The 144,179-nt window shown below is 30.3% G+C and overlaps 4 protein-coding genes and 1 long non-coding RNA gene across 6 annotated transcripts; 2 read left to right on the top strand and 3 right to left on the bottom strand.

Moving 5' to 3' along the window:
- Positions 1 to 522: 522 nt before the first annotated feature.
- LOC136975519 (eyes absent homolog 2-like) lies at positions 523 to 39,869 on the bottom strand. Its single transcript, XM_067270584.1, has 19 exons — positions 39,734 to 39,869; positions 39,552 to 39,619; positions 16,114 to 16,223; positions 15,952 to 16,035; positions 15,800 to 15,877; positions 13,635 to 13,707; positions 11,234 to 11,367; positions 9,189 to 9,317; positions 8,994 to 9,061; positions 8,731 to 8,917; positions 8,589 to 8,669; positions 8,336 to 8,490; positions 5,153 to 5,242; positions 3,253 to 3,311; positions 2,822 to 2,982; positions 2,629 to 2,740; positions 2,441 to 2,562; positions 2,267 to 2,367; positions 523 to 1,199 (listed from the first exon to the last, which is right to left on the bottom strand). The coding sequence occupies exons 1-19, from the start codon at positions 39,845 to 39,847 to the stop codon at positions 1,119 to 1,121; spliced, it is 2,007 nt and encodes a 668-aa protein (XP_067126685.1). The 5' UTR covers positions 39,848 to 39,869; the 3' UTR covers positions 523 to 1,118.
- An 8,337-nt stretch (positions 39,870 to 48,206) lies between these two features.
- Positions 48,207 to 74,720, top strand: LOC136975527 (uncharacterized). Of its 2 annotated transcripts, none has more exons than XR_010880796.1 (3): positions 48,207 to 48,420; positions 73,581 to 73,679; positions 73,744 to 74,720. It is a non-coding gene; the product is annotated as an uncharacterized lncRNA (long non-coding RNA). The 2 variants fall into 2 exon arrangements; XR_010880797.1 differs by having other exon boundaries at positions 73,751 to 74,720.
- A 24,855-nt stretch (positions 74,721 to 99,575) lies between these two features.
- Positions 99,576 to 110,518, bottom strand: LOC136975547 (sodium-dependent organic anion transporter-like). Its single transcript, XM_067270620.1, has 6 exons — positions 110,452 to 110,518; positions 100,686 to 100,849; positions 100,417 to 100,622; positions 100,151 to 100,355; positions 99,805 to 100,065; positions 99,576 to 99,728 (listed from the first exon to the last, which is right to left on the bottom strand). Exons 1-6 carry the CDS (start codon positions 110,516 to 110,518, stop codon positions 99,576 to 99,578), a joined length of 1,056 nt encoding a protein of 351 aa, XP_067126721.1.
- A 1,677-nt stretch (positions 110,519 to 112,195) lies between these two features.
- On the bottom strand, positions 112,196 to 118,316 carry LOC136975521 (sodium-dependent organic anion transporter-like). Its single transcript, XM_067270587.1, has 8 exons — positions 118,305 to 118,316; positions 115,379 to 115,542; positions 115,093 to 115,298; positions 114,608 to 114,812; positions 114,276 to 114,536; positions 114,054 to 114,204; positions 113,548 to 113,626; positions 112,196 to 112,248 (listed from the first exon to the last, which is right to left on the bottom strand). Exons 2-7 carry the CDS (start codon positions 115,535 to 115,537, stop codon positions 113,562 to 113,564), a joined length of 1,047 nt encoding a protein of 348 aa, XP_067126688.1. The 5' UTR covers positions 115,538 to 115,542; positions 118,305 to 118,316; the 3' UTR covers positions 112,196 to 112,248; positions 113,548 to 113,561.
- A 7,056-nt stretch (positions 118,317 to 125,372) lies between these two features.
- On the top strand, positions 125,373 to 133,006 carry LOC136975536 (sodium-dependent organic anion transporter-like). The gene is made up of 7 exons (XM_067270609.1): positions 125,373 to 125,574; positions 125,655 to 125,860; positions 126,108 to 126,312; positions 126,384 to 126,644; positions 126,716 to 126,866; positions 127,294 to 127,372; positions 132,991 to 133,006. Exons 1-6 carry the CDS (start codon positions 125,416 to 125,418, stop codon positions 127,356 to 127,358), a joined length of 1,047 nt encoding a protein of 348 aa, XP_067126710.1. The 5' UTR covers positions 125,373 to 125,415; the 3' UTR covers positions 127,359 to 127,372; positions 132,991 to 133,006.
- The last annotated feature ends 11,173 nt before the right edge of the window (positions 133,007 to 144,179 follow it).

Raw genomic sequence — 144,179 nt, forward strand, 5'->3', positions numbered from 1 at the left:
GATTTCATAATCGAGCCGCTTCTCCTACTCTGTTATCGAGTTAATAAACACTAAAGTATACGTTTCGTTACTCCCCTTTGTGTATAAAATGAAAAAAAATACAGACAATAATTATAAATTTGAGTTCGTTGCTTCATTATTTGCTATCGAAAAGTCCTTGAAGGAAGGAAGAGGATGGTTATATGTTTGATTGGACATGACCATTTGAAGGTCTTCTATCCATTCATTGTATGGGACGATACATTCCGTATAACAGGAAAAAAATAGAATTTAACGGAATTAGCAGCATGATTTTGATATTTTCCTCAATTATAGTTAGTAAACAAACAGAAATGATATCCAAAACGGTAATTGTTGGATAACTCGAGTCGACCTTGATGACTTCATTAAAGCAGTTGAGGTCAAGGTGCTCGAGCCCTGTGACACGCGTGATGTCCAATATGAGTTTGTACATTAACACGCGTATTGTCTAAATAATTTGATTAAATTGTAATATTTTAAAATAAACATTAGAGAACAACAGAGAAATAACTGTTTATTTGTTCAAAACAGAAGCACTTTGCAACGGATCTTTTGTGGCACCCATACTTTTTATCTCGAAGTGCGGAGGGATGTATATTAATACCGCACTTAATAAACGAATGATATTTATTTTTTATTATCATTAACTCGTAACAGGACTTATTTACTTTGAGTTGGCACCAGATTTGCAGAGAAGAATACTCTCAAAGTTACTCTGTAACATTTTACGTGACGAAAGGGGGAAGAATCTCACTTTCATCTAATCCATATACATCATTACGAAAATAAGAAGTCAGTTTTTTTTATTTTTATATATTTCACATGATGGTTTTCGGATTGGTAGAGGCGACTGAAGGCACCACGGGACCAGACGTATAATTTTTATTTCATTTATTTATTTATTTATTTATTTATTTTCCTGAAAGTCCCTCAAAGTCTATCGGATGTGTCGAAAGAAACAAAGATAAAGAAGATAAAAAGGACTGTTTTTCCACACCACAGTCTTAAAACACAATCCGGATAGCTTTTGGTTCCCTCGATGCCAGGGTTCAAGTAGCTGGAATGGAGTGACTTAATATGCAAGAGACTCTTTCGCCTCAGAGATGACCCAAATCCAAAGCGTGATGAAGTGCAGCCAAATCCGAATGGCTGCTGACTCGCCAAAAAGGAAAGTTCATCTGAAAATTTAAATTTAAAAATTAGAAAAATATATCTTAAAATTAAAAATAAAAAAATAAAAAAATGCTCGAAAATTTACACCATTTTTCTTATGCTGGGAAGTGATTACCGCGGTAAGATGATCTTGTCCACTCTTGGAATGCATGAAGGTTATTTGCCAGGGTCAAGTACGTCACCCGGAAGATCAAGCAATAATAAATAGGAGGAAACATTTTAGTCTTTTGTTTCTCTTTATTCGCGTGATCGAGTCACTTTCCTACGGAGGTGGACAGTCACGCGACGTCATCAATTTGTTCAACGTCACACGAGCGAGGTATTCAACTCTTTTAAAACGTATCGGAACAGTTAAATCTAAAATGCGATGATGTATTATTTATAAAATGAATTATTAAGGTTCGCTGTTTAACTGGAGCGCATATTGTTCGCTTGCATTTACGAAACGATGTCATAGTTGACCCTGAGTCGTTAGGTATTTTATATGTTACAAGGACAGCTATGGGAAAGTGCAGGACAGAATATTGTAAAACGACAAGGACAGGTGGATTGGCCTTGACCCTTAAACTCGGCATCTTCTTTACACTTCTTGGCACGCGGAAGGCATGATGAATCTGTCGAAAAGTTGTTTTAAGATCGGATTTCAACTGGTTTCTTTGATACCAAAATTCGAGGAAACACCATCAAGCAGTTGATTCAATTACGTAATTAAAAATAATTGGTTTAGTATTTAAGAATGCTGTCAAAGGGGTAGAGAAACGGAAAATGTTCGTGATATAAAATAATACTTAATCCACTTCGGTTGAAAGCAAAGAAAGCGAACGAATAAGTAAACTGGGGCAACAGATCTTCTCCCTCCCATCCCTGTGAATCGGGTCAAGGTGGGCTGCAACTGATTCGAGAATGGTCACGATCTTTCTTGTATTCTGGCAAACCACATAATATACACGAAAAATGGAAAGCCCATTCGATATAGCACCGAGACGTTAAATGCGGGGTTAAAGGTCTTTGGGTTTTTTTATCGATACTTTCCAGTTTTCTACCAAAACTAGTGTGAATTTTTTTTACTTACTTGCTTAGCTGCCAGTTCTTCGTCTCTCCCATCGCCTATCACCACGTAGGTGCATTTTCTACCGAATCTGGTTACTATCCTCTCGAAACAACTTTCTTTGCCTGAATTTAAATATTAAAAATTATTCTTGATAATTGTTTAAATGGATAATGAAGAACGGAGGTAGAATATTACCGATTTTAGTGGCGCTGTAGACGTTTTCAACGTGGAGCACACCAGCCATGCCGTATAGCAACACCTTCGCTAGTGCAGGAACCAGCTGAGTGGTTGTTACCAAAACATTGACGCAATTTGACCTAATGTAAGAAATAAATTAGGCATTTTTATAAATAAAAATTAATTTGTACAAGCAAAATTTATACCTGGAATGAATGAGGGAGAGACATTTTAGTGCTAGAGTTTGCCAGTTGTCGGTAAGCGTTTCGATTTCTGAACGTAATTGCAACCACTGTTCCCGTTTCGGTCCCAACAAACCTGAGTTGAAACGAGTTATATGAGCCTTAAAAACATTTACAGACACACAGCCTTAAAAACATTTCGAATTTAAAATCTTACCTCCGATGCTGTTGCAGTATTGATTATAAATGTCTTTAATTCGACGATACCGAAAAGCAAGTTTTCTTGTCCAATCCACTCCCCCTCTGACGCCAGTTGCTAAACATAGACTTGCATTATTGGCAGATGCATGAAAGCCGTCAGTTTGGAAATTATAATTGCTAAAATTTCAAGTTAAAATTTAAAAAGTATAAGATTTTTTTATTAAGTTACTAGACGAGATTTAAACCATCTTTAAAAGCAAAAGATTGTCTCAAGTTGTCAATTTCACAACGTTAAAAATTAACATATAACGTAGAAAAATTCATAATATTTACAAGAAAAATACTTTTCAGAATTGTTTACTATGAAAATATTACAAATTTCACAACGTTCAGAAGAAAAAATTTACATAAATTTTGGCTCCTAAATCGCTGGAAGAATCAACTCACCTGAGGTCTTGTCCATTGTCATCCGAAGAGACATCATCAATGTGAACTTGATCGCATTCCTAGAATAATACAGGCAATTTTTAAAATAGTTTTTAATTACACTTCGACTGCACATACCTAAAAATGACATTCACCCAACCGCCCTATCGACCTTTGCCCACTTTTACAGTACAATTTAGATAAATTCTTATCGAATCGATTAATACAAAACCCTGCTCTTAACCAAGAAGATATAAAGAAGTTTTTAGTGTTTATTGCGGAACGAGTGTTTAAAAGTCTTATTGTGAAAGACCCCCTTTTAAAGGTTTCGAAAATCCGAGATAGCAACGAACTAGTCAATGTTTACATATCATTCATCACCCAACACTCTTCAACCACGTTAAAGTTAACCTTGACGTGACTAAAACTCCACCTGTTCTTCTTTTACACGTACAGGAGGGCGTTTTAGTGACACAAATACGTACAAACATATAATTCGGTGGTCGACACGAATATAAATAAGACGATACAAGCAAATTAATACGCTTCCAGGCACATAAATATATTTAAATTGTTCGCATCCTCCTACCAATATACTTAATGACGCGAACAATTAATATCAGTTTTCTTCGCCCCCTTTTCAAATTCGAACAAAGTTTAATGGGGTTCATTTATTGGAATTCGTACTTCTTGAACAGGCGTAACGATTCATTAAAAATCAATTTAATTTTTTCGAAAAATTTCGTTATTAAAATTGTTTAAACGAAATTTGAAATACAGTCGAACCTCACGACAACGGCCACCTCTGCACAGCGGTCGTTTATTTCGAAATTTTCAAAAATCCCTACGAAATAACCTCCAAACAATGGTCAGTAAAATAAAAAATGGTCGTTGTTCAGAGGTTTAACTGTGTGTAAACACAGTTTTGCTGGAAATTTACTCGAAAATTAATTTCCTGGAAATAATTTCCTTCACAAAATCTGAAAATAATTACGAATAAGAAAGAATATTGCATGGTTTCCTTGAATCGTCTTGTTCTGATGATTCAAAAGTTGCATCGAGTGACATGTGAATGCAAACCAGTCATCTTTTAACCATACTAGAAATGTTTGAACCTTACCCTCGATAGTATATGAACAAGTTTATTTTAATATACTCGTTTGACTCGAAGGAAAATTCAGGGTGACCCAAAAATCAATTTAAAGGCCCAATGTTTTGATTTGTGTTTATACTCGAACAATAATTCTTACTTGTACAGAATTGGTGAAAAACGCGATTTAAAAAATCAAACTATTTGAAGACATTAACTTAGGTTTAACCGAGTTTTGGGCTACCCTGCATATTTAAACTTTTGAAAAGACACGATCAAGTTATGCTACTATTAGCTCATCTTACTCGTAAAATATATCTGAATTTCACAATTTAATTAATTAATTTTCTAGAATTTCACTGAAATTCATCAACTGAAATTCATCAATTTAATTAGTTTAGTTCTTAACAAGGAACGAGCTTTGGTTTGGATGAACGCATTGATGGAATAAGGCGAGGTAACACGTGAGCGCCTCCCGGGAAGACTCTCGATGGAAAACTGACCCCAATTTAAGTGTTACAAACCTGAAGAAAACACGGAAAGCTCCACGTGGCCAGCCCATTGGTGAGGATTAAACTCACGACCAGTGTTTGGTGGTTTTATCCACTCGATCACTGGTGGGCGACTTTGATTTGATGATATTCCACATTGAGCAACGAGCAAAGGCACGTTTATGTAGGCTATAAAAACCCTCACAAGAAATCATGCAAATATAAATTTACACATCCACACAGACGTGTATACTTTTAGAAATATAAACAAAATAAAGGCAGACACACAGACCTTTCGCTCAATAATGTATTGCATTATATATATATTTAATATATTCACCTCTAAATCGTTGAAGAAGAAATGAATGTCAGCAAAATTAAATATCATTTCTTCCATTCGTAAACCAAGCGACATAGAAGTGGGACCATCCTAAAAATAAAAATAAATTTAATTAAAAATTAAATTATTATTATATAAAAATTTAAGATTTAAATACGTGGTCTTATAATTTCAATACATTCTAAACGATGGCGCCACCTCTCGGCGTTAAATGAAACTATAGTAGTAGATTCGATTTCGTAGTGATTTATTTGACCCGATATTAGCACTAAATCGAGTGTTGCAATGAATTAAAGTATCTCGAGCAATAAGAATTATATATATATTGACGAGTTCCATACACAAGTTTGAGTTTAAAAGTCAAGTGATTCGGTTATAATTTGTATTTAATAATTCACAGATACTGAAAGGTTTTCTAATTAATATTGCCAGGGAAACCGTTTTAAAATATTTATTGCGAGTAACGTTAAGTAGGAGAGCGCTATATCGAGGTTTGACTTATCAAAGTGTAGAAGGAAAAAAAAGCATTAAAGAAAATGCAAAAATGGGAAATTTTACTATTAAAAAGCACTTAAATTAAATTATTCTAAAATTTATTCTTAATTAATTCAGTTATTTACGAAAATACAGATTGATTTTACAAATTTCCTACGCTGTATATAGTTACAAAAGTGGCAGTATGTACTGTACAATACATGCATATCTGTATGTATACAACAAGCTTAAACCTAGACATGTATGTATATACATGAAAAGGTTTAAGCTTGATGTGACTAAGTTAGTACACATAAGAGACCTTCTCTTCCACTGAATATTAATGAATTTAAACCCTAAACTGAAAGGTCGAGGCTTTAAACCGTGAGCTAAGGCATGAGGGCTTACGCTAACTAACCTATTGTTACTATACACTGTATGGCCCTAAGTTATTATAATAGGTACTTCTTTCCAATAAAAACTGCTAAATTTAAAAGCTCGAAGCTGTATAACTATAAGCTAAAAGTGAGGCCCTAAGTTTACAGTAACCTTAGGACGTGAGACCCTTAGCTGTAGCGTGTTCAGTTTGCGTATAAGTAGGCTTTGCGTAGGTCTTACATATATATTTTTTAGCTTAATTTTTTGAATTTTGCTTATAAATTTCAGTAATTTGTGAAATTTAAAATTACTTTCAGCTCTTAATTTTATTACATTTTAGTTTTCTTTGAAAATAAAAGAAGAGGGATGCTTGAATAAGATTACAATAAGAGCTGTAAAATTTACATTAATATCAAAATATTTACACATTAATCGTGGTAAATTTACTGTTCAAATTATAAAATATTATTGAATAATTGTTGAATATTTTAAAATAAGTAAATAAATAAAAATGTGGTTACTTGCCCAAGACACGTGTCATCAAGATGTAATTTTATTGCGAAATAAAATTTGAACGAATGAATTAAAAAATTTAAAATAACTTTCGTTTTATTAACTTGTTATAAATTTTTAATTAATTCTAAATATAATTATTTATTTAATATTTAAAAATATATACATGGTATCAGGGTTGTATTTTAAGTGTGTATTGGTAAATTAATTTTTCTATCACCAGATGGCGACACCACCACGATGCATACTTACAGCGTTTTTCTAGTGTTTTTATTATTATAGTTTAAAATTATTCTTAAAAATCATTTAAAATTATCATATAATAAATACAGAAACTAAAAATTGTGCTATTTAATTAATTAAACTGTAATTGCAAATGATAGCCATGGCGTGGGCTCTTGAACTCGAACCCGTAAAAAACTGTATTCATTTATTTTCATCAAATAAAATTAATTAAAATAATTAACTTAATATATTTACTTATTATAACATAATTAAGTAGTAATTTTCAATTTTTTCCACCATTTAAAGTAAATTTGGCATATCGAAATAGGCCGGATATGCGGCTTTTGGTATTGCCTGAACCTAACAACTGTATCGCCATCTGGAGCCGAGCATTATCATTAATTTAAGCACGAAAGTGTTTCTTGTTTTGACTTTCAATTCGGAAATAAACTTCGCGACATGGCCAACTTTATAGAACATTGAAGGTTAGCATTGACAGACACACTCCCTTGACCTCTGTAAAGTGGGGTGAGTGTCAGCCAACACGACGAGGACAGTTTACAAGTAAATAAAGAAAGAGAGAGAGGGGAAAAAAGCAGAAGACTCAGGCTGGAGATTGATGATCCTGGGTTTTGGAAATCACGTGATTCTCTTGGTTTCTCTGTGGCATTCGTCAGTGTGTGTTACTTTGTAAAAATAAAATAAAATAAAATAAAATTGCCTGTAGTTTGTACCGCATAGGACGAAATGTTTCATTTTAGTTTCAACGTGTTTACTGGTTCAGTCCAGTAAATACTCTTGACATCGACGACCCTAGCAAGCATCTGCGGTTTGTTGTCTCGATGACGTGGTCAATGGGTTGAGAGGGTAGAAAAGTTGAAAAACTGTTTATCGCTTTCCTCCACGGAAAAAGAGTAGTTACACTCAACCACTATACAAAAAAATTATTGTTAGTCATCTGCTTGGTTGCGCGGTTATCATAATATAGCTTTTGTGTAGTTAGCATGAACAATTAGTCAGAATTGTTTCATAAAAACTACCCCGTTCCGCAAAGATATTTTAAATTAATAAGCAGACTTTAATTTTAAAAAATTATATTACTTGTACTTTAAAGTGTCATTCAACTAGATTAATTATAATTTTAAATTTCATTATTATTTATCTTTTTTTTTAAATACAAAGATTCATTATCATTTAACAGAAGAAATTAACGAATTAAATAATCGCTTACATTTTACGCAACAATTTAAATTTCAAAAACCGTTTTTTTTTTTTTTAAATTTGAATTTTAAAATAACGGTTACTAAATAAATTAACCGTTATTTCGAATAATTATTAACGGATGTGGTAACAATTTGAATCACTTTTATCCTGTTAATGTGTAAATCCGATTATTGTTCATCTTTAAAATATGCTTCTATTGGGATTTTTTTTTTAATACATAAAATTTATTGTGTAGTTAAATTGATTCATTGATTCATTTCTAAAATTCCTGGAACTTAAAAAGCAGTAAAATTTATCTTTTGAATGCCAAGAATGAAGCGCGAAGAAGGGAATCGAATTTTTGTAAGAGCTAATCTGTTAAAGACTTACCTTGCAGTATCTGTTAGCGTATGTTCCTGTCAGAAGCGAATGAAACACGATAATAGTTTCATCTAAATCCCAAATGAATACCCTTTCTAATTTATTTTCGGGATCAGGAGAAGGATTATTTTGTTTCCTGCCTCTTCCACGAACACAGCGATTACCTGATTCAACATTTATATACATATTTTAACACGTTTTGTTATCTACAAAATGCTTTTATTTTTTATTAAAAGAAAGGAGTGAATATTCAATAATTTACTTTTCTTTGTAGATCCATTAGTCACTTCCATTTTCAGAGGTGGAGACGGGCTCGTACTCACTTGGTTATAATGCGGGCTATCTGCAGAATCGAACGATTTGTATCATCAATGGTACTAAACCATTAGTACAGCAGCACTTACCTGTTACTGAATCACTGATGGGAACATTTAATTGTGTCAATTGGTAGCTGGATGTAGTAGCAACTTGGGGTGCTTCTACAACTCCAACGGGTGATGTGTTGTTGACTGAATAGGTATTATAACCTTGCGCCGCATAGTAAGGATATCCCGTTTGACTGAACGTGCTGTATGAATTATAATCGAATCCCTGCGTATAGAAACCAGGTTTTAACAAGAAGGTTTACAAATTTCTGACTGGTTAAAGCTGTGCTTGATATACAAACCTGTGTCGAAGCGAAGGCCTGAGGGTTAGAAGGACTACTTCCATATGTTGTTCCTGGATACGTATTGGCTACGAAAATAAATAATTATAACAGTTCTAAATGTAATAATCAGTGTATAGTTCATTTAAATCGTGTAAATTATATTATTTTACAGAAAATTACGGTAAAGTAACATAGAAAATGAATGAAACTCACTGAAACTGTAATGGGATTGTCCGGATTGGAGACCATTTCCAGTCGGGAAAGCAGAACTATAAGGGTTGTGGTATGTTTGTGTTAAATTATTTCCATTCTCTTTGGTCTGAGGGGACAACGATCTCGAAACTAATTGAAAAAGTAAATAAAGAAATGAAACTAAACGAATTGATAATTTATTTTCTTTTAATGCACTCCTCACGCCACTACAAATGCTGTCTTCTACTATACAGGCCTACTCTATAATTGTACAAGGATTTTTCAAGTACAGATAAGTTTATCGTTTATCTAAGCTAATTGGTTGAAAGTTTCTTTAATTGTATTTAATTTTAATTAACTTCCAGTAGCAAATAACTTATCGTGTTAATCGAGATAACTTTTTACTACGTCTCTAATGAAAACAATTAAGCACCTTCCCTCTATTTTCAATTACAATTAAAGCATTATTGTACCTTTTTTCTGCATTTTTTAACGAATTCTAATTTCCGGATGAGTTTCTTAATTGCTAATTAAGTGAAATTCACTTAGTTCATTTATATTTTTGACGTTTAAAGAAGTAAATGGTCTGTTCTTTGTTAGGATCTTTCAATAGAAAAAAATGTTAAAATGTTTAAAAAATTTATTTTATTTTCTTTTCAAAATAAAAATATTAATTTAGAATATTTTATACATTAATTTAAATTCAATTTTGATATAGAATCCTCGAGTTTTTAAAATTAAATTTAGCGATAAAACCTTTATGATCGTCACGTAAGTAATGCTCTCTTTCAATGGAGTGTATCTGAATTTATCCGGATTTTATGTAAATATATCTTTAAAAAATTATAATTTAATAAGTTAAATATTTATATAAATAATTTTTAATGATGATAAATTAAATATATTTAGTTTAAAGTAAAAATTAAGTATGCATGCTGCATATTTCTCCATAAACATCGATGACCATTATGATCATCTTTATATTAAAAAAAAAAAAAACTTGCAATGTGTTTGCTTAATTTTTATTTTAAATAATATATATTTAATTATTTAAATATTTAACTTATAAAAGCTTAATTTAATAGCGATATATTAACACATTCTTTCAAATTTCAGGTACAGTACACTTCATGGAAGTAGTGCAACACTTATCGATAATTCCCGTGTATATTAACAATATTTTTATCTTTTAAATGTTTTAATATTAAAAAATATTTGTGATTAAACTTAAAAAATGAAAATTTTATGTAATTTTTATGAAAAAATTTTTAAAATATTGAGCAGTTTTTAGAAGATTCTATAGGGTGTAGGCCTATTAAAACGTAGATAAACATCAGAAACTATAAATATAATTTATTATTAAATTTAGAAATTTGTTACAAAACGCTTAAATTTATGACATTATTTTAATATTTATGTTATTTTCAAGTTTAATATTTAATGTTTTAAGTGATTAACCTTCGTAATATTTCATTTAATCATCTCTACTTTAAAGTTAATTTAAATATAATTATCTTCGGATTTATTTAATTTAATTGCTTATTTTTTTATCATTTTCGGGTGAAATAAATTATTATTAGTTTAAAAATTGGAATTAAGGAATTATGTAAGCTTAATTAACACGATTTTGTATAATTTTACTATTCAGACTGCAGAATGAAGAGAAAATTAGTGATGATTTAACTGAAAATGATGTATTTTTTATGCGAATTAATGGTGATAAATAATAGAAGAGTGATTAAAATTTATTTATTTTAATAATTTCTTACATAAAACGTAATTTTTTCAGCAATTTATAGAGATATATTCACTCATTTTACCACTTTTCTGTGGTATCAAATTGCAGCCATTCGCTAAAATAATTTGGTGTTTCTGCATAAGTACAACCCCCTAAAAACATTATTTTATAAAAGGGGATGTACCGACGATTCAAGCGTGAAGAAATGTAACTATTTAAGATCGAATAAGTAACGTTACGATTGGTTACTGCCCACAATAAACGAGTCACTAAGCCAATTACTAAACAGTAAACACGCTGGATGATTTTTAAATTGATTTCCACTTACCTGGGATGGGATGCGTTTGAGGAAGGATGCCGTAATGTGACGCTTGACTGGTCTGGTTGCCATAGTAACCCGAAGTGGCCGACAAAGAATAACTAGGTGATTGGGTCGGTAATAATGGATAAGCTTGCATAGGGCTGTAAAGGTAAACGCCATAGATTGAAAAATGTCCCAGTTGATAGATGGATCCATTATAAGAAAAGAAATTAAATACACTTATTGTTCTCCAGCGTGTTAAAGGTATCTTTAATATACTAGAAAAGGATATATTTAATTGTCGTTCGCAGCTGTTACGCGCTTGTCAAGTTACGAGGGTTTGGTATGTTTGACAACGTCTACAAATCTTTAATGTTTGTACGCTCTCCCCTAGGGAAAATTGAGGTTTTTGATGCGAATGGAACCATCGAAATTTAAAAATTGGTTACTATTAATCACTTGACACATTTTAAAAGTCGAATTTTACGAGTCGACAAATATATTAAGCAGATAAAAAAGTATGTGGCATGGTCAGAGACGAGGAAAAAAAGGAAGGAAAGGGGAGATAACGTTAGCTTGTGGATAACTTTATAAATTATGTCATTGTTTTAAAGGATAGATGTGTCAAAGTATCAAAGAATGAAAGCTATCTATCATTTCTAAGAATTCATAAAAAAAGAATTTGTAAGTTATAAAAGAAATGAGATGAAATTTTCGATCATAAGACAACAATCGCTCCATTGATAACAGCCAGTGTGGCCTCTTATATGAGGTTCTAGTCCATCTGCAGATGGTCGCCGTCACAAATAACTCTTTTTAAACGTTTTAAAATTAAATTAGACACCCGATATCGCATTAATGAATTTTAATCTATCTTATATTTTGTTATAAATAAATTATAAACAGCGTAACAGGTACGACTCCTGTAAGCAACGTCGCTACATTCATCCGCCATTTTCTTCATTTTAAAGCTAATTTTATAAAATTTTTGTTATAGAATCTTCTTAAAACATTGTATTATAGCTTGTAAAATATAAATTTATTATATTTTTATCTTTATTCGTTATAAATATCGGCCCTCGTTACGGTTTCTCTGAGCGTAGACCTTCATCATATTTTTTTTTTTTTTTAATTAGAAACAAATGATAATTAGGGAAATTATTTAATTTATTTTTAAAAATAAACTATTTTATTTATTTAAAATATCAAATTTTTATTTAGGTAATAAATATATAAAATATATTTATCAATAATTTCTGCTACGATTTCTAGGAAAATTAATGCGATTCTACGTCTTAAATTTGGACTTAATTATAAAACTCCGAGCTTAAAATTATTTTTATTTCAGGACATTTTATGTAAAATTAATTATAATTTTATTATTTTTAAAAAATTTCATCTTAATTCCATGAAAAATATCCATTTGATGCGTCAAAGATAAATAAAAATAATGTGTTTGTTTAGGATTTATCGCTTGAATTTCGAATATTTTAACGTGAATTTCGAATAATAAATAAGTTAAAAAATCATATTTAATTATTCTAATTATATTTTCATCACTTAAATTAATCGTCATTATCATGAAATTAATTAAACAAGTTTAATTAATTATAAAACTGATTTTTTCACTCGGCTCATTCGCTTGAATTTTAACTAAAAATATATATTTTTTTTAAATCAGCTTCTAGAAGTAAAATTAGATATGAACATATTAAAATATCCTTTCAAGTAATTTTATAAGCATGAAGAAGGTCTACAGGGCCAATTTTTGATCTTTAAACAACGAGGATGAGTTACAAACATATCAAATTATCATGCAGACAACAGAAGGAATTCTATATAATTCTGCTTAAAAATCTTAATATAAAGCGTTAATTTATTGTTTTAAAAATATAGAAAATTGTAATTTAATCGGTTTGTATTTTTAAAATAATTTTAATCTTTATATATTGTGGTTAGAAAGGGATTTAAATCATCCCTATGATGCGTATAGCATTAATCATGTAGAATGAGTCACTATATCCAGGCTAGATTTAGAGCTATATATAAAAGGCCCTCCCCATTTGTTAAGTAATAAGTCTAAAGACACGTAGCCTTATATAGTGAGGCCCTAAACCGCTTTCCTTCTCCTCCGTTAAGTAGTAATAAGTCTAAAAATCTCCAGACCCTAGTTTATAGCATTATACTAAAGGCCCCAAATTCTCGAGAACACGAGGCTATTGTTTATAGCGTCATACAGTGAGGCCCTAAACTGCAGTTTCTGTAGCTTATTCATAAATCTAGTCCTGACTATATAAACATGATTTTAAATCATAATTAAGCATAATTTGTAAAATTAACTTAATTTTATAAAGCTTTAGAACTCCTTAATTGGCCTTTAATTAACATTAAATCTATAAAAATTAACATTAAATGTTCATAAACTCACCTATTATAGTAAGCTGTGTATGGGGATGTATTTTGATAATCCAAAACAGCAGCTTTGGCTGCAGTCAGTTCACCTAGAAAGAAGGGTGGAAAAACCATTTTAAAACATTAAATAATCAGCATTTCGATTAATTTTCAGGGTTTCTTGGATTTTATTTATAAATTAAGTCCAAATTTCTCCCGAAAATTCTTAATTTATCATCTGTTATGCGTATATAAAATAGTTAACAGCTAACACCAAAATGCCACGAGGAGTAATGATTTACAGCATGAAAACTCTAGTAATACGTAAAAATTGGGGCCTACAAAACAGGTTTACACGTAAATTATAGTTTAAACCTACGTATTATAATATAGCTGCCTTTGTTTGCATGATATTTTATAAACTTTTGGCAGGAAGAATGCGTAGGGGGCATCAAAGAGAGAGTTCAGAAAACAATGAAAGTGTTCCACGTTTTGGCTCATAATTCATTAATTTTGGGTCAGTTTAAACGTTTGGCAAACATTTTACGTGTTTGCTCTTTCTTAAATAACATAAATTTCATGTATTGTTACTGAAATTTAGTTCAAAAATACACTATAAAGTTACAGCATCACCATCCTCCTCTTTCTCTTCCTCTTCCTCTATGGAAACTGAAAGCATTTATATATAATATATCGAATCATACGAATGAAAATTAATTATAAATAATAGGGCCAATCAGTGAACAACGGCCACTGGCGGGAACATAAAAAGGCTACTGTTCGGAGGTGGCCATTGTTTGAAGTTATTTTGTACGCATTTTTTTTTTTTTTTTTTTTAACACGTTCCTGAGAAAAAGGCCGCTGTTTTAGAGGTGGCCGTTATTGGAGGTTCAAATGTATTTATATACAGCTCCAACTAGAAAAGAACCGTCAGAAGAACCATTTTGTTCGGACCTCTTTCACAAAGAAGGCCCCAATATTTAATCTTTCATACGTAAAAAGAAGATTAATATTCATATATTTTCATGATTTCCAAGAGGGATGAGGCTTAAAATTGTTACGGACCTCATTTCATATCCCACTCTAATTACTGTATTTATAATAATAATAATAATAAATCAAAAATTGTTCTTTTTCTTTTCTTTTTTAAATAATTATATTTAATTTATAATCCGCGCGACTAAAATTAGAAATGATTTTTCTTTAAGTGTTTTCTAGCACCTTTTACAAATGAAAATATAAATTATTTTGCAATCGACTTTTGAAAAATGAATAAGGCTTATCAATACTTTCGTTGTCGCAGAAATTAGGATAAAGAATCTCTCGACCTTTCACGCTCAATGAATTTGTAAATAATATTAATTTACATACACTACACCATTGTAAATGCTTTCATTTTTTAGTCTGTGCCATTTTAAATGTCTTTACTTTCAAATTGTGTCGTTAAGAATACTTCATTTTTGAGGTATTGCATTGTAAACGCCTTAAATTGGGGATATTGCACTTAAATTTGGAAGTGTTGCATTCTTAATTACCTTAAATTTTAGGTTACATTATTATAAATGCCTTGGTTTTATGACTCTATTACCCTAAATATCTATATTTTTGTAAATATTCTGACATACTCGGGATAATTTAATTATCGAAAAGGCCTTATAAAGAGTGTTTTTACTTTCAAGAGCATAATTTCCGAACAAATTTTTATCACTCGTCGACTTAAAATCCCCTTATTCTCGTCAAAAGCAGGAAGTTTAAAATTGTTGCTCTACACTTAAAATATTAAAGAGGCATACTTAAGATCGTAAGCTGGATATTAATGGCACACGGCTGCACAGCAAAATGCCTTCCATTATCAAAGTAAAAAATCATATTTCTGGTTTTATGGATGACATTGACGAGGGGTATTTCCTGTCGTGAGCTGAAAGTCCCACCAAACAACCCGTCAATAACGATAAATGAGTGAAACAAAAGGGGTGGTCCCCGACCCTGCTTCTACTTCATCAATCGGCCGTCAGGGGGTACACTACGCGAACAACGCCCTCTGCTCACCCCCACAACAGTTCCTGTTCTTAAGGACAGTAAGTCCGTAGAAAGATGCAAAATCGGCTCCAGAAACTTGTCTGATTTATCTCTCCTTTCAGCTATTTTTTTTTTTAAACTTTAACAAAGGTTAAAAAGAAAAAAAATAAGATAAAGATTTACCTGCGAATGTCGGCAGGACTTCGGAATTGGAATAAAAGTTGTTTATCTGATCAATATCTGAACTGCCGGTTCCTTTAACTGTAAACAAAATTCGGAATTTTTGGCACCATTTTAATGAATTTCTTCCACTTAATAACACTAGAATTACTTACTTGGGGAAGCTGTACACATACCCCATGAAGATGGTCCGCTATAAGATGGGGAGTTATTGGTGCTTGCCATAGACCCTAGGCCACCTAAATACATGAAAAACAACGATTTAAAAACCATTAAATTTAAGAAAAATTGGGTATATTTTTCAGTCAGGGTATTACCATTTGTAGCGAGGGTAGGCGTGAGGTCTGGAGACCCTTCGGACAAGGAGGGTGGAGATGATTGACCACTCTCTTCTCCTTGCGACAGATCGGGGCTCGGGCTATCCTGACTGTTAGAACAAACAAGAAAGTACTTCAGCAATTTTACAGATAAACGTTATACTTTTGCGGATTCGCGAATTAAGATACTTTAAAATAAAGATTTTATTGTTTGCAATTCGCATTCTTTCACACATACTACGAGCAAATTTGGTATCCGAGAACTGTTTTGAAGGGTGTTTTAACAGCAAACAACGATAAGCGTGTGACAGTGAATTGCATGACATTATATCTGTCCATCGTCTTCTTGAAAGCACACACGCGCTACGAACTATTCCTGTCTTGAAGCTCATTAAGAGCGACATACCCAACTAATGGTTGACTACTGTCAATCTAACCATTGCTCTATTGTAGAAACGCTCATTAAGAAACTGCTTCTATTTTCTATTTAAAAAGGGGGGTCTAAATTGTAATTTCGGCTACAATTTTATTCAAATTTTATGTAGGAAGTGAGCAAAGTGAATCGTTATACGCCCGAAGACCACAGACCATCATTCCTACTCATCTTACATCTAACACTTCCACCGTCATAATTATATCTCAATTTTCTTTTTTTTTTATTATTCGGTGTAGAAAAAGGTTCGAGTGATGTCAACAGATGTTTGGACGCGCAGCCAGCATAAAGACGTAATGGTCAAAGGTCGTTCTCACGCCTTTCATTAATTTCACGGTCACGTTACAAGACCCAAAGACAACAGAGCATTGTTTAGAAACGTTTTAGAAGGTATAAAAAAATTTTGATCCTATAAAAGGGTATTATAACTGTCACTAAATCTTATTTGCTAGTTGACCTTCATGGAAATTTACCATAAAACATGCTGTGAGATGAGAGGAGAGAACGTAGAAATGGGATCATTTTTGAGAAAAATATGACATATTTAATCTATAATCCCATAAAAATGTAAACATCGAAAATAAGACTTTGGCCCTTTATTTTAAGAAAATTTGCCATAAAAATGCGTAAATTTTCGAATCAAGATCCATCGAAAGTGCGTTAAAAGTTATCTTAAACGTTAAGAATTTCGGCTTTATCTCTGTTTTCTCGTAAAGAAATTTAATATTTTTCATAGGAAAAATAAGATATTAAATTATAAATTCCAGCAGATTTTTTGTCTTGTGAAAGTATATTTTAAATATAAAAAAATTAGAATTTAATCCCCTCTTAGCGAGAGAATTTACCATGAAATCCTATAAATTTTGGCCATGAAATCCATTAACTTATGTTGATTGATTTCATGGCAAAACTAAACGTTAAATCAATCAAATTTATCTTTACTTTTTAAGCTAATTTCATGCATAAACGCATATATTTTGAAGTTTTTCTCTTGTAAACATCAAAAGTATTTAATTTTGATCAATCCACGAAGAAATTTTCCATAGAAATCATCTATAGACGGCCCTAATATACAACATATAGTAGGCCCTTCTTCTCCATACAATGATGACAAACGTGGAAACGTAAGGCCCTAAACTACAAACTCATAAATCGAGGCCCTAATGTGCAGCATATTTAAGCTTAAGCTCTACACGATCTTGTAAAAAAGTGTTTTTACGAAAGTAAAAAATGCGAATTGATATAAATTTCTAAGAAAATTTTCTGTAGAAACATTGGAAATTTGAACTTTGAAAGTTAGTCGAAATTTTATAAAATAGAAAAGAAAAAAGCGTCCAGAAATAAAAATAAAACCTCCTACAATGGGGTATATTCTTAAGCTTACAAAAGAACGATTACGCAGCATATATTTTGAAAAAGTTTTTTTTCTTTTTTTTTCTTTTTTCGTAAATACTAAAGTGCAGCAATTTTCTTAACAAAGTCATTTAAACTGGCATATAGCCCAGAAAAAGAAAATTAATGGTATTTTTGGATGCACATTGTCACCTAATTGTTATTTGCATTTTCAGACATTCATAAGACATATGAATCTTTCCGATCGAAATATTCATTTTTAAAATATTATTGCCCATTAATTCATTAAAAATCTTATTATTTTACATTCCTAAGAATCTCTATTTTCAATTTTTTAGCATAAATTTCCATAAAATTTAACATTTTATGGTAAAATTTCAACAGACATCGCAAGACATGAATGTTTATAATGAAAATGTCCGTTTTTAAATTACTTTTACCCATTAAATCATTAAAAACCTTATTATTTTATATTCTTAAGAATTTCTAATTTCAATACTTTAGCATAAATTTCCATAAAATTTAACATTTTATGGTAAAATTTCAACAGATCTCTCGTACTCATAACTATAAAACTGCTGTGGGTGGATTCTGTAAGATCACTTTAAAACCTGTTAAATGGATTTAAAAGTTATTAAATTGTGTTTAGAAACATTTTTAAAGCTTAAATAAATAAATATTAATTATTTTAAATAAAAATATCTTTTAATTGAATATATAATTTATCGTTTTTGAATGGATTCCTAACTGCAATGTAGGCTAGCCTATGGTAACTTTCAATTAGGTCTTATAAGTTGTTAACGCTTTTATGGTTATAAATACAGTTTATAAAGATAAATTAAATGTTTTTTTTAATGTTTCATAATCGAATTTATAAGAATTTTAATAAATTTTAAGCAATATTTACCAATTTTACATGCTACAGTAAATTTATCATGTAGCGTATACATGATTACCTTCATCTATTTTAAGCGCTTTTATAACATTTATTTATAACTTTATTACTATTATTTTTAAAATAAAACTAGACATTTATGTAATAAAATTAGTTTTCCTTATAAAAATCTCTTACATTGTATTTTTTATCTTTAAAATTTCTTCCGAAACTGCGACTTCTCCAACTTCTACCATGAAAATTATGTTTGTTTGTTTATATTAAACGTATTTTTCCTGAACTTTATCTAGTTTAAAGACAAAATTATTGTAGAAATATTAGAAAATTAGTTGAAAAATTTCATGAATTGCTTAATTTTCATTTATTCACTAGTAAGAGGCCGAAACATCGTTATATAACGGTCACATCTATGTTGACTACAATAAAAATTCTATGTTAAACTTGCTCAACATAGCTTAAAAATTCGATTTTCTAACATTTGATTCCCCTAAAGATAAGTTATAACCACATAAAATAACAACCCTAAATTAATTTTTCCAAGTCTAACTCTACCGGAAAGGCGCGTAAAAATAGATAAATAACGTCGACTTTTACGTACAAAATTTAAACATTTAAACACATTTTGATTAGAAGTTTAAGCAAATTATAACAAATTTAATTCATAATTTATGTTTTAAGCTTAAGAGAACAATTCTTTGAACTATTTTTCGGTCAAATTCACAATGTATATTCTTGAAAGTCTCATTGGGATTCGTGACACGTGACATGAAAAAAATGAAATAAATAAAATAAAAAGAACGAAAGAACGATAACAGAATACAGAACACGGTTTATACAGGTCGTATCTATGACATACTTCATGAAGAACATGATTCGAAATGCACTAAAATTATATAGAAGCATACATCCTAATAAGGGATGGCCAGGGGGGTTATACAGTACTATAATTAAAATCCACCCTCTTTAAAGAAATCTACATGAGAACCCTCCTCTATAAATAAAAATAGATATAAAGCAATAGATATTTATAGAATTTTAAAGCAATATTATGCAATTGTTTTTTAAGGAGGGGGATTGGAAAGTTGTTACAAGAAGAGTCAATTTTTAACGATTGTTGTCAGCAAGTTCAAGCATCTCACCGTTTAATGTGGAACGTGGGACGAGATGACGAACATGTGCTGCTGACTGTCAAATCTTAGATATACACTTCTAATATCCCCCCACCTAGTAAATCTAAGAATGATAGGAGTGATAGTGAAGTAATGGGTTGTTTGAACTAATATATTAACAGCACCCCCAAGCGAGTCGATTTTTATCTAAGAAAACTTTAACTCCCCCCCCTTATATTTAGATAGTTAACGCGATAAGAATCAGTTTAATTAATCTAAATTAAGCACATTTTTTTCTATTTAATTACTTAAAGAGGGGGTGCGAATGAAAGAAGACTTCACTCAGTTTCTTCGCTTGATTAGTACTTAAAAACCAGAGTGAACAACTTCCGGTTTTTTATAGTCATTTCTATTCCTCTATCCTCCCACAGAACCATCTGATGGCATGCCAGTTTGGCACTGGACCGTACCAATCGGGGCAGAACTAATGAGTCTGTCCTGAGTTAGTATGGAATCACTCCACTAAGAGCGCTAACAGTAGACAGTAGTGAGTGTGTTTACACGTGTATACGAAGCCGAATCGCTCTCAGGACACCCCAATTTTTGTCGAATTTTAATACAGAAACCCTCCGAGATACCCTGTAATGGGTATCTCGGGGGAGGGAGTTTCTGTTAGCTATGAATGAGCCGTGTTAAAAATATACTCACAGATAACAATCTGTTACAGAGAGCGACTCGTCTTCTAGAATCTAAAATCTTAATGAACACCCCTAAACTGTTTCGTTATTCTCGAATTTTAATGATTAAAATCTGGAATTTGGCTCAGGTTTTGATGTGTGTGTGTGTGTATGTTTTTCTCCCTTGGTTTCTCCCCCTCTCTGGCTTCATTATAAGAGGTTTGTAGGCTGACGAAATGGCTACTTCTTAATCTTTTCTTGGGTGATAAGCGTTATGATGGATTGAATCTCGTCGATTAGGGGTTAACGAAAGATGGAATGGAAATAACTAGCGGCAAAACGATGCAATCAAGAAGTGGAGTTAGGTATTTGCATTGGCACACGTCCAAGTTTTCCATAAACACTCCTCAGCTAGATTAGGGAGTATCCGGTGTCATAAGTCTAGAGTGGAGAGAGAGAGAGTGAGAGAGAGGGAGAGTGTGATTTTTTTCTCTCGTTCTCTTCCGATCGACTCGTGATTTATGGCAAGCAAGATGTCCTGTCAGCGTATTAAAATATTCCATCTACAGATAAAGTCAGTGTGATAGAGATGAGGCCTCCAGTTTCCATTTTGCAACACAGCGAACGCATTTTCTTCCACCCCTTCCTAATCTGAAGCGATGTTAACCTTTCTTTACCCGATTTTGATTGGTTAATGTTATTTTATGTCACTCTAACACGGGGGGAAGTGTCCCGAAGTTAATATTTTGGACGAGTGACAAGAATTTTTTGATACTAGAAACTAACTTGTATATTGCTTAATTGGGTGTATTAAAATCCTATCTATTGCTGTAAATTAGGTTACAATTCGTCTATCAGTGGTTTTTTAGAGAGTGATTCTATAGAAATAATTTTAAAAAATAGAAAAATGGTGTCATTTATAATCCTAGATTATGTGCAGCTTCAAGGTTAAAGTGATAATCTGAAGAATTTCACGCAAAGTAATGTCAGCAGGGGGTACGGAAGAGAAAGAAAGAGTGTACAATTTTACCAGTGATGTGACGTTTGCCAACATTTTCAAGTAAGGTTAGCGAAAACGTAGTTCAACTCATTGGCTTATGCCAAAATGAAAGAACTACACTCTCTTCCATTGAATATAACGGTTACAGAAATATCTACGCTACATTAACGCTTTACTCTACCCTCATTCGTCGCTATTCTCTTTATAAGGACAGTATTATATACTTTATACTGTCTATATTAGTTTATATAAAGTATAACGATATAAAGTATGCTAATTGCAAACAAAGCTAGCAACACGTTTATAATGTTAACTTAGTGCATAGATATGTAGTTACATATCCTTCCATATCGCTGCTGTATAAATACAATAGAACGTATATAAGGGAATACAATAAGCTGTAAGAATTAGGAATATATAATTTAAAGTTATAATTTCATTAAATTCTCTTTAAACATGCATTAAACAGAATTTAACACATACAGGATGCAAGAGCCTAGCCTAATGAATGAATATTAAAGTTATATCGTAACGTTGCACCGTTACGATAAAAGTTACGTTACTTAGATGTGTGCATGTTTTGCACACATCTAAGTAACCTAACTTTCAGAACCTTATTACATTTATAATTCGCTCAATGCAACAAACACGAAGATCCTCCTATAAACTGGGTTCTCCAGATGTTATCTAGACAAAGATCAACAAGATAAACTAGAAATTGTATCGATTTATAGGAGGAATGCTTAGACATTTAGACATATATAATAAATACTTCTTATTCTACTTAATATCTACTCATAATTTCCTTTTTACATATGATAATTTGATTTAAAGACGGGGGAACTAACTAAAAACAATGCGACTTTAAAGCATAGTAAACAAGCGCTAAAACTGGTCCACATATGCGGATCCATTTTACAGATTAAGGGATTAAAAATAGAAACTTTTATAAATTTCTAATTCGTGATTAAGTAAAATTATAAACAAAATAATGAGAAATCCGATCCGAATGCTTTAAACTAATTTCATCGTCGCGTAAAGTAGGGGAGGCTCATTTGAAGTGGGAACCACGCTACTTATTGACGTTAGACTAGACGTATTAAAGGGCATTTTATGTCCATTAATGCAAAAATAGACTTTTTAGTAACAGACTTAGATATGGCCCGAAAATTGACAAGAACTAATAAACCACCAACAGGGGGTCGTGAAGAACGGGAGGATTGATTTCATACACTCTCCTTGCTTTCGGTTATAGTTATCATCTTATCAATCTGACGTAGTTATCTTCAACGGGACCGTCTTGTCATCAACGTTTTTACGTTTGTCAACGCCTTTTCACCTCAACATCTGCGAAGAGTAACTTAGAAAACGTAACAATTTCCATAAGAATTTGGCATAAGAGAGCTGAGAAAATGCACTTAAAATCGATACCAACTGACCACGATCTGTTCCTAGAGTGGTGCATACACACGCTGTCAACAAAATCGGTTCAAGGTTACGTAAACGTTGCTATGGTGACGATTTTAAGGAGGCGCGTGAGTAATGGCCATAAGAGACAAGGGGAGGGTTGTATGGTCAACTATAATACACATACCTTTTGGTACGGACGTCGAACAACGAACGGGATTGTGCAACGAGCGACACAACGAATGCATTCAAGGCTCGAGTTAAAAACTTACTGGACACAACGGGGTAAAGATGGGAAGTTTTGCCTCGCCCCTTTTCCACTCACCGGAAAACCGGTCGAAAAAACTGAACGCGCGTGCTCACCACGTGACGTTACGTCAGTAAGAAATGGACTCCTTTGGAGGCAAATGGGCTAGACCACTGTCCTAATCGGCTCGAAGGGTAGGCATTCAATTTTCTAACCGGTTTTACAGTGCAGAGGGTGAACGTCCTACTGTCGTTGGGTGGGGAACAAAAGAGGACAAAAACCCGAGTAGCCACCCCACCCACCACCTCCCACAGGTTGAGTTGGGAAGGATTAAAAGACAGCTTCTGGTACGGCAGCGGATCTCACGGGCGGTGTGGGTGGACCTCTATCTACTGGTATATGGATGAACCGATAGAGTAGTTCCATTTTATGACCTCCATTTGTCTTAACTGAATCGAGTGTGAAAGCGGAAATGCTCCTAATTTGCCAAGGGACGCGTCTTCCTCCAACGAAAGCGCCAAGACATTGGTGAAACGAGACGGGTGACGTTCCTTAATAACAAATGCGATCTGCAATATCTACTAAGCTGAGATTAACCTGTAAGAGTATTGTTTGCTAAGTAAGCGCAGATCAAATCTTAGATTTAAGGCAAACAATAGCTCTTTGTTTGCATTAATTTATTGTGAATCCATGTTTTTGTTTGTTTATTTTTTTAGCATTTTATCGAAAGATTTCGTGTGAAATTTCTACAGAAACAAGATGAAGTGATTCAACAGGCTGAGATCTTCATCTACAGACGAATGATTTAACAGATTACTCTCGTGATTGAAGGATTTGATAGAGGATTTTCTTATCTAACACACGGTTGATCCCGATTATCCGGAATAATTGCAGATATTTTCTTTAAGTTTAACCTTAAAAAACCTGCTTTTAAATACGCGGTTATTCGTGTCTTTCTTTGCTTCGAGGCGATCAATAATCGATTATCCGAGGATTAAACTTGGAAAATATTTAATAATTCAGTGTTTATTAGTAAAATTCGATCGTAGAGAGTAATTTAAACGGTTAAGGATCATCAAAACACGCTTGTCATTAAGGGGAAAGAAGATTTTTCCACACAACTCGAGTCAACAGGAAATGCCGTACGATCCACTAAACAAATTAGGACATCCATTTACCGTATGTCATTTTTCGTAAGTTGATAGGGCTCACCCCTACGTCCCACATAAAATTTGACCAGTGTGTAATTATGCCTAACCGTCTCTTAATTAAGCTTAACAGAGTAGGCCAAGATGCAGGTGTGTATGTATGTGAGTTTGTATGAGTATACGAGAGGAGGGTAAATCAAGATACAAAAAAAAACCACCAACCAACCCAACCCGTCCCCTGGCAAGCTCACCAGATGAACGTGACATGTTGGAATGTTGTAATTAAACGTCACATCACATTCGCGTGTGATGCACAGAACTAACAGTGACACATGGAGGACAGGAATTTAAAAGTCAGGTGACAGAGTCGTTATGACTGGCTTCTAAGTAGATATGCAAATAGCTTGAATATTCGAGCTCACAAGAAGAATGACCTTCTTTATTCTAATTCACTAAATGCTATTTAATATAATTAAAAAGATTTTTCGGAAATTCGCCAAAATTCTTTCATTTAGTCTGAAGTAACTTCGAGCGCTGCAATACGGGAATTTCAGGAGGAAGAAAAAAAGACCACTTCTACAGCTACTCCCATTTATATTTTCTCTTGAATTTATTCAGAAATTATGAATATTCTTTCATAAATTTACTCTTAAAATTGCATTTCACTTACAGTTCTTGCACTTAAAGTATCCTGCTGTTAAGTGATGAAAAGAAAAACGAAATTATTCTAGAATGAAGTAATTTATGGGCATTTGGTATGAAGGCAATCAAGGTTTTTTCTTCGTTTATCTTTGAAAACAAATGACAAATTATGTGTCTGACCTCTTTGTTTATATACTAAACTCATAAATATATTAAAGATATAAGCGATATATGCAATATTTTGGGCATTCTTTCAACTAAAACTTGCATAAATTACGTATTAATGCTTATAACTGCGTGTTATAAATTAATAAGTTGTAAGTTATCCCGTTAATGCATACCATAGACTTTATATTTTACATCACACAGTATAATTTACATACTTGCATAATTGATTTGCATACTAAGTAGGTTATACTGAACTTACATAACATGCTATACATACTGTGTATAGAGATGTAGGCCTACAGATGTTATGCATAGCCTACGTACTATAATATACATACTTTCAGTACTATATAAGTTATATTGAATTAACTTAACGTGTTGTACGTGTATATATATATAATATATAGACTTTATTTTGTATGCCACAACGTAATTTATTTATTTACTAAAAAAATAAACTATACAAATTATACAGAACTCACGCAGAGTAGGAAGCTGCAATATACGACATTAACTCACTATACTGTATATATTATCTGTAAATGACTTATACAAGTTAAACCTCGATTTAGCGCCACCATTAGTTTGCCTTTGAAATCCGCATGTGGCTCTAAACCGAAGGGCCTCGAACGGAAAGGATTACGTAAAACAATGAGATGTACAAATGTACAGGTTTAAAAGTCATTTGATTTGGCACCCTTTGTAATTTAAAATCGTATATTTGTTGATTCACAGAGGCTGAAGCATTCTCTGTTTATATTCAAACCTCGATATAGCGCCGTCGTACATAGCGCCTATGAATACCCACGATCGAAGATGATACATACCGTTGTACGTATTCATAGGCCCTCTACGAGAGTGGCGCTATATAGGAGGGAGTTATATCGAGGTTCGACTGTATTTACACAAAATATAGTAAAATACAAGCATTTTACGTTTACTCGATTACTAATTAACGTTAATTACGTTTAAGAAAGGCTAATAAAATTGTAATTAAAGCGACAAATATATTAAATTATCGTTCAGAATAGAATAAATTAGTGAAGAAGATGACCCTCTCTTCTCTTCTGAAGCTAAGTGTTTATCAAGAAGAGATGAAAAGCGATGGTAAGCTTGAATGAGGATTTAAAATCAGTGGAATAGAATCAAGGAATAAAACTAGAGAATAAAGAATACGCTAATTAATAAATTGGTATCAAGCTTTGAGGTTATTGGAAATTAAGAAATAAAACCAAAATTAAGGATCTAAATTAGTGAACTTTGAATTAAGGAATCAAGAATATGGATAAATCAGTAGACCGAAATCAAGGATATAGATTAATGGACTGGAATTATGTTCTTAAAATTAATAAATCGGATTAATGAATATGAAAGGAATTTAAAATTACTAGACTAGAGGAGTACACTTGACTTTTAAGTCCTTGATCGTAGTTTACTAGATTTAAACCTTTGTTCGTATTTTAACACGAAAACCCCGATTCGATTCCATTAATAAAAGCCCTTATTTTCGGTCTAATAATTTTATTCCAGTTCCTAATTGGCAAATTTAAATCCTTAATCCTAAGTTTCTAATCGTAGGTCACTAAGAACTTAATATTTTCATGTAAATTCTACTGAAAAGCAAGAAATTTTCCTCTAATTTATCGAATAAAACAACGAAAAAAAATTATTATTATAAAAATGAATGAATGTATTCTTTTAAAAAAGTAGAGATAAAAAGTTTAAACTCGAATCAATTTTCGTATTTAAAAATCATCAATTCAGTTTATCCGACAACTTCACCCGAAACAAATGACATTTGACAGTTGAGGACAAGTTAAGTGACGTCACAGGCGTACAATCGGGTCGTAATAATTTATTAGTTGTTGTCATGGACATCGTTGGACCGGAAGTGACAGAAAAAAGTAAACAACGAGTCGTCTCGGATTAGACACGCTACGATAGCCACACTCGAGTTCTGATTGAGACAAAGAGACAAATTTCAAAATGACCTCGTGTGTTTCTCTTATTAAAAAAATGATTAAATAAAAAATAGAAATTTCTGTAAATTTGGAACGTATATAATTACAATTTATTGTTTTTTCTGGCAAATTTCTGCTTAGAACAATAATTTTTTTCCGTTTATTATCATGAAAATTGGTGCTTATCCTTTACTTCTACGCTTTCTCTTCTTAATTTTTGTCATAATAGCTTTAAATTATTGTATTTAAAGTGATAAAAATTAAATTTTAATCTTCTTTTTGAATAATAATTTTAAAAAATTTCAAATTATTCGAAACGAATTAATAAAATTCTCGATTATAATGTCATTTGTTTAGCGTTGTTAATGCGTTCGGGTATAGTTTTCATGTACAAAAAGTTCGGAAATTTTGAGTTTTATCACATAAAATTCGATATATTTAATCAATCAATGAGATGCTGGAGTTTTTTAGTACGAAAATCCTTTCGTACTAAAAAACTCCAGCATCTCATTGATTGGAACCTAAGACAGCATCCTAAGATTGCTTGTTTTTATAAAATTTGCTGATAATTTATTAAGAATTTAATCACAAAAATTAATGTTTGATGTTTTAATACACAAATAAACGTGTAAATTAAGCAATTTTAGATGGAAGTTTGTATATTTTTAAGTGCGTTTTAAGGCACTTAAAATATACAAATGGAGGGACATATAAAAGTGTAAGAAATGATAAAATTTCTAATTTTAAAGCGGAGCATCGAAGCAGAAAGTTGTTTAGAACGTTTGAAATGCATCGTATAAGAAGTGAAAAAGCGCAAAGTATAACTATATCTACCAGACAACAACATCCCCTATTGTCTGTTCCTATTGTAGTTAGCTTAGTGAACTCATTTAAGCACGTTCCCGAATAATGGACTAAAGTCCATGCACCTGCTATTCGATGTCCGACGTAAACAGTGTGTGTATGTGTGTGTGCGCGCGCGCGATATGCAGAGAGGAACATACACGTCGACACCCCCTAACATCAGTCAGTCTTCGATGTCTGGAGAAGCCGCATAGTTTGACACGAGCAACCTGTTAGAGGGACAAAGTCGAACACCCGCGATGTCACTCTTTGACCTCTGGTTCGACGTCACTGCAGAGCAGGATTGAATGGTTTCTCTCTATTGAAAGAGTCTGCAGGGATGTTACGTGCCAATGTGTGAGTAACCAGAGGAAGATAATTCAGCCTGACGAATGGGGAAGATTCGCAACGAGACAGTTTTAATTGGCTTTATGTTTAATTGCCAACACATTTAAGTTCTAATCACGGGTCGCACCACTTGTTTGGTGAGCAACTCGTCCCCAGTGTTATGTAGCTGACTCAGCTCTAACCATTGGACCGTATCGCCAGACAGTTGCATGCAATGGGAGCATCGCCAACTACCCCCCCCCAGCTGTTGCTCAACATCTGTCTTCCCAGTGAACGGGTACGTCTTTTGTTTGCCGACCAACTAACAAATGGCGTGTGGGTGTTGCATTTGTGATGGGAAAGGAATGCAACCGCACATAAAAACTCAACGACATATCGAAGAAAGAATGCCATTCAAAAGAAGAAACGAGATAAACTCCATGCTGATTGATCGAAACTTTACATCAATCATCCGACGTGTTTAAACACTAATTACTCATTCGGATAACCTTACACTTCAATAAATTCCTGCAAATTTTTATAATATATTAATTTAAAGAAGACAAAAGAATAAACCAAACCAAACTGTCTTTTAATCACCATTCATAGAGCCTTTCTAAAAAGTGCATTGTTGGATAAATGCCATGTCTGTTGACAGCCCATTTCTCTAAACCATAATTCATCGACACACTTTGTACACTAAAGAACCTGTTATTTCTTCTTCCTCCTCCTCCATTAACAGTTTCGCATGAAATTCTCTGCAATATCTCAATCTTTATACATTTGATATTATAATAATTCATTTTTTAAGCGGTGTAATCCGTTTATATGTGCAAGACGGCGTCGTAGAAATATAATTTTAACTGTTCTCTAGGTTTATGCATGTCAGACGAAGCAAAATATTAATTTTTCTCCATATTTTTCTTCAATAATCTATGCTAAGAAGCTATGCAAAGCTACAGGTACTTCATATTTAGCCTATATTATAAGAAAATTAAATTATGAATCTATACAAGCGTATTTTATAAGAAATGTTCTAAAAGAACACGTTCTTAGTGAAAAATCAGTTTTATATTGTATAATACATTGAAATTCTATAGAAAAATTAATTATATAAAAATACAACTTGATTCTGAAGTACGTTTTGTATGCCGAAATATCGCTTTTCAACCGAAATTTTTATCAAATTTAAGGTAAAATATAGCGAAATTTTTAAAGTTTAATCAATTTTATATAGGAATTGAGTTTAAAAATGCGAAAATTATTAATGCAAAGCGTTAATTTTACTGTTTTCTTCAGTAAATATCAATTATACAACGTCTATATTTAATCTATAGTAAATTTTCAAATATTGTAATTAGGATAAGAGGGTTTCTCCCGTTAGAAAATGAAATTATAACTTGATAAAATTGCAAATAATTGAAAACGACTTCATGATTAATTGACTATATTTACAAAATACCCTTTGCATATTTCAACCTAGACTAAATATTTGGCGATGAACCGAAAATAAAATATTTATGCCGAATAATCACATTGCAAAACGTTTAAAATTTGTAGAATTTTGTACCGAAAATAAATATTTTAAATTACAAAAAAATAACCGTTTTTAAATGTTGCCAGCGACTTTTTTTTCCATAATAAATTTGCTGGCAACATTTAAAATTATAAAACTTTTAATCTTTAATTTTAAGTGTTGCCAGATAATTTATTATTCAAAAATTTTAAAAACACGCGATGACCTGGTAAGGAATCAAAAATCAACACTTTTTAGGGCTAAATTGTTAAATTATCTGATGATATTTTAATTATTTTTTTTCAACTTTTAAAAATTATTTTAAGTGTTGCCAATAGCGGAATAATAATAATAATTTGTATTGAAAACTCCATTTTGGATTTTTTCAGTATCATTTGTTAAATTAACCGATTAAAATATCGTTTCTGGAAAGTCTATAATTTAATTTAAAGCTAAATTATTGTAGCTAGCGAATACAGTAGCTGTGGCCAGTGTAGTATCAAGTCTAGATTCAGATCTGTTATGATCTTAAGTTGTAACTTATAAGAGGCCTTCCTCTTGCATTTAATAATAACAATAAATCCAAAAGCGTGAGGCCTTAAGCTGTAACTTGTTCAGTTTATGTGTAAATCCGGCTTGAGTAAACGAATCAGTTCAGTGGAGCGTTGTGTGAATTCAGACATCACACCAGTTGTTTTGACCCAGTGTGAATATATTTATCACAAAAAATGACTTATCTGATGGTTTACAGAGTAGCCATGTTGACTCGTGTCAATACGACATCTGTTCCATCATCTGATTAGCCATTTTTAGCACGGGATAATCTTGATAACGAATAAAAAATCGAGAGTTTTTGAGGGTCGCGTTTTAAAGTCGCGTATCAAATCCATTCAAAATGTCGAATGTAAGAGTATCCATCACTTTGTAACGAAGCGAAGAAGTGCCTTACTTTAAAACTCAAGTTTTTTTTCCTTTGTTTGAGTTGAGTTTCGTAATTTACTGGGAGTCCTGTTTTTTGAAGTTATATAAGGGGGTGACTACCGTTCTGTGTTCTGCATCCGGTGTTGAAGAAGAAAGATTAGTGGGATTGTGTCGATAGGGGTGCAGGGGGGAAAATGGCGAAGGGAAGGAGAAGGAGGAGGCATTTAGGTGGAACGCCCAAGTCATTGCTGGTTTAGTCTAGAAAACAAAGACAAGAAGGGGGAAAAACACGACTCCCGAGGGGTGTAACACCTGCGCGCGTCAGTTAAACCATCTTACGAGGGCTGGAGAATATAGACGTCGGTTTGGTGTGAACAAGACGTTGGACACAAATAACTTTCGTGCTTTACACTTCACCCTCCAACACTGGAAGCGCAGGAAATTGCACCAACAACGCGCTACTGAATTGAAATTCGTTGTTGAAAGATGTATTCCAGCACATCACTCCATGCTGCTTTCGCAGACAGAGACGTCCTTCTTAGCTACATAATTGACATGTCTCCACTAAAAAACCTCTCTTAAAACAGAAGAAAATTGTAAAAACATTTCATAAATTATCGATTTAAATAAGTTACAACAATAAAATTTAAAATTTTAATGATATTATTCGGAGTTGTGAATCCGTAAAAAACCTCTGAAAATTCAAGAATCAGTCAGATTTTTTTTATAAATCTAATACAAAATATCTATTCTAATTCGAGCCGTTATTTAAATACTTAATATTTTTTTTATAATTATGCAAAATTTCTAAGAATTTTAGACAAAACGTTTCCATTCTCCTTCCATATATTTACATGGAAAAAAGTATATATTTATAGTAAAATTTGCATAAAATTATTTTAAAAATCTGCATAATTTATATTATTATTTAAATTTTCATTAAATCGAATGAACTTAGTCACGGTAGCTTAAATAAATAAACACACAATTTGAATTGTCGTACACTAAAATGGACTTTAAGTTTTATATAAACCATTACAAAACTATGCAAAGGATCAAGCTTTCAGCGGTATGAAAAATAGCCACGTGATTTATTTTAAAATTAAAATATTCTTATAAAACATAATGAATTAGAAAATTAATTAAAAATTCATGATTTGATGAAAAAATCTCGCAATAATTCATGAAGCATTGAAGCCTGATATCTACATGATTCTTATTTTAGCTTATGACATTCTGCAGTTGAGGTGTTGAAGGGCAATTCTTTGTATTCGTATACCAAAAATTCTAAATTAAGTTAAATTTTTTATTATTATTTTCCATTAAATTTTACTATAATTTCGTTTATTAAACTTTATCACATTTAATTTAATCACATTATATGAAGTTTCGATGATTATTTTAAGAGTAAAAATTAAATTAAAGTAGGTTTTTCCTAAGTATTATAGAGACTTTTTAAAATTTAGAATATTATAAAATAATATAGGCCTATTTAAATAATTTTGAGGGTTCCTGCCCTAGAAAACGTTCACATCGATGAACTAACGCGTAAAAATACATTTAAAATGTTCTTTAACACTAAATAAAAGAAAAGAGCCATAAATGACCTTAAATTTATCATATAGACCTTCAAAATTATATATATACATTTTATTTTTGATGCAACTTTTCTCAACTAAAATCTAAAAATTATTTTATTAATTTATAGTTTATTACAGCTGAACCTTCCAACAACGGCCACCACTAAACGGCGGCCATTTTTTTCCCGGAACGTTGAATAAAACTGTACAGGAATGATCTCAAACAACGTCCATCTCCGAACAATGCTCATTTCTTACGTCCCCGTCAGTGGCCGTTGTTTAGAGGTTTGACTATATTAAAATAAATGAAAAGGGAAACAACAAATCGACCTAAATGAATATAAATCACAATAATTATCATCATTAATTCTGTCCCGATTTAGAGCTTAGACTCTCAAGATGTATGATGATACTCTGCCGCTCTATCAAGAGGAAGAACATTATTCTTGATGTTCTTCTTCCCGATAGAGCAAAGGTTTAAGTTAAAAATTCTAAAAAATTATATTATCAGTATTATTCTACCTAAATTAGGTATCAATCTATCTAAATTACAGCACTAACCTCTATAATGCTGTACTGAAAGTTTGCATTTCCAGAAAATATATGAAAACTTCTAATACGTTTTAAGCTTAGTTTAATTATTTGAAAGCTCTAAACATATTTAAAATTTAGGTTATATTTAATTTAGATTGTAAGAAGATGCGATAATTTGAATTTTTCTAACTCTTAGCAGATAAATATCATTTTTAACAATTAAAATTTGTTTATTAATGTATAAAAAAATATTTTTAAAATGATAATTGAAGAAATTTCCGTTTAATTTCATTACAATTAACATAAATTGTCAATAATCTACGCCATAATCCTATAATTTATCATAATTATGTGCAGCTGGAAAGCACGACCTTCGTTAAAAGTAATGATAAATTTTATGATTCTTCGAATTATTATGAATTAATAAATTAAAATAAACTTTAAAAAATAAATTAACGTTAAAACATTTAAAAAATTAAAATTAATTAAAAGGAATTCGGTTTAAAATTCATATTTAACGATTGTAAACGACAAAAAAATTGTTAATCCGTTAAAATGGACGGTTAATTCAAAATTCAAACTTCTCGTGTAAACGACAAAAATAATTGGTTAATTTAAAATTTTAAATTTAAAACTGTTTATTCTGTAGAAATTTTTTGCCAGTTTTTTAAAGAATAAAATCGAATTTATAAATTTAATTAATTTTAAGATTAAAAAAGTGTTTTTTAATTTGAATCCATAAATAATCTATTCTCACGTCTTTAACTCTAGGGAAAATATAAATATTAGAAGCAACCCGTGTATAGCGATTATTCGTTAAACACGTTTTATCTCAGGCGATGATGGCCACATACGAATGTTAACAAAAAGGAAAACTGTGGGAAATAAGATTATGATTATGAATATGTTTGCAATTTTCGTAGTAACGAAGAGTCAAAGACGTGCTACACATGTTAAGATATAGGAAGAGGGAACTACACCTATATCTGTCGACCGGAAAGGCACACCCCGGTCAAGGAGTAGACACGCCCAAGTTGTCTCCGATCGAATCTTTTTTTATTTTTATTTTTATTTTTTTTATTGTTATGTATATCAAACGAAAACAATCTGTAATTTAAATCAAAACAATAGTTTGTTAATGACCTAACTTTTGACCTTTTCTCATGCTTAAACACGAAATAATCGTTATCGATTCATAAAAGAAGGACACCGATTTTCTTTCCTTACTTAAATGTGGGCCTCTAACACGTAAAAAAAAATCTCGAATTTCTTTTGTTTTATGTCGGAAATTTTAAGATTTAACAGGAAATTATCGAATCAAATAGAGTTTAAATAAACGAATCACTAGAAAATGTTTGCATTTGCGCTTGAAGACGTATTGCAAGTTGCAAAAATTGTTAAAGTATCCTTCGTCAGATGGTTCTTTTATACTGAAAAAATCTTCATTTTCATCGCGATTTTATGGATTTTTAATGTAAAATTCATGGAGAAAATTGAGAAAATCCTTTATCACGTAGCTTAATTCTTCAGATTTATGCGTTAATTTTATGTTAAAATCCATAAAATCTTGATAAAATTAAAGTATTTTCATGTAGATTTTAATGCTGTCAAACCTCCAAAAAACGGCCACTGACAAGGAACATTGAAAAAAGATTGCTGCTTGCAGATGATTTTGTATGTGTTTTGTTTTAAAAAAGGCTTTAAAAGTCTTTTTTTAATAAAACACACGGCCTCTGTTTAGAGGTGGTGGCCGTTATTGCAGGTTCGACTGTATAAAGGTTAATGCATAAAAATTCTAAAATGTCCTTCATCAAATGGTTTTGTATACTCAAAAACCTTAATTTTAATCAAGACTTTAAGGATTTTAATATAAAATTAATACACGGGAAGCTAAAAATATCCTTCATCACACACAAAATCTTGATAAAAATAAAGTTTTTTTCAAGAAAACTTCCTAGAAGAATGGTCTCTGTTTAGAGGTGGCCTTCATCGCTTGTTCGACTGTATCAATGCACAAAAATGCTAAAATATCCTTTATCGCCCATGAATTCATGATAAAAATAGAGCTTTTTCATACGAAATGAATGCTGTAGAAGCATTTTTTAAAGTACAAATTACGATTTCCTATTGTTTCAAATCCAGAAAGAATTAAAGAAAGAAAAATAAAGTAAGATAAATTTTCTTAAATTCATTTTCATTTTGCTCAATATGCTTAATTCTTAAAATTAATTAGTGGAGCGATTGTACTGTACTTCATAAAAAGAATTAAATTAGTTTGAAAGGTGTGTAGCCTGTTAGAAAATTATTGCATGGGTTAGTCCATAGTCCGAACTACTTGACTTTTAAACTTTATATACTAAAAATGTCGTGACAAGCCATCGTAATTCTTATTTTATAACATAACATTTTGCTCATATCTTCAAGAGATTTGCATGAACATTAACTTACTTACTGCATCAATTATTATAGATTATGTAAATTGAGAGCGTGGATCTTATCCTTTAACTATAAAAATTCATTTTTTAGAAAAAGGAAATTCCCAAATTAAAGTTATAATTAGAGCTAGAAATTCTTAGAACTTGGTGAATTTTTACGTATAGATAAATGGAAGTAATGTGATATATATGCGCCTACAATAACTGTAAAGAGGTGTGTTTTATAATGAAATTCTGGTTTAAATTTTCTAAAAATTGATATAAGAAATAAATTTATATATGAAAATTTTATAAAAATAGAAGAATTCTTAAATTAGAAGCGAATTATGTAAGAATGAACAGTAGAAAGTTGTATAGTCCGGTGAAATTCGGAGCACAATTAAGGATAATTTCACTAGGAAAATTTAGAAAAATTCAAAGAAATATTGTAATTTTTAGTTCTCTAATTTGTTTTCTAACATTTTATTACATTTATAAACTTATTTATTTCTATTTATTTAGATATTTTTGACATTTTTATAGCTAAATAATATGCTGTTTACGAGAACGACGTCAAAATTGGTGACAGCAGGGGGGGGAAATACAAAATATACAAAAACTTTAAAAATTAATAAATATTTAATTTTTACACTTTTAATGGCTTGAAATTTGTAAAAATGAGTAAAAAAATTAACGTTTTAATCATAAATATGAGTAGAATTTAATAGAATTCTGTTAAGAAATTTTATAACTTTATTTCATTAAAATTGTTGAAAACAGAAGCTGAATTACCAAATAATTTATGCTTGCTTATACGAAAATTCGAAATAAAAATAAAAACAAAGTTGTTATTTTTCATTTATTTAAGTTTAATTATAAAAAATTAATAAAAACTTATTTACAATCCAAGTCAAGTTTGATAGGAATGCTAAGAGGAATTTGCTGCTAGAAAAACCAGTAGAAACGGGCTTAGAGCTTGATTTAATCAGTAAAAAATGTTCATTATTCATAAAAAATTCGCACTTAAATATAAATTTATAAATTATCTTCGAGTTATAATTATAATTTAATTTAATTTATCGAAATATTTTCAATTTATCAAGCATAGAAGGCGCACTTCGAATAACTCTTTACACCTCTCCAAGCATTCGTTTAAGTCGCGTTCCTAGTTAAATTAATTATTAAGGATAATGTTTAATTAAATTATAAGCAAATATAAGCTTCAATTAAACAATTTATGCAAGCATTTTATCAATTAGAATCATTAATAGGATTTAATTTAATTATTTTATGTTGAGTGTTAGCCTACGTCAGTATACATGTTAGTATAGTCTATGTATATATGTTATCATGTATATATATACAAATAATTAAATTAGATGGAGGACATTTATAGTTTCGACATTAGGAACCAACTTTCTAAGCATTTAACTTCGCATTTTTTCGATTCCCAAAATAACTAAACGCGGTTAAGAACTTAATTACGGTCAAGTTTATTTTAAAACAAATCTGAATTTTGCTTCGTGAAATCATTTTAAAAAATGGGTAAATATATTTAAAATATATTAAAATTAAATATATATTGGTTTTTTTATAGTTTTATAAGCATTAAATCGAGTTATAAACTGTTTAATTTAGTTACTTTGAGCGGATTTTATCGTTATAATCGTAGAACAAATTAAACTTATTTCTCTAAATAATTGTAAAAATATTTTTAAAAATAGCTTAACACTTAATAAATTTGAATATTTCAGCAGCTATTTAAGCATTTAAAAAGCTTTGAAATTTATATTTTATTTATTTTTAAACTATTAAATATATTGTGATGAGCTAACTTTCTACAGTAATTTCTTACATTTAAATTTTATTTACTTATTTAAAAAAAATTAACGGATTTTTATGCTTAAATTTTATTTTAAAAATTAACTAGAGATCTTATAAACTATAAATAATTTTTTTTATTATATAAATTTAATATTTTATTTAATAATTAAGTCATAAATTGCATTGAAGCGCGCTAAATTTATACGTGAATCTGGGAGTATAGCAGCGAATCAATTTAATTTATTTTTTAAAAAGTAACAGCAATTTCATTGAAATTATATTTTAAGAATTCGCTAGAAGCCTTCTAAAATCAAAAATAAATCTATTCATTCCAGAAATTTAATAAATGCTATTAAGAATATATTATTTTCTCCAGCTTCTCCATTGACGCTAACTATGAAGCTAGCTTTTAAATCGCTTCTCCTATGATATATTTTTTAGTTAAATTACTGAAGGATTGGATATTTTAATTATTTAACTTAATTTTTAAACGAATTAATTAAAAATTCGATAAAAATTCGTTACATCCCGCGTAAGATACGCTTGTATTTAACAGTTTTTCTGTTCGTTTCCCCTTTATTTTTAGTACTCAATTGAGCTTAAATATAAACAAAATTTACAAATTTCAAATGAAATGTTTACATTTTTATGTAATTCTAACGTAACAAAACTTCAAAAGTGTTCTAACAAATCGAGAATTTATATTATTCGCTGCAAATATTCTCCATGTGATTCTGTTACGTAACGACAGCTTCATGTTATTTGATACTATCAAATTTTAGTGTTTTATGTTTACTTAATGCTAAATAAAGTTATTAAATATTCAACATAAGCCCTTATCATTTGAGAAATGAGTGTATAATTAAAAAATAATACTGATTGGCAAGATAAAGCTGTGGTGTTTATTATATGTTAGGGCCTACCAACCTAACTGCACAGAAACAAACTTGTAAGGACTTTTATAACGTATAAGTCTCGTATAAGTCCTTTAGGAATTAATATTTATGGTAAGACACTAACAAGGCCCTTTGTCAGAGTAAAATTTAAGTTTGTTGTGGCCTTACGATTAACAGGTTCTTTCCCTCTCTAAAAATAATAATAAATTTAAAAGCATGGGCCTTAACTTACCTTAGGACCGCATGTTACAGTTTATGGCTTCGTTGCGTGAGGCCCTAAGCTGTAGCTTTATGAATGCGTAGAAATCCCTGGACAAACTCAGGCTTACACTAACAGTGTGATGACGAAAACGATTTGAAACTAGTAAAATCTATAATAGCACATTACTAAGCCCTTTAATAATAAATTAGTCAGGCCTAGGCTAACAAACTGATGAGCCTCAAGGTTGCATACTAGTAAGGCCTTGAGTCAGGTTCATAGTAACAAACTACTAGTATATGACGATAAACAATTAAAGCCCGTGGTAACAGACTAAAAAGGCCTACTAAAATTCAAATCCCATAGCAACAAACCAGTAGAAGTTTCGAAAACAAACCAATAAAATTCATTTTAACAAACGTTAGCAATAAATCCACAGGACCCACAACAACTTCTAAAGGCCCATAGAGACGAACTAGAACATCTGGGGACGTTGTTATTTTTGTCTGTTATTAATGTTTAGTTAATTACATATAAGAAGCAGGTGCGAGTGGTTTTTCAAGAAGAGCTCCACATATAGGGATAGCCAGTGACCCCAGCGAGGGGCCCAAAAACCGTTCACCCCGGTGCGGGAGAAAGAGAGGAATGAGAAAGAACCCCCGCACCAACTCTGAATAGTTATGGTGACACTGCCTTGACACTTGTCACTCAACCTTATCCCACAAGACACGTCCTTGTTGTTGCGTTACAATTTGGCCATCGTTCCTTCCATACCAATACAAGGACACGACTATTGGCATGAAAAGATCGATCCCTCTTTCAAAAATCAATGTTGAGATGAAGAAGAAGAAAAACACGTAATAATGTATTGTTACTAGGGGGTGTCGGACACATGTAGTAGACGTTAACATTTGAAGAAAGTGGGAAAATTCGACCTTTAGAATGGAGAAAGTAAAAGAGTAGTCTGGATACTCGATAGGGGGTGACTTTTCCCTTCGATTGAATTCACTCGATCATCGCTTTGTGTTTGATCATTTCCCTTAGCTTTGTCTATATAGACAATAGAGTCCACGCGCTGAAAGTTGATACCTTTGGTCGGCAAACGTCCTCCACAGTGTCGACTAACAACTCCAACTAAGTCAACATTTCGAAGTATTGTCAGAGCCGAGCAGGCATTGTTTTTCTCTAATGAAAACAATCGAATGCTCTTTCGTATTCTTGTCAAAGGGCAAAACATCTGTGCGAAAATATATCCAATTTGAGAAGATCATCTACCAATTCTATCCCATCTTACAATGACGATTTTGCAATAAAATTAAGGCGAATAAAAAATGAATATCCCACCTGACGGAAGTGACGTACTCGCCGGAAGTGACGTCGGAGTTGTTGGTTTCCTGTCTCGTCCGCTTGACCTGAAAAAGCGCAAAATATACGTAAAGATGCTTACAAAAAAAAAGTAAAAGTAAAATATTCTGTATCAAGTAAAGGTTACAAAAGAGGCTCCATTATTCTTCGACCTTAGTTACCAAATTAGTGACGAAGCCAACCAATTTTTGGCAGAAAGAAGAGGAGGAGGAGATATACCTCCACCCACCTGCTTGACACGACTCGACGTTATAAAGGAACGACAGATATAGCATCTGCACTCCCCGTCTTTTTCAGGGTCAAGCTTCGAGTGATACAAAACTTTTCTGGAAAAGAAGAAGAAGAAGGAGACGAATGCAATTTTCTCTCATTCCTTCTAGCGTAGGAGGAAGGGGGAGAGTAACGCGATCTAAGGGAGCCATTGCAACAGAATTCGGATCATTTCGCTTTAAGGAACACGAGTGAAGGTTAATTGCTGCATAACAGCATTAACGTCAACGTCATTAAAATGTCTTATAACGAAACTTTCGTATAACACCCCCTCCCCCCCGAAGTATTCGTAAATAAGCAGTAGAATGGGAGCTGTTTGGGTACACGTTAATGACAATGGACAATTGCGGGTTTGAAATCGCATACAAAAGCTTCATTGTCTCTTGTAGACGTGATAGAAAATTAACCGTTTTCGCTATCTTAGAATCCAAACTTTCCTTTGTGAATTCTACATCCGAGAGACAGATTTGAGGCTATATTTATTGGGTTAAAAGTTTAAAATATTTATTCTCTAACAATAGAATGCATTTTAAAGAAGATGGATAGTCAACGTATCCATTTATTCAACACCTATTTTCAGCTTTCTAGCATCACCCCAACTAAGAAAAAAAAACGAATTTTCGTGGAAAATATATTTAAATAATTTAAATATAAATAAAATTTTGATTTATTTTTATTAACAAACTCATTAATAAGCTGATAATAGCTGACATTTACCATTAAATCGTACTTTAGTTTCATAGAATATAATTTGCTGTTTTCTCGTCAAAAATAGCAAAAATATAATTAAATTATGTTATTAAATAAATCATAAACGAACTAACTTAACAATATTTATATTTTAAAACAATATTTTTGACAAAATATTAGTGCAGAAGGTATAAAATTCCAGTAAAAAGCTATCAATTAATTCAACTTATAGACCTATTTTATTGACAAAATTCCTTTAATTCATAAAAAAATAAGATAAAATTTAAGCATATAATTAAAACATATGATTAAAATAATAATTCGTGTATATTATATTTATATTTATATAAATTATAAAGGATTTAAGCTTTAGAATAACGCATTATAAAGTCTTCCTGCTTCACGCTATTTTAATGGTAAGTATCTTATGACTGATATCTAATGGCTTTATTCTTATGCAAAGTGTCTTATGACTGTATTCTTACGACTATATCTATGTCTAGACAATTCTCAAGTCACTAAAATCGGCTATAATGCGCACAAACCCACTACATATATAGACTCTTCTGTAGCTGAGAATCAGTCATGTAACATCAAATATCACATAAATCTATAATAAAATGATTAAATTATAATTTTAAAATATAACAAATCAATTGCAAAAATAACTAAAAAATAAGTCAAAAAGAGTTATTTTTACGAAGCATCTTCACGAAGTCATCACTCTTATTGAAGTATCTTCGTCAAGTGTTTAAGATATTTAATGTATAAATATTATTAAAATGAATTTTAAAAAATGAGGGAAAAATACTTAAATTTTGGTTACTCATTGTTTAGAAATGTTTATTTTATTTTGCAAAAGAAGAGGAAAAAATTAAGGAATTTGACCCGAGTTTACCCCCATAAAATAAACAAGTATAAATTCTAACATTCAATTTACAATTATTTATTCCAAGGTACTACATAAATCTTTCATTCTTAAATAATAAATTACAAATATTTAAAGATTTTTAAAAAATTAATTTAAAAAAAAAAATTCTTTTCTAAATTTTGGATGTAAATATTAAGCTAATTTTACGTTATAAATTATTATATTAATTTAATAATAAAATTAAAATTAATTTTTTTAATAATTAACATTAAATTAACATTAAAAAATTGCATTTTTAAAATTTTTAAATTAAAAAAAATGCACGTTTATTATTTTTTAAATATAAAAATTATATAAAACTTTGTAGGTTTATTGTTAATATTTAACTTAAAAATAAAAAATAATGAGACAAATAAAATTAGAAATAAATTCCACAAAATTCTTGAATTTTTCTAATTTTTTATACAATTAAAACTTAGAAAAAAAATCTTTAAACTTAAGGAAAAAAATGCAATTTTCTTACGATTTTAATCTAAATATAATTATAAAAGAATGATACTGAGACGAATGAAGTCGTAACAAACGTACAAAAGTTACTTAATATTGTTTAATATAATAAGACATGAACTAATCTATAATTATAAATGGAACAGAGTTTATCTCGTTAAGATTCTATGACATTAAACAACAAAGTTCAAACACGATTCGTTCTTGAAACTGACATTTTTTTTATAAAAAATAAAACATGTTTTTAACTTATAAAAAAAATTTTAAATTAAACTTTGAAGTGTCTAGAATTAAAATATATTTAAATATATATACTTTTTAAAGTAAATATTTGTTTAAAAAATTATTTAAAACGTGTCGTATACTAGCGCGATTCGTTCTTAAAAATTTGAAATATTTTAAAAAAATAAAAAATAATGTTTTTAATTAATAAAAATTTTTTAAAATTAAACTTTAATGTGTCTAGAATTAAAATATATTTAAATATATATAATATTTTTAGTAGATATTTGTCTAAAAATTATTTAAAAAGTGTTGTGTACCGGTACGATATCGCGTTGTTTAGAATGGAGTTTAGGCCTACTTACCGACATTTTTTGCCATTTAAAGTAAACTGTGTTGATAGAAAATGTTTAGTTCAGTGAATTTCAAATTAAGTGGGTCATAATTGTGTAAGTGTAAATTGGGAATTTTCATACAAAGTTGTCGAATTTATAATCAATTCTATGATGTAAAAAATAGTGGGATGATGATGTTAAAATGGTGGAATTCTCGTCTGAAGTTTGTTAAATTTAATTAAAATTAAGCTATAATTTTGTACTGTTAATCATTTTTTTAAAATATTCTATGTTTTCTGTATTAACAATAAAATATAAATCATAAATAGTACAGATAAAAAGTCTATGCTGATGAAATACGTATTCAAACGGTAAAATTTTCATTTAATATTTATTAAATTTAATTAGAATTACGTTTAATTTTTCTATATTTAAATTTTTTCCCCTAATAATACTCTTTTTAATGAAAAATATTGCTTTGTATATTGTATACACGTAGTACAAGTGGTAACTTTATTTGAGTTAAATTGGCGAAATTCTCTTGAAAAAACGTCATTAAATTTCATTAAAATTAAACGAAATCTCTGATATTTTATCGTTTCTATAAATGAATGATATTTTAATTAAATTTTTGCAATTAATTATTAATTATTTTTCGCTTGATCACGGATTTGTAGATTTATTTTACACGTTTCTCGTCTGAGAAATTGAAAATAATTACAATTAAAATTATAGAATTAACAATAATTTATACTGTTAACTACATCAAATTTATTTTAATTACGATTTAAAAAATAAGCTATGTCTACAATCCTATTTTACAGCGGCACTCAAGCAGTTGAAGTCATAAAATCCTTCTAAAAATTGCATAAAATTAGTAATATTTAGGGTTTAAACAACTAAATTTCCTTAGATTAATGTTTCGAAATTTAAAATAATGTATAAAATATTTTAATTGTTAGAAATTTGATAAATTTGCACGATAAAATTTGGCCTCCGCTTTCGACTTACCTCACATTTGCATGGTATTCTATGCAATTCGCATAAAACTTGGAGTAAATTATTCATATTTTTCTTAAATAAACTTTAAAAATAGCTTAATTACACTAGTATAATCCATATAAATCGTTAAATTTTCACGTAAAAAAAATCGATTTTAAACAATAAAACCGCGCATTATATAACGTGGCTTTGTAACTTGTGTTTACAGACAGCTTTAAAATGTTTCATATCATTTTAATTACTTGTTACGGGGTTAGATAATATGTGGAAAGGAAAAAGGGGGGAGGGAGTTTTGCTTCCATAGATTCGTAGAAATAAGTGGAAAGCGAGCAGGTGCCACTCGTCAAGCCTAGTACAAAGCAGAAACGGTAAACGACACTCTTTTGGCAGTCTTCTAATAACTGACCCCGTTCGTAGAAACAATTCACGGACCAAATCAACTGTCTGTCTGTCACAAGACAGGTTGGAAGACAAATATTAGCAATCGGGTGTCGTTTTACTTCATCCCCACTCTCCCCAATCTGCACTGAAAATTGTGGGATCGGATTATTGCGCGACGCAGGGACGTGTCACGTGCTTGTTTCTACACTCCAGAGATGTTCCACCTTCCCTTTTTCTCCCTTTTTTTTTTATAAATAAATAAAACCGATAATAATTCACTTTGACATTTTTATGTCATACCAAATAAGTTACTAAGCAATGCTTCATATGGGAATTGTGCTCGTTGAAGCGATGTAAATACACTTTTTACGCCAGAAAAAAAGGGGGAAAAATATGTGTAAAAGCATATAATTTTTAATTATTTAATAGCTTCGGTTTTAATTTTAATAATTTAAAACAATACAAAATATTTTTTTCTTTATAAATTTCCATTAAGATCTCTCTCTTTTTAACATTAATTTAAAGAAGGAGAGTTTTAATAGACATTTTTTTTTTTTTTTAGTAATAAATAAGCTTTTCCGCTGCGTAATTTTGATAAAAACTACATTAAAGTCTTCCCCGGAGGCAATTTCTTACATTAATTTAATTTTTAAAGTGAAATTTTTAGCTTTATCACTAATCGAAAACAAGATCTCAAGTGAAACTTCCACGTAAAAAGGGGGGGAAATAGGGAAATTTCGCTTTCAGTTTTTAAAATTTCCTTAAAATTTCTAAATAAAACATAAAATTTAGATGTTTTATAAAGTGTAGAAGGCAAATTATTAAGTTTTTTCTAAACGAAACTTTCGTAATTTATTAAATAAATTGGTGAAGTGACGCTCCGAAATAAGCTTCAAAGTAAAGCGGTATGAAAAAAAATAGAAAATATTTTATATTTGATTTTGTTTATATTTTTTTAGAATTACTTAAAATATACACAAAATTTACATATTATATAAAATACAGAAGCCGTGAAACTAAGTTCTGGATGAGCCAAATTTCCTTAATTTACGAAAGAAACGATTTAATTAAGGCACTAACTAAGCTTCAAAGTAAAAGAGTAGGCTAATAATAGGAAAAATATAATAGAAATTTTGTATATATTTCCTCAAAATTTTATGAAATCCATAAAGAAATTAAATAATTTATATTTTTGTAAACCTAACTTCCGTACTTTACTAAAGAAATAAGGATAATGTTGGTAAAGAACTCTCGGTAATCTTCAAAATAAAGCAAATTTTGCAAAAATTTCTGAAAAATTCTCCGAAATGTTTAAAATAAATCGAAATTTAGAGGTTTAATAAACATAAAAGCCAAATAATTAAGAATTTTCTAAGCCAAATCAACAGAAGAATGCGAGCAGTGTCAATACGACAAAGCTTGAAAGTAGGGAAAATATAAAGCAAAATTTTGCAAATATTCCTTAAAATTTTCCTAAAATTCTTGAAAAAGTTGTAAAATCTCGAAGTTTAATAAAGCATAGAAGGCGAATGATTAAGTTTTAACAAAGCGAAACTTCCGTACATAACAAAAGAAGCAAGAGCTAATGTTAGTGAAGTAAACAAGTCATACATCTGCAAATACGACAGGAACCATTGATGGCAACAGCGACTCACGCTCAGGGTTATAACCTAGCAATAATTAAAGATGAAATATCTTGATTTGAATAGGTAACCGGTTATATACTTGTATATAAAAGTGCGAGTCCAACAATTTATTTGAACAGTCGACTCCTAGATTAATGAGCTCTCAAATCATTTTTATATATACTAATGACGTATATAAATGTTATCCAAGATAACAATATTAAATAATAATTATTTATTGTTAGATTAATAGACAACGTCAATAACTTTGAATAATAATATAATATAAAAAAATAATATATATAAGATTTTTAAACGAATTTATTTTCATTTATGCGAGAATAATTAAAGTTTACTGATAATTTTGACAGTAAAATAATCGTAAAAAATAATTAATTATAAAATTAAATTAATTAAAATAAATATAAACTAAAATAAAAAATAGTTCTATTTTACAGGAATTAATTTTAATAAAAAACATCAATTAAAATTCCTAATTAGGATTTGATTTAATTTTATAATTAAACAGGTTTTATACAAAATAGAATTAATTTTAATTAAGAAGAATTTAAAAAATAAACCTAATTTTAATTAATTAGGATTTTTAATTCCTGTACAATAGAAATTAATTTTTTTGGCATTTATTTTAATTAAATATATTTTAAATATTAAATTAATTTTTTTGAAGTTAATTGACTTTTTAAACTTTTATTTTGTTATTTTGTTATTTATTTATTTATTTTATGTGTGTTTTATTCTTTAAATTCCACTGAAATCGCTGCAATAAAAATTATATTTAACTTACTTTTTAAATTAAATCATGTGAAAATGATTTATTTTGTTAGTTTTTTTAGTAAACTTTAGTGTGTTTTTATATCAAAGTTGTAAAAATTAATGTTTTTTTCAAAAATTAGAGCTGTTGCTGTGTTTTTTTAATGTTATAACTACAAATTTAGTGTAATTTTTTGTTTAAATTACAGATTATTTTCGAAAATTACTGCTTATTTACAGGAATTACACCCATAAAACCATTATTTTCTTGACAATTTTACATTAAAACTTCATTTTGTTTATTTTAGAGTATTTATTTATTTAAAAAAAAATCGGCCGTAAAAACAAAGATTAAAAGCAAATCAAGCTCATTAATTTTATAAAAATAAGAAAATTAAATGACAATTTGCATGGAAAAAAAATATCAAATTATGCGATTTCTTTACATAAATCACTATTAAAATACGTGATGGAAGCTTTATACTCATTTAATTATGTTTAAAACATAAAAAAGTAAATAAATCAGATGAATTGATTGTGTAGTTAATTGTTGCTAGTGCGTAGTGTTATCGAATTGTCAAAAGGTTGTACTGTCAAGTGACGTGTTAGATGAAGAACAAATGTTCAAAAGGCGTAACACATAACATTACTCAACTAAGTTTATTATCGATTTTTAAAACTAAACAGCAACACAAACTATATTTAATTTTTATAATTAATAATATAAATGTCTAAAGTTATCCTTTATATAAAGAGCAACTTCATTAAATCTTAATCCTATTATTTATTACGATTTAAATCTAATTTATCTTCGTGTTTTTATAGTGTTTTAACGCGTGAAACTTGCTTCAGTGTGTTTCTTGTGTTATGAATACTCTCACGTGCAAATTTATGTGTTTTAATAGATACAAACGTCTTTACATGCATTGTTTCGTTGTTCTTAAACACGTTAATTTTTATATTTTATCTGTTTAGAAATCAATAATTGTGTTTCAATAGTCATGAGCTTATTCTTGTGTATTCTTTGTGTTTTTCGCCATTCGTAAACACAATTATGTTTAGATTTACTTGTTTAGATACTCACAAGCATGTTAATGTGTACATTTTGTCTCCTGTTTACGTTTCAGACGTGTTTCGTTTCTGTTTCACTAACTGTTCACGTGCTCCTATGTCGTGTTTTATATATTATAACCATATTTTTCATTATATAATTGTGCCTTATGCACCAAGTTATATACTTGTAAGCATTATAACAAATGGAGTATATATATATTATATATATATAATAAAATTAAATGCATTTTCTCATAATTTATATGTATATTATTTATGATCCATTAAAAGTTTCGCTATAGAAACTAATAATAGAAAATTATTTCAAGAATAACCTTCAAAGTCATGAATCGTTGAGGCAGGTTATTAAAATGAACTTTGGGTTCGAAATCAATACAGGTTCAATATCTGGAAGAGGGAGGTTTATTTTTAATATTAATAAAAGCGTCGAGCGAAAATTTATAGACCCGAGTGTCATTTATGCAGGGGTTTAAGAGCAATCAAAGATTATGGCAATCAGTTCCAGCTATTGCAAAATACCCCCTTTTTTAAATTATCAAACTGCTAGACGTTTTTATTCAAAAAATAAATACTCGTCTGTCCGTCCTACGAAAGTCCACATCATTAAATCCATGACAAACAGATTCCATCAGGAGGAATAATTAAAGCACGTCCATTGTCCGTCGACCATGTAGACCCACACGCACCAACAAGAACAACCTCTTGGTATGAGAAATGAGACGTCTTTATTACAAAATACCCATTTGAATAATAATTAGATTTGTGTTCTAAACCTCTCTAACACATACTAAACCCCTTAATTCTTATACAATTTTCTTAATTAAACCATCTTCATTTTATGTTAATGAACGGTATCAGTTAATAAGTTAATCTATTGGACCGAATCTTAACCAATGATGAGGTGTTTTAACGGTTACGTTAAAATTCACGTGACGTTTTTAGGGAGGAAGCGGAAGAACGTGACTCTTAAACACTTCAAATTTCAGAATAGCGAATGCAACTTGATTGTAAACAGAACTTTGTACCACAATGCGAACTAACTACGAGTTAACCTTTGATTTATTCGGAACTGGGATACAAAGGGCTGCTTCCCGAATAAGGTGAAAAACATTTTTTTTGTGTTTGGTCCATTTTCGCATGTTTTTCACACACAAATTTTACGTAAAAACAGACGAAACCTCCGTTTGCAGTTCCGTGAAAATGCTAGAGATCAAAATCGGTGATAAAAATGAAACTTAAGCAGCAAAATTTCTAAGAAAAATCCATACGAGTGATAAATTTCCTTGGGTATAACGCGCCTCGAATCCCTCTTCCCCTTTATAACGTTGTCTAGGGGCATTTATATAATCTTAATATTTATATTTGTATCAAATAAGGTCCTTACCTGAGCCTCCAAAGGTTTATCTTCAAGATCGACCATTTTGGCATCTGAGCACAACATGGAGGAGGGAGTTAGAATGGTGGCATACGCGATGATGCCATAACACGAAACATGTCTAAGGGCAAGCGAGATGGGATGGACGAAATCTCAGTGGATGAATTCAACTAAGTAAAGCGTATAGAGTAGAGGCGAGGCTTCGGGCGAACCATTCGCAGCTAGCCTCGGGCCGTGGGGGTGGAGGGTGGTGTGTGTGTGTGTGTAAGTGTGTGGTGTGTGTGTAAGTGTGTGTGTGTGTGTGTGTGTGTGTGTGTGTGCGTGTGTGTCCGTGTATGGGACGTAATTCAGCCTCGTTTCGATACCGAGTGAGACCTGTCGACCCGGCCAGTGACGGAGTGAGGTTGTCGCTAAGTGGTGTGGCTATCGGATTGCTAGTGCACTAACTCCGAATGGTGCACTAACTCCCCCTGTTGACGCCGAGTAACGTTATTTGCTTCCCCTGTAACGACGCGTAACCTTCTTCTATATCAAAATCACGTATTTAACTCCATTATTTCGTCTAGTAAACGTATTCTTGCACCATTTGTCTATAAATATTGTTCTAGAAAACCCTACAAAATGGCCTTACTTCGTAGTCTTGTTGGCGCATTTAAACACTAATTAACTATAAAATAAATCGATAAATATACAGAATTTTGTTTAGAAATAGTCTATAAAACTCTAAATTTTATAATTATAAAAAATTTATTACATATTTACAGTAAAGTTTTCAAGATTTCATCTTACATAAGCTTGATTTAATGTGGCTTTTACGTAGAAAAAAAAACATTAAAATTTCAAGTTATTTTAATACAAAAACTAAAATTCATGTATATATTTATAAAATATAACCTTATAACTTTATATAAATTTATTTTTAAGAGGTTATCCTAAAATATATTTTATAATCAGGCTCTAAACAAAGGCAACGTAACACGAATGTTAAACATTCGTCCATAGTAAAGTAGATATATGCATGAATTTTTATAAATTTTTTATTTATAATTTAAAAATTTATTTTTTTAATGTTAGAAATAAATCTTTTATATTTTTAAAGCTTAATTTAATATATATTTAATTATTTATATTTGATAAATATAACAGGAGAAAAGGAAAAGCAGGATGAAGATGCTTCGTGATTTAAGAAGACAACGTTCTGAAGTAATTTAATATATATTTAAAAAGAATAAAAGTTATTTTAAAATATAAAACACTTCTTAAATTATAATTTTTTAAAACTAAAGAATTATTTTTAATGATTTTAAAGCGAAAAATTCGCATTGTTAATAAAAATTTTAGCTCTAAAAAATTTATAAAATTAACACACGTAGGCGTTCGATAAAGTTAACAACGTTAAAGTATAACTGGAAAAATTAAATTTATGATAAAAATAAATTATAATATTTATTTATTTTTTGATAATTGTTTAAGGTTATATACGACTTTATTTTTATTTTTAAATGAGACTTTAATAATTATGACATGGCATTATTTTTTTAAGCGACTCGGCGCCAAGAGTGTTTGTTTATTCATCGATAAGAAACATTCTTCTCATTACAGATTCAAATAAACACTATTGAATGACATCTAATATCGTAAATTTGCTTATAATTTGAATATTATTCAGTTTATAAAATAAAATTCCATAGTTTAAGCTGCTAGAAATGTAATGTAATCCCTTATTCCATATAGGCCTATATATAAAAAGTAATTAATTTAATTATATATATTAATTAATATTTTTATGTTTTAAACTATTCTGCAGTTATATTTAATTTAATTTAACATCAAATATTAAATATAGTTGAAAGAATAACAAATAAATAACAGAAATATGAAGAAAAGCTAACTGTAAGTTGGCTTCACTGCACGACTTAAGGCAACATTTTAATCTATTTACTACTATTATTTACGTTAGAAAGCTATTTTTAATTTTTATTTTGTGCCATTTAGCAAAAAATAGTTGAAAAATTATTTATTTTAAGAAATAATACTGAATAATTAAGTTAAATGTAAAGAAAACACGATTGAAAGTTGTCTTTATTGCATGCTTTAATAACTTTTTGGAGTTTTTACTAATGTTTTCCTATTAAAAAACAGTATTTTTAATATGAAAATGTCAGTAAATTGAAAAAAGTTTATGGAATAACGAGTAAATATGAATAAATAACTTAAATATTAAAAAAATTACAATAGAAGGTTGGCTTCGCTGCATGGATTTAAGACATTTTATAGCATTTATTAAACCTTTTAAAAATTTTTTAAAAATTTAAATCTAGGAAATTTAGCATAAATATTTACAATATTTTGATGATTTCTTAGATAAAGTAATTATAGAGAAAATTAAATTAATAATTTAAGTATTAAAAAAGAAAAAATTGATAAGTTGGCTTCACTGCATGACTTTACTATGCTAGGATAAGGAAGATAAATGAGGTTTCCATCATCTTCTCTTAATTAGGATAAGTGCAAATCATTGTTAGAACGTTTCCCATTTATAAATACTACTTAAAATTATCCTATTTTATTAGTACAGTATATATCATATATTTACTTACAAACAATACACAGTATCATATGAACTGCAAAATTACTACCTTCAAGAAGGTTTGGATTAATAATTTAAATTCTTATTAAATAAATATAAACAATTTACCGTTAAAATTAGAATTTATAACTCAAATAGTATTTTATTTCCAAAAAATAATTATAATTTTAACATTTAATTTCATTTAAAATAGTAAAAATTACATAGAATATTCTCTAAGCGCATTAATTTTAAAATTTATAAATTAATTAATAGATTTATTATTAAATTGTATAATTTATTTATAATATTTTATAGTTTATAATTTAATTTAAATATTAATTTAAATTTAGAATTAATTAGTTAAATTATTTTAATTTATTTAAAACTTCATTAATTTAATTTTGATTTATGTTTGTTTTCTTTCTTTATAAAAGTTTTAAAACATATAATTAACTTTAAAAAAATTATTTTAAAAAATAACTTAAATAGATTAGAAAAAATATTTTTAAATTTAACTTTTTATTTTTATTATAATTATTATTAAATATAATTAGATATTTTTATATTTATAAAAGTACAAAGTTCGTATTGAAAAATAGGACAATGACTTCGACTTTCGTGGAAATTTTATATAAATTAACTCTAAAAACATTTAGAATAATAAAATTGTATACAATTAATTTAATTTTTTTAAAAATAAGAAGTGTAGAGGATGGTCTATAAATCATAACTCATCAAACTGATTTTTCTTATAACTCAGTGAAACTACTTTTGGGTGTCTGTGTTTAAAATATAAATTATATTCTTTATTTTATATCTAAATACCAGTATATGTAATTTATTCTGATTAATAATAAATTAGTGAGTTTGTCTGCATGTCTGCTCTTATAAAATTATGTTTATAATTTCATCTCGCTTTTGATTTTTTAGAAATTTTTATATTTTTAACTTATTAATTTATATTCAACAACCATTATAAGTGAAGGGAAAATTAATGGTTTCATTATACAATGGAGATTAACAGTTATAAACACTTGATTTTTTTATGTCTTTTAAATTATAAATTAAATTTAAATTGGTTATAAATCGAAAATTGAAGAGAAAACACGATATTTCTAATTTTAATTAGCTAACTTTTGGCTATAGAAAGGGATGAGGATAGTGTTTTGCTCCATCTTCATTTCTTTCTATGTATGCACGTCTTTCAATGCATAATGTGTAAAAAATTATACACAAAATTATAAAAATTTAATACAAAAAATACTATAATTTTAATTATGTTGCATGAAGAAAGAAACAAACTATTTTTTTAAATTTTAATTGATTAATTTATATAATTTTTCTCTATAAAAAAGGAAGCTGGAACAGAGAAAAATCTCATCTTTTTATCCGCTTTATGCAGAATAATGCATAAAATTATTAAATTTAATATGGAAAAATAAATTAAAAATTAAAGAAAATATAGGACATATTTTAGTATAGGACATTTTAATTCGAAAATATTTGAAGAGAACATTAAATATTAAATTCCTTAAGAAAATTATCAGAATTAAAGTGTTTAATTATAATAAAACGTCTTAACGAGTCTATTATTCTATACTTAAATATAATTAAGCATGTTTCTGATCATTTAAGAACTTTTTTTAAGATGTATAAAGCTATAAATTTAAGGTGATACGATACCTTTTTCAATTAGATACTAATCAGCAATGCTCCTGATTTTTGCATTGAATTAATTAAGTTAAAGTTGATAAATTAGAATTTTTTGGAGGAGATTAAAGAATTAATGTGGTAATTAATAATTAATAAATGATTTTCGACGTTGGAGCCAGCATCGTGTTTTTGTTTCTGTGAAAAATTCAACCTTTGAACCAATGTTCTGTTGAAAGCCTTGACCTTTCAAGAATCACAAACTGTATCAAAGTTCTAGTCATTCTTCAATTTAATATTAATTTCTGTTCAATTATTGTTAATTTTGACAACATTTTCAAATATATTACACAATATTCTACAATTAAAAATTATATATTTTTTAAGAATAAAATTTATATGAATTTTGCTTAATATTAGACATTTAGAAGAATTTTTCTTTAGTAAAATCCTGTAAAAAAAAAAGATATAATTCAACGAAAATCTCATAAAAGCTGCATAAATTATTATATAATCAAAACTCGTTATAGCGCTATTCGAAAGCGCTATAACGAGTTTTGACTGTATTGGCTTATTATATAAATGCCTTTTTCATTCAATAAGATCGTTTAAAATGAGAGATTTTAATGAAAATTTCATGTAGAAGCTCTATATATTATTATTCATTTGGACCTCGATGTAACGCCCTCGTAAATAGCGCTACACTCGTATAGCGCAAAATACTGGCTTAAAATTATTATTTGAATGCCTTTTCTTCAATTCATGATAATCCTTAGAAAATAATAAATTGTAATGCGAATTCGAGTTAAAAACTGATTGAATTTATATGAAAGTGTAATTAATGAAAATAAATTTGTAAGTAATTAAAGCGATGTAAGGAGTTTTGGGAATAAATTAAAGTTAAATATAAATAAATATGTATCTAAAGTCGAAAATAGCGGAAATAATATGAAGTGTTTGTGCCAAAATAAATATATTTAAGCCCTAAATAAGTTAGGAGCCAGAATAGAAACACGTTTTTCCCTTACACATTTTAGCCTACTTTCCGATTTATTTATTTATTTTTTAATTTTAATTAAATTTTATGTTGTTAAACATATTTAAAATTAATATATAATTTTTTTCTAATTTTTAAAACACAAATTAACATTTTTTTCAGTTAAATTTATTATTTAAAAACACAAATAACAGTAATTGAAAATTTAAATTTCTAATTAGCCAATAGTGTCTCTTAGTTTAAATTGACCAATAAATGATTTCATTTATGTAAATAAACCAATAAGCTCGCAAAAATTTGTTACGTAGGCAAGTTAATTTTTAAATTTTAAAACAAAAAGTTATTAAGAATGTTTTATGAATAAAAATATATTGAAAACATAATTAATTTTAGATGATTAAAAGAAATATTTATAAATCCTCTGAACAACAGCCATTAATTGAAACAAAAAATGCATACAAAATGATAATGGCAATTGACTGTTGTTCGGAGATGGCAGTTATTTAGAGGTTGATTTGTGTGCATTTAAGAAATGGCAATTGCTTGTTGTTCGGAAGTGGCCGTTGTTTAGAGGTTATTTCGTATGCATTAAAACAATAATAATAAAATATTGTAATTAATTGATAAATGAAATGTGGGAAATTTAAATTAGGACAGGTCCTAAAATTAAGAATTAAAAGATTAAATTACGTTCAAAATATCAAGTCGATGGAATAAATGATTTAATTATTATTCTGATCACGTAAACCCTATCGACTACTTGCATTCTATGCTCATTTTTTCTGCGATTTATATAAAATATATGCTTAAAAACGGTTAAAATTACATAAAAATATACGAAATTATTCATTTTTATATATTTTTTTGTATTTAATTTAATTCTAATTAAAAAAAATTCTGTATTTTCTTTCGCTCATTACAACTTAATCCAAGCTTAGAGTGTGAAGTTATGAATTTGATTGTATCATTTATATAAAATATATGCTCCAAATAAATATATATATTATATACAATTATCTCATAACTGTAAAAATTTTCAGGTTTTTCTTCCAGAAACTGCTACAGGTTAGTATAATTTAGTCTAAGGTTTCGATATGAATTTATATAAAATATATTAGCCAAATTAATCAAATTTATATAAAAATAATCTGTAATTTTATCCTTTATTTAATTCTCACTTATAGAAATTTCTTTCTTCATTTTATTTAAGCTTATGTTACGAAGTTGTGAAACTATACTATACTTCACTCAAATATGTTTAATAGATAACAATCTACTTAAATTAATTTAAGAGTAAGGTTTATTTTCTTATTATAAGAACATGTTTCACTTGATAGAGAAGAATAAATACTTATGATGACAATTAGAAAAGAATGATCTTCGTTATCCTTTCCAGATCCTCCCAAATCTTCCTCATAAAAGTATACATTTAATGTAAGAAAATTTAATATAAATATATGATATTATTGATATGATATTAATAATATTTAAAACTCTGAGCCTTTATTCAAGTATAAATATATGATATATTTGAAATATTTATCATATAATTATTTAATAATTTTTATACATTGCTTAATATTAATTAATTGATTATTTCATTAAACAATTGTTTTTTTTAATGAAATAATTAATTCTTTATCTTCTTTTGTTATATTCTTTCATCTTCTGCATCTCCTTTTCTTAAGAAAATGTGCTTTATATTAATTATATGTATGAATATTAAATTAAATTTTATTTATTTATATTTATAAATATAATTATAAATAAATTTATAAATTTATTTAATTATATTTTTAAATTAAGATAAGAAACTATGCTAGAGTTTGAACTATTGACTCTTTTAATGTGTTTCTATGCTTTGAATATATTGTGTCTTGAGCTAAATTATTCCGCTCTTAATTTAAGAGATTTAACATTCTAAATTACTTAAATTTATTATATAAAATGCTTAAAAGTATTAAAAAATCTTCTTAAAATAAAGATTTTGATTTTTCTCCTGATATTGAGGATAACAGGGATGAGAAAATAGTAAAGATGATCGACTGTTTATAAAGGATTATAAGAGGCTCTCCATAAATTACGTACGTCCGCATTTTTCTTGAAATTTTTACATCCTTTTCCCCATTGTCCAGTTTGTCCAAGTTTCCGTAATCCCCTCCTCTCTTCGAACATCAAACAAAACTCAACTCTCTTCAAAACCTTTATGCATTTCGTTACTCATAAAGTGATAAACTGCATAAAATTTAATGAAATAAAACGGACGTTCATTGAAGTTCAACCCCTTCCCGCCCCCTTGTCCGACTTTGTCCGACTTGTCATAACCCCCTTCCTCTCTTCCAGTGTAGACGTCATTTACGAACAGCCCCTAATTTATAGCACAATAATAATTTTTGAATTTAATATAAAATATACACATTAAATTTAATTTATGAGTAATTTTGATTTAATTTTGGCTCAAATTTCTCTAAATTTGACTCATTAAATATATGAGTCAAGCTTGAGTAAGGAAAATATATAATTACACTCCAATTTAATTGTTATAAATTAAAAATTGAGCTTAAAATATTGTATTTTGACCACTTGATTAACATATATATTTTAGAACCTCCAATAAAGGCCACTCCCAACAATGGCTACTTCGAAACGGTGCCACTTTTTTAGGAATGTTTCTTTTTGAAATGCATACAAAAATCCCCAAAACAACAGTCCACCTCCAAACAACGGCCACTTTTTTATATTCCTGTCAGTGGTCGTTGTTCGGAGGTTTGACTGTATATTTTTAAATAAGCATTTAATATGTTTTTGTGTAATCATGGCCAGATTTGTGCATAAATTAAACAAGTTAGAGCTTAGGGCCTCACATTTTTAGATGTATCATTATTTGTTGGAGAGGAGGGCCTGTGTTATGCTATATACACTAAAGAAAACATAGAAGATCTGTTTATCTCCTTAACAGAAAAACCTTTTTCTTTAAGGAGCTTTAAATCTTGTCTCTGGACTCCTTATTTAAGCCATAATTTCGTACAAATATATATAATTCACCATTTTTTCATAAATGAGGATGATCTTATTTACCTTCTCTAAAGCTCTTGCTCCTTATTTTTAAGGAGCTAAAACTCCTTAAATTATAATTTCTTATTGTATACGTCATATTATAAGCATCTCACTATAGTACAATGATTTCGCTTGTCTCCTTTAAGGAGCTTTTCCACTGAAGTTCTATCTTTGTTTCACCGAATCCCCAAGTCTTGGCTCCTTAATTAAACCGAAAATTACATTTATTTTACAATTTATTTGAGAATTGTTGTAGTATATAATTGTTAGGAGACACGCTTGATAGAGCAAAGTTGAAGGTAAGAAAGAGCGCGCGTACAGTCGAAGTTAAGATAAACAAACATAAAAATTTAATAATACACGAGAGAGATTGATTGAAATGTTCCGTAACATTTGGTAACTTTTATTAGAAAGATGTAAAAATAATGTTTTAAACTAGGAAGAATTCAACTAAGTTAAGAGCCTGTACAAATCAGCAAGAGGGAGGAGGAGAATCAACGTTTGTAATAATTCATTGCCTAACAGCGTCGTTTGTCTGAAGGGAATAATTCATTCCACCCCAACCATAACAAGAATTTTACTCCACTATAACTGATTTTTGCATCTAAAAATTGTCAAAAATAAACCCAAATTTTTTGCAGATGCTTCAACTCCGCATCACTTTCACTCTTTACTCCATTTTATTTAATTAATTTTTAAAAAATATAAATTAATTTTTAAATAAATTTATAAAAATTAAGTTTATTTATCATTAGAACATAAAATTTATTTTAAAATATACTTTAATTTTGAATAATTTTAATGTTTTATTATTAAAGGATGCTGCGTAAGAGCGCGTGTTTTCAATTTATTTACTTATTTTTTAATATGCTAATTTGCATATTTTTAAAGGATTTCATATAATATTAAGCTGTATAATTATATTTATAATTAGATAATTTACTATTAAATTGTGTTTAAAGTATTTTGAAATTATTTTTTTACAGTTTAAACTTCGTCCGAAAGTCGAAAGTAGCGTATCTTTAAGCAGACGTTTATGGAGATTTAGTAATATAAAACTTCTCGATTAAAGTTTAAAAACGATAAATATTTTAAAATATGATATTTTAATAAATAAATATTATAATTTTAAAATAAAATTTAATTTATTTTAATTACATTCTCCTATATTACAGCGTAGAGGAAATGAAATTACCAGCTTAAAATAATTTAATTTCACTTATAAAACTAGCATTTGAATCATTAAAATTATTTTAAAATTAATTTTAAAATAACATTTAATTAATTAACTAAATATATTTTTTAATTATTTAATTAATTAATATTTAAATGCCATTATTATTTTAAGGCTACGTCGCATTAGAGTACAAGATACTTTAAGACTTTTACACGCTTCATTTTAGGGAATTTTAGAGTATTTTGAGATAAATTCCGTTATGTGATGTAGCTGAAAGTGTGCAAAATTTTATATTATATAATATATAAAACACATTTGTATAAAGTAATTTATAATAAGATAATTTCTCTTTAAATGGTAGATACGGAGAGCATCATCTATCAAGTTACTCCATTTCAGATTTAAGGAATTATATGGCCTTAAACCGACACTAAAAGCTGAAATACCTTATATAGAAGTATTTTTTTGTATTTCTAGATGAATTTGATTTAATTTTTACGAATATTTGTGTAAATAAATCTCCAATTTAACTACAAAGAAGGATGAAAGAGCTTCAAACGGTGGATAAATGCGGTCGGATCATCGTCATCATCATCCAAGAGGATGGTTTCTTAAATTGTAAAGAATGCCAAAGCCAGACACGACTGCTCAATAATCAGTGACGACGATGGGACAGTCTGGTCTGGTGACAGGTCACATCTGTTCTTCCCAGCGGGGGCTGCTTCCTGTATGCAGCGGCGACTCCTAATCTCAAATAAAGATCAGCGGCATTTCCGCTGTCAGAGGTCATCTCTAGCAGTAGAAAACCCTCCCTGTCTAACGCAGAGACAGCAGAAAAGCGAGAAAAATTGTCGAGAAGGGTTACTCATAAACCACGCGCAGATTTACGAAGAGGAGTGGAAACACCCTCCCCATTCCTTCTATAATATTAAGGGAGAAGATGCGGATTTTTCAGGATGCTGGAGTATACATCCTCGTCTTTAAATGATACTGAATCGTCCCGTTATAAATGTATTTTAATTTTATATAGAGGAGGAAAGAATGGCGATGCTGGCCTGTGAAACACAGGAAATGTCCGTTCGTAATTTCGTACTAGACAAAAAAAAAAAAAAAAAAAAATGGCTCCTGTAAAATGTGACATGCCCTATCAACGTCAGAGAAAGGGTCTAATTCTTAGAAGTCGACGATGTCTAATAGGGTACGGCGTAAATCACGCGCCATAAAGGGACATCTGGTTATGTCTGGAAAATTCAACTAATTAGCAAAAGATATAAGTTAATGAGCTACCATTTCAAAGAGTTAGCTGTTTCTAAATAGGAATTATATATATAAAAAAAGTAGAGCGTGAAAGACAGAAATCCTTTCGTTCTAAAAGGGTTTTGACACAAGATGCCATTTTTCTGGTCTCTCTCCTTCACTTGGGTGGTCAAATATTTGCTTCTGGTAGGTAATCTGGAAGGTAAGTCGGGGGTTGTCAACATCAATTCCACAAAATTTAACGTCAATCGCGCGATAACAACGTGATTGATGCGACCATTTCACAGACCTTTCATTCAAACATCACTGATAAATTCCTCCCTCCTACTCAATAAAAATCGATTTTTAACTTAAAATTCGTTAAAATTAGCTCTAAGTTTTGCAGAAAATATTAAATATTCGCTTTAAAATCTGTATTTTTTTTTCTTTTTATAACATTAACGTTGTTTTAATTAAGGGGATGTCAAGTCAAAAGGTAACTTTAATTAATTTAATTTATCACACCTTTCTCATCAATTTTGTTTAAAACAATCGTATTTAAATTACTTTTTAAATCTTATATCGATGAATTTTAATGTATTCGACAGTGTTTATTTTCAATCGTTTCGTATTTAGAATGATCTTGGCTACACACTTAATGGCATTTGGCCAGCCAAACAGGTGCAGCTCGCAAATTTTTGTAACGTCTTCGACGTTTTAAAGAACAAGTTTACGTAATTTTATTAAGTTTAAACATATTTTTCGATTACTAACTCTTCGTTTAACTTATTTTAAGGTTTATTAATCGACTAAAATTAATTTTTCCTTGCGTTTTCAATGATTAAAGTCGGAGGAGAAGCGCAGTTTAGTAGCAAAGTTTGTACAGAAAGATAAGATTATAAGCGTATAAACAATTTATTTAAAGCATTTTTTGATAATTATCTGTCTATTTAACTTATTTTTAACCTTATTTTTCTTTTAAAATATTTTTTCTTTTAGTTTCTAGTGCTTAAAGTCGAAGAAGAAGCGTAGTTTAGTAGTAAAATGACGAGTTTACGAGTTTATAAAACGACTAATTTAGGGAAAATTTCTCTCAATTTTAACCTTATTTTTCTACTTTAAATAATTTTTTCAAGGTTAAATCCGCCAGAGAAACGTATTCTAGTAAAGAAAATTCGTAGAGAAAAAAACCTGTAAACAATTTTATTTTGGTCTGAGTTAATAGGAAAATTACATTTTCAGTGGAGTGTTTTTGTTTTAGGAATTCTCACGAGGAGTATAATCTGCCTTCTGTTGTTTGTATAATAGGGAAACGTACAGAAGCGTGTACTTTGTGTGCCCCTAACTACTAGATACAGCAGCTGTCACAAATTCAGCTTTCGGCAAAACCAAACAAGCTGTTTGCTGGGGCAGAAAGTAAACATTTTTACTGATCCCAGGGTCATGACCGGAAACAGAAAGGGCGTTATTGACATCCCACCTGCTCCCGTTTCTTACGAATACAGTCCCTGTCCTATTCCATATGGATTTAGATATAGAGAAATTGCACTAGCTGGCTCCTACTCATCCCTCTCTATCTCCATCCCTATATATACTTATATATATATACAGAGGAGGTGGAAAGATGACAATTCTTTTCGTTGAGTGGGAAGGGGTCGGTAAGGTTGTGACCCGTCATCCATCACTGTCACCTGTCGTAAGCGGAGGGCGACCCAAAACATTTTTTGCTGACTCAGATCCAAACGGGTGCTATATTACTAACTTCTACTGCCTTCCTTATATAGTCAATAGAGGAGGAGTTAAGTTTTAAGTCCCTCCTCTGCCTTTGAAACGCCTTCTGTTACATCAACCACCGACTGCATACGTCATTTTCGTCTTCCCTCGCGCGGAGGACGAGTCCTTAAGGATGGCGCTCTTCTAGATTTAAATATAAATACGATTCTCTCCCAAGTAAAAAACCATTCTTTCTGCTCCTTTCTTTTACTGAAATTTTCTTTAAAATTAAAGCATTTTACCAAAGATCAATTAGTACAAACAGCATCATTAATCACGTTACTTATTAGAATAACGGGGTGAATTTAGGATAAATTAACAAAATAAAACGCTGATTTTAATTAAAATATAATGCAAGTTTCTTCTATTTTAAATTTAAAAAGAAAATGGAGATTAGAATTAATTTAATAAGCGCAGATTATAATTAAAATCACATTATTATTTAGTTAGCTAAATAAATAATGCGATCTTAATCATGATCTATGCATTTAAACGTGTTTAATTAAGATTTAATGAAATTTTAAGCAATTTTATCATTATTACAGTAATTTAATACAGATTTGCTAAGCGAGTCTTATCATTTACTCTTCATCTTCAGTGCCTTCTAGTAATAAATATTCATCTAATTATTATTCATTTTTAATATTATATTTAAACTATGCTTTATTTAATTAAAATTATGAGTTTTTAAATCAAAAATGCTTCTAAATTTTATATAATTAAACTAAAACTTAGTTAACGAAGCAATATTTTAGCATCCTGCCCCTAAGCATCAATTTAAATAAATTGATGCTTAGGAGCAGGAATAGGAGGATTTTTTCTTATGTTAAAGTTGCATACAGTTTATAAATAATAAATGTAGTAAATGAACTGTTTACTGATATTTCTTACAACGAAAATAGAATTTATTTTTTCTCATTTTTTTATGAACAGAGCAAGAATTTAACCTTGATGTTAAGATTTTTCTTTAATTTGAGCGCATTTCGATAAAGAAATCTCTTCGATTTCATTGAACAACGTTCTAAAAGTCCAATTTTTAAAGTTAAACTTAAGCTTATTTTGTAAAAAATTTATTATTTTATATTATGATTATTATGGAGTAGAGCCTAATCAAGTGTGAAGAAGTAAAAAGAGCGAGAGGATGAAGAAGAGGAGAAAAAATGATGAATTTTATGTATTGAGAGCTGAATTTTTTCTTACAAAATTCATTATTTTTCTCATATTTATTAATAAAAAATTATATATTTTTCTCAAGTTTACACCTTAAATATAAGTATAAATATTTTATTGTATTTTCCACAGGTTTATCAATCGAGAATGATGAATTTTCTGTGTGAAGTAAAATTATTTATTAAAAAAGTTTTTAAAAATTAGTTTTTAACTAAAAAGAATATGCATTTAACCCCTAAAACTTCGTCTTTTTCCGTATTTATTAATATGAACGAAATTTTTGAGTTTAAGCGCAAATTATTCAACAAAATGCGATTCACAAGTGCTTGATAAGCTTAGAAAAAACATTTAAAAGCATTAATAATTTGCTCTTAAAGCAAATTATTAAAGCATAAAATTCATAATTTTTCCTTTCTGGATGAGTTTTACAAATGTTAAGCGCAAATTAATTAATTATTCAGCTTTAAAAACACATGAAATACTCCATTCTTACATTTATTAATATAAAAGAACCGAACACTTCTCATAGGTCCACATGTTAAAGTATGTAACTTAAGACGAAGCGAGGATATTGGAGTGACCTTTAGCTAACTTCAACTCCATCTGGCGAGGACAGAGAGAACTAAAACACCCCTTTTTTCAGCAGGAAAGCGGAGGGAAATGCTTGCGAGGATAAAGTAACACGCAATGTTTACATTATGTGTCGGCTTGTAGATTAATCCGTTGTGGAGTTGTTTTAGCATTCAGCACTGCTTAATGAGCCGTTTAAAAAGTTTGAAATATAAACGATTCTATTGTGACTTCGTCAGGGGAGGTAAATCATGCAGCAAAAAGCGACAAAGGAGATACCAACAAACGAGGGATCGAGTGACGACAAAAGAAATGATTGATGAGCTTTAGACATTTGCTAATTGTTAACGAAAAGAATATACAACTCCTACACTTTCTGGCAAAGTTCAATCTTTTTGAACTACCCGTTTATGACGGGGGTCAATTGATACTAATCCCATAAAAGGGAGATGCTAAATTGATATTTACAGGATGCATCTCGGATGCTTCCAGAATTATCCCGTTTTCTCTTGGCAATTTAATCGAATTTTTATATAAAATTCGATAATATAGCAATTCTGTGAGTTATTTAGTAGAAAATCTTTTATAATTTTAAACTTTTTATTAATTAAATTTATTAAATTAATCGATAAAAATGCCATTTAAATAGTGCTTCCATCATGGATGCTTCTAGATTTATCCTTTTCGCTCGATAATTTAATTCGATTTTTATACAAAAATTCGTTAATTTTATTATTTAATAAGTGTTTTAGAATGAGAACTTTATAATTTTGTGTTTTTTATTAATTAAATTTATTAAATTAAGTAATAAAAATGTCATTTAAACAATGTTTTAAATCTAAACTGTGATTAAAATTTATGTATAAATTGTCTTTTCTCACATGAAATTATAAATTTTTAATTAATATAATTGTTTTTAATTATAAACAGGATTTTTATACTGTTTTTTAACATTTTAATTATTTAAATTACTTATTACAATTATTGTTATTTGTTACGAAATTTATTATAAGAGAATTAAGTTTAACTAAATCGCTTCAAAAAAAACCTTAATTTTAATTTTAAAAACTGTATTAATAAATTAAAACTTATCATAAATAATAAGTAAATTATTTATTTATAAATATTTTATCATAAAATTAAGAAAACATCATCGAATAAATTAAAGAAAATCATAATTAATAAATCGCCTGCAATGAGGGCTTTCTATCATTACTTCTAACCTATGCAGGGAAAACACCTTCAATAATAATAATTATTTAGAATTTTTAAAAAATAAAATAAAATTTGTCATTAAATAAAGTGGAAGATTGCTCTTAATTTTAGTTTATTAAACGTTATTAATCTCTTGTTTTAATATTAAAAAATAATGTTTTTCCTTAACATATTCTAAGGGGAGTTCATCAATGAGAGATGATCTTCGATAAAAATAAAATAACTAAATAAATTTAATTAAGAAAACTTTCAGATGAAACTTAAATAACTTGTTGGGTTCTCATTCCTCTTTAAATGTTTACAAATTCAACGGAATGTTTATAATTCTATTTTTAATTACATCCTCATTACAGTAAAAGTAGCTATCGTTCCAATTTTCTATACCCAATTTTATCGTCAATTCTATCAACTCGGTGATATTATTTTTATATTTTAAAAATATAAGCAATTTCATTCGCAAATTTAATATTTTAATTTATATAAAACTAAATAATTAATTATAATTTAATTTTAAAATAATACAATGTTGATGAATACTATAGCAGTTGAAAGAAGTGAGACTCATTAGTTGCTTAGTGAATAAAACCCTTTATCGCTGGTTGTGGGTTCGAACCTGACTAATGGGCCTTGCACGTGGCATTTTCCGGTTTTTTACGTGTCTAAAACCTAAATAGGCGGCATTTTCCTGTAGAAAGTCCTCCTCCATTGGCAGATCTATCGTTCTCTTATCTCTCCAAACCAATCAGATATTAAAGATATTTTTGAAAAAAATTAAATATTTTGCGTTTTAATTTAAATATTATAATAAATTACGTTTATTTTTTCTATTTTTAACTTATATTTTATTCAAATATTTTAATTTAATTCACATTTAAAGATTAATTGTAATTTATATTGAAGATAATGCTCAAGATGAACACGAATTAAAAAAAAAAGTAAAAATAGCTTTAAAAATTTTTATTTTAATTAAATATAAATTTATTATTATAAATAAAACATTATAGAAATGTATTTACGTTTTTATTAAATTTTATTTATGAGCGTAGAAAGTCATATTTATACAGTCAAACCTCTGAACAACGTCCACACATGAGTACATGAAAAGTGGTCGTTGTTCGAAGGTGGTCGTTGTTTGGAGGTTTATTTTATAAGCATTTCTGTTCAGAAATGCTCTGTCTCTGAAAACATGACCTGTGTTTAGAGGTGGCCGTTGTTGGGAGGTTGCCTTTAGTAGACGTTCGACTGAATATGGTTTTCTGAATTTGTTTTATATGCATTTAATTGAAATTATAACAAGGAATATGAGAAGAAATATTGAAATCTTTATTTAAAAATAAATTTTAACATTAAAATATCTCCAAAAGATTCAGAAAATGTATAATTCAACTTTCTATTGATTTATCATTAATAATATATTTATGATGCTTCTCTTCTATGAATTATCATATTTTAAAGCTAAAATATATAATTTATAAAACTTTAAATACTTTCTGAATTTTAAATCTTCCTATTTATTGACAATTCTTTCCTTCATACAACAGGAAAATTGAATTTTATAAGGAAGGAGTGAAGGCAGAATGAGTAAAATGATGCTAAGAGAATGAAATCTTTTAATTTTTAAGAAAAGAAAAATGATATAAGAGTCAAAAATTATAATTAAGCTTAAAATTATATAAAAAAACACTTTTATACTTAATAATAAATTCTTAATCAAGTAAAATATATAATTAGAAACTCTGCTATGCATTTATTATAAATGACGTATCAGGATTATAAGAAACTGCCTGACTATACGCTGTTTATCTTGACTTTTCACTTCTTAAGTGAATATAATATATAAAAAAACTGATAAAATATGTTTAAAACTTTATTATTAATATATTTATAAAAAATAACACAATTTCTGTAAAAAATCAAGCAATGAGTTGTGTGACTTTCCCGGAAAATAAGTTAAAACTGTGTAGCACCGATCATCAATCCTCTTAATGCTTAATATATTATCAATTTTCTTCGAATTTCTTGAGAATCAACAAAATATTCCAAGTAAAACAATAATATTTTACATATTAAGAGGGATTGATAATGATAAAGTCAAGTTCTCTAAGTAGAAATTCGTACACGATAAGCAGTTCTTCCTCATCATCAAGCCCACTTAAAATCTAGTAGCATTCTTAAGATAGCTTTAAGAATATAAGAGATAAAATTACTTTATTTTAGTTATAAATCTATAAAATATATTTTTTTTCCTGAACAGGATTCTTAATTGTTTACGTGGAAGAGCGGCAGCATCTTCAGATGATGATGCGAAAAGTAAAATAGAAATCGTGCAGTTTTATGCAAAATTATCTGAAATTTTATATAAAATTTCTTTCTTAAATTCTTATAATTTCACATTTATTCAAATATTTAATATACTTGCATAAATATCAACTGTATTTTAGCATTTGTAATAAAATAATTAATGTATAAGTGATTTTAATATTGTTTAGCGTATTCATTTTCTATTATGTAAACTATATAATTAAATTTTTGAATCTGTAGCTGTATAAATCGATAAATAAACAATCTAATAATGATTCAATATAGATTATAATTAATAAAAAATTAAAGCAATTAAGCCACATCAGTTTTCAAATTGCATCGTAATGTTAACTCGATATTGATAGATATTGCTTAAATATAATGCAACTTTTATAAATTAATATATAGAAATCTAATATTGTTTATATCTATTTAAGTTATTTAAAATATTTCTCACGTATTTCGAATATTTTAAAATAATTAAAACCAAAAAAACTCTGATGCTAAGCTAAATGGAGAGGATGCGTTTCTGTTGCTCCGCATCTTCTCCATCATTTTGCTAATTCAGGAACTAAGTTTTTATGTTCTAACAGAAAATCTACGTACTATGAAGCAAAAATAATGCATTTTTATAGTTTAAATCGCTTTTAATAATTGTACTTACTACAACATCGCAAAATGAATCATTATCCGAAGTCACCTCATCAATTTCCCATCAAAAACAAGGTTTTTTCTTGTATATAAAATATAATTTATAAAGAAAATAAAGTAAATATCTTAATAGTTACCTTGATAATTCATAATATATAACGTATTTTATATAATTTATACAAAATATTTCATCACAAAACCTATAGAATGGATGCATATAATAGCTTAATTTATAAATAATTTAACAAAATAAGTAAATATTTTATTTAAAACAATATAATCTTAAATATTTTAAAGAAGATTTATTTAATTTTTTATCATTTTTATAAACAAAAAGTAGAAAATAGTTAAAAGAAATGACGAGGATAACAACGTAAACATCGTTTACTCAATGACCAAAATAGAATTTATTATTGCTTTGAAGATGGATTTATTTATTTAAATTTTATTTTTAACAAATTTGTAAATTGTCAATATTTTCGTTTAATTTATTATCTAGTTATTTATTTATTTATTTGTAAATATTTTAAAATTATATATTATATATACATTTAAAGAATAATGCGTGCTTTAAATGTTTAGAATGATCATTCCCTCATCATTGTGGACAGTTGCAGTTTGTAGGATATTCTGACGACGATAACGACGTTAGAGATGATGAAGATGATGAGAAGGATGATCGCTTATATCCGCATCTTAGCTTATATTTGATAGAAATTTGTTGGGAAATTGTCTAAATTAGGAAATTTGAGGAATTTATTTAATAGGAAAAAATTCTGAATTAGTTTCTATAAGTTTTATAAAAGCTATTGTTTTAGAAAAATGCTTCTAAAGTGCGCTTATTATAGGAAAAAAAGAAGAAAAATAAAGGAATTTTTCTCAAATTTCTGTGGATTTAGGGAAATTTCGATAAAATTCTTTAAAAATACCTATATTACAAGAATAATTTAACGAAAAATACAATTTTTTTATAAATTGAAATAATATAGAACAATTAATAATAAAAAAACAATAAATAACTTACAATTTGAAGTACTTTCAACTTGTAAAACTAAGCAGAAATTCAATGTTTATCAGGCATTTGTAAACACCAAAGTACAGGCTATAACAACGCAATGGCAATTATATCTGGCACAAGTAGCAGGCAATATAATACCTAACTGTCTTTTGGAAAATTTGGCATATCACGAGCTGTCAAGTCACCCCTTTTCATCCAATAGTTTCTAACTGATACCTTTTAACATCTTCCTCCCCTTAAACAACAATCACCTTATTCACTCATTGGACTCTTATTATAAAGAAATTTCACACTGTCACTTCTACGAAATTCACATGTTTTCACGCTTAAAACTTGAAAGAATTTTACTCTATTCTTGTATTTTTGCTGTTTTAATCTGCTTTCTTTTAAATTAATTTTTCCGTTTTATCCTCTCTCTCCTGTCTCTTCTCTTTCTTCTCCAACGCTGTTGATGAGTTAATATCGTCGAGTAACCACAAAAATAATGTTCGTTTGTAACTTTTTCATAAATTCTTGCAAATTCAATCAATATTTTTGGCGTTTCTTAATGTTTTTCGTGCGAATTCCTCTGTTAAATATCCCTCTCGCTCTCCCTCTTTTCCAATGATGCTGACGATTCGATGCCGTAAAATCCCTAAAATATTAATTATCGAAGCGATAATTTTAACATTTTAACTCAATTTACTCCTATTTTAGTCCATATAATTAATATTTTAAAGAGTTTTTTTGAGAATTTCTTCGTTAATCACCCTCTCTTCCATTGACTCTTACGTTTTAACATCATAACAAAAAAAGGGGGAAAAAACAGTAAAAAGAAGCTTGGAATTGCAAATTTCCTCTCGATTCGGGCAAGTTTAAGCTTTAAAAATCGATTATTTTTCAAGAGGAGATCCACCTTTTCTACCGTCGATGTGGTTATTACTGTTATCACTAAAACGGAGGTAATTCCAGGTGTCTAGAATAAATTTCTACCTGGGGGAACGTAATTTAATCGAGTAATATCCTTACTTGTAATTTCCAAACATAGACAGTCATCAAGAACATCGGGTTACTTAATGATGTTTGGATGCTGCAGACCGAAGTTTTCCTATGCAACCCACGCGCTCTCTTTCTAACCCCGTACAGTAAACAAACGTTGAGGAACCTTAATGCGTCTCATGTTCATGTTACATGGATCTATACTTGGGTTTTTCCTCTCCTCTTTCTCTTTTCCACCCCCCTTTTTCCGTTAGGTAAGAACGAAGAACGAAGAAAAAAACATTGACTTTGTGACTCTAGGGATGTCCTTTAATTACCACACGCACGTGCAACGATTCGCGTGATGCTTCGTACTCAGTAACGTGATCTGTAGCAAAGTTTCTTACAAAATATTTAGTTTGGATAAAAGGGGAAAAAATTTATGTATTTTTATTTATATATAAATATAATTATACACGCACAACATTCCAAATATGGCTTCCGTCTTACAAGAGCGGTGTGGAGGATTTTCGTGTGTTTATTCGCACGAAAATCGTTCAATTTTGCTTAAAATGTGTTTTGAACTGTGTTTTTTTTACGTTAAACGTATATAATTTTATTGTAAATACGTGTTTAAACGTCTTTATTACGCGTCAAATTCGAGTAGGTTGTAGGGGTGTGAAGCCTCTTTTTTTGGCTAAATTTTGCTAAATTGTACAGAAATTCCGATATAAAACTAAAAAAATCGATATTTTTAAGCTTTATATTTGTTTTTTGCCATGAAAGATGAGTAATTTTAATTTTTATCATACTCTAAACACGCGTAAAAAAGCCGGAAGCTAGAGAGAAATAACAACATTTTTTATTGTAAAAATGATAAAATTTGACTTTAAAACTCTTAAAAACATCATTTTTTAGCCATTTAAATGATCTTTAATCATTAAAAATATATAATTTTTAGGTTTAAAACGTATTAAACGCGTGGGAAAAAAATCGAAAAACACGCAGAAGAATCGATTTTTTCCCCGGAAATTTATTGATTTTATATGAGATTTTTTGAATAAATTAATAGTAGAATAGAGTAACTTCTATAAGAATGTAATGTATTTTCTAAGGCACTATATATAAACTCTAAAAAAATTGATGTAAAAAACATTGACAATAATAGTCTCGAGTAAAATAGATTACCTAGAAATATGACATAAAAAACATGGAAAAAAGTACTTTTTACAAGACAAATTATTAAATTTCTTAAAGAAAAACAAATTTTGCGTTTTTCCAAGCAGTAATTTTACATTAAAATATATTAATTTTATGAATTTCTAACAAAAAAAATCACTTTAATTACCACAGAAAAGTCGAAAATATCGAAAGTTTAAGCAGTAAAAGCACAATTTTGACTCACAATTTACAATATTCATACTTAAAAGGCACTTTAAATATTTTATTTAATTAATTTTAAACTTGTTATTATTTTTTAAAATTAAGTTTAGAAGCAAATGTAAGTAAGAACAACACAAATTAATTAAGAGATGCGAATGATGCGGATGAAGAAAAGGATGCTGATGTTAAGGGATGCTGACATTATTTTATAGCTAAATAAATGTTATCAATTAAAATAAATTGTTTTATTATTGAAAATAAAGTATTTTTAAATTACTTTTGTTGTTAAAACCTTAAAAAGTAACATTTTTTTTGTTAAGAAATGACGTTCTTAATTTATCAAAAAGTGAAGTCAGGAGCATTCTTTATCATTTGTCTAAGTGAATTATAGTAAAATATTTGGGAAGAATTATAGGAGCCAATTGGAAAGGATCCAATTGTTAAATTTCGGTTGCTTCCATTCACTCTCAAATCCAAACAATTCCCTATTCAACATAGGCTACTCCTTGCCTGAACTTAACGCAAATGGATCAAAATAGAATGATTCTTGTCGACATCATCAAAAGATTTTAAGGATTTTTTTTTCAACTTTAAACCTTATTTAAGTGAAAAATAAACATTTTGCGGCATTCTATGAACTATTCTAATGATTTAAAAGGCGATTTTTTCGAGTTAAATTATAGAAATTATCTTTTGTCAAGCGTAAATCAAGCTGTTGAATGATTGCTGTTTATGCCTTATAAAATGAAAAATATCCATAAATAATATATAATTCTATTAAGAAACACATCATTAAGTTTAATTCTAACTTAAATTATGGTTAATTAATTAAATTTTAATGATTTTATTTCAATTTTTTAAGTTAAACTGAAGATTTTCATCCGACGTAATTGTAGAAATCGCCTTAAATTATGAAATTATCAAATATTTTAGGCCATAGTTTTGGCCTAAAATATGGCCATGTTTTGGCCACGTGACAAAAATATGAATAAAACATTTCTTATTTGATTCATTTAATTAATTTTATAGAAAAACTTTTCATTGTTTCTCAAACTTGCCTTAATTTTGATTAAATAAATGAATTATTTTGGCAATTTTATAAATTAATTTGAATTATATTCTGTTAAAAATATATTAAAATATTTTAAAATTTATTTACTTTAATTTTTAATTAATTTTTCCCATAGAATTTTGTTTCTAATTAATGATAATTCATGATAACTCTACTCTAATTAACTGCTGTATATTTTATTTTTATTATGTTCTAGAATTTTTAAAGAGTTTTATTAATTAATTTTAATATATTTTTAATAAATTTTAATCATTTATTTTTACTTAAAACAATAAAAATTATTAAAATTATGGATGAACATCATACTTTTCTATGGAAGTAGCAAAGTAAATGTCTGAATATCCTATCGAACTAATAATAAAATTAATTAATTTAAAGGATTTTTATATGAAATTATCAACAAAATTTAATTTAAAAGTTAAAAAATCGAAACAAATCTCATATAATTTTTTTTATAAACAATTTTTTCCTTATCTTTAAGCTAAATTGCATCAAAAACAGAGTTTAGACAACTTTAGAGAACGGCCTATCGGGTTTGGATGATGAATTTAAACGAAATTTACCACCCCACAAAAAGGATCTTTTACTGAAATTTCGTGAAAATGGACTTAAAATTTAAACTAGAAGCCGAATTATTGGTTGAAATTATCCAGAAAATAGTTATTTTTAGCGTTTATCTCAGCTACAAGTAAAGATCGTTTTGGCTCCATAATTTAAAGGCTAACTAACGACAGAAGATTAATTAAAACAGTAAACTAAACCTCCTTATCTCTAGATTACGAATGAAAGGACCACACAGAGTAGGAATTGTGCCTGTGAGCATGGAAACTGTACGAGAGATATCACAGTTATCATCATAAGTGCCGACTTTTCGAAGGTTTTTGGACGATTTAAGGACCTTAAAAAACAATTAATTATCTTAAAAATGCTATATAATTGCTAGAAAATATATAAAAAAAGAGAAAGGAACCTGTTGTAGACGGTAGTTAACTTGTTTGACAGCGTGAGAGGAGAGTATTGCTAGGAGCAGGTTTGAAAGCTCTTGTCTATCAAGCGTGCAGAGATGTTTACTTCTCTCTATAGGTTGTGGCAGCTGGTAGGAGGTATAGAAGCAGAAGGCTAATTTTGGACGCCCGAAGCTACGTAATTAGATGGTTTTGTGGACAATAGTTATGTCCCTAGCTTGGCTTAGATCGTGTGATCAGATTATCCATTCAGATATGGAAATGATGTTGGAGAAGAAGATGACTTGTACTCGTGACTCATGCTACAAAATGGCACCTCTATTGTCTTTAAAATGCTTAACTTAATGTTCTGGTGCCTCCCTCATTTAATTAATTCTAATCGATTTTGATTATTTATTGGCCTGTTAATCGTAATTAGTGGTTTGTGGATGCGTGATAGTTAGAGGTATTAAGCTTAAATTAACGTCAATTTGCGTGTTAAAAATTAAATTATTTAATAATAAATGCTTAATTTAATATTCTAACATCTTCCCATTTAATTAATTTTAATCTATTTCGATTTGTTAATGTTCTTTTAATTGTAATTAGTGGTTTTAGGCGCTTATTATGCTAAATAGTTAGAAAAACTAAGCTTGAAAGAGCGTTAATTTGCTCACTAAAAATTAAAATTATTTAACAAAACCTGCTTTAAAATGTTAAAATATTAAATATTTTTTAAATGAAATGTTAAAATGTTTACGTGACTTTAATAGGAAGCGTGTAAAACACAATGCAAATACAATTCAAATAATCGTGAGTTCCTGACTCGCACCTCAATTAAACTTTTAAATTTCTTGATTTAAGTATCATTTAACGAAATAATTATAATTATATTTTAATGCCGAATTTAATTATTTTTAACACAATTTAATAATTATTCAAAGAAAAATACTTGTTTTAAAGTATGTATTTGAAGGTCACCTCATCTTACATTGCCTTCGTACGGTATTAATGATTTAATATTTGAAATTAAATTAAATTTATAGAATATTTAATGAATTAAATATGTATTTTTTATAATTATCTTGAAAATTTTAAATATATTGTATAGAATTAATTATTAAGACCGCTTATTTACACAGAGTAAGGATAAGAAGAAATGGAAAACGATAGAGGAGAATGGCAATTGTATGATGATAAATATGCATTTAAGAAGCTTAAGGATGATGAAAGATGATGTTGTAAGCATAAAAATTAATTTATTAATTTGAAAAACATTATATAAACTTTTATTCTTTCTTACAGAGCATAGGAAGAACGTAAGAGTGAATAATATAGAAAGCAACAGTAGAAAATGACAGATTTATGATGATGAATATGTGTTTAGAAGACGCATAGATGATAAATAGTGACATTTTAAGTAGAAAAGATCGTCTGTGAATTGTATAAAACACTCTATACACTTCTATTCCTTATTAGAGGAGAGCATATAGGAGGGATTATGTAGAGAGAGATCAGGAGAGAATGGAAGATTTATAATGATAAATACGCATTTAGGATGACGAATAATGATATTTTAAGCATTAAAATCATCTTAAAATATTACATAAACCGTCACTTTATCACACATTAAGATTATTATGAGAGGTTCTACCATTAAGGAACTTGTAGGGTGAGCACGGAAGCGAAGTTTTTCAATTCAATTATTTAGACTCAAAATTAAACCGAATTTATGAGTAAATTTTGCATTTTAAAACTAAATTGCGCCCGTAGACTTATATATTTTATATAAATACACGTGAACGTTTATAGACAAATTTTACAGTTTTTTTATGTGTTTAAAACTCGAGTAGAGATTTTAAGCTAAGAATCCTGCTTACAACACAAGTCTAAAGCTAGAAGTACAATATGTAATTCATAGAATAGCTACAAAAGATTAAAAGGGGAGTGCAGATTATCTAGCGCTATTATGGGGTGAGTAGGCGATAGTAATCGGTGTTGAGGGTGAGTAGAAAGAGGCAGTGGATAAAGTAATCACGGGTCTGTCAAGTAGTCTAGGGAGAGGAACACAGTGTTTAGTTATAATGGAAGCAATCGGATGGAGGGGGAAACGATGGCCATTTGTTTGCACTGCTTCGTCTAGCACCCCACCGAGACTAACCGTTGTGAGAAAATATCCCTCGCCAACCAATATACCACGTGTTGACATCGGTTTGATTCATTTCTTCTATACTTCCGAGCCTCATACTTCTTATACTTTACACCGATTTTACGCAAGTATCGGCCCTTCTATCCTTCTACACACAATAATCAGACGTAGAAAGATACTTAAAATTAAAGAAAAGATTAAAATTTTTAATAATTTTACACTTCTATATGACTTTTTTCATTTTAAATCGATTTTAGGGCTTGTATCCATAGTTATTTTTAGTCTTAAAAAGGATATTTCTATGAAGAATATTGATGATGAATCAATTATTTAGAGCTCCAACTCTATAAACTTGTAAATACATATATATATATAAGCACATTTATTTTTGTGTTTAGAAGCACTAAAAAGTTGTAGACGAGCAAGAAAATCGTCTAGAATTTAACACAGCTTACAAGGATGCGGATGAAAATGTAAATTCTAATGATAACGGAGAGCAGAAGGATGCTGATAATAATTTATGTACTAGAGAAGGTGTCGATGTAAGCTATTCACCTTTCTATACAATTTACAAGTGTTTAGAGCGTATAAAAATATATTTTCTGTGGGTCTGTCAAGTGTCTAGTTGCACCCGTCTCTCATCTTGACTGTGCTATTGTGTCGTGCTAAGCCTCAGGACACTAAGAAGACAGTTTGAGACATTTAATGATCCTTATCAGGTATCAGGTGAAGCGTAAGAAGAAATCTGCTACTGGATTCAAGACCACCGACCGAGAATGATGGATCATCGGCAGTAAAGATATGATTCCGAATTACGTTTCGCGATTTTAGAAGATAAAAAAGATTTAAAAAAACAATAGAAATTTCTATAGAAGCGGTGCAAAACTACGAAAAGAAACACTCTATAACTACATTACATACATAAATACAGCGTTAAACATAGGGGAAAAAAAGGAAGACAATACCTGCTAGAGTATGGGTAGAGCAACTGTTTCGATTCTCACCCTCCTCTTATCTGTTGCAAAGGGAGAAACGGGCTCTCGAATTTTGGTATCATATGTTGATCGAAAAGGGGGAGGAGGGGATAGAAAATATTCTTATTTATCGTCCAATGGTCATGCAAAGGAGTGTTTGGCAGGGTGACAACTTGGCGTCACGCGCGATATATTTCGCGATAAACCGTCGAACGTTCCTCACATCTACACGTTTTGCGTTTAGCTGTGATTGGTGTTGTCATGGTGACCGTCCTTCAATGGCCTTTTCTTTCTCCAATCTCGTTTGCAACGTCGGAAGATAAATATGGACACAATCACTCTGTGGAATTTAACTTGGTACCCAGAAGAGATTACATATTTAAGTATCGTGTTAAAGAAGAATGCGGTTGGCGTTAAGATATTTACAAAGATTGTCGTTTCGTATACTTTACAACCTTCCTTCTAACAATTTAGTGCGGCTTACAAGGATGTGGATGAGAATGTAAATCCTAGTGATAACGGAGAGCAGAAGGATGCTGCTAATGATTTATATAGTAGAGAAAGTGTCTATGTAAAATATTCGCTTTCCTATACAATTTGCGAGTGTTTAAAACGTAAAAAAATATATTTTCTGCTTTATTTTTGCGATTTAACGTCGATCGAAAGGGAAGAAAGATGCTAAAATTGTATTCAAAAGGCGAGCGAGGTTTAAAATTTCCTTTATCTAAGCTGAAAAAAACGAAATTTCGATTTTTTGAAAGTGTTTTTTAACTCTTAAAATGCTTCACACGTTTCGTTACTTTTGATTCGTCCACTACCCATTCACGTGATTTATAAAGCTGAATAGGAAAAAAGATAACAGCTTAATACGTGTTTTTTCAGAAAGAAAAGAAAAAAAAAATAAAATGTCAGCATCTTGTTTCCATCACCATATTTTTTTAAAGAACGATTATGTAAATTTTTAAGACAAAATTTACGCCCAAGACATAATTTTATATCGAATTTGACTTGTAAATATGGAAATTATATGTTTATTAATTCGTTATAACGCTGTTTTTATAACGTTTTTAGTGAATTGAAAGACGGAACGAATTGAGAAAAAATTTGACATAAGCGTGATTTATGACTAGAAATTGCACAGAAGATGCTTCAGTTACAAGTTAATAAGCAGCATTTTGAGTGGTTCCTACTTACTTTATCATCTTCCAAAATTTTATTTTTATATTCATCTACCTATCAATCAATTAAAAATAATTAAAAATATTCATGATAAAATTAAATTAAAAGGGTATTAAGTTACGTATCGGCGTAGCTCCTTCATTTAAATTAGGAGATATTTTTAAAAAAACATTTAATTAAATTATTAAAAATTTATCAAATTTTGTACAGTCGAACCTCCGAACAACGGACCTGACGGCAACGGTAAAAATGGCCATCGTTGAGAGGTGATTTCAAATACAATGGCGCATTTCAGAAAGAAACCGTCACCGAGAAAATGGCCTCTGTTTACAGGTTGCTGGGAGGTGACCGTTATTGCAGGTTCGGTTGTATGAATATAATTGTCTAATTTTATAAACAGGTAGTTTGGAGCAATATAAAATAAATTATTTTAATTGTAAGAATTATTTTTGATAGAAAGTGAAGAACAGAGCATCTCTCATGAAAGATGCTCTGAAGAAGCGCATGAAAAGCTGTGGTGTTCGAAAGTACAGAGCAATATTAGAGAAAAAATTAAGTCTGTTATTAATTATTTTAATTTATTAAGAATGTAGAAGGTATAAATATGTTGTTTATATCGATAGGCCTAGCGATATAAATCAGATATTTCAATTCTAAATCTCCATCTCAAAATTTCTTCTCTTTTTTTGTTTTTTATTCAAATTTTTCCATTTCAAAATGGGTTTTTACATGTAAATATTAATTTTTGATCAATATACTATAAAAATAATGCATTTGTTGGCCGGTTTATTATAGAGAGAATGCATTTTTGACCAGTACATAAAAAACATAATGCATTTTGAACTTATACATAAAAAAGAAGAAGATAAATTTTGATCCAATTCACTAAGGTCCGCATTAATGGACATAATCGGCTATGGCAGGAGACGTTGTCTACTTAGGGAGCACCAGCTCATTACTAATATTTTTGTTGTACGTTTACTTTCAGAGCCGCGGGGATATCACGCAGACTAAGGCCTTTTGAGTTTATCTATACCCTTTTCTGATATGACGCTTTTGGTTTATCAACTTCCTCTTTCTTTATGTGTTTTATGTTCTGTACATAAATTAAGTAAGCTGTAGCTAGGACCTCACATTTTTATATGCACCACTGTTTGATGGAGGAAAAGAGCCTATTATAGGCTATAGCTTAAGGCCACAACAAATCTTGGTTCCATTAACTATATCAAATGCTATAAAATGTAAATTAAACCTTTAAATGATATTTTAATCACATTTATTATATATATTTTTATTAATTGTAATTAATGAATATTAAAAGTAATCCTTGAAGTTCTTTAAACAGATGCTGGAGAGTGGAATTAAAGAGGATAGATAATAGATGAATTTTTAAAGTGGTTTATGCATATTTTTTAATCAATTAACCACTTAATTCACAAACTTATGAATTATTATAGTCCTAAACAATACAAATAACCATTTAAATCACTTATATAATGTTTATAACTCCATAAAACAATTATCCACATCTACATAACATACGGTTTAGATCAATATTACGTAGCATCATTATCCATTTAGCTCTTCAGTTACGCTAAAAAATACGTGAATTATTCAAGTTACATCATTCTAATTATAATTACGATATTAATAATTCCAATTTAATCATTATTATCATCATTTATTTGCACTAATCGCAAATAAGAAGAGAATTTTCATAGGAGTGAAGAATTTATCTATAATAAATTACATGCGTAAATAGAAACGAATATATTTTAAATACAATTAATTTAAGTTTAATCAAATTAAATTATGAAATTTAAATTGCCATAATTTAATCTAAATTAATTAAATTCTTTCTTTTCACCAAATTTCCTTTATGAAAATTGCTACAAATGAGTGTAGTTTTGCATTACTTTCCTCCACGTTTTATCACTTGTAAGCGCTTATAAAATCAAAAAGTAATTAAGCATTTTAATGAAAATTAAGTAAAATTAATCGAAATTAAATAAAAAATGCTTAATTTAACATAATTTAAGGTATTTAAGCGTAGGCAAAGTATACAGATGTATTGCAAGCTGGAGAGATCCCAAATGAATATACTGTATTTCAAATTTATAATATAAATAATAAATAGTTTAATAATATAAATATTAAATAATTTATATTTTATTAAATACTTCAAAAATAAAATAAAAATTATTAGGAGATTTAAGATAAAGCTCCTTGCAATTTATTACTATACTTTCTAAGCTTTACTCGTAATCAAACTTGTTTTTTTTACTCCGTCCTTTAGGCTGACCACTCTATAAACCTTGGAAAAATATAGCCTATCATAGAACCTAAACACTCCACTCCTTCCCTGAATCAACCTCTAATAATTATCAATATAAGCTTAGTGGAACAATCTTCACATGAAGATATTTTACATTTTAAACATATATTTTACTAATAACTCTTGTGTATTTTGCCGAAATTTTTGTAAAATTTTGCAGGGATGTTTGATTTTAATGCTTATGAATCTATCCATATATGTTAATTTAATTTTTATGATGGTTCTCGTTTCTTTATTATGATTTTCGTGATGTTAACATAGTTTTTAATAATAATTCTATAATTTATATTTTAAAATATTACTTAAAATACATAAAATTAGCTTAGGCTCAACTCACAATGATAAGAAATATTCAAAATAATAATAATGGGTCGCCTATTCACAGCTCGCGAACCCCCGGTTGAAACTACTTATATTTATAAATTATGTTATCATTCTCTCAACTTTAGAAATTGTAGACGTTTGATGATATTTTGATTTAATTCTTTTTTTTTGTTTTCAATAGAATGACGTGTAGTAACCATTTAAAATCGATGCAATTCCATTCTGAAATTCGATGATTTTGTTTAAAACTAACGTAAATTTTACATTTTACAAGAATTTTTCCAATAAAATAAATGAATTTTTAACTTTTTTTTTCTTTGAATATATCGGGTATACTGTATATTGTAGAATGGCTCCATGTCTGCTGTGGTACACTTCAAACCCTTTGGTATTACTGTACCAAATTTTTCATAGTTACTCTTTAGATTCCTGCGGTAAATATAGACTACAATTAAACCTCGATATAACCCTTTCCCCCGATTTTAATTCTTTACCTTAGCCCTAAATCTTTTGATTAATCTGTAAAAATTTTTCATACTTAATCGCCAGGACCATGCGGTAAATATAAGCTACCACTGAACCTTGAAATCCCACTTAATTCTCACTCAAAATAAATGAATTTTTCAACATATTTATTCGCATTTAAACGTATTTAAATGCTAAAATATGTTATATATCCATTTAAAATGTTATAAATTATTAATTTTTAAAAAAAATATTTCATGTAAGTAACCATATAAATGATGACAAAGTTAAAAATAAATGGGTTAAAAATTAGAGAAAGTTGATCATTTACATAAGTATCATCAACCAACATTGTCATAGATCTAGCTCTCTAATTTCATAGAAAATAAACGAAAAGACATACGAACAGATGCTCCAAAAACAGATTATCATGGAAAACATTTTAACACTAATTCTGTTAATTTCCTAGAAAATTAGAGTTTTTTTCTAAATCAAAATATACTGAAAATTAAGCTCGGCTGCCTCTAATAATCCCTAAATTTTGTTTTTGGATTAAAAAAGCCAGATTTCTGGATAACTTATAGATTAAAAAAATCCATATTTCTAGATAGTTTCTGAATGTAGAATAACTTCATTTCTAGACGATTTCTGGATTAAAATCATCCAAATTTCTAGAGGTTTTCTGGAATAAAAATATCCAGATTTCTAGACGATTTCTAGAATAAAAATATTCAGATTTCTAGACGATTTCTAGAATAAAAATATCCAGATTTCTAGACGATTTCTAGAATAAAAATATCCAGATTTCTAGACGATTTCTAGAATAAAAGTATCCAGATTTCTAGACGATTTCTAGAATAAAAATATCCAGATTTCTAGACGATTTCTAGAATAAAAATATCCAGATTTCTAGACGATTTCTAGAATAAAAGTATCCAGATTTCTAGACGATTTCTAGAATAAAAATATCCAGATTTCTAGACGATTTCTAGAATAAAAATATCCAGATTTCTAGACGATTTCTAGAATAAAAATATCCAGATTTCTAGATGATTTCTGGATTGAAAAGTCTATATTTCAATATTCTAAATCTTCAATTCTCATTGCTAAATCTTAAAAACAGGCAGCTAAAACGTTACAAGAACATTATAAAACAAATTTAAAATCGTCATATTTCATAGTAAAAAAACGGAAAAAAATAATTTAAATCGTAATACGATATTTAGAACAGAATGAAATAAAATTAAGAAACTCTTTGAATAAACATTTATATATTTTATATAATAAAATATATGTTAGAAGCCATTTTTTAATTAATAAATATCGAAAAAATTAGTTAATTTAGAAGAAAAATTTCTGTTAGAAGGGCATTCAAAAGCTTGAAAATAAGTTAAAATTATTCAATAAAATTAATTTTGTAATCAGGAAAAAGATTTCTAGGACATGTGGTGTAATGTGATTGTTAATATTTTTATTGTAAACAATATTTAGTGAGTAATCCGGGATCAATAACATAGAAATCTAGTTAACGTTTGCTAAACAATATACACTACATCACTTGAAATACGGAGATTTTTAAGTAAAATAGCAAGAAATTTTACATATTTTCAAGCGTAAAAAACGTACAAATATCTAAAAATTCATCTCTTAATCTAATAAGTATAATATTATTTATTAAATAAATATTCTCTTATTTTACCAATAAACTAAACTTAGACTCTTGTATGACAATATCATATTCTGTATCTCGATTTTCATAATTTATGGTAATTTTTTTAATAAAAATATTGTTTATGAAAATAAGGAGGGAGAAAATTTTGAAGTTAAGTGTATGAATTATTTTAAAATTTGCTATTTCTAACGCAAGATATGCCATAAAATTCTGCCAGAAATAACTAAAACGTTACGATAAATGTCTAAAGTGGGATGCGCATCGTAATGTGAAAATCATCGAATAACATAGAAATTTGAAAATTTTTAACTTATTTATGAATTTTAATCAATTTTAATTGCATTTAAGAACTCGAAATCTTAAAATTTGCACAGCTAAGTCTGTAAATAATTAAGAAAAGTCGGTTAAAAGATGTTAAGTTCGTATATCTGATCATGTTTTGTGAGAGTTTTTAAGCAAAATTTTTAAAGAAATGTTAAAGTTTTAACTTAATAAAAATTATTTTAAAGTAATAAACAACGATTTAAAATTTAAAATTTAAAAATTTAGACATTTAAGTCTGTAAACTATTTAATAAAAATTAATTAAAAGTTGCAGAATCTACAAGTCTCAACTCTAGTTTCGTGAGAGATTTAATGAAAGATTTCTTAAAAAATTAAAAATTTTAAATTTATTATTTAATTTTAACTAATTTTAACTAAGTTTAAGAATTCATAATCTTAACATTTAAACGGTTAAACCCAAAGAAATTAATTAAAATCGGCAAAAATATGCCTAATCCATACATCTCAATTTCCCGGTTTGGGAAAGTATTAAGCATTTTAAAATATAATAAAAAAAAGCTATATTTTAATTAATTTACTCGTTATTTAATTTTATAAACATGTAAATTAAAGTATATTAATTATTTTCGAGCGATTTTCTAACGAACAGACACTTGTTAACTCAGTTAAGAGGATCAATAAGCAAGGTAACTACAAAGAAACTTACATTGGATTCCTGCAAAAATTCTCTGACTAAAACTTCCATTTATTCGATAATTTAAAATAATCATCAATTATATTAATTTAAAAAACATCCTTTTGTATTATAGGAGACAAACCGACTTTGTAGAATGTGTCATCCGTTGCGACCAAATCCGACCCCTTTGCTAGAAGATCATGTGACTTTATGCACGGATAACTAGCAGCGCATGACCCCTGGATGGATATAGTTACAGTTAATACTCAGATTACCTTCCGGTATGAATTATGCAGCCGGATACGCGTAAGACATTTTAATAGATTGTCATCTTTCGTTACTAGAGAAGGGTTCGTATCCTAGCCGAGGGCGACCATTCTTTACAGGTAAATGCGCCCCCGAAAAGTGATTTGTTTTCAGCTTCAAGAGCGTGTTCGATCATATTTCTAACAAAAATAACCACTAAAGTTGTTTTTATTGCGTAATTTTGTGGTAGTAACACGTGCAACGTGAATAGGAATGGCTTCGTGCGCTCCTTACAGGCAAGCATCTCATCAAATAAATAGGAAATTATGCTTTCTCTAAACTTCGAAAGCAAATTTGATCATATATTAATTTGAAGTTATCATCAGAATTATTTTTATCGCGTATTTTTCACTTAAGATATATTGGAATGGAAAGGAGAGCATTCTTTAGAGAGACGTTTGAAAAACACATAGAAGAATTATTTGCCTTTAGCATTAAGAGCGTTTTTTATTAGAAATTAGACTTAAATAGCCTTTAGAATTGTTTTCATTGCACAATATTATCTCAATTACTCATGCAAAGGGGAAAAGATAGGAATCATATCGAACACCATTCGATCGTCCCTCCTCTAGCGACGATATATGGAACTATACTCATTAGTCTCACATCGGCTTTCCCAAAATGTATCACTTTTCTCACTGCTGAGTGAAGGATGAGCCCAAAAAAAAACGCTCCAGGTCGTCAAGGAAGACATAGGACGAGGTATTTCCGTTCTGGCTTCCTGCAGCTACCGATACAAATCCCTACGTCATAGAAATGACGTCAAAGTAGAAAAATAAATTTTCCACCAAATGTAAGTCTGTAAATTGACTGTAAACGAGTGGGTTGCTTAATTGCGTATCCTCCTAGTTTTAACTCTTACGGTTTTTCTACGGCAATACTTCTCAACCAGTCGCTCGTGTTTCCTGCGGATCTAGGGGCATATTTTTGGATCTAGAACGTTAAAAATGGGTCTACAACTACTTAAATTTTGCTACTAATCCTTGAAAAGCGTGAATCATACTTTTTATAGCTTACTAAATTTATTAATATACGTAACATGGAGTAACTTGTGTATATGTAAAGCTGCCTGCGCCTAATTTGCATTGCTTACAAATTTACAGTCTTTACGAGCCAGTATTTGTTAATTTGCAACTATTACAAACAAGAATTGTGCATATATGCCATTGGAGATATCGTAATTCAACGTTACGGTACTCAATAGTAATTATAGGGCATAAACGAACATTATTGAGTCATAACACGTGTTATAAATGGCATATACCCAATATTAAATTGCATGATAAATATTTTAAGTAATGAATTATATTAATCATGTTTGTTACGCAACCAATTCGCATGTATTTGTTACGATTTTCCGCTTTTTGCGAGTTCATTGTACTTTATAAACGTCACACTTTAATATATAATGTGATTTTATTGATAGACATGTTTTTAAATTAATCATAAATAAAATCTATGCTGCCAACCAGTTTGTCTGTCTGTACATTGTCGAACTGATTTCAATGCAGGATTAATTTTATATTAGTTTGATTCGTTTATTATTCAATTAAATAAGAACTATATATTAGATGGGTTATTTGTGTATAATTAGCATAAGGTTAAACTGAAATTATGTTAATATAACTTGATCTATAGGGTCGATTTTTATAGGAAAAATATAAAATTTTACGTAAAATGTTTATGTAAGATTGATGATTTATATAAAGCTAATATAAGATATAGGATTATTTGTATAAGGATAATGTAGGGTATTTATAGTGTACCTACAATAAATATCAGGATAATATATTGTATACAGGGTTACTTACATAAATCTAATACAGAGGATTTAAGGTTACTGTGAGAAAGTTTTGGTTAATTTCTTTCTGAATATCACAAAAATATCAAGTTTGAAACTGAATTCAATAACTTATACTAAGTTTGGTCGGGATTTTTTTCGAGAAAACGCTGTTTTTTGTCCGTGATTTCCTATATTATACAAGAAATTATTTGTAATGTAGTCTCACACCACATTTCCTCAGAATATAATCATAAAATCATGATTTACATAAAAATTTTAAGACTAGATTTAAATAATAAAAAAACAGAATCAATTAATTATAAATCATCAATAATTTTTAACAATTTATAATAATATTTTAAATGAATCCTAAATAATCCAGTTATAGGTATTCACACCTACAGAATCTGATAAATTATCCATTAATTGAAGGCATGAATCATGAAAGTAATAACGCAATTAACACCTTCGTGACTCATAAGGATTCAGTTAATATTATCATAAGAAAATTATTTGGATCAGTTTGGATTCAGTTAACGATTACGTAAAAATGTTTACGTCAATTCGAAGTAATATTTAATCAATTATTATTCAAAATATTTTTAATTATTCGTCTGAATTCAAGATGGCGACTTCACGGCGTATCTTTAGGGCAAAATTTCGCAATTAAATTATAATTATAATTTAAGTATATTGATAATGATGATGACATTACATATATTATCTATCATTACATATATCATAATTATTCGAATATATGATATACTGTATAACATATCAGTCTGACAGGTAAAGTTAAGTATTATATTTCACAATTATACAACTATATAATTATATTATACTGTACATAAAGCAAACTTTATTTATTTTACATGCAATAAGCACCACATATTTAAGCATCATATAGTTGTAATTTGTCAAAAATTAATTTTTTTTTTCGCAGTTTAAAAGGAAATATGTGTAACTATCTACCTGTTTATACTATTCTTGTATTGTATAATATAGTGTTAAAAATATTTACCATGTAATTTGTAAAGCTGTCGACAGCTAAGCGTATGATTTAAGTATTTTATTTAAAATTGGTTTTTAGCCTTTTATTATTATTTTAGTGCTATTGTTAGGTTTATGGATGCTTGTATAAGTCTTGTCACATTGTTAATATATTTTTTGCTTTATATGATCGTATAATGAGGGCCATTTAATACCAGGGGCTGAAATACAATTTAGGTTACAAATTAAGGTAATAATGGTTTCAATTGTGTAATAACCCTTCAATAAAATTATTTACTATGAATTTGTAGAAAGTATAATGTACATTTTTCTTGTATAAGTATGTTATATCATAAGATTATAAGCCTACCCCCTTGTAAGTGTACTAGACAACATATAAACTACTAATTCTTTTTATTTAACAAATGATAAACGTGCAAAAAATATTCAAATTGTATTAAATTAATTTTGTTTCCAATTAATATCCAATTATTATAGTTATTTTGATGATGATTCTTAACTTAAAATATCCCCATAACTTAAATTTATCAGGTTTTCTCCCTCATATTTTGAAGCACTAATTACGAGCAATATGCGGACGAGTTAAGCGCAAAACTAAAAGCAATTAAATAAAATTTCCAATTAAATATTTAATTATTCTTTAAGAAAATAAGTGATATTTAAATTAAAGTTTAAACGAATAATTTTACATATTTCTCTATTTAATACGAGGTAAAATACAGTAATATTTAATAGTGGAATCTAATACTGTATGTAAGAAGTGACAGCATCCATGGGATCACCTTACTCACTTTGATAAATATCGATTTAATACGATAAGGTCAAAAAGTTTTGTAGATAATTCCATCAAGAATTTTCCTATACGAAATTTTAAATCTTTAAAATATTTTGGAGTCGATTTATAAAGTAAAGAAAGGCAAAAAGAAGTGCTCTGAACTTCTGCCCTTAAAATTAATGTTGGACGTTTCTTTAATGTTTAAAAAAAATCAAACAAATTCATCTCTACATCCATTTCTCGTTTTTGCAAGGAGATAGACAACATTTCGGCATATTAAATAACGTTCCATATAAAGCAGACTTGTCCAACCGAGCCGACAGTTATATAAAAAGTCATATAATTCGCCACGCATTGCATCAACGGTGGCAGAAAATCCAAGCTACATAACTCGATTTGTTGAAACAACTGTATAACTGTGATCCATCAGCGCTACAAAATCTTCTACTTTTTTTATTTTTTGATAAGAAACTTGCCGAAAGATGTACTTTAGAAAGAAAAAATTTAATTATTTCTTCTTGTTTTTCTTCCAGGCCTCCTCCGAAAACTGTTAACAGCTATGGATGCCAAACAGAGAGTTCATATTGCATCCTCCTTGCTAATGCTTAAAATGTTAGTTTTTATTATAATTTCTTTAACAAATTGAAAAATTGGGTTGTTTTGTATGTAAAAACAGGAAAAAAAATCAGAATTATTAACGGAAGAAGTGTTGATAAATCTTATATAAAGTTCTTTTGTATGGATTTCCTACCGAGGATCAATTTTAAAATTTTTTTCTCAATTATAATTTAATTTTTTCCATGAAAAATACACATCTGGAGTTAAATTAAAAGCTGCTTTTTTATAAAATTTATAAAAGATTTAATATTTATTTTAAAGAACTGATTGTTTCTGCACCCGGAAACACGCAACTACATTCGCAATTTGTATTTGTTTTGACGAACGTGAGATTTGAAAGGGTTAAACAAAAAATCTAATTAATTCAGCATTAACAGGCATTAATTTGGAATGGACACGTGCAGTTTCTGCATTACATCTTTCACTTTTATGTTCCACAGAAAATATATAGCCGTTAATATGATACGCGTGGTATTATAACAGTAAACATTGTAAAGATTAACATTTGCGTTACGATTTAACAACATTGTAAGGTTATATTAAACATCCAGAAATATTTTTATGCAACTTTAGAATAAATTTTACATAAAATAAAATAATTTAATTAATTTTATTTATAAATTACAGCAGAAATTAGCATAGAAAACATGTTTAGCAAACATTCTACCGCTCGAGTTTTTTCGATAAGATGGATATCATATGATTAATTTACTCTTATATTTTCTGTTATAAATATATCATTTATACATGAAATTTTATTATTTTTATTTTATAAATTCTTGTTTAGTTATTTATTTCTTGTTTTTCTAAGCATATTTCTTGGTTATTTGCAGTCCTGATTCCGAACATAACCAGTCTACGTACAGGATTGGAAGCTAAACATGCAACAGGTTAGGGCCTCACATTACGTGGATATAGTTTAGGGCCTCACGCTTTTCAATTACACTACTATAAGTCATAAGGTAAATTCGGTTCTTTATATATATATATGTATACATACTATTGATTATAAATACGAAATTAATGGTTTATCTCCACTTTAAAATTATATTTCTAATTGCAAACACCAATAAATACTTATTAATGAATAATATTTAGAATTGTGTAGGAAAAAATAAATTATCTTCAGTTATTTCGATTCATTTTTCAAATTTCACTTTTTCGATCATAGATGGCAGCACGTATTTGGTTCCTAATAAATTTCTAATTTTTAAAATATTTTGGTAAAATTTAATTTGTAATTAGTGAGTAAGAAATAAATATATAATTTGTAATACAGTAAAATGTGTTTTAATATTTTTTAATTTATTAAGATATGCTTAAAATATAATAATTTGCAAGGGTGTTTATATAATGGTAATATTATTTGTAGTTTTATTACCAGAAAAATTTTAAATATAAATATTTTAGTTACTAGAGATTGGTGGAATTATTTACTAGAATTTAGAATTATTAGAATTCTATCTACATTCGGTTTATGGCGTCTTATGTCGCCTTCCGACCTCCAGGAACCCTCTCCATCTATCTCTATCCATACACCATTCCTCTTTAATCCAGTTTTCACTACATGCTAACTTTACTCTGTCGTACCAAGTTCGCCTGGATCTTCCTCTCTTTTTCTTTTTTTGTGGAATGTATTCCATTGACATTTTCGAAAGTCTCTCATCGCTCATTCTTTTCACATGTCCAAACCAAATAAATTGTTTCCTCTGTATTTCTTCCAAAACAGTCTCCTTCAATCGTATTAGGTCTTTGATCCTCTTATTAGTTATTCTTTCTCTTTTCGAGATTACGCACGATCTTCTCAATGCATCTATTTCAACCGTTGTTACTTTTTTCTTCTCTTCCCTAGTTATTTTCCATGCTTCCGCTCCGTATAATAGAATGCTTTTAACAATAGCATTATATATATATATTGATATAGTTATTTCTTCACTCTACCATATTCCATTTAATCTTTAACTGCTCTCTTGTCTTGTGCTAATCTTGAATTAATTTCTAACGCATCTCTTCCATCTTAATGAATTTGTATTCCAAGATAATCGTAATGCTCACATTCCTCAATCTTTTCTCCTTCTTCCAGTTCCGTGTCTGTTTTAGTCCCTTCTATGCATAAGTATTTTGTTTTACTCATGTTTATATACAAACCTCCTTTAAAATATTCCTATTTTGTTTTTCTTGTCATGTATTTAAGATCATCTTTATATTCTGTCATTACCATCTGATCATCTGCGAATTGCAATGTAAACGTAGGCTTACCGTTAATATCTATTCCTATATTACAATATTTCTTTTTCCATATTTTTCAATACTTTTTCTACGGAGATTTTAAATAAAGTTGGTGAGATACAACATCCCTGTCTCAGTCCGTTGTTTACCATAAATCCTTCTGATATTTTTTTTTCTAATTTTTATTTTCGTTATGGATTCTCTACATAATTCTTTAACTGCTTTAATAAGTGTGTTATTAATATTTATCTTTTTTAATGTCTCCCATAGTTTTGATGTTGGGACATAATCATATGCTTTCGTTAAGTCTATAAACAATAAATGAGTTTCCTGTCCTGTTGCTAATCTTTTCTCCATATTTTGTTTATACAGAAAATATTGTCCATACACGATCTTCCTTTTTTTAAGTGAAATGAAGGAGATGAAGGAATGACGTCTGGAAGATTGTTTCGAGTCCGAGTTAAATTTTTCTTAATAAGCATTCCGATTTTTTTAAAACGTTGCTCGAAAGTGACATTAAACAAATAGGGCAAACACAAGAGGGAGGATTTGGCATTTTTATTATACTAATATTACTATGGCTGGAGTTCATATCAATAAAAATCGAACCCAGATCCTAGTGTTGGAAGCACTTTTTCTTTACAACCTCCTGCTACTGATTCGACTAATGCAGTAGAAATTGTACATTAAGAATGTCAACTTTGACCTCGTGATAACGGAATGATATCAATGGTTCGTGATGTGTGAGTTACGTAATAAGAATTATTAGAATTAAATTCATAAATTACTAGATTTTCCAACCAATTGTAGTTTCTCAATATTTCTGCCCTACGGGCACTAAGAGACCCTTTTTCAGGTCCATCATAGGTTTGGCCAAGCCAACAATTGAAACGGATGGAGAGGAGGGGACCCGATATATACGGTAGAGATCAGTCCTGAAATATTTAACACGAATTTAACAGGTCTGTTATTCCATCAATCTTCAATATTGACACTCGGATGACCGAGCTGTTTAGATGACAGCTTGCCGCACTAGGGGTCCCGAGGTCGAATCCGGACAGGTCGAAAACCTCAGAAATTTTTCGGGGTAGGCCATTCGGATACGTCGGGTTCCGTTCCTCATCTCCTCATCACCAGTCGCCTCATTAGGGCCTAGCCATAAGTGGGTTGCTAAAAGCAAAGCTTTCTTAGAACTCATAGGGCAAAGAGAGTTATTAAAAAAATTTCAACGTTGGCCCAATGCCCAGAAGTGGTGAAGCAGATGAAACCACTGAACATTGGTAGTTGATCCAAAGTTGGTAGAGTTTTTTTTCACACGTTTAACAGACGTTTAACAGTAATCGAGACAGTTTCTCATAAAAAAGGTCCTTCCTTTGGAAAATTAACCTGGTTTTGCTTTTCCTTGCCTCATTAAATTTAAATGTTAAATATAAAACAACGCTTTTCAGTATAAATGAATGTAATGAAACAAGTAAATGTTAATAATTAATTTCACGTGGGTATTAATGAATATCACTTTGTAAATGCATATGATTTCTATAAATATAATTATATCTGCATTATATTGATATTTATCTGTGTCCTTCCTCCAACGCTTTTCGATTTAAAAACAAAATCTTTTTTACATGTAATTGTACAACGCTGTATAATTGACCAAGGTGCCACTGTTTGACGAAACCGCAAAATAAAACTTAGGAAAATGGGCTGCCAAGGGGTACACAAGTCGAAAAAGATTGGAAACCACAGGATTAGAATAATCAGAGTAAAAAAGAGGACACTGTTTCAAAAAGTAGGACACTAGGAGAAAATAACGCATGGTTTTCTCAGTAAATAAAACTAAGTTTCTAGCAAATGTTGCTGTAATTTGCACCGTAAATCAATTCATTTATCATAAACACTAATATTATTATAGACAACAATAATCAAAAAGGAAAAAAGGGTATTCAGGATATTTTAAAAATTTCTTCTGGACACTACTCGCAAGGTATTAAAACAACAGTTATTTAAAAATAAAAAAAAATTATTTTTTTTTAACAATTTGTGTCATTGATTGTATCACTTTGTGAACTTTGTCATGCATAAATGGTTAATTATTATTTAAGATAATTTGTATATTGTATTCATTTCTGCTTGTAACGTAACTGGATGTTTGAGAAGCGTGTTCATTTATTGATGTTTGTTACTGAATTTATAGTTAATAGCTATGTTATAACTTTTATTAAGAGAAAACAGAACATACATAATTAATGTATCGTACAATATCATCTGATTTTCAAAAATATATAAGAACGATAACAAAAGGGATAAAATAAAAATACAAAAGTTTAAGGACTTAATTATCTAAAAATTGAGAGCTTAAAGTGAATATGTTATATTGAAAAACGACTAAAATTGTTAAAAATTGATTCAAATTTTTATATTTATTTATTACTTTTGTTGTATTTAAAGATGACAATTCATGCTTTTCTAATAGCAAATTTTTTTAATCAGTTCATTCGTAAATATGTGAAATATAGCTTACAATTTATTGAAATTCTGTTATTATATAACTATTTTTATTTATTTATTTAAATTTTATTCACCAAGAGAAAGTAAATTGATATTTAAATTGTTTTACTGATTCGAAAATTTCGATCTTTTTTTAAATTTAAATAATTTTAAAATTTCGTATGTAATTCGACGAAATGTATAATATTTGTTATAATATTTTTTGAATTATGAAGTAATTTCTACTTTTTCAGGAAGAAACAAACTGTGCGGACCTCTTCGTGTATTATTTTCGCAGATTTTTAAGTGTTTTTTTCTTGCATGAAATCAAAAATGTAATCTTCGTGAGGATGAAAATGCTTGCTAATTGGACGATGTAGTTTTTATTTACCATCTTGAAGTTAATTCAATGCTTTATCTTCATTTGTTTCGGCTCTTGTTAATACATTTATTCTTAAAATTTAGAAGTTATCATTTAAAAAGTGAAAACACTTGTATAAAATAAGTAATAAAAGTTTTTTGCAAGTTTTTCCTTTTATTGATTGTGCGATTTTGATTCTTAATTGTGTTGAATCATTTAATTCCTGTATATCAATATTAGTTAATGAACACTACATATTTAACACAGGTAATCATAAGGCTCGGTAGAAGCAAGCCGTGAAGTAAGTCAGCGAACGAACGAACGGCTTAACAAAGTGAACCTTACTATACTAGAATTAGAACAGTTTCTCTTCTTCTTCTTGTTTTGGATTAATATGGAGGCTTTTAGTTCGAGCCCCTTTTTCTCCAATGCTGAAAACTCTGTCGGTCGAAAACTTCTCTATCCGAATTCAAATTTTATTAAAGAACTGAAGATATACGCATCATTCAAACAAAATATGAATATCATCATCATCTGATAGTTTTTCCAACCTACGTATCAAATTTTATCAAGTTTCGTTCATTCGTTCCAGAGATATCGATTTTTATGAACACTTTTCATTTCACTTAACCTCTTAACAGTGGAACAGTCAGACGCGGCGCTGCCAGTTAGTTGTGGAGTAGAAGCGTGGAAAATTTTTTAAGAATTTTCCCACGCGTTTTTTCTCGTTTCTGTTTAGGAAACAAAAATTTTAAACAGTTACGTCTTGTAAAGAAAAAATCGTTCTATTGTCACATAATTTTTTTATATATGAATTTTTTTCGCGGTATATTTTTTGCTAAATTTTTTTTTCAAATTTATATTAAATTATTTTTTGATTTTCCATTTGTTACGATTTTTTCAAAAGTTTTGAATTTATTTTCAATTTTATATAATATTTTAAAGTTTTAGGCATTTAAGTCATGATGATTTTTTTCAACCTGCGAATCAAATGCAAGAAAATGTAATTGACAGTTAACGAATTTCATCCATAATGGTAGATGACGTAAAAGTTGTTATGTTTATAACTACGACGCCTGGCGGCTTTTCCCCCAGACTGAAATGTGGGTGAAGGTCGTCTCGTGTTCTACTTTCTGTAGAAGTGACATAATCATTGTAAATAAAAGAAAATTTCAGTATATCTTTTATTTAAAATTTTAAAATTCGTTGTTCAAATTTACACCGAAATATTAAAGCGGTTTAAAATATTAGCATTTGGTAAATAAACTTACTTTACGTATAATAAATTTAAATAAATTAAACTTTAAGAAACAACAATGAAAAAAATGTAAAAATATTTTTATATTCATCTTCAGATTTATTACATATGAGATCGTCATTGACCAATATTTAATTCTGAAATCAATATTCATCATTGGCATGCATCAGAAAAAAAATGCATAACTTTCCTAAAACACACTTCACTGAGAGGGTCTGCTTCACTCTGAAAAAGCGAACAGTCTACGTCGGCAATATACGACCTACTTTCTCTAACATAGTAAAACGAAGTAATTTACAGTACAACAATACACATGAACACTAACCATAATAATCAAATCAAATTTTTAAAGTATAAGTTTTTCTAAAAAACCTCTAATCGGTCTTTGATGTAGTTCTACGTTTTAGCACTAAATTGGTACACATGTCTAAATAACACGCTTATAAATACTAAAAAACAAATGTTTCGAAACTAGAACTACATAATTATATGCACAAATAAATTAGTAGTCCAATAATACATACTTCCACTTATATCCAAGTATTATATCCAAAGATCAGTTCTCGTTAATTGTCGAAAAATAAATTATTTTCAACTTTTCTTTCTGAATTTAGAACTAATTCACAGTAAACTTTACGCCTTAAAATATCCATTGCAATCAACGCAAAACCTATCAATCCACGTAATAAAAATTTATCGTAGTGAACTTCAAAAGATAATGAGAAAATACAAACATCAAACCGCACTCTACGAAATCTGGCGCGAACTGATCATATACAATAGACAAAACGAAAATGCTCTTGTCCAATGTCATCGGGTGACAAAAAGTTTCTAAATAAACGCTAAAAGTTTTAAAGAATTCTTCCACAAAAACCGATGAATTTAATTAATACACAATAACTAAATCTGTTTAATAAAGATTAATAATTTACCACTATAATTATGCAAATTAGATATAAAAAAGATCACTGCGCAAATTCTCCCGCCAACTATACGTCATGGGAAAACTTACGACGTCAATAGCGATTGAAGCTTTTCCACTAAACACTGACAATTTTATATAATTATTTAATTAATCCAGTCAAATTTAAATAATATAAAATGTCTACATCTGTTTAATAAAGATTATCACAAATATTATTACAAATATGCAAATTAGATATGAGATAGGTCACTAGGAAATCTTCCGCCAAGATAAAAATAGCTTTCCGTCACGTGTTCACCAAGAAATATGTTTAAAATTTAATTTTTCAGCTTACATAAACCGTACAATAAATGAGTATTTCTTCGAAAGAAGTCGATATACACGAATAAATAATAATTATTTAATAATGCTTTTATCCATTTTAAATTGATATTGTAAAAATTAAGCCATTTAATCTGTGTGGCTTTTATAATTTAGAGTTTCCGAGTATTTTACTGTGAAATTCAATTTAGTAAACAGAAACAAAGTTAGGTTATTAAGTATAAACAGCACAATACAATAATTTATACGTAAGTTGAGTGTAAATACAGAAAAAAATCGAATTATATCAAAGATGGGAGAAACAAGCTTACATCCCCAGAACAGAGCTTATAATTCGTTGTTATTTTCAGCCTGTTTCTACTTCGATTGTTTTATGTTGGTAAAAAGTTGATATTTTAAGATAAAGTACATCTTCTTAGTGAAGAAAGATAAAAGTATCGAAATATAACATTCACACATAAAAGTATTCATGTATGTCGAAATTATAAATGTATATTTTTTTTCGATATTTGAAATAATATCATGAGAAAAACATTAGATATATGGAATACAGGCCATAAACAATTTCTTTCTGTCAAATAAATTATGGATTAAACAGGTTTATTTAAAAAATTCAATCGCAAATAACTGACGTTAAATATACAGAGGGTGCAGTATGTTTTTTATGTGAAAATATCTGCGTTTACAAATTAACAGAATTATTAGTTTTTATACACATTATTATGCTATAATCTAGGAAACTATGTTTAATAAATAAGACATACTGCAGAAAGGATAATAAAGGATAGTCAGTCGTTGTAACTAATGTATTATTGAAAGTTTCATTCATATAGATAATTAATTTTATCAAGAAACATTTCTCCAGAAGAAAATTGTCGATATTTTACGTAAATATAAGTAAATTTTATTATATTTTTAATAAAAACACATTTTTTTCCCACGCATGGGGTCTTTCCCCTACCTCTTACCCTTATACTTGGAACATTCCATTTCATAATTTGATGTAATAATAACGTTTAAAATGACTTTTAAATAAAATAATAATACTTAGAGTAGGTTAATATATATTGTCATGGGTCTCAGGTGTATTCAAAATAAAGTAATAATGGATATAGTAATACTTTGTCACATGCTCCACGTGTTAAATGCGGTGTTTTGCGTTTTTAATTGCGTTTTAATAGGTGACGTCAACAGAATATACACTAAAAAGGGATTTTTCGATATTCCCTTGCGGGGAAGAGGGACAGGATTAAGGCTTACGGTGAAGAACTTGGCTTCTATTATACTATTTTAGATGCGGTTTTTTGCGTTTTTAATTGCGTTTTAATAGGTTACGTCAACAGAATATACATTAAAAAGGGATTTTTCGATATTCTCCAGCGGGGAAAGGGACAGGATTAAGGCTTACTGTGAAAAACTTGGCTTCTATTTATACTATTTTACATGCGGTTTTTTGCATTTTTAATTGCGTTTTAATAGGTTACGTCAACAGAATATACACTAAAAAGGGATTTTTCGATATTCCCCTGCGGGGAAGAGAGACAGGATTAAGGCTTACTGTGAAGAACTCGACTTTTATTATACTATTTTAGATGCGTGTTTGATTGCGTTTTAATAGGGTACGTCAAGAGAATGTACACTAAGAAGGGATTTTTTGAAATTCCCCCCACGGGGGAGGCGTTATACATTTATAATAAATACATTATTAGCCACAGCAACGCGTGGCCGGGTCTGCTAGTAAGGTATAAAATTATGTGTCCAGTTGATATAGGTATTTTCGTTCTAGAAGCGAAACAAAGAATGAAATAATGTATGTATCCCAAAAGGTAACTACTGTGCCAAATGAATTTTGTTACAACAAACCGAAAAAATACCCCAATTTGGCGTGAAGTAGCCAAATCTGGCAATATGCTACAGAGAAATAAGTTTTAAAAAGCCAATCTAATCCACTGCAGGCATACGATCCCATAATGAGCATAGAAGAAAGAGCTTCGTAATGAACGCAGCGCAAGAAGAGCGAAAAATGAAAAAATATTAATAAATTGAAAAAAACACCAAAATGAATTAAATTTATTCATTTTTATTTGATATTAATTCATTAAGTGAAACACTTTTTCATTATTAACTCTTTCTGCCCTGTAACCACAAAGATGACTTTTTTCCCATATCTATCGAGGGTTTGGCCAAGACCACAAAGGGAACGTCTGGGCAGTGGGTCTGATGTATTTGGAAGTCTATCCCACCTATATCAGACTGCTTATAAAAAATTTCTGGTTGATCGTCCGAATTTCATCCCGGATCTCCCAGAGCGGAGGCTGATGCCTTAAATATCATACAAAGGAATTAAATTATTAATAAAAATAATTAAATTTAAAATAAATATGTTAATATACAAACCACAGAATATTTTATTTTTATGTAGTCACAACGATTTTATTTTCTGACGACTGTTGCGAAGACATCAGCATCGATCGTTGAGCTGTAAGAAATTCAATTTATAAACCATTATTTTGATTACGTTATGATAATTTATGATGTAAATAGTTTAGTACTTAAGTAAAAATTAATTTATTATAAGTTATTAAAAGTTGATTCGTATATTAAATTTTATAACTTTAAATTAAAAATAGGTATAGTATGTCTATGAAAAGAATCAACTTGAGTGTTAACCAATGAGCATCAGCCATTGATTGCTTAGTTGTGGCATGTTGTTTCCGGTTTCTTCCTCATTTGTTAAATATGTCACCACTATTATAAACAGTGTTACGGAAGCTTAACGTTCTGATATTCGTATACGAGGAAGTTTCACTATAGTAGTTGTTAAATGTATGATTCTTTAAAGTTAATGCAGGCTTTAAAAAATTAACACAATTAATGGAAAAGTCGTTCTGCCATGTAGTGGGAGAAAATAAAATTCACACATTGCCCGACAAATTAAGAGAAAAGTGCTGACATTAGGGAATGTGAAAATTGGTTTAACTGAAGCGAAATTACGCGTGACGTTACTCTCAAGTCGATTCTTTCTATAGACAGATTGTAAAACTGTCTGTAGTAAATATTCAGTGAAGGATCTAAGGTCCTCGTTAGACCAATTTTTAATTTGTGTAATAAAATAAATTTTAACTTATAAAACCGAAACAAAATCATTTGAGATGTAAAAAACATTGGGCCAAGTAAAAACTTATGACAATTTAGACGACAATCGAAATTGTTTTTAGGAGCTTGGCGTTTTGAAGCGAAATGTAGAAATGAATAATACAGGAATAAATCTTATGGGTAAGGGCTTCGAAGCGCCAAGTTTATCTTTACCAAAGAAAAACTTCTAAGAAAAATTTTGACTGCGGTCTAAATTGTAATAAGACGGCGGTATCCGACGATATCGGGGGGGATAAATAATGTATATATATATATATATATATAGGGGATGGCAGGGCTAGTTGTGACAGCTTTTATTATTTTCTATATAGTGTGTACACTAGCTGCACTTCTAAAACAAAATTATATGCATTGTATACCTGTATAGCTGATTGTTTTAAAGAAATAATAAAGCTGTTAGTAATAAACCCCGGAATTAGCGCCAACCCTGGATCTACTCCTCTTACTTCACAAACTGCAAAATTTTTTCTGTCCGTTCGATTCTGGGCATGGACGAACCCAAATGTGTATGATTAAAAACGTCCCAAGACAAATAGGAATGGAAAACAAGGCCATAAAGGAAAAGTGTGGCTGTTAGCATCTCTAGCACCAATATACTTGCTGAGCCTTCTGAAATGCATGGATGGGTTGATTATCTGACAACTCATCTGTCGTCTATAAAGATTTCTTGCATGATTTGTTTCTTCATAAGTTGATCTTTTGCGGGTTACTATTAGCAATAATTAGTAGAATTCAGATTTACTTTATAATGATATTACGAATTTTTAATTTAAAAGCATCCCATGTCGAATACCCGGGATAATAAAGAATTGTAGAATATTAGGTTTTATTTATATATAGGGCCGTTCCTAGGGTATCTGCCGCCCGGGTGCGAGAATAATTTTGCCGCCCCTTCCCCCAAAGTTGTTAAAAATTTACAAATAAAAAAGATAAAGTAAATTTAAGTTAACAAAATATTATTTAAATTTTATTTAACCGCGCAAAAGCAAAATATAATCAAATTAATGTATGCACTCACCTTTAATTTTTACTGTCTCTCTAACCACGATATCAAACAAAAACTTTTTAAGCTGTTGCGATTTACACGATTACACGTTTAAAATTAAAATAAAAGAAATTATCCCGGTGCGTGCATTTCTATGCTTTGACCACAGACGAGTATTTTCCTGTAAAATCTTCCTCGCGACCGACCTGCCGACGTGAAAAATAGCTTAAGACGAGTTAAAACAAGAAACTGTTATACTTGCCACTTGTTGTGGCCTGAATAAGTTGTGTATATAAAATTTGAATTTGAAATATAATTAATAATATTTAGAATAGTACATATATTCAAATAATATTAGAATAGTAGTATTTTAATGATAATATTTAGAATAATATTTATGTATTATATTAATTTAATGATAAATTAATTTTTCCCTTTTTTTAAGGCGGCTTGCGCCACCCCTCGGCTTGCCGCCCGGGTGCCCCGCACCCTCTGCACCCCCGGGTCGGAACGGCCCTTTTTATATACGGCAACGCGACACAAGGACGATCTGCCGAGAGGGGTGTCTCCCGAGAGGTCTTATATGAGAAACTGGCCTCTATTCAAATACTTTCTAGGAAACTAATCGCTATTTAGGTATTTTGTGGGAAACTGGTCCCTTTTTAGGTATTAGAACCTAAAGAAAACCCGAAAAATCCATGGCCCGTTGGTCAGGCGCGAACCCTCGTCCAACTACTAGTATTTATTGGTTCTATCCATTCGGCCACTGGTGAGACAGAAATAAAATAAGTCGACCCTAAATTTATGATTTAAAACATACAAAAAAGTAAGCATAAATTCAGATAATTATCATAATTATTACCTTCATCTTCTTTGAAAGAAACCGACATTGGTATCTTGCAGTTGTAATTTTTTGCAATTATTCTTTACAAAGTAGAAAATTATACATAGAAGTGAACAGGTTATACATTGACTTAATCCATAAAACAGTGGAAAAAAGAGAATTAAGACATTTTTCTACAAAAAATAAAGCTCATATTTTACTTAGAATATTAATAAAACTTAAATTATAATGTTTAAATAATAAACATACGCCAATATCAAAGGATAAAGCAATAATAAGGTATGCGACAGCCACATTTTGAATTCCGCTCTCAATGGCTATTGCTGTGCTGACTGGTCTGGGTCTTCTACAAAGGCGAGCCACAGCATATCCAATTATAATTCCGGTTATGGGTGAAGTTGCAAATGTTACAATAATTTTCCAGGAAATTATGTTGAATACATGCTTAAAAGAAACTGTATATACTACCAACATAGCTATAATGAGAAATAAACCAATGGCACCTCCCCACTGTAATGAAAATAATAAGATGGCATTTTATAAGATCATAACAGATACTAATTAATATAAAATTTTAAGGAAAAATAGTTTATACCTTTGTTATATAAGGAGATACTTTAGGAGCTTTCCATTTTATTATCATACCCAAAACCACGGGAGGAACAATAAGTAATAACGATAATGCAATATTGCCATAAGGTATTATTAAGTTCTTAGCTTTTGTATGACTTGCATACATCCATATATTTAAAGGCATCATACCAAGAGATGCCAAAGTAGATATTGTAGTCATAGTCACACTATAATAGATAAATGTTGATTTTTTCGTTTACACCCCCAAAATTTCCAATTCATACATACCTCAGCGATAAATCACCATCCAAATAATATGTAAATACATTAGAAACTATACCTCCAGGACAACATGATATAATATGCAAACCAGCTGCTAGACTTGATTCGAATTGAAATATTATATTATATAGAAATCCTAATAATGGCATCATAATAAACTGGCAAAAGAGTCCAATGGCAGGCCCAGCAGGTCTTCTAATGTCTTTATAGATCTATTCGAATTTAATACAATAATCAAAATAATAAAGATTATAAATTATGCTAAATGTCAATACCTGGTTCCAAGAGATATCTGCTCCAATAGAGATCATTGCGATGATTACAGTAAGTATTCCCAGAATATTTGCAACATGTTGATGATCTTCGTTAATATAGAAACCGGCGGTATTATTACAAGTGTCATTTATTTCAAGAAAATCTAAAGTACAATTTTCCATTCCTATTTTACAATTAGAAATCGTAAATATAAATTTACACAAATAATGTTTCATATACAATTTAACCTCTGAACAACGGCCACTGAAGGAACATGAAAAAAAGGCCGTTATTAGGAACGGCCCTTGTTGAAGGTTATCTCGCATGCGTTGTTCCACGAGCGTGAATAAACGTTTGATGTTTGTTGTTGCGTGGTAGCCGTTGATGGAGGTTAAACTGAATTTAATTTTCAATATTGTAAATATAAATTACAATTTTGTTTGTTTCTTCGCGAGAATTTATAGGAAAAACTGAAATATATTTATTATCCACTGTCAATAAAAATATCAGGACTAGAATTCATTTCTAGTTGTTTGTATGAAGATTTTTCCGTATTAATGTCAAAGAAACTCGAAAGCCATTGAATTTGTTAATGATCATAATAAAATTTAAGACATAATTGGAGAAAAAATAAGTAAAGATAATTTGAGTGATTTGTATTTCTTTCATTAATATTTACGATTCTTTTTATGTTAGGCTACTGTAAGATTGTGGTTCACAAATTTTATTAATAAGCATTTGGAAGTTAGTTAAAATTCGATCACTTATATTATATCCAATGGACTGGATTCTATTGATCTGTTAAGACTGGTATTCAAACGGGTGCCTCAAAGACACTCCAGAGAAGAACAAGGACTCCACAAGATATAGTAATTTTTTTCTTGCAAGACCTCTAAGTTAGGTGCCACTATTAAAAATACGCTGAAAAAACACTGGGTTAAAATAACGTGGGCGATCTACCAAGGCGAAGTGTCTTCTAGGAGGACTTCCTACGGAAAACTTCACCCTAGTTTCCGCCCATTCCGAATTGCCTATAATAGTGCAAGATAATCCGCCACTGTTATGAAACTAGGATGCGGTCGCAAACCGATTGGACATTTGAAAACAAAGTAATGGAGTACAAAATAGAGAATTCTTACAACACGTGCAATATCACCGACATTAGACATACTCAACAAGAAATCAATCAATGAAATAAATCAATTCAATGTGCTTGAGTGTGTCTCAACATATCATTGTGGTGTTTTCAATGGGTCAAGTGTGCTTCGAATAAGTTTCGGCAAGCTCCTAAATCTGTGCAATGGGTTTTCTCTGTGTGCCTCGATATCTTAGTGTTCAGCGTGTTTCAAGTAATCAACGTGCCCTGATGTATACGACGTGTTTTTAACTGTAGTACGAAATTTCAGTTTTTTGTGGAAACCAATGTGTTTATGTTTGCTTCAGTTGTGCATTGAGAGGTGCTGCTTTTAGGTCGTCCCTTAGTGCGTGAACTCTACATCGTCTGAGAGTTGCACCTTGTTAAAGGCAAAGTGTCTTAAACTATAGACATACTGGATCACCTGTAGACCACTCATCAGGCATTCTCCATTTTGGATCTCTGCTTTTCCTACAGGCAAACATTTCGACATTTTAATTGCTGAATAAAACTATGACTACCACGGATGTGCCTACAGTTTTCAGCAACTATAATTACCTATAATAACTATAATCTTTTTTTTTTTTTTTTTTGTTTTGTTTTGTTTTTTGTTCATTTAATTTATTCATTTAAACACTATGAATTATTATTACAAATACTATATTGTTCTTACATATACATATGTACTTATTCTATTTATTCTTTAATTACTTTAACTGTACTAATGTATATATATATTTACTCAATGTTACTCTATTTAATATTTTACAAACCTCTCGGTAATGCATACGCGGGGCCGAGAAATGTACTTTTGTACCTAAATAAAGAATGTATGTATGTATGTATGTATGTATGTATGTATGTATGTATACTCAACAAGATAGTATGCAAAACCGTGCAAAACTTCTTGCATTTTTATCCACCATACAAGATATCCTACACTAAAGAATTGGTTTCTTGTGATAATGATAAGCGGAAAGCACTTTCTATGGCATTCATAGCTTGGATGATGATTGATGCATGACCCTGGCAAATTCTGTGCATGGATGAGGCTCATTTCGCGATGTAAACACTCATAACTGCCATATTTGGTCTGACGAAAATCCAGGTATTCATCGACAAATTTTATTGAACTCACGAAAAGTAATAATGTGGTGTGGTTTTACAGTATCCTTTATCTCTCTGCATCTGAACTACTTACGTATTCTCTTTCTGCCGCTAGATATGAAGATATGCACCAAAACTTCGTTATTACAGCAGACAAACTGTCTGACCGCAATCTTTATGCAAGATGCGTACCCGAACATCTCGGTTTAAATGTGCGAGCCTTACTGAAATAGTTTTTTTTTTTATTTTTTTTTAAGAGAATGATTTGCCAATTATTTGCAACGTCATGGCCACTAAGATCTCCAGAATCTAAATTCTTATGACTATTAGTTTTGGGCCTAAAGAGCATCGTTTATTAAGGCAATGTTCCCAACCTAGTTGGATTAAAAGGCGAAAGTTCGTTACGTGCTACAACTCCGTTGTTTTCTGCTATCGAATGTGTTTTTCAGCGATTGTAGTTTTTACAGCAAGAACATATTGTTTCTCGGGGCGCTCGCAAAGTTCGTCAGTGTTGGTGAGTTTTTGAGTAAGCTGTAATTAATGAACTCTAGCGTTCTGGATATTATTTACATTAAAAAGTGTGTGCTTTTTTTACTTCAGTTTTACTAAAGTTTTTGATATATATTTATTACTACGTACTTTATTACTAATTGGAGGCATCGAATCTAATCCTGGCCCGATGTCTCACACTCCTCCTTCCTCCCCTCCTTCGAAGTCGTCCATATCGTCTGTTCGTAAAAGATAAAGATCTAGCGAACCAACTCTAAAATCCCAACGACTCGAATCTTTTTTTTTCCTCCACTGGCTTCGTCTACTAATGAACCTCAGAATTTATTTTCTTTTTTGGAGGAGAAATTTGATACCATTTTGTCTAAACTCGAAGATTTAGCTACTAAATTTGAATGGCTGGCAAATTTGCATAAAGACTTTGAACAACGTCTCCTTAATGTGGAGAAGATAGAAGAATTTTCTAATTTAAATGTTTCTTCTACTACTCCGACTTCCTATTTTTTATATCTCTTGGACTCATCGTCTAATGAACGTCAGAGAAATAATATTGTTGTCGCCGGATTAGAGGGAAATTCGTCTGAAGTTCTGTCTTTGGTTTCCGACATTTTCTCATCTGTTAAAAGACCTAATGGTGATTCTGTTTTAGTGAAAGATCTAAAAATAGTTTCCAAAAATAATTTGGTGGTGGCTGAACTTGACGCTGTCTCCGATAAAAAACTCATTTACCGAAACGTACATAACATTCGAATGAGGGAAAAGTGTTCTAGGTTAAAGTTTTTTGACGATTTACATTGGAGATCGAAAATTAGAAGAAGAAATCTCGTTCCTTTTTACCGAGAGGCTAAGACGACAGGTAAATCTGCGTTTATGAGAGCTGATTGTTTAACAATTGATGGAGATAACTTTACGTTTGACCTACTGAATAACAAGCTAATGAAGATTGAACGTTTTTTATCACCAGGGAAGTCGCTGGATCGTCGAATGGACGAAAATTAAAAACTTTACCTGTTATTCCGTGCTTTGAAGATTTTTTTACGTTAAAGGCATTATCTTGGAATAGCCAAGGTTTATTATATACTAATTTTTCTGATAAGAGTTTTGTTGATTTCGTCTTGTCATATCATATTATCGGTATAACAGAATCATGGATGACATCTTCGTTGAAAACCCTTCTTTCATCGTTAGATTCTGTTCTGTTTTACTGAATCTTTAGATCATAAACCCGAGGGACCTGGAAGACCATCTGGTCGTTTGTTAGTAGTCTCTCGGGCACAATTCTAGATGTGTGTGATGTAGCTCTACAGCCCTGTTAAGGGCTGTAGAGCTTATTAATAGGAACAAAAAAAGTCTAATAAACCATGGGTGTACGGGCGACCCTTCGCGAGATATAGGCCCCCCAAAATGACTATCGACGTCGGAACTGACGCCGCTTTCTCCGCTAAGCCTATCGCGTGTTTAACAGGCAGCAAGCCCTATTGGGTGTACTATAGATTACACTCCCTATGGAATTTCAGGACTTTTATTATTTGAACTCGGGACCGAGACGAGTTCACAAACATCTAGAATCTTGCCGTTTCCAGGAAAATTGGAAAGTTAAAATTTGTCATCTCTCCGATAATTTTATTATCGATAAACTTACATTCGATAAACTTTTGTTTAATGATCGTTCTAGACTTTTAATCGTCTTGGTTTATATTTCTATCAATAAACATGATTTACTGATTGAGTACCTTGATAGATTGATTCTTGATTTTAAAGACGATGATGATATTTTGATTCTTGGTGATTCTAATGCTAGAATTGCTTCTGAAACAGATACGTTATACACAATGGTGATATTCGAAATATTTAACAAAGGGTTCGCTAGCAGAAAATTTTTCCCTAACAATCACCGACAAACAAAATGGAAGTTTTGGCTAGAAATAAATACAATACCTTTTCTTGCGATATATCTAATAATCAGTGGCGTATTTGGAACGAAAGGGCCCTGGGCGAAGACCAGGTAACAATAGTATATTAGTGCTGTCCGTTTTTTTTTTTAGGTAGAGAAATTTTTCACCCCGAATGGCACTGCTGACAGATGTCATCGTCTCTCGAAATACAATATCCTTTTCATTTCGCTGTCCATAGCCCGACACGTGTTCCACAGCCATCTTGTATTATCTCGCGCGCGTGGGATTGTGGGATCTCTCTTATGACTGGATCTAGTTTCAAGAACTCTCTTGAATCGATCGCGATTAAACCTCGTTTCGGTCGAGAGAGATCGCACCAAGGCATAGTCCCCGACCTTGCTCACAATCTAGATTGAAATGTTCGGTGCGAACGGGGTATAAGGCCCTAGTTTAGTAGTATTACAGAGTATAATACGTATATTTTAATATATTTTTTAAAAGAAACAAAATCACTGAGAAATGTTACGTGTGTTTAACAAGGTTCGGGAAACTGAAAATTTTACCTACGGGTTCGGCCGAACCTGTGCGAACCCGCTGAATATCACCACTGGTTATACAGGTTCTAATCTAAATTTTTATAACCCTAGGGAGTCCATAGATATGATCTTTAACAATAGGGGAAGGAATTTTTTGAACTTAGTCAAATCTTTTGGTTTCATTCTCTTAAATAGTCGTTTTGTTACTGACTTCCCTGCGAATTTTACGTTTATTTCCTCTTTGGGTGCATCAGTTATTGATTTGATAGCTACAAACTCTGAACTAGTTGATAACATAGTAGACTTTAAGGTTTTGAATAAATTTGATTCCGATTATCTCCCAGTTTCTATTGCTTTCGGGTTTGATTCTCTTTCACTTCGTAAGGAATCGCCTAAATTTGTCGTTATGTGTGGAGACCTTCGTGTTTGGACAAGTATTTGTATACTGTCACTAAGTGATACGCAGATTTAAATGTGGTTTCTTTTTGGATTCTTTTTCTTTTTATTCGTCCTTTGTTGACCTGATCCTTAAATCTGTAGTTCAAAGTAACATGTATGTCAAGTATGATTGTTCAAGAAAGTTTGTGAAGTCTTGGTTTGATGCTGACTGTTTACGATTAAAAAGAGAGAAAAATCGTGCTCTACGATCTTTTCGGCGATCAAGATTTAGCCAACAATTTATTGTTTATTCTAACTTCGAAAAAAATTTCAAATTCCTCTGTAAGGCCAAAAGAAACTGTTTTGGAATAAGATTAATTTTCAGTTATCGCATGTTAAAAACTGCTGAATTTTGAAAGATTGTCAATAAATTTAGAATTAACAAATTTGTGCATAATAACATTTCTGTTGGTGATTGGTCGGATTATTTAAAAACTTACTTCTCTGGACCATCTTCGGTTGTACTGTCCATTTGTACCAATGACACTATGGATCCATTACTTGACAAAAATTTTTCTTTTGATGAATTACAATTTGCAGTGCGTTCTTTAAAAAATAATAAAGCCCCTGGCTTAGATGCTATTAAGGCTGAGATGATTAAATCTCTCCCGATCAATGCTTTAAACGATTTGTTATCTTTATTTAATAATTTCAAAACTAATTATTCTTTTTCTACTACTTGGAAAAATATCTGTCTAAAAATGATATATAAGAAGGGTAATCGTTTCGATTCTCTGAATTATCGCCCAATGTCGCTAATTAGTGTAATTAGGAAAATTTTCTCTACGTCATTGGTTAATCGCTTGCGACTTTCATGTTATTTCTACTATTCAGGGTGCTTTTGTAACGAATAGAGGTGTTGGATACAATCTATTTTTTTTTTCCTCGGAATTTTGCAGTTGGTTTTGACTAAGAAACGTAATAAATTATATGTTGGTGCCTTTGACTAATCATGATCTATTGTATCAAACGCCTTTGACAAATCAATAAAGATTTGTCAAAGGCGTTTGATACAATAGATCATGATATTTTATGATCGAAACTTTCTCGGATGGGTATATCTTCTTCTTTTATCAATATTATAAGACAATTGTTTTCTGATACTGCTTTTCAAATTAAAGTTAATCGTTGTCTTTCAGAAGCGGTAATTGCTAATAAAGGTCTCCCACGAGGTGAACCACTTAGTCCCTTTTTGTTTAACTTATTTGTTAATGATCTCCCGGACTTTTTTTGTAGTCATCATACTATGGGTATATCTTTATCACCGGAGGTAGAATTGAACTGTCTTTTGTTTGCCGATGACATTGTAATTTTTTCGTATTCACCTATTGGCCTTCAGAGAAAACTGAACCTTTTACAGGATTATTGTAAGTCTAATAAATTACTTATTAATGAAGCTGAATCCAAAGTAATGGTTTTTCGGAGAGGGGCAGATTGGGGAAGGCTGATAAATTTTATTTATCTAACTCCGAGTTGGAAGTTGTCTCGTCTTACAAATATCTGGGTATCTATTTTACTCCACAGGGTTCATTTTCTTTTCACCTAGATAAATTGTTTTTAAAATATAAACTTCAACTTTCTAATTTAATGAAGCTTATGATTAGAATGAAGCAGTCTTCTATTAAGTCATACTTTCCTTTGTTTGATTCCTTGATACGCTCAAGTTTGGGATTTATGTTTCCTATTTGGGGATCATCTCTTGTTGATAAACTAGAGAAGACGCAACTGAGATTTATCAGATCGATATTTCATATTAATCGTTCGGTGCCCGGACCCGTTTTAAGACTCGAATTGGGCCGTCCGCCAATGGCTATACGCTTAGCACTGGCCATTTTTAGATACTGGATTAAAATCTTAAAGTTACCAGAATCCGATCTTAGAAAGTTGGTTTATAATAAATTGAAGGGTAGAAATCCTTTGGCTGTAACTTGGTCTTCTTCAGTCGAAAGTTTATAGTCTGATTTAGGCTATTCTACTGCTTACTATACTCAAATTTCTGATTAAAAAAAAAAAAAAAACTCGTTTTAGCTGAACTACTTCAGTCATTAAAAGATAAATATTGGGCCCAAGATATTCATTATATTGAGCAAAAATATAGTTTTTTTTAAAGTTCTTTATCATCCCCATGGACACCTCGATATTATCTATTATCGAATTTGATTTACAATATCAAATCTTTAATAATACAACTACGACTTAATGATTACACTATTGTTTTAAAGGGGCGTAGAATAAATATATCGGCTCACACAAATTGTCCACTATGTAACAGATTTTGTGAAAACGTTAAGACCCACTTATTTGTATCTTGCGCAATTACTGAACGTTTGAAGGATACTTTTTTGACACCTGATTTTGATATGTTTTGTTTATACGATGATAATTTAAGTTCTGCAATGTTGTATAATATTTACAATTTTTTCTGCCATTCATTAAACATGTTAATATAGCCTTACTAACTTAAGTTATATTACTTATTTTTCTTTATAATCATGTATAATAATGTTTGTATTTGTTAATTTTGATATAAATTTGTTACCCCCTTTGTAAAGGCGAAAGGCACAACAAATAAATGTTGATTGATTGATTGATATTGTTTCTCCATGCTGAACTTCCAAAATTCGTTAGAAAAAAACGTAGGTAATGTGCACATTAAGGAGACAACAGCACCAAATTTTGTCCTAGCGGCATTTTTTCTAGCATCAAAAAGGATCTTTTCTCTTTTCCCGTCTTTGTGTTTCACTATCTGGCTAGCCAGCTTTTCGGTGGGGGGGGTTTACTCGTCTAAATTAGTTTTAAATATGAATTAGTTTCTTATAATACTTCTCTCTGAAGGCACTTCCCATTCGTAGATATTCATGAGTTGCTTTGAATTATTCCATTAATCCAATCTAATTTATAAGTGAGCATTTGTCGTTCTTTTTCTTTGTTTTACAAAATGGCCACTCACTTCTAAAAGTTTATACAAAACTATTTACTTTTTGAGTATGAAATAATCGTATAACAAAGTTTCAATTCATCTTAAAGTATTCTATTCTATTCATCAATTTATATAATAATCTTGATTTTATTTTAAGTATAAATAATTAAAATGTATAATAAATCTTACTTGAAATATAAAAATTCTGTAAAATTATTGTAGTATACGTTCTAAGTTAATTTCTTGAATTATGTATAGTTATATACCCACTTGTTATAGGTTTAAATGTAGAATAGATCATAGCTATTACTGTATTTTAAAATAAAATAAAACTCTACGAAAAATGCTAGTTAATCTCAGTAAATTTATGCAATGAAATGTTAACAAAACAATTTTTTTTGTCCAGTCAAGCGTGATGTGTTACAATGTCTATAAAAAAATCCAGTAACAAGTTGCGTAACTTTCCCGGCTAGTCATAAGAATTTATTTCAAATTATATTTATATTACTAATTATTATAAAATGGCAAAAAGCTTAATTATAAGAGTGGAGATGAATTTCATTAAAAAACTTTGTGATTGCCAGTAACGTTTACTCGTTAATTAAATACGATCCCGCTGGAGGTACGATATATAAATCCCTATATCTCCCTACACTTGACTATTAATTAACCATCAAAACTTAATAGCATCGACCCTCCTAATACCCAAAGCTCCCTTCAAAATTTCAAAAATATTCGACAGAAGACACAGGAAATATTAAGCTTATAGGAGTCATCTTTTGACCGATCTGCATACTTTTCTGCTGTTATGTATAATATTTAGGAAGTAAAAATTAAGGATTTAACAGTCATGTGTATATCTTATTTTTAAAAATACTTAAAACTTGTGTCTAATTAAAATTAACGTAAATATCAAAATATAAAAACTAGTGTTAATGAGAAAATGTATATCCTAATTATAAAAAGAGGTTACTAGCACACTATTTTATTCAGTCATTAATTTTTTTACATCAACATAAACTGTCCAAATCATTATCAGACATTTTGTAATTAAGCCATTAATTTTGAATTTTATACTTATAATTAGCGACAAATATATTCATTGAATATTATCTTTATGAAATAAACATGTTTTTAAATTATGCATTTTACTAATTCGTGATTTATAACATCTGAGTACGGATATTTTAAATTGTCAATTATAAATTTTACACTACATAATATTGTTATAATTATCAACACCGTCACCATTATTATTCTTTCCTAGATTCTTTGGTATGGACATTGGCATTCTACAATGAACTGCTCCCATCATTTCCTCAAATATAGAACTTTGCGTCTTTTTTATGAAGGAAATCCACTACAAAAACTTAAAACGTTCGGGAAATTACCTGCAGAAGTTTCTAACATTAACCAAATTCATGATGTTCTGGAAGATTTAGAAGCTCTACATGCAAATGCAGACGACCAAATCACACTGAACTTGCAAAGATTCAACCATTGTTACTTTCTCTATAAGACTATTATAATGACAAAAAATATATTTGCTTAATTTTATGTATTAGTTGCCTCAACTTCTTAGACTCACTACCAATATTCTTCAGAAATGATAATTTTTGCTTCTCTTTTATATAGAGTCATCAATATGTTCCACCAGAGTCAAGTAGATAAAACCACAAAAGAACTTGATCGTGGGTTTGTGTCTTACAGTGCGCCTACTCGGAGTTTTCTGAATTTTCATGTGTCTAACACCTAAATAGGAACTTGCTTCCAAGAGTATGTGTCCACTCGGTAGACCGCCCATTGGCCTTACCTCACCAATCCTTCTTCAAATATTTAATAAGAATATAATAAGTTTTTTAGAGCTTGTTCAATAGCGTAAATTACCAAATTATGGACGAAAATCAATATTAAAAAATGTTGATGTTAGTCCAAAATCCAATTTTTATCTTGTGTGAATATAAAGTATCTGTTTAGGAGTAGGTGTCCGAAGAATAAATTCTGTGAAGTTTGAATTAATGAATCAAATAATGAAAATTTTATTTTTTAAAACAAATTTCTGTATTGGCTATAATAATTTGGTTTGGTTCTGTTTAATGGGACACGGAAACGTAACACAGCCAATTTTCCCAGAAAAGTGTCTCCCGGAAAGATTTTCTATAGGAAACTTGTTCCCATTATACGTTACACAGGTGAAGAAAACCCGGAAAATCTTGCCCGTTAGTCAGGTACGAACCCAAGACCAACTATCAACGTTCAGTAGTTTAATACACTCGTCACTGGTGAGCCTACAAGATGGGATAATATGAAATGCGAAACTGGAAAATTGAAAAAATAGACTCATCATATACTGCTCCATACAATCTATTCCTTATTAGAACTATGTAATTATTGCTTAGTAAAACAGGGAATAAAGTTTTCTGGAAAGACTTAAACGAATGTTCTTGAAGACAAATTTGGACAGCATTTTTTACTTTCTGCTTCCCAATATCATATATAAATTAGAAAAGTTTTTGAGATTGAAGCAAAAATAAGAATTACTTCTGACACGAATCTTAATTTAACCTCACATACAAATGCTTGTATTAGAATAGATAGTTTTGAAGAATACAGAACTGAAAAACAATGAGCAAACACACGGTAGTACAGTACTTTTCAAGCTTACTGTTACATGGTATGATATTGAATGTGCTAAAGAGCAGTTGCCAGTCATAACATTTGATTGGATATTGTGATTATTACATTAAAAAACATTAGTTGTGGTATTTTTAAAGAAAATTTAGTTGAGTAAAACTCTGGATGTTCATGAAAACTTCAGATTAATTTATTCAATAGATTCATTTATTCAAAGATTAATTCAATAATATCCCGCCCAGAACAAAAGTGAATTATTTTTTCTACCGAATTAATGAGGATCTTCACAATTATATTGTAATACAAAAAGTTATAAGTGAAGAGTTTTGAACATGAGGAAAGTTGTTTAAAACATCTCCTGGAAAATCGATTACTCAAGTATTCGTTTCATCTTTACTGTAGTTGACGATCCTGTCAATAAATTTAAGTTCTAATAAATATTGTCAATTTAAAGTAAAATTTTATCTGTGCTGATTTTGCCCGAAAAAACCAGAAGACACGGATAATCCAATATACCCTTGTAAGCCATAACAAAAAATATTGAGAGGTTTTAAATGAACTGCAGTATATATACATGGTGTATTTTTTTATCTTGAGACAATGAAATAGCTTAATTAGATCTCATTATTTTAGGAAAAGTGTATAGACAAAAGTTTTGAAGGGCCAATCAATTGGTGACCTTGACCTTCAAGGTCATTTGACATCAAGTCTGTTTTTTCAATGGGAACACATATTTTTGACCTCGGCAAAGAGCGAGAAATTTCAAAACCGGATACACCTTATGGTCTAAGTCAAAGGTCAAGATTATTTTAAGGTTCAAATTATAAGCTTTTTCTAATGGGAAACCATACTTTTTATTACTGGAATAGACAGGGAGGTAAAAGTTACATTTTTTCATGACCTTATTACTTTGAACTTTAAAAGCATTCACTACTTTTAGCACTACCCAGGAGTAACGACGTTGACATGGTAGTTTTCTGCTCCCATTGAAATGCTTATTTCCAGCGAGTCCCCTTGTTTCTCACTATCGCAATGCTTGTTTTCGGTGAGTCACTTTACTTTTCACCATTGCTTGAAATGTTGGTTTCGGGGAAAAATTTTACCATAAATGTTCAAAATGATGCCCTTCTACTTCGATGCATTTGTTGAGCAACGCTTAAAATTATTACGCTTGAAATGATCTTCAAAGTTCAAATTTGGGGTACTCAAATTTGAACTTTGAAGCTGATTTGTGAAATTTCCCGTTCTTTCCATGTAAATGTAAGGTCAAGGTCACATCCAAAGTCACCAATTGATTGGCCCTTCCAAACCCTACAACTTTTGTCTATGCCTTTTTCTCAAAATAATGAGATCCAATTAAGTTATTTCATTGTCTCAAGATAAAAAAAATACACCCTGTATATATACAGCTCAACTCCGTTATTAGCGATGCGAGTTTCAAGTATCATAAACCGAAATGTATACAGTATTTAGTCAATAAACATACAATGCAGATTTCCTCTATTTTCAAAAATATCGTGTAGAAATTGAAATTTTAACAGGGCTAATGAATCACCTCACTTCCGTTCCTTAAAATTGACAGTTAAAGGAGGAAAAAAAGCTGAATATTGCTTGTTGTACTTTGTCATTTTATAGTAATTTTAATATTTTGATCCGCAAAACCAATAACCCGCACACGGATAATCGGGAGTTGGGGGTATATACACGTACCATATATTCTTTTCTTATTTAGTCACAACGATTTTGTTTTCTGATGAATCTTGAGAAGACATTAGTGCCGATCTTTGAACTGTAAGAAATTAAATTTGAAAATAATTATTGTGATAATATGTTCATAGTTTAAATACCATAGAACTTAAAAAATAATTATATTAAAAATGAAAAATTTTATACTGTGAGCACTAAGAGGGCAGTTTTAAACATACTCACTGTAGGTTTGGCCCTGAACGAATGAAATCAAACAAAACCAATACATAATAAATGCGATTTTGGACCTCGCAAAATAAAGTTCTATGTGTCGCAATTTCAAGTGCATAAGATGTACAGTTACAATACTTTAAATACATTCAATTACAGAAAATGTTTATAGAGGACCTTATAATATGCACATACATATATATTATTATCTGACATCTCTTATATCGAGAAAACTGTGGTACATGAACACGAAGTATACAAAAAATAAATATAAATTAAATATTTATTAAAATTATTACCTTCGTCTTCTTTTTCACCGAGACTACTATCTTGCAACTGTGAAGTTTTCCAATTCTTCTTCACAAAATGGTAAATTACACATAGAGTAAAACAGATGAAACATTGAGATATTCCATAAAACATTGGAAATATAAAAATTGAGGCATCTTTCTAAAAAATGATCATTCTTATTTTAATTAGAGATTTCATAAATCTTAATTAAATTAAAATAAGAAACGTACGTTGATATCGAAGGATAACAGAATAATACCATATGCCACAGCATAATTTTGAATTCCGCTTTCGATACCTACAGCGGTACAAGCTGATTTGGGCCTTTTACAAATTAATGCTAAAGCATATCCAATTATGATTCCAGTTATGGGTAAAAATGTGCAAGATACAAAAATTTTCCATGATGCTGTAGCAAGTATGTGTTTGTAGATAATTATCAATAGTACTATAATAATTATGACAAAAATCATACCTATAGCATTTAACCACTGTTAACAAAAAAATAACAAGTAAGATGATTAAAATAAACAATGAAAAGGTTTCAAAGAGTGTTACATACCTTAGTGATATAAGAAGATATCTTAGGAGCTTTCCATTTTATGATCATGCCCATTGTTATGGGGGAAACAATCATTAATAGCGATAATGCAATATTGCCATAAGGTATTATTAAGTTATTAGCTCCTGCATTCCTTGCATATATCCAAAGATTCAAAGGCATCATGCCTAGAGATGCCACGATAGATATTGTAGTCATAGTCACGCTGTAAAATTATAATATTGTAGTCATAGTCACGCTGTAAAATTATAAACATAAATGTGAAATGCAAATATAAACAATGCCGTAACTAGGCAGGTGCAACGGGCGCGCAGAAGGAAGAGGGTGCCTAAAACAGGGTATTAAAAATTATCAGTATTATTTTTATTGTATTTGTTATATATATATTTTCCAAGAAAGAGGAAGTCAAAAATAGAATCTTACACAGAGCACGTGAAAAGCTAGTTTTGACACTGCAGATAAATAATCAAATGATTCGAACATACCTAAGTGAGACGTCACCATCCAAATAATACGTAAAGATATTGGAAATTGTACCTCCGGGACAACAGGATATAATAAGCAAACTAGCCGCAACACTTGATTCGAATTGAAATATAATATTATAAAGAAATCCAATTAATGGCATTACAATAAACTGGCAAAAGAGTCCAATGGCAGGTCCAATAGGTTTCCGAATGCCTGTATAAATCTATTTGTATATAAAATATATTGTTTAAAATATTCGTAAGAATAAATTAATAGGATGAGAGAGTTGAAAAATGTGAATACCTGATTCCAAGAAATATCCGCTCCAATAGCAATCATTGTGATTATCACAGTAAATATTAGAAGAATATTTAAAGCATTTTTTAGATGTTGGTTAATATAGTATTCACTGGTATTATTAGTAGAATTTCTTTCAAGAATATCTATGGTACTGTTTTCCATACCTACTTTAGAATAAGAAATAAATACAAATTTGGTGAATAATTTTGTCCTGCATTTAATTGTCAGAATTACGAAATTACAAAAACAATTTTCAGATTTCTATAACTATTTTTTGAAATTCTAGAACAATTTCTGAAAAAAATCATAAATGTTTATATAATACCCATAAAAACTGCAGCAGAACTAGGAATTTCTATGTTTGAATAAACACAGTTCATAAAATATTAATATCGCGTATTACGTAAATTTGAAGTTAACTTATGATTATAAGTTCATAGCATTTTCATGAACATCGATGTACTTTTCATATGGAATATTCCACATCAATTTTTTGATCAACTTGTTAGATCCAGAAATAGTTTCCAATGCCCTAAACAATTAAATTCTATTATTGAAAGCTACAGGGAGGTGTCAAATAGTTTTAACATCCATATTCACTTGTTTCCATCACTGTTTTTCATCGCTAAATATAACATCCTTTAGTAACTATCTGGCAGAAATGATCATCTTTTACGGACCTCTGATCTGCTTCTCGTATTGACGAGTATTGTGACGAATTTTTTGGCAAAAGATTCTTCCCTAAAATCATAGTCTTCCAATAAGTTTCTTTTAATTTGATATCTTGAAACACTCAAACTCAATTCTAAGTTATGAACTTTCTAAAAATAAAAGTTTCATTTTTAGATAGTGTATGGTTATTTTTAGGCTGATCCCAAAAAGAGGAACAAATAAAGGTTCGGCTCGAGATGCCACCGGATAACAGAACAAGAAGCCCAATTGTCCAGCCACCATACTTATCAGACAAGACTTCCTATATGTGAAAAGTGGTAGCAGAAGCCGTACAAATATTCTGAAAAGGCTTCACACTTCTGATCCCCAAAAGAGACCAGCTTGCCATTGATTTGGAGAACTGCAATTTACCGATACACTTAGTACCATTTCAGAGGAAATCGATGGCGCTAAATTGAAATGTAACTGAAGTGTTATCACAGAAAATAATTGACAAATTGATTGATATAATAATATTCTAATATAGGGGTTGGTAACTTACTACATATAATAGAGAGTCGTTAATCGGAACACTAGTAACCGCAATCGCCGGTAATCGGCACGATTTTCAGTCGGACTGTGTCGTGCTGAATCGAACGTTTTTGATACTAAATTTACTTCTAAAGTATAATTTTCATGTTTTTATATTCTTCAGTATATTTATTTTGTTTGTACAAAATGCAGAAATAATTTTTAACGATACGATAGTCTCGATTATTATTATAAAAATTTTCGTTAGGCTTAAAATCGACGAAAATTCAACACGAAGCGACACGCAACGGAAAAAAATTTGAACATCGGACAGGTTAACAAGGACGTCGCCAGGGGGAGGGGCAGAGGGGCAGTTGCCCTCCCCTAGAAATTCGAAAAAGTTATTTAAATGCTAAGTTTTAATTAAAATAATCTTCTTAGGCTTCTTGTAAGTTAAAGAAAATGTTTTATTTGAAATATTTCTTTTCTGGTACATAGTAAATGATTAAAACTTTATGAATCGTTTCTATTTTACCTACATACAATTCATATCCTCTATCAATTTACATCATCTTGCCCCCCCTTACCCATTGGCTGGCGTCGTCCTTGCAGGTTAATATATTTATTCGTACATAATGGGTAATCGGAACAAATGACTAATCGGAACAACCCCAGTCCCCAATTGATTCCGATTTTCGACTCTCTACTGTACTTGCAAAGCGTAGCACACAGCGGTTTTATGGCTCAAAGTAGATTCCAGAAGAACAACACATGAAAATAAAATTGAACATTTAAGTAAGATATTATATTCATAATTAAGTCACTGATAATTCAAAAACATACTACTACCATACGTGTTTATACTGTACGACTATTTCGTAATTTATATTGATATAATTTAATTCCATTTATTAAGGATAAATTCGCTAAAAATTTTAACACAACCAACAAATCAGGCTTTATAACATGGACTTGTGAGAACACGATATAATAGCTTTATTTGTTACTGTTAATAACGTTGTTCAAATAAGACAAACTTAATACTTGTAAAAATGTATAAAAACAATTTAAATTAAAAATATTTGGACTAAATATTTTTTTCAATGTCAGATGTGGTAGCTGTATATACGTAATGTGAATGAATGTCTCTTTAATCCGAATAAATAAATCCGGTAGACTTCCTCACAGGAAATATTTTGTTTTAGCTTTTGGAAAAACTCTAAGATCTACAACATTTATTTTTACTCTTTCCACCCAGTAGGCACTAAGAAGGCCTTTATATCAAATCCATCTTGGATTCGGACAGACCACAATCAGGCGGCCGGGTAGTGGGGGATGGGACTCGATCTACGTGGGCTTAGGTCAACCCACTGATCAGGCGCGAACACAGTATTCAATAGTTTTGCCCATTCGCTCACCGGTGGGCTCAGTACAAATAGAGTTTAAAAAAAACTGTACAGGCCAATTGCAGTTAAGAATAGATATCCAGGTAATTACCTGGATATCTATTCTTAACTGCAATTGGCCTGTATAGTTTTTTTTTAACTCTTTTTGTAATTAAAGGCACACACTCGATTTATACTGTCAGACAATTCTTGTATCGCATTTGTAGTCTTACATACTAAATTCTGACCAAAACGATTACAACAATCAACAAACTGTATTTAAAATTTCCATTTAGTATACAAATAAATGTTGAAATCGATAGATTTAAAAATGTTTCTACCTCAATTTCAATTTTACATACCTTCTTTCGTTACGTTGCAACACCTGTCCAACTGAGAGAATGTTACAAAAATATGCAGTATCATCTTTTAAAGAATTTATGTTGATTATGACGTCAACTATATAAAAGACTTCAACATAAAATATAATAAATACTCGCTCGAGTAATACGAGAATCAAAATACAGTAGAAAGTCGTTAATCGGAACACTGGTAATCGGAATCGCCGGTAATCGGCACGATTTTCAGTCGGACTGCGTCATGTTGAATCGAACGTTTTTGATACTAAATTTACTTCTAAAGTATAATTTTCATGTTTTTATATGCTTCAATATATTTATTTTGTTTGTACAAAATGCAGAAATAAGTTTTAACGATACGATAGCCTCGATGATTATTATAAAAACTTTCGTTAGGCTTAAAATCGACGAAAATTTACACAAAGCGACACGCAACGGAGAAAAATTTGAACATCGGATAGGTTAATATATTTATTCGTACATAATCGGTAATCGGAACAAATCACTAATCTGAACAACCCCAGTCCCCAATTGATTCCGATTTTCGGTTCTCTACTGTATTTCGTTATTTGTTCGTCTGCTAAAATAAATTACTCGAAATCGGATAAGAAAGAGTAGTTTTTAATTTGGAAATAATTTTATTTATTTTTAGACTTTACAAAAAATATTTTACAATTATCACAAATTGTGAACTTGTTCTCCATATCTTGAACTGTTTTACTTTGTAAAACACTGCAAGATACGGAAAGCTCTTTGAGTTATCGTTATTTTTATCCTGTAAAATTTTAAATAAAATAAATACATAAACTGAGGTAACAAAATTTATAAAAAATTACTGTCTTCAAATTATTAAACATGAAAAAAGCCATCGGACGAAACGAAATTACGAAGTAAAATGTAAAATATCGTCACCAGAGGGAAGCTTTCCAGCATTACATTTTCCAGCGCTTACTACTTAGTGGATATAAAGCCGAAAACTTCCCAAGAAGGTTAGATGGATTAAACAAGATGTTCGTATGTCACCAATTCCTATTTTTTTAAAATTTATATATTTTTAATTGGAAAATTTGTGTTTAAAAAGACTTTTTTAGCGTTCACGGCGGCTAGTAGCCTCTAAGGCAGTGGTTCCCAACCGGTGTTTCGCGGAACACTGGTGTTCCGTAAGCATCTCCCAAGTGTTCCGCAGATTTAGTCGCAAATAGGAAAGTGTACAATCGTATTCGAGCCGCCGAATAGCAAAAAATTAAAATCATAAAATTTTCATAAACTTAAATATGTATGTACGACTCGTACTTATGGAGTGTACTACTGTTTCGAATAAGATAAAGGCAATGATAAAAACTAAATGAAATATGTAAAAAACATCAGGCACAAGTTTCCGATTAGTTATTTAGGTATATTTTTTCTTGTCTTAGAATTGGCGTTAATAATATGAGTAGAGATTTTGAATTATAACTGCTCAATTCTAATAAAATAACTGATGACAAGCTTATGTATTTCATATTGACTTAAGTAAGTGTTCCGCTAAAGAAAATTGGGTTAATGTTCTTAGGATCCAAAATGGCGGCGGTGGGATTTTTTTCCTACTTCGGAGACTACTACGGGGAAAAAAATTTTCCCTGGAGTCGTGACGTCGACGCCGTTGAGAATTTTTCCCCGTTCGGTTTCGACCCTGCGTTCGACGTGGCCGAGTTTCTTGTAACCTCGAAACGGACGGTAGTGTGTATTTGCGACGGTAGATGGAGCTTTTTCGTAGCGTCGTGCGAGAGTAAAATCGGCGGGAAATACGTAGGGGTGTTACGAACGAATATGCAAATGCATGATCTACGACGTGATTCTGTTCCTTTCCGGGCAATTTTATGCAAATCGACTAGTTTCCAGTTGGAATCGTTTGCTGTAGTGTTGCGACGAATTGCGTATTGGAATAATTGCTGTTGTATTTCGTTACGATATTTCATTCTCGTACAATTTATTATCGGTAAACGTATAGTTTATTTGCAATTGTTCGATAATGAGTAGTTTTGCAGATTTGAGTTGCAACGACGAATTTTGGTCGAAATGCACCACCCGTGATTTCTCCATGTTAATTGAAGACGACTTTTTGGAACCAGGTTTGCCTCCCAGTATCGATAACGCATTGAAATTTGCTGTAAAATTAGGCATACAGCCGACCGAGTCCGTTTGCATTCATTGCGATTCTTTATGCAAATTATACTATCGGAGTAATAGAGAAAGCTGTTTCTTGCGATGTAGTAAGTGCGGAACGAAGACCTCTGCCTTTGATGGAACATTTAAAAGTAAATTTGGCCACATTTCTTGGAGTTGCATTCTGTCGTTTATATGGCACTAACTATGTCTGGAATGTACGGCGACGACCTCGGCGATTGCGGCGGGCAAATCCAGAAAAACGGGAGTCGATTGGTCCAATCACATACGGTTGGTATTGCTTATAGCTTTGAGTAATTTGACATCGTTTAAAAAAGGAGTGCCGAATAAAACGGTGGAAATCGACGAGACCGTAATATGTAAAAGAAAGTACGAGAAAGGGCGTATATTTAAAAATACGTTCGGAAAGGAAAAAAAGATAGGAAGAAGCAGGCAACCACCATCGAAAAGTGAGTAAAAAAATTCTTTTTTTTTTATTGTTTATTTCGGTTAATATCCGCGGAGTGTGCAGAGAAATTCAAGATGGCGGCCGGAAACGCAGCCATCTTGAATCGAGGGAAAACTTTTTTCCCCGTCGCAGTCTCCAACGTAGGGAAAAATTTCCCCCCGCTGCCATTTTGGATCCTAGGGTAACATTAACCGAAAATTGCTCACAAAAGTGTTCTGCGTCCTAGAAAAGGTTGGGAACCACTGCTCTAAGGAAAGATCGGTCGCCAGAATTGTATTGTCTTAAACACGGAATTAAAAATGGTGATCTCTGTTTGAGCGAACTGTCTTCAAATTATTAAAAATTAATTAAGTATAAAAGTCAGAAATGAATATAAAAAATTAAATGATAGAAACTGAATTGAAATGTTGCGGTATTTAATACAGCTGTTTCAATTGTTTATGTTTTGTTCGACCCCTTAGAGTCGAACAGGAGTTCGCTGGATTGCTTTCAACTACAATATATTTCAAAAATATGCGAGTTAATCTTATTAGTATTCAAGATAACATTTTAATTATTAAAACAATTAAAAAAGACACGGTAGTTCCGGAAAAAAATTCTCCTAGACGATTGCCATTTTTTACTCTTGTTCTAGAACAAACTTCTTAGATGACCAGACCTTCCTTTTTAGGCTACTTAGCCATCTAATGTTAAAACGTTCTTTAAAAACAAAATTAGTTCAATTAAAATTTTAAAAAGTCTGTCTTTTTTAATTGTTTTAAAAAGAATTTTAACATCCGACGGAACTTCAAAAAATTTTAATTATTATTTACTCGATAACGGAACAGTAAGTAAATATATTTCCTTGGTGGCCAGTCAAGCGCAATATGATGCAATCACTGTCATAAAATAAAATAAACTTATTACTTGTACATATTGCTTTAGTATTATTTTAAAAATTTTTCTTGTTATAACCATAATTTTTCATAAATATTCGTTATTTCCTTTATGTTATAAAAAGGTTTTCGTTTGAATTACAAACTTTATACATTCAAACCTTTAATATGCGAATAATAACGTTTTAAATTGTGAATTATATACTACAGTCTACAAGACTCGTGCTTAATATTTTATAATTGTTTAGAGAAGTGCGTCTTAAACTATTATTAAGTGGCCACCAACAACATTATTTAAATGAATTAAAGGCATGTAACATATTTTGATGGTTTCATCGAATGAGGCAATACAACACGTGAGCGATCTCCATAAGATATTGATTGTTTTAAATAATTTATTTAGAATAATTAATGACTATATTTTCAGAATCATTTGTAAAATTTGAATAAATGTCTACAGAGATAACTTATTAAAACGTATAAAAAAATTCTTAGTGTTATCTGGAATGCGAATCTCATATTCATTAAGAAGAAAATTATTATAATTTTTTTTGTAAATGAATGATATTTTAAAAAATATCTTTTTCTTTTAAAAATATATAAATCGTTTATATATTCAATTATTCATTTATCATGGCCTGTAATTTATTACTTGCAAGTATCTTCGCATTTCATGTTGTAATAATTTCGTAACAAGCGTACAATATTTTGATTCTCCTATTACTCGAGCGAGTATTTATTATATTTTATGTCGAAGTCTTTTATATAGTTGACGTCATAATCAACATAAATTATTTAAAAGATGATACTGCATATTTTTGTAACATTCTCTCATTTGGACGGGTGTTGCAACGTAATGAAAGAAGGTATGTAAAATTGAAATTGAGGTAGAAACATTTTTAAATCTATCGATTTTAACATTTATTTGTATACTTAATGGAAATTTTAAATACAGTTTGTTGATTGTTGTAATCGTTTTGGTCAGAATTTAGTATGTAAGACTACAAATGCGATACAAGAATTGTCTGACAGTATAAATCGAGTGTGTGCCTTTAATTACAAAAAGAGTTAAAAAAAAACTATACAGGCCAATTGCAGTTAAGAATAGATATCCAGGTAATCCTGGATATCTATTCTTAACTGCAATTGGCCTGTATAGTTTTTTTTAAACTCTATTTGTACTGAGCCCACCGGTGAGCGAATGGGCAAAACTATTGAATACTGTGTTCGCGCCTGATCAATGGGTTGACCTAAGCCCACGCAGATCGAGTCCCATCCCCACTACCCGGCCGCCTGATTGTGGTCTGTCCGAATCCAAGATGGATTTGATATAAAGGCCTTCTTAGTGCCTACTGGGTGGAAAGAGTAAAAATAAATGTTGTAGATCTTAGTTTTTCCAAAAGCTAAAACAAAATATTTCTTGTGAGGAAGTCTACCGGATTTATTTATTCGGATTAAAGAGACATTCATTCACATTACGTATATACAGCTACCACATCTGACATTGAGAAAAATATTTAGTCCAAATATTTTTAATTTAAATTGTTTTTATACATTTTTACAAGTATTAAGTTTGTCTTATTTGAACATTATTAACAGTAACAAATAAAGCTATTCTATCGTGTTCTCACAAGTCCATGTTATAAAGCCTGATTTGTTGGTTGTGTTAAAATTTTTAGCGAATTTATCCTTAATAAATGGAATTAAATTATATCAATATAAATTACGAAATAGTCGTACAGTATAAACACGTATGGTAGTAGTATGTTTTTGAATTATCAGTGACTTAATTATGAATATAATATCTTACTTAAATGTTCAATTTTATTTTCATGTGTTGTTCTTCTGGAATCTACTTTGAGCCATAAAACCGCTGTGTGCTACGCTTTGCAAGTACAGTAGAGAGTCGAAAATCGGAATCAATTGGGGACTGGGGTTGTTCCGATTAGTCATTTGTTCCGATTACCCATTATGTACGAATAAATATATTAACCTGCAAGGACGACGCCAGCCAATGGGTAAGGGGGGGCAAGATGATGTAAATTGATAGAGGATATGAATTGTATGTAGGTAAAATAGAAACGATTCATAAAGTTTTAATCATTTACTATGTACCAGAAAAGAAATATTTCAAATAAAACATTTTCTTTAACTTACAAGAAGCCTAAGAAGATTATTTTAATTAAAACTTAGCATTTAAATAACTTTTTCGAATTTCTAGGGGAGGGCAACTGCCCCTCTGCCCCTCCCCCTGGCGACGTCCTTGTTAACCTGTCCGATGTTCAAATTTTTTTCCGTTGCGTGTCGCTTCGTGTTGAATTTTCGTCGATTTTAAGCCTAACGAAAATTTTTATAATAATAATCGAGACTATCGTATCGTTAAAAATTATTTCTGCATTTTGTACAAACAAAATAAATATACTGAAGAATATAAAAACATGAAAATTATACTTTGGAGGTAAATTTAGTTTCAAAAACGTTCGATTCAGCACGACACAGTCCGACTGAAAATCGTGCCGATTACCGGCGATTGCGGTTACCAGTGTTCCGATTAACGACTCTCTATTATATGTAGTAAGTTACCAACCCCTATATTAGAATATTATTATATCAATCAATTTGTCAATTATTTTCTGTGATAACACTTCAGTTAAATTTCAATTTAGCGCCATCGATTTCCTCTGAAATGGTACTAAGTGTATCGGTAAATTGCAGTTCTCCAAACCAATGGCAAGCTGGTCTCTTTTGGGGATCAGAAGTGTGAAGCCTTTTCAGAATATTTGTACGGCTTCTGCTACCACTTTTCACATATAGGAAGTCTTGTCTGATAAGTATGGTGGCTGGACAATTGGGCTTCTTGTTCTGTTATCCGGTGGCATCTCGAGCCGAACCTTTATTTGTTCCTCTTTTTGGGATCAGCCTAAAAATAACCATACACTATCTAAAAATGAAACTTTTATTTTTATAAAGTTCATAACTTAGAATTGAGTTTGAGTGTTTCAAGATAGCAAATTAAAAGAAACTTATTGGAAGACTATGATTTTAGAGAAGAATCTTTTGCCAAAAAATTCGTCACAATACTCGTCAATACGAGAAGCAGATCAGAGGTCCGTAAAAGATGATCATTTCTGCCAGATAGTTACTACAGGATGTTATATTTAGCGATGAAAAAAAGTGATGGAAACAAGTGAATATGGATGTTAAAACTATTTGACACCTCCCTGTAGCTTTTAATAATAGAATTTAATTGTTTAGGGCATTGGAAACTACTTCTGGATCTAACAAGTTGATCAAAAAATTGATGTGGAATATTCCATATGAAAAGTACATCGATGTTCATGAAAATGTTATGAATTTATAATCATAAGTTATCGCGTATTACGTAAATTTGAAGTTATTAATATTTTATGAACAGTGTTTATTCAAACATAGAAATTCCTAGTTCTGCTGCAGTTTTTATGGGTATTATATAAACATTTATGATTTTTTTCAGAAATTTTTCTAGAATTTCAAAAAATAGTTATAGAAATCTGAAACTTGTTTTTGTAATTTTGTAATTCTGACAATTAAATGCAGGACAAAATTATTCACCAAATTTGTATTTATTTCTTATTCTAAAGTAGGTATGGAAAACAGTACCATAGATTTTCTTGAAAGAAATTCTACTAATAATACCAGTGAATACTATATTAACCAACATCTAAAAAATGCTATAAATATTCTTTCAATATTTATTGTGATAATCACAATGATTGCTATTGGAGCGGATATTTCTTGGAATCAGGTATTCACATTTTTCAACTCTCTCATCCTATTAATTTATTCTTACGAATATTTTAAACAATATATTTTATATACAAATAGATTTATACAGGCATTCGGAAACCTATTGGACCTGCCATTGGACTCTTTTGCCAGTTTATTGTAATGCCATTAATTGGATTTCTTTATAATATTATATTTCAATTCGAATCAAGTGTTGCGGCTAGTTTGCTTATTATATCCTGTTGTCCCGGAGGTACAATTTCCAATATCTTTACGTATTATTTGGATGGTGACGTCTCACTTAGGTATGTTCGAATCATTTGATTATTTATCTGCAGTGTCAAAACTAGCTTTTCACGTGCTCTGTGTAAGATTCTATTTTTGACTTCCTCTTTCTTGGAAAATATATATATAACAAATACAATAAAAATAATACTGATCATTTTTAATACCCCGTTTTAGGCACCCTCTTTCTTCTGCGCACCCGTTGCACCTGCCTAGTTACGGCATTGTTTATATTTGCATTTCACATTTATGTTTATAATATTACAGCGTGACTATGACTACAATATCTATCGTGGCATCTCTAGGCATGATGCCTTTGAATCTTTGGATATATGCAAGGAATACAGGAGCTTATAACTTAATAATACCTTATGGCAATATTGCATTATCGCTATTAATGATTGTTTCCCCCATAACAATGGGCATGATCATAAAATGGAAAGCTCCTAAGATATCTTCTTATATCACTAAGGTATGTAACACTCTTTGAAACCTTTTCATTGTTTATTTTAATCATCTTACTTGTTATTTTTTTGTTAACAGTGGTTAAATGCTATGGGTATGATTTTTGTCATAATTATTATAGTACTATTGATAATTATCTACAAACACATGCTTGCTACAGCATCATGGAAAATTTTTGTATCTTGCACATTTTTACCCATAACTGGAATCATAATTGGATATGCTTTAGCATTAATTTGTAAAAGGCCCAAATCAGCTTGTACCGCTGTAGGTATCGAAAGCGGAATTCAAAATTATGCTGTGGCATATGGTATTATTCTGTTATCCTTCGATATCAACGTACGTTTCTTATTTTAATTTAATTAAGATTTATGAAATCTCTAATTAAAATAAGAATTATCATTTTTTAGAAAGATGCCTCAATTTTTATATTTCCAATGTTTTATGGAATATCTCAATGTTTCATCTGTTTTACTCTATGTGTAATTTACCATTTTGTGAAGAAGAATTGGAAAACTTCACAGTTGCAAGATAGTAGTCTCGGTGAAAAAGAAGACGAAGGTAATAATTTTAATAAACATTTAATTTATATTTATTTTTTGTATACTTCGTGTTCATGTACCACAGTTTCCTCGATATAAGAGATGTCAGATAATAATATATATGTATGTGCATATTATAAGGTCCTCTATAAACATTTTCTGTAATTGAATGTATTTAAAGTATTGTAACTGTACATCTTATGCACTTGAAATTGCGACACATAGAACTTTATTTTGCGAGGCCCAAAATCGCATTTATTATGTATTAGTTTCGTTTGATTTCATTCGTTCAGGGCCAAACCTACAGTGAGTATGTTTAAAACTGCCCTCTTAGTGCTCACATTATAAAATTTTTCATTTTTAATATAATTATTTTTTAAGTTCTATGGTATTTAAACTATGAACATATTATCACAATAATTATTTTCAAATTTAATTTCTTACAGTTCAAAGATCGGCACTAATGTCTTCTCAAGATTCATCAGAAAACAAAATCGTTGTGACTAAATAAGAAATGAATATATGGTACGTGTATATACCCCCAACTCCCAATTATCCGTGTGCGGGTTATTGGTTTTGTGGATAAAAATATTAGAATTACTATAAAATGACAAAGTACAACAAGCAACATTCAGCTTTTTTTCCTCGTTCAACTGTCAATTTTAAGTAACGGAAGTGAGGTGATTCATTAGCCCTGTTAAAATTTCAATTTCTACACGATATTTTTGAAAATAGAGGAAATCTGCATTGTATGTTTATCGACTAAATACTGTATACATTCGGTTTATGATACTTGAAACTCGCATCGCTGATAACGGAGTTGAGCTGTATATATACAGGATGTATTTTTTTATCTTGAGACAATGAAATAACTTAATTGGATCTCATTATTTTGGATCTCATTATTTTGGGAAAAAGGCATAGACAAAAGTTGTAGGTTGTCGAAGGGCCAATCAATTGGTGACCTTGGATGTGACCTTGACCTTCAAGGTCGTTTGAGGGTCGTGTTTTTTTCAATACTTTTGGAACACATACTTTTGACCCCGGCAATGGGAAGAGCGGGAAATTTCAAAACCGGATATCCTTATGGTCTAGGTCAAAGGTCAAGATTATTTTAAGGTTTAAATTATAAGCTTTTTCTAATGGGAAATCATACTTTTTATTAATGGAATAGGCAGGGAGGTAAAAGACCTTACATTTACATGGAAAGAACGGGAAATTTCACAAATCAGCTTCAAAGTTCAAATTTGAGTACCCCAAATTTGAACTTTGAAGATCATTTCAAGCGTAATAATTTTAAGCGTTGCTCAACAAATGCATCGAAGTAGAAGGGCATCATTTTGAACATTTATGGTAAAATTTTTCCCCGAAACCAACATTTCAAGCAATGGTGAAAAGTAAAGTGACTCGTTGAAAACAAGCATTGCGATAGTGAGAAACAAGGGGACTCGCTGGAAATAAGCATTTCAATGGGAGCAGAAAACTACCATGTCAACGTCGTTACTCCTGGGTAGTGCTAAAAGTAGTGAATGCTTTTAAAGTTCAAAGTAATAAGGTCATGAAAAAATGTAACTTTTACCTCCCTGTCTATTCCAGTAATAAAAAGTATGGTTTCCCATTAGAAAAAGCTTATAATTTGAACCTTAAAATAATCTTGACCTTTGACTTAGACCAGAGGTTCCCAATCTTTTTCGGTTTTGCGGCTCCTAAATAATGGATTTATTCGCGGCGCCCTTAATACATCAGATTTTTTTCTAAATTTTTGACTTTCTTGAAAAATTGGAAAACTTTCCTTTTCAAAAGCGATTATCCATTTAACAGCGAAAAATTAAAAACAGATACTTACTATTTTCCTTGGGATAATATAAAATATCTAATTTCAACTGTTTCGGCAATATCTATATTGAGACTGGACAACCAGCATGTGGTTAGGTTAGTTGAAAAATAAATTAAACACGAATTTTAAATTCACAAACAATTTATTGAACGTTCATTGTTGATTAACATTATTAAAATTATTAATGGGATGGATGGGCTCGATGTTCACTACACAACTTCTCAAATCTCGGAATAAAATTAGATATGGCGACCCTCATTTCTCGTTCAACGTTAATTTTCGAGCGATATTTACTTTTTATTACTGCGACTGCCGAAAACCCAGCTTCGCACAAATAGGATGTTGCAAACGGAATTAATATTCGTAGAGCTTTACCACTAAGCAGTGGATATTCCTCTTTTACTGATATCCAAAAATCAGAAAGTTCCATGCTACCAAATTTTAACTTTAAAGTATTATCGCGAGACAAGTCAATAAGAGATTCTTCTTCTAAAGAAGTAAATTCAGATGTAGTCTTGGCTCTAAATGGGTCTTGAATCCATGTAAATTTATCAATATCTGCTTTAAAGTATTTTTCGAACTTTTTTATAAGCTCTGATAGGTGATCAACAAAAATGGATTTTATATTGTAAGACAAATTAATTTCATTGGAGGTTACAAACTGGTGCAACGAGGGAAAACAATCACTGATACACTCTTTATTAATTTTTATTTTCCATAGCTGTAATTTTTTTCTGAAAGCTGAAATCTTTTCTGTTTGCTTTAAAATGTGCATATTGCGTCCTTGTAAGGAGAGATTCAACGAATTCAACTTTTCAAAAATATCACATAGGTATGCGAGTTTAATCAAAAAGTCTGTTTCCACAAAGTGTTTGGCATACTCGTGTTTTTCTTCTTCAAGGAAAGCGTATATTTCTTGCCGTAATTGGAACGTACGAGACAACACACCCCCGCGAGAGAGCCATCGTGAGTGGCAGTAGTACAACAAAGATGTGTATTCGGCTCCCATATCTTCGCACATTTTTTTAAAAAATCTTGCTTTTAGTGGCCGAATTTTTATATAGTTTACTATATTTACTACACGTTCTAAAACTATATTTAGTGGAGGACTCATATACTTTGATGCAAGTGCTTCTCTGTGAATGATGCAATGGGTCCAAAGTGAATCTGGAGTTTTGTTTCGAATAAGCGCCTGCAATCCTCCATAAGAGCCGGACATTGAACGACCACCGTCAGTACAAACACCAACGCACTTTGTCCATTCTAAATTATTTTCAACCATAAATATATTCAGGATCTCGAACAAATCCTGAGCCTTTGTACTTCCAGTAATACTTTTACAAAAAAGAAGGTCCTCAACGATTGAATTACCATCTAAGAACCGTACGTAACAAATCAAGTGTGCGTCCTTATTATTATCTGTGGCCTCATCGAGTTGCGATCCAAATTCACTTCCTTTTAATTTTTCAATTAATTGTATATTAAGATCCTCCCCATGTGCCGAATTCTGCGACTAATGGTATTGTTAGACAAAGGGACTTTTGAAAGCAGTTTTCCCGCCGACTCGCCAATCACAATGTTCACTAAATCTACAGCAGCCGGTAGAATGAGCTGCTCTGCGATGGTATGGGTCTTTTTACACTTAGCAACTCTATATCCCTTTCCATGCTGGCGATCTACAGCAAATAATTGAGTGGAATTTGTCATGCGCCGCATTTTTTGCAGTTTTTGGATAATTTTTAAATCGCGATATTTCGCTTCAAAATCGCGCTATGTTCAATCTTTTTTTGTGTTTGATTAAGAACATATCACAGTTTACGATTGTTTAATTTTTAGTTCAATAGAAATTTAAAATAATATTAAAATTTGAAGCTTACGAACAAAAGAAAGAAATAATTAATTTACAGAAAATCGCTAAATTTTGTACATTTGTTAGTTAGATACATCTGTCTTCTTTTAAATAAAAGAAACCGCAGCTCTCTCTCTAGCTAGAGCGGGGGAGAAGTTATTGCCGTTATTTACACTATGTCTCTAATTACTTGGCAGAGAGAGGGGTCGATTGTTATCGTAAAGCCACACGTTAAAGTTTATAATCATATATTTCTGCTTAAAATAGTGGATATTCGACACTTTTTTTATATTTTTTCAAGGCTTTATACAATAATACACTAAAATAAGCGATTAGTTAAGTTTTCCTGCAATTACGCAATATCCGGAAGTAATGAGTTTTTCGGTAAATTTTTCAGATAGAAGCTTTTGATAAGAAATCTTCCTGTCTAAGTAAAGTTAAATAACATGAAAACTAGTAGAATTACGGCTCTAAAACGATGAACATAGCTATCTTTTAACGTTTGTTTACATTCTGACTTTAATCACGTGGATTGGTTCTTCGCGGGAAAATCCCGACCAAATGGTTTAAAAAAAACTCTCATTCGTTGAAGTTGATTCAATCATAATACAAAATTACCAATTAGAGCGTAATAGGCGTAGAAACAAAATTTTTAAAGCCAATTAACAGCAAGAGATCTTCCATAGATTTACTATTGGGAGGTGGAGTTTCCTGGGAATATTTATTGCTAGATAGTTTTGAAAACATATTTACTAGCCGAAATATTGTAGAATTAGCTAATTTAATGTCTAAGTACATTAAATTAGTTAATTGATGCTAAAAAACGATTTAAAAAGCGGATTTATTGCGATTGTTTACATTTTACTTGGAAGGTTGAAGACGGGACTTTTCGCGGCAAATTTTTCTTTCACAAGTCTGTGATTAGTTAAAGTAATGTCAACAAAGACAGAAGATACCCAATAAAACTGTAGAAGGAGTTTCCCTTTGATTGTTTTCAGTCAACTGTGTAGTTAACTGGGAAGATTTGCTGTAGAATAATAGGGGGTCCATTTTACCGAAATATTTATGGCCCAGGGGTGATCAGAAAACACTTTTTGGCTTAAACAAAGTCAATCGACCTACAGAAGAGCGAATCAAAGCTAAGATCGCTGGAAAATCGAATATAACGCAAAATAATCGAATTTTTTGATTAATTACGCCTAAAGGCGTACGCCACATCACGAATTAACGGCAAGTCACGTGACATACGCCTAAAGGCGTATAACCGCATGGAAAGGGATATGCAACTTTGTATGATGCTAGCAAAGCATTATTTGGTATTGACATATGCTTAAAAATGCTGCCTTTATGTTGTTTTAATTCAATTAACTTTTTGGTAAAAAAGTCGCGAGCTGTACCAACAAAGTTAGAATGGTCGGTTTCTAAATGTCGTTTTAACTTACTTGGAAGCATACATTCTGGTGCCAAAACTTTCATACACAACACACACTGTGGTCTCTCCTTATCATTTTCGTTTATTGATGTAAAGCCAAAATCCAAATAACTGTCGTCATATTTACGACGTTTTCGCCTCTCGAAACCCATGCCACTTGTTTCTGGAACATCCTCTCTAGATTCAGCACTATCTTTATTATTCGAGTTATAATAAGAATTTGTCCATTTTTAGCGTGATCATAAAAATAACTTTTGAAAATTAACTTAACCACCACACTATTTAGTTAGTCGTTAGTCCAACAAACAAAAACTAATGCGAACACTAAGATGGTGACAACGAATGAACAGAAATTCAACTCGCTACTGCGCTACCCACGCTTAGCGGCTAGCTCCACACGCAAGTTTTAGTGATTAAACCACAAAAGCATGGGTGGGGAAAGAAAACAATGAAAGACTCGAAAGTTGCTAAATTCTTGGAATTTTGTCAGCATACACTATTGTTGGCGCAAAAATTCGAGAATTGGAAATTCCAAGAAAATTGCCGAATTGTTTAATTGAATATTTCGCGGCGCCCTTATGACGGCATCTCGGCGCCCCGGGGAGCCGCGGCACACACTTTGGGAATCACTGACTTAGACCATAAGGTATATCCGGTTTTGAAATTTCTCGCTCTTTGCCGAGGTCAAAAATATGTGTTCCCATTGAAAAAACAGACTTGACGTCAAGTGACCTTGAAGGTCAAGGTCGCACCCAAGGTCACCAATTGATTGGCCCTTCAAAACTTTTGTCTATACCTTTTTCCTAAAATAATGAGATCTAATTAAGTTATTTCATTGTCTCAAGATAAAAAAATACACCATGTATATATACTGCAGTTCATTTAAAACCTCTCAATATTTTTTGTTATGGCTTACAAGGGTATATTGGATTATCCGTGTCTTCTGGTTTTTTCGGGCAAAATCAGCACAGATAAAATTTTACTTTAAATTGACAATATTTATTAGAACTTAAATTTATTGACAGGATCGTCAACTACAGTAAAGATGAAACGAATACTTGAGTAATCGATTTTCCAGGAGATGTTTTAAACAACTTTCCTCATGTTCAAAACTCTTCACTTATGACTTTTTGTATTACAATATAATTGTGAAGATCCTCATTAATTCGGTAGAAAAAATAATTCACTTTTGTTCTGGGCGGGATATTATTGAATTAATCTTTGAATAAATGAATCTATTGAATAAATTAATCTGAAGTTTTCATGAACATCCAGAGTTTTACTCAACTAAATGTTCTTTAAAAATATCACAACTAATGTTTTTTAATGTAATAATCACAATATCCAATCAAATGTTATGACTGGCAACTGCTCTTTAGCACATTCAATATCGTACCATGTAACAGTAAGCTTGAAAAGTACTGTACTACCGTGTGTTTGCTTATTTTGTTTTTCAGTTCTGTATTCTTCAAAACTATCTATTCTAATACAGGCATTTGTATGTGAGGTTAAATTAAGATTCGTGTCAGAAGTAATTCTTTTGCTTCAATCTCAAAAACTTTTCTAATTTATATATGATATTGGGAAGCAGAAAGTAAAAAATGCCGTCCAAATTTGTCTTCAAGAACATTCGTTTAAGTCTTTCCAGAAAACTTTATTCCCTGTTTTACTAAGCAATAATTACATAGTTCTAATAAGGAATAGATTGTATGGAGCAGTATATGATGAGTCTATTTTTTCAATTTTCCAGTTTCGCATTTCATATTATCCCATCTTGTAGGCTCACCAGTGACGAGTGTATTAAACTACTGAACGTTGATAGTTGGTCTTGGGTTCGTACCTGACTAACGGGCAAGATTTTCCGGGATTTCTTCACCTGTGTAACGTATAATGGGAACAAGTTTCCTATAGAAAATCTTTCCGGGAGACACTCTTCTGGGAAAATTGGCTGTGTTACGTTTCGATGTCCCATTAAACAGAACGAAACCAAATTATTATAGCCAATACAGAAATTTGTTTAAAAAAATAAAATTTTCATTATTTGATTCATTAATTCAAGCTTCACAGAATTTATTCTTCGGACACCTACTCCTAAACAGATACTTTATATTCACACAAGATAAAAATTGGATTTTGGACTAACATCAACATTTTTTAATATTAATTTTCGTCCATAATTTGGTAATTTACGCTATTGAACAAGCTCTAAAAGACTTATTATATTCTTATTAAATATTTGAAGAAGGATTGGTGAAATAAGGCCAATGGGCGGTCTACCGAGTGGACACATACTCTTGGAAACAAGTTCCTATTTAGGTGTTAGACACATGAAAATTCAGAAAACTCCGAGTAGGCGCACTGTAAGACACAAACCCACGATCAAGTTCTTTTGTGGTTTTATCTACTTGACCTCTGGTGGAACATATTTATGACTCTATATAAAAGAGAAGCAAAAGTAAGGGAAAAGGTATTCGTTCACAAAAATTATGAAAAGTGTGTTACACTCACTTTACAACATGTAGGCCTTCAAAATGAATTACGTTATACAGTTTTGTCATCGAAGACAGAAATATATTAGCAACAAAAATTTCTTCGAGAAAACCTTTGAATTCCATAATAGAGGAAGTCAGAGACAGCCTATCAACACCTGAAGGGCTACAAAGACTTTATTTAGTAACTAGCAGACCCGGCCACGCGTTGCTGTGGCTCAAAATGTATCTATTATAAATGTATAACGCCTCCCCCGTGGGGGAATTTCAAAAAATCTTTTCTTAGTGTACATTCTCTTGACGTACCCTATTAAAACGCAATCAAACACGCATCTAAAATAGTATAATAAAAGTCGAGTTTTTCACGGTAAGCCTTAATCCTGTCCCTTTTCCCCGCTGGGGAATATCGAAAAATCCCTTTTTAGTGTATATTCTGTTGACGTAACCTATTAAAACGCAATTAAAAACGCAAAAAAACCGCATCTAAAATAGTATAATAGAAGCCAAGTTTTTCACGGTAAGCCTTAATCCTGTCCCTCTCCCCCGCAAGGATTATCGAAAAATCCCTTTTTAGTGTATATTCTGTTGACGTCACCTATTAAAACGCAATTAAAAACGCAAAATACCGCATCTAAAATAGTATAATAGAAGCCAAGTTTTTCACGGTAAGCCTTAATCCTGTCCCTCTCCCCCGCAAGGGATTATCGAAAAATCCCTTTTTAGTGTATATTCTGTTGACGTCACCTATTAAAACGCAATTAAAAACGCAAAATACCGCATCTAAAATAGTATAATAGAAGCCAAGTTCTTCACAGTAAGCCTTAATCCTGTCCCTCCCCGTCGCAAGGAAATATCGAAAAATCCCTTTTTAGTGTATATTCTGTTGACGTAACCTATTAAAATGCAATCAAAAACGCAAAAAACCGCATGTAAAATAGTATAATAGAAGCCGAGTTCTCCACGGTAAGCCTTAATCCCGTCCATCTCCCCCCAGTAGGGGGAATTTAGATGTGTATATTATATACAAACACTTGCGTATTCGAATGCAACGTTGTGTCAAAATTCAAAAGGAATCGGTAGGAACAAACAAACGTTATATTTTATTTATATAGATAGATAGAAAATGATCTGCTTTAGTCCATTCTAACAGAAAAGCATAATGCCTCACAGAAAAGCCAACTTAGGTCGTCAGAAGTTAGCGCCATCTGTTGGACATGAAAGCCTTAATCCATATATAAATATATTTTTGAAAGGGGGAAATAGTGGTCTTCACATATGCCACAAACCTTTGCGGGAGTGTATTAAACAACTTCCCAAAGTTTCATGGCAATCGGATAAATAGTGTGGTAATGCATGAAGGACAGAACACACACACAGACAGACATACATTCGTTTTTATATATATAGACAAGAAAGGATCTACATAATATTGAAAGTAGTTTTCAAATTGTCATCAAATTCTGTAAGACATCCAAATGATTCAATAAGTGTAGACGCCTGGGTGAGTGAAATGAGAGATGGCAGTGATGATTGTGTGTTGTTTTATAAACCACAAGATACGAAATGTGAAGAATATCTTCATTTAGCAAAATCTGGCTTTGCTTTAACAATTTATGAATGATGGTTAGGCTTTTTTGTTAGAAAAATATAGAAATGATGCTGTGTGTATTAATGGGACCCACGGACTTAATATTTATGATTTTGAATTAATATCACTGATAATAATTGATGATATGCGACAAGGTTTTCCTTGTTCTTTTTTGTTTAGTAACAGAACTGACAAGATATTACAGATCTTTTTTATAAGATTAAAGAACGAGTAAGCTTCTTATCACCAAACATATTTATGTCAGATATGGATGATTCATTTTTCAATGCTTGGGTGCATGTTATGGGGGACCTGCTCAAAGATTATATTCTTCGTGGCATGTTGACCGTGCATGGCGCAAGAACCTCTGTAAAATAAAGTCTAAAGAGAAAAAGACTGAAGTGTATAAAATCATATGATCACTGATGCAAAACAAATGAAGAAACTTTTAAATTAATTTCAGCAGCAGCAGTGATAAAGTTGGTTGATGATCCTGAAACAACTAATTTTGGACAACATTTCAAAGAAAGCTACATGAAAACTGCAAAATATTGATCTTATTGCTACAGACTACATTGTGGCCTAAATACAAATATGCACATAGAAAGTATGTATGAGTGCAAGGAAAGAGAGTAAAGCGCCTGGATAAAACCATTCACGCTTTAACGACTTTTAATTTTAAGAGATAAGATGTATGATAGAATCATTGTCATGTGTAAAGGAAAAGTAATAAGCAAGCTTTCTGATCTAAGAAAAAGGCAAAAAACTAGCTTAAGCTTTTGCAAAGATCTTGTTATAATAGAGGATAACATGGAAAATTCCTTTATCAAATGTATCAGATCTATATAATTGCTATGGTAAAAGAAAATTGTGAATGTCAAATAGTATGTAATGAGTGTAAATCTTGCATTCATATGTACACTTGCACATGCATTGATTCAGCTATCAAATTTCATATGTACAAACACATTTATCTTGTTTGCCAATTGAGAGCTGAATCAGTTTCAAAACAGTGTGAAGGACACCAGGGAGAACTTCTTGTATGGGAGAATAACGATGAAAGAAAAAAAGAAGTGTTATTAGATCACATAAGCAAAAATATAAATAATGATGAACCAAATACATTAAATACGAAAGTGAATATAAAAAGAAAAAATGCACTAGTAGTATAGTATTATACCAGTTTTTCAACATTGGCATTCCTAATATTAGTATATTGTTCTATCAGGGATAGATCTGGATAGGATAGGAAAGGAAAAATAGGATGATGTCCATACTATAACCACTTGACATTTTATTTATTATAAAAATTACATCTGGAGATTTGGTTCTATCTGCCCTTATGAAATGGAAGAGTATTAAATATGTTACCATTTAATGTTGAATAATACTGCACATAAGGAATTATACTGAAATTATGTAGTATGTTATAAATTGTTTAGAAAATAAACGTTTATAAATTGCAAAGTTGTAGTTATTAAAGAAAGCATGGTCAAGTAGTTCCCCTTAACAAACATTGTCCCTTCCACCTATAATTGGCTGAGTGAGAGAAGGTTTTAGTCTTGAACCCTGTCTTTTTCTATAAGTATCCTTTCCAAAATAATATTCAGACAATATGATAGTTGCGTATATCATGTGAGTAATGAATTTATAATTAATGCAAACAGTAATGTTTTTAGGCTATATACTTGTGCATATTACAGAACATTCAATTACTACTAATAATAGCACCTCTCTCGATGGGAAAATATCAAATTTTAAGTCTCCCTATGTTTTATTTTATTCGTAATTCCATCTGATAATCTTATAATATTAATTTTTTTATAGAATAATTTATTTGGGAGCAGGATGTCTATTCATAAAGTTATTCTATTTTGACATTTAACTAATAATTTGACTCAAAACTGACAAAACCAATTCCCGCGAGTGGCGGCATAATTTAGAACTAAGATTTAGCAAACTCTAGACGCTTCTTTTTCCCGTAAAACAACTCCTGGTAGGCATTCCCTGTGCAGATCGTCCACGTATCGCATTGTCGCAACCAAGGGTACGTTCGTAAAGTCAAACGAGTTAAACGTGTTAGTAACGAATCGATCAAAAAATAGTAGTCTCGCCAGTGGCGTAGCGTGGGTGTCAGCCGCCCAGGGCGGAGGAAAATTTTGCCGCCCCTTATTTAGGTATTTTTACAAGATATTATTATTTACTGTGAAATTTTGCCGCTCTCTAAAAGTGCCGCCCGGGGCGGGCCGCCCCTGCCGCCCCCACTACGCTACGCCACTGAGTCTCGCTCAGTGCGGTGATGTCGTTTCGAACGAAACTCTAACGAAGTTCACGAAAGAAAGAGTTCGTTTACTTTGTTAAGAAAATGGTGCCCGATGATGTCGATGTTTCTAAATCTACTCGACTGTTTAAATTGTGAATTAAAAGGTGAAATGATAGAAATAACTGTCCACCCGAAGCAATCCAAGAAAAATGTTTCGGATAACGCTGCATTAGCAACATTCATATCTTCGATTTTAGAAACAGCCATTTTTATTTTCAAAACACTGACCCGCTAGTGACGCCGTTCACCGTAGCGGCATAATTTAGAACTAAGACTTAGCAGACTCTAGACGCTTGTGGGAAAAAGTCCCTATTCGGATGTTACAAACGTAAAGAAAACTTGGAAAACTCTACGTAGCCAGCTCGTTGGCCAGGCGTAAACCCACAATTATCTACCAGTGTTCAGTGGTTTTATCCACTCGGCCACCGGTGGGTCTTTTTAATTGATACATCTGTATTTCCACGCGTATCACTTTTTATTAGTATAATTCAGACAAGAGTTCAAATTTAAATTATTCTTACAAAATTCTTTTAAATTTTAACGATTAATCCTTAAACTTATGGCAATTTTTTGTTTCATTTCATTTACACTCAGAAAATAAATTAGTTTCAATAATCTGGCCAAGTTTTTATAGATTGTTGGTATACAGCTGCTCGTGGAAGATCTGACAAGGGAAAGATCTCTTTTGTGTTAAATTGGTCCTATTTAGGTGTTAGAAACGTGAAGAAAACCCGGAAAACTCCATGTGGCCAGTCCATTTTTGAGGCAAGAAGTCGCGACCAACTAACTACCAATGGGCGATGTTTTTATCCACTCGACCACTTGTTGAGCGACAAAAAGAGGACGTCATTAGCAATTGACCAATCGTCTCTGTGTATATGGATGGAAAGAGAGTTGAAGAACCTTTTATGCCAACTATGCAAACTCCATGCTCGACACTCTGCAATTTTGTTTAAACTCTACAATAAGATAGTTTATGGTGTTCAACTATGATCTGCAAAATAATAGATTTGTATGTTGTGTGGTTTCCGAGATAGATACCTTCATGTGGAGATCACTTCTTTTTCTCTTCGTGCATGTCACGCAGTAGTTAATTTTGTCATTCTATTGTGATTCATTAAGGCAAACATTCGTTTCCATATTTGATGACTTAGGGCAGGTTTTTCGTCTGAATTCAGCTGAATAATTCAGATTTTTCAGCCTATCATAATGTTTGCATAATGTGAGAGCAAAAATCGATTTTGTTCAACTAGATTCATACTTTAGCAATTTATAACTCCTAAGGTAAGCGTGTCTATTCTCTATAGTCTATTGGTTTGTCTATTTATTTTTTATATGTGGTGTCATCAACCTCATAAAATAAGAATTCTTAATCTTTTTGACGTACAGAGCTCTGCGTAAGTAATACTGCCACGCTGCTGATTTGTATCAATTTTAAAAGGCCAATATCTCCAAATGGATCATTTTCAAAGTTTTCATCTTTAGGACTTTTAGAAAAAGTGTTTTTTTCTATCAAAATATATATGGAAAAATGAAACTTTTAGGGAGACGAATAAGGCCAGATAGGCTAGTGGGCAAGCGAATTGCATAATTTGGTTTTTTTTAAACGCTTCGACTTTTATTAATATTACAAGCTTCTTTAAATAGTAAACTTAGTAAACTACAAGTACACCCCATTGTTGGCCTGGAAGAATCCATAATGAATTTTGAAAAAATACCTTCTTAGTGCTCACAGGGCGGAAGAAGTTAATGAGGTCATCACTCCGAAAGAGAGTAATCAACTAATCACAGTAGGCGAGTAACCTAAACAACTGCTCTATTCTGAACAGTTGAAGATCAAGAAGCAAGCAGAGCACTCTATGAATACTCTAGAGCAGCTAGTCCAATTTACCAGAAACATTATTTGTTCGCTGAACATGTATTGAAAAATAGTTAAACAATTTACCCGATACAAACTTAGAGATATTATTCAGCAATACAAAAAGGTCATTTATAGATGTAATTAACAATAAAAATTGGACATTGTATGAGAAATTGGTCTATTTTAGATTATTGATCTTTACCATTCGTTAAAAGTATGAACAATTCTGACAGTAAATAATAGAGAATAGCGATTTTTTTTGTTATTTTCAGAATTTGTTCATTTTTTTCGATTATTTTAAAAATTACATTATTTAGACATTCGATAAGTATTGTATTGAAAGCAGTGAAGAGTTATACTATCTTTTATTATGGATTATGTTATTGCCTTTTATCACAAGATTACTAATCTGATCTTTGGGAGAGGAAAAAGTTTTTGTCTTGGGAATAATGCTATTTAAAGATTCAACATTAAAATTATCATGGAATATGTTTTCATGAATGCGAGTTGTCTCTTCGAATAATTTTTAAGAATAAGTTTTCGGTTGAAAAACTTAGTGTTTTCAGAAAATACATTAAATCAAAAAGTTACCTTCCATGGACGTGCCCGCAAGTGGCCGAGTGGATAAACCACTGAACTCTGGTACTGTACTTCGTTGTGATTTTGCGTCTCGTCAATGGGTTGACCACATTTTCCGGGTTTTATTTACGCTTATAATACCTAAATGCGGCTTACTTTTCCATAGAAAGTCCTTCCGGGAAGCTGCACCCTTTTCGGCAGATCGCCCATGTATCACGTTGCAGTATTCAAATAATTCAATCTACATGTATGCCTTTAGTAGCACGTACAAACGGACGGATGGCCGAGCGGTCAAGATGGCAGCCTACCTCTCTGGGGGCCCGGGATCGAATCCGAACGGGTCGAATAACCCCAGGAATTTTTCGGAGGGTGGTCCGTTCGGATATGTCGGGCCCCGTCCCTCACCACCCGGTCGCCCCATTGTGGGCCTGGCCGAACCCATAATGGGCCTTCTAAAAGAGGCCCTCTTAGTGCCCACAGGGCGGAAAGAGTTAACCCCTATATCTCCAGTTTTAGGTCGAATTTTTAAATTCGGCATTCGTCATCACATGCCATTTTATTCGTTCTATTCATGTGCAAAATTTCGTTCAAATCAGTTGAGTCATTACTTCAGAAAACGGTTCAGCGATTTTTCAAGTCGCCGCCAAGAAAGCACTGCGCTTCAATTAGATGTTAATTAGATATTAATTAATTTTGTAATTCAAAATTTTTTTATACATATATATATATATATATATATACAGGATGAGTGGAAAGTCACTACGAATTGAGAAATCGCTATATTTTTTGTATTAATAATGCAATCATTCATAATGAAATTTACGTGTTCATCAATGGAATTTGATAATTCCCTCATCTATGATGCGAGCAATGACGAGAGAGACCACACTTGCAGTGGCAATAAAGATATAGAAATCTTTTTCTGTTTAGGAGCGAGCGCAGATTGTTGCACGTTTAGACGTGGAAATCAGTGATGGCTGTGCAGAGATGATGGCGTGTGATAAAGGGATGCCATGCCATAATCCATCCGGAAACAATCAAGAATTATCATCCAAAGCTAAAATAATCACAGGTTCGGTTGAGGACGCACTGAGAAATGGCCGTCCATCTACACTACGATCTGAAGAAAAAGTATTGTTAGTGGATGGTTCCGGTGTCTACGTTGAATTTTAAGGTACCGTTCCGTATTTCCACATAACACGCTATATATATGTATATAAATTACTGTTGGTTCGTTGATATGTTGGTTTGTCTTTTATACAAATCTTTATTCTTAAACCGATCTGGACCAGTTTGTGTGAGTATTACTTAGACTTAGAATCGACACTAAGCTAATAAACAACCCCAAAATATTGATTTAATTTCTATATATCAATTAATTTTTTCTTATATCTGACTTGCTGCCTTTACATGTAGCACTATCTGTTGGCAAAAAATTTAAAAAATGATATACTAAATCAAAGTCATACAAAAAAATGTTATTAAAAACAAATATTATATTCACTTAATTACTTAATTAATAATATTTTACTTAATTAATAATATATTATGGAACATTATTAGAATTATGAAAGAACTATCGAGAATTGAAAATATCCGAATTGTTAGATTTGAACAAACCAAATACTGTACAGCACTTATATAGTTTTCAGTGTAACACTTTACGTTCAAGATGAAATGATATATGTAAAGAATTATGGACGACCCGACCTTTTTATAATCTTCACATGTAATCTATCTTGGCCTGATATTAAAGTCAAACTTTTAACTGGACAATCTTCCACATAATTTGACAGCACGAGACGTGTGTTCAAACAAAAGATCATCAAATTAACTGAAGTGATAAAATGTTCGATATATAATGAAACACAGTGTTGGATGTGTTCGATTGAATTGCAAAAAGGAGGGCTACCACACGCACATACGTTGGTTTAGCTTAAAGAAAAAGTTCCATCAACTCAAATTGATGGCATAATTTCGGTGGAGTTTCCAAATGCCGAAGAAGGATCTCGTTTTGTTTGATGATGTAAAAATACGCGATTTACGGACTATGTGGGCGAATTAATACGCACGTATAAAAAAAGGAAAGTTTATCAAAAAATCTGTTTTTCTGGATCATTTGAGCTTTTCATAAGTGTCGTATAGTTGATTCAGATAACATTTAACAAATTGTAGAAATGACATTATGGCCATAATCTTGTTTTCCTAGAACACGAGCGAGTATCGCACAATTGGTCAAGGATATCACATTTTTGATATGGTTGGAAAATTCAATTCTTTTTGGCAAATCCGTTGAATTTGGCCTTTTTACGCGTTGTTGAAAGCAATGCGTAAAAAGGCCAGTACAATACAGTGTATTTCGTATCTTTTCGCAAACAACCAGACAACATAGTGACTACGTCTCCAACATCACGCAGCATCACCGGATATCTCCCTACTATTAACCTGTTAAAAAAGATGGGGGTATTTCTTTTTTTATTTATTGTTATTTTTAAAGTTCTTATTATGTGACCTTCTAATAGATTTTTTGATGTCCTTACAGACATAACCAAGAGTCGAAAGGTTTCTTTGTTAGTCTTATAGAATGAAACAGTCAGTTTCTCACAGATGTAGACATTCCATTAAGATTGTATAATTCATGTAATCACCATGAAAAATCTACAGTAGTTATAAAGTATAAGACTGCTACGGATTTGCTGTAACTTTATTTAAAACTTTTATATATTTCATATTTGTCATTGCAAGATTATAAAATACATTAAAGTTTCAAATAAACAGCAGTTGACGAGTACAAAAATATTTTATTACAACGTACAAAAGTAATGGAAATTATTTGATTGAATTATTTTGTAATATAATTAGCTTATAACAAAGGTGGCGAATATAGCACCCTCTGCCCAAAGTGGCACAAAAGGAGAAATCATGGCACGTAACGTATCATACGATTTCAATTTTTCACTTTGTCTTTTTCAACCATATTTTTGGTTTATGACCTGATCAACCTTTTTTTCAATCAGATGTTTTACATTTATTTTAATTAAAGCATATTCTTTTAATTTATTTAAATATCGTTATTCGAAGTCGAAAACCTTGGCACGCGTAAACATCTTTAAAGTTAAGTGTGCTTACAATACGGCACACGGACTCAAAATGGTTCGCCATTCCTGGCCTATAAAATTGAATAATTTCCTGATGATTTATTATTGGGGGTTTAGTCTTATATTTAACAGGAGGAAGACGGTATTGGTGGAAAAAAATGTAAATGAGCTATGACGCCAATGATCGTAATCATAAATTTCTTTAAATGTAAAGATTATTCAACTTTTAAATTCTGGAAATAAATCACAAACAAAACAGTTAATATTATAATTTAT

The sequence above is a fragment of the Centruroides vittatus genome, unplaced genomic scaffold, assembly GCF_030686945.1.
Source record: "Centruroides vittatus isolate TY-2023 unplaced genomic scaffold, ASM3068694v2 contig_374, whole genome shotgun sequence".
NCBI lineage: Eukaryota > Metazoa > Arthropoda > Arachnida > Scorpiones > Buthidae > Centruroides > Centruroides vittatus.

What these genes read in the sequence shown, in the direction of transcription:
- LOC136975519 (XM_067270584.1), bottom strand. Translation starts at nt 39,847, where the DNA reads ATGCTATATCTGTCGTTCCTTTATAACGTCGAGTCGTGTCAAGCAGGT. An exon ending in GAGTACGTCACTTCCGTCAG is followed by an intron (nt 16,224 to 39,551) that starts GTGGGATATTCA and finishes TTGTTCTAACAG; the next exon opens with TCAGGATAGCCCGAGCCCCG. An exon ending in TATGTGTACAGCTTCCCCAA is followed by an intron (nt 15,878 to 15,951) that starts GTAAGTAATTCT and finishes TTTTGTTTACAG; the next exon opens with TTAAAGGAACCGGCAGTTCA.
- LOC136975547 (XM_067270620.1), bottom strand. Translation starts at nt 110,518, where the DNA reads ATGATGGGAGCAGTTCATTGTAGAATGCCAATGTCCATACCAAAGAAT. An exon ending in CAGATATCTCTTGGAACCAG is followed by an intron (nt 100,623 to 100,685) that starts GTATTGACATTT and finishes AAATTCGAATAG; the next exon opens with ATCTATAAAGACATTAGAAG. An exon ending in CTTTATCCTTTGATATTGGC is followed by an intron (nt 99,729 to 99,804) that starts GTATGTTTATTA and finishes TATTTTTTGTAG; the next exon opens with AAAAATGTCTTAATTCTCTT.
- LOC136975521 (XM_067270587.1), bottom strand. Translation starts at nt 115,537, where the DNA reads ATGGAAAACAGTACCATAGATATTCTTGAAAGAAATTCTACTAATAAT. An exon ending in GATGGTGACGTCTCACTTAG is followed by an intron (nt 114,813 to 115,092) that starts GTATGTTCGAAT and finishes ATAATTTTACAG; the next exon opens with CGTGACTATGACTACAATAT. An exon ending in CGGTGAAAAAGAAGACGAAG is followed by an intron (nt 113,627 to 114,053) that starts GTAATAATTTTA and finishes AATTTCTTACAG; the next exon opens with TTCAAAGATCGGCACTAATG.
- LOC136975536 (XM_067270609.1), top strand. Translation starts at nt 125,416, where the DNA reads ATGGAAAACAGTACCATAGATTTTCTTGAAAGAAATTCTACTAATAAT. An exon ending in TGTTATCCTTCGATATCAAC is followed by an intron (nt 126,645 to 126,715) that starts GTACGTTTCTTA and finishes ATCATTTTTTAG; the next exon opens with AAAGATGCCTCAATTTTTAT. An exon ending in CGGTGAAAAAGAAGACGAAG is followed by an intron (nt 126,867 to 127,293) that starts GTAATAATTTTA and finishes AATTTCTTACAG; the next exon opens with TTCAAAGATCGGCACTAATG.